The 142,594-nt window shown below is 46.8% G+C and overlaps 3 protein-coding genes across 10 annotated transcripts; 1 reads left to right on the top strand and 2 right to left on the bottom strand.

Annotated features, from left to right (window-relative positions):
* Window positions 1-537: 537 nt before the first annotated feature.
* KANSL3 (KAT8 regulatory NSL complex subunit 3) lies at window positions 538-49,692 on the bottom strand. 5 transcript variants are annotated; one of them, XM_058667586.1, is made up of 22 exons: window positions 49,620-49,692; window positions 48,282-48,547; window positions 40,867-41,037; window positions 27,946-28,036; window positions 27,640-27,825; window positions 21,777-21,908; window positions 21,403-21,519; window positions 21,060-21,161; window positions 20,883-20,954; window positions 19,696-19,770; window positions 19,355-19,512; window positions 15,441-15,504; window positions 14,891-15,091; window positions 14,544-14,700; window positions 13,079-13,156; window positions 11,607-11,777; window positions 11,132-11,216; window positions 10,636-10,766; window positions 9,724-9,833; window positions 9,099-9,321; window positions 8,676-8,809; window positions 538-2,977 (listed from the first exon to the last, which is right to left on the bottom strand). In XM_058667586.1, the coding sequence occupies exons 2-22, from the start codon at window positions 48,494-48,496 to the stop codon at window positions 2,957-2,959; spliced, it is 2,694 nt and encodes an 897-aa protein (XP_058523569.1). In that variant the 5' UTR covers window positions 48,497-48,547; window positions 49,620-49,692; the 3' UTR covers window positions 538-2,956. The 5 variants fall into 5 exon arrangements, with proteins under 5 accessions (XP_058523569.1, XP_036352539.2, XP_004590821.1 ...); XM_036496646.2 differs by lacking the exon at window positions 49,620-49,692 and adding an exon at window positions 49,163-49,360; XM_004590764.2 differs by lacking the exons at window positions 13,079-13,156; window positions 49,620-49,692 and adding an exon at window positions 49,163-49,360.
* An 8,157-nt stretch (window positions 49,693-57,849) lies between these two features.
* Window positions 57,850-103,838, top strand: FER1L5 (fer-1 like family member 5). The gene is made up of 53 exons (XM_058668310.1): window positions 57,850-58,039; window positions 58,659-58,711; window positions 59,282-59,373; window positions 59,955-60,063; window positions 61,469-61,523; window positions 61,979-62,088; window positions 63,135-63,263; window positions 63,411-63,473; window positions 63,686-63,736; window positions 68,404-68,434; window positions 69,631-69,746; window positions 69,958-70,084; window positions 70,487-70,539; window positions 71,664-71,732; window positions 75,400-75,443; window positions 75,524-75,606; window positions 75,688-75,779; window positions 76,699-76,827; window positions 78,541-78,718; window positions 87,009-87,133; window positions 87,839-87,939; window positions 88,520-88,697; window positions 88,779-88,934; window positions 89,927-90,058; window positions 90,271-90,434; window positions 90,738-90,852; window positions 92,570-92,672; window positions 93,190-93,353; window positions 93,430-93,594; window positions 93,812-93,947; window positions 94,064-94,141; window positions 94,856-95,037; window positions 95,565-95,726; window positions 95,987-96,091; window positions 97,051-97,197; window positions 97,299-97,461; window positions 97,612-97,637; window positions 98,057-98,107; window positions 98,218-98,319; window positions 98,601-98,720; window positions 99,179-99,340; window positions 99,529-99,620; window positions 99,946-100,116; window positions 100,235-100,383; window positions 100,589-100,728; window positions 101,630-101,718; window positions 101,978-102,073; window positions 102,195-102,336; window positions 102,562-102,661; window positions 102,735-102,928; window positions 103,091-103,200; window positions 103,380-103,527; window positions 103,620-103,838. Exons 1-53 carry the CDS (start codon window positions 57,955-57,957, stop codon window positions 103,836-103,838), a joined length of 6,156 nt encoding a protein of 2,051 aa, XP_058524293.1. The 5' UTR covers window positions 57,850-57,954.
* Window positions 103,839-106,042: 2,204 nt separating this feature from the next.
* On the bottom strand, window positions 106,043-133,863 carry LMAN2L (lectin, mannose binding 2 like). 4 transcript variants are annotated; one of them, XM_004590767.4, is made up of 9 exons: window positions 133,630-133,854; window positions 132,408-132,526; window positions 127,801-127,918; window positions 126,979-127,061; window positions 110,934-110,966; window positions 109,800-109,961; window positions 109,599-109,713; window positions 107,721-107,840; window positions 106,043-107,464 (listed from the first exon to the last, which is right to left on the bottom strand). In XM_004590767.4, exons 1-9 carry the CDS (start codon window positions 133,814-133,816, stop codon window positions 107,322-107,324), a joined length of 1,080 nt encoding a protein of 359 aa, XP_004590824.2. In that variant the 5' UTR covers window positions 133,817-133,854; the 3' UTR covers window positions 106,043-107,321. The 4 variants fall into 4 exon arrangements, with proteins under 4 accessions (XP_004590824.2, XP_058523567.1, XP_004590823.2 ...); XM_058667584.1 differs by lacking the exon at window positions 133,630-133,854 and adding an exon at window positions 132,624-133,183; XM_004590766.4 differs by lacking the exon at window positions 110,934-110,966 and having other exon boundaries at window positions 133,630-133,863.
* Between the last annotated feature and the right edge of the window lie 8,731 nt (window positions 133,864-142,594).

Below are 142,594 nucleotides of genomic sequence, written 5' to 3'. Positions count from 1 at the left end.
ACGCTAGGATAACCCTAGTACCGGACACTCCCCGTAGGCCACCAGAACACAGGATTCCATTATCAAGTATACGGCCCTGGAATTTAAGGATCAGAAGAAGGTTTTTTGGACACAAAATCACCAAAAACCTAGATGTTCAAAATCATCCATCCCCAAGCATCTATCTATATTCAGTAAAGGGGGAATGGGATGTGCAAAGGGACACCAATCTCTCAAGAGCAAGAGGCTGCATCTGCGTCACTCACCCTTGGCCTTTCAGAATTCACATGTGGACGACATCTGCACCTCCTCTCCTGGGCTGTTCTCCACCGTCAGCCTCCAATCACAGAACCCCTGGCTGTAAGTGCCTGGGTCCAGGCCTGCTCTGCTACTTTCTACCCAGTGACTCCTCTACCCCTCGGTTTTCTCACCTGTAAGAAAAGGAATCCCAGTGTCCCCCTCCAAATACTCAGCACCACTAGCATCACATCTTAGCTGCATCTTCTCTGCCCTTCCCGTGGGTCGGTACCAGAATAAACGTGAGAAGTCAAGTGAAAATATGCTGAAGCAATCCCAAAATTGGTTTTTTCAAAATTTTATTTTGACTAACAAAAGAACCACTATCCCTGGAGCTCCACCTTGGCCCGCCCACCCAAGCCCAGTCCAGTGGTGGGACCAGGAATGAACAGAAGGTCTTCCTCTCTCAGTGATCTCTTCTCCAAGCCCAAGATAATCTTCCATAGGGCACGAACATGCTCTCTCATCCAAAAATTGACAGACTGCTTGATCCTTCTATGTTTTCCAGCAACAGCATCACCTTCTGAGGTTAGATTCCAGGTCTGCTATGAGACAGGTAGAGTAAAGCCTCCTTTCACATTTCAAGCAGTGTGGTTTGAGAAGGGAATTGGGTAACACGCAACTCTATGACTTCTGCCATGTGCATGAGCTCGTGCCTCCACAGCAAAGAGCCACCAGTGCGCTCCCAGCTCCTTTTCCAGGTGTGGCGGTCTTCAAAGCGTACAGCCCAACCCACCCAGGGGAAGCACACTAGGATCAGCCACAAAAGTAGGACCATGTGTTGTTTTCCTTTGGTCCCAGCACATACTGGGCTACCATCTCCCCAGAGCAGTTCCCCAGCACTGCCCTGGCTGCTCTCCTACATCCTGGGTTGTTCAGGGCCTTCTGAGATTTCTCAGAGCTTCACTGAGCCCCACAGGCCACTCTCGACTGTTTTGTTCCTGTCTGTAAAGCTATCAAAACCCCTAAGCCCTGGAGGTCTCTTACAGATTTCATAGCTTCCTCAAATTCACTAAGTGCCTCCTGAATTTCAGAAAGCAGTTATTTACCAGATAATTCAGAAAGTGCAGCCTAGTTCTCTGTGAGTGAGTCACTACAGAGACCAGCTCTGCAGGTCAGCAAGGGAAGGTGTGGTGTTTCTGGTACCCCACCATCCCATCTCTCTCTCTCTCTCACTCACACAAGCACACACATACACACCTCTCCTCACTCCTAACACTGTGACCTGTATCCCTCCATCCCACTCTCTCTCTCACACACACACACCTCTCCTCAGTCCTAATACTATGACCTGCCTGAGACTCCTCAGCTCACTCCTTCCTTCTGGCTGCCACTCAGACCACATGTGAGGCCCTTGGGTTGCACACAGGTAACCTGAAATAGATATACACTATACTGTGGGTCAGAACCCTGGACTCCAATTTGAGCCATATTACGGGTAGGCTTTATCTAGAATACAGAGCCACACTTGGGTTACTTAACCTGTCACCTTGACTTGAAACACTCTGCTTTGGAGGGGACATGTTCAAAGCAAACCTAAAACTACCTTTGCATACAAGTGTTGTGACTAGGTAAGGCGGAAGGGTCAGAGCTCCTCACTGACCCCTCTTCCAGGCACTGTAGCCTACTGGGCTTAGGCGGCTGCCAAGAGCCCTACATAATAGTCACTGCCAGTAATCTTCCCACTTGGAAAGAGGAAGATTAAAATTCTGAGGAATAGAAACACTGAAGTGTAGCCTTTGTCCTCCTGATGCCCTCCAGCTTCCTGTGCCAGCAAGGACATCAGCTCAACCGTCTGCCACTGCTCCACCTCCAGGCACTGGAGACAGGACTGGAGTTTCTTCCCTTTGACTTGGAAAATTCTACTTCTCATCACCAGCTCAATCACCAGCTCCTCAGGTGCCTCAACCTGAATCCCATGCCTAGAGGTTCCAGTGGAGGACTCCCTGGCATGACCTGCCACAAATGCCTTTTCTCGTCCATTGCTCTTCTTCAGCTTTTGGACCTGCCAGCTCTCTGGACACAGGAGCCTCTCAGACCATGATGAAAAAGAAATGGGTCCACTTTCTCTTCCTGCTGACCACTGCTGATCACAATCTAGAGTGGCAGGTCGCTTAATGTATGATGTGGTTTGAGGGAGTTTCCCAAGGCTGCCAGTGAAGGCCACAGTGAGGCTCACAACAGGCCCTCCTGGTCTGGAACCAGCAGCTGTGAGCCAAGATGACCCAAGTTCTCAATCTCAATGACTCCTACGGCTCAGAGCACGTGGTTTTCTCCTTCCAACTGTGCAGGCTCACAGGACAGCCTTCCAAAAGGACAATCCATTACCAGACTCAGCAAGCCTCTCCACAGTGACACCTGGGTGAAATCACAGCTGATGGAGGGGGTGGAGTGCCTATGACCTATACATAGCCAGATCTACCAAGGACGCTGGAGACTGTAGGAACCAGACTTGCAGATCCTGGAGGGTGTTGTTCCCCTGACTGATGCGTAATCTCTTAGATCGACGTTTTGCAAGACTCAGAGGCCCAGCCTGAAGACAGCTGGCAGAGAGCAAAAATGACTGTCTTAGAGAGGTCTTCAGACACCTGGACAGCTCAGCAGAACCACATATGTGCCCAGGGCCCACCGTGAGGCCATCATCACCAACTGGTAAGGAGGATATTATCACACAGCATCTTCAGGGTGCTGGAGGCAGGCGCTATGGCAGAAGAGGCAGTGAACAAAGTCAAAGCTTTGCCAGGTCACCACATCCAGGCCCTCTGACCCATCACCCAACTCTTCTAAGAATTTATTCCAAAGAAGTAACTCAACAGGGAAGAAGCTGGATGTACGAGGACATGTGTATTCCTGTAATCAAGTGATTAACAGAGTCTAGCCTCTAGAGTCACTCACCAAACCACTTAACGGCAAGTAGCTTAGATTCTCTGAGCCATTTCCCACACCTGTGGGATGCAGACAACAGCATCAACTGCCCAGGGCCATTGTGAAGATTAAATGAGACAACTCCCATAAAGCACCTGGAGTGTAGTATGTGCCCCACCACAAGGTCAGCTGCTACGCCATGCACAAGGACAGGAAGGATATGCAGAGAAGAGGAAACAGGTGCGTTGTCAAGGGTGACAGAGGAGAACGCTCTGACAATATTTTTAAAGTTCTTGGATGTTTTGTAGGTGGGTGGAGGGTGCCAAAAATTGTTGAGCATTGCAGGTTAGGAAGAATGAAGCAAAGCAGAGAGGGCTAGTTTTCTTACCAGGACTTTATTTAGTAATGTAGGGTTCATCCTTGGAAAAAGAGGCTCATATGAGTGTAGAAGGCAGGGGCAGGATGGAGGGTCCAAGAAAGGAGCAATGAAGAAAGGCTGTGCACAGGTGATTACTCTGTCCTGATTAAAAACACTTGCACCCCTGAGCCCACTGGTTAGGTCACCTGGATATGGTGACCTAAGGCAGCCATAAGGCGGCAGTGAGGTCCCCGTCACAGGCTGGCAGCTAGAGGGCTGCCTGCCAGCCCAACAAGGTCATGGTGTAGCCAAGAGGATAGGGAGGAAAGAGCTGTGACACAGGCTAAATCTAAGAGTAGACTCTGAGTGCGTGACAAAACGTGGTCTGTGTCATTCCTCTTTTCCCGTAATTTTTCCATTGTAGGGATATTCAAAAGTCCATTCCCGTGAAGACACATGGTGTACTAACCAGTGCCAGAAACAAGAGATTTAAGTGCATTTATAGGCCTTAGGAAGTCTGGTGTTTATAAAAATTTTTAAATGCATTCCACTCAAACATTATAGCATGTAACTCCAAAATATAAAAGGGCATTTTTAAAACTTATACATTATTGCCACACAAAAAAGTAAACAATTGGGGCTGGAATGATGGCTCAACTAGCTATTCCTCCACCTCCAAGCGTCAGCATCCCACATGGGTGCTGGTTAATATCCTAGATGCTCCATTTCGCATTCAGCTCCCTGCTTGTGACCTGGGAAAGCAGTAGAGCGTGGTTCAAAGCCTTGGTGCCCTGAACCCCATGAGAGACCTGGAAGAGACTTCTGGCTCCAGACTGGCTTAGCTCCGGCCACTGTGGCCATTTGGGGAGTGAACCAGCAGGTAGAAGAACATTCTGTCTCTTGTCTCTCTGTAAATCTGCCTTTCCAATGAAAAATAAAGAAACCTAAAAAAAAAAAAATTTCCTTAATATCAGCAACTACATGGTGTTCAAATTTCCAACTGTCTCCCAAATGTTAAAGTGGCGGTTTCTCAGCACTGAATACTTGTGTTCCTAAAGCCTGACAAGATGGAACCCCTACTAACATTGCCATTACAACAATCACCAACATAAACCAACTTTCTTGCTAGACTCAAAGGCAAAGCCAATTTCCAGAGTGGGGAGATGAGTTGGCCTGGATCACATGCACACAGACAGGGGCCCATCCACTGCTCTTCCTCAACAGCACACTGTCTGGCAGTCTGAACCCTGAGGCAAGCATTCCAGGCTTTCGAGTCCGCAAGCCTTTGCCTAACACCTGTTAGACATGAATCACACACCCACTTGAGCAAGATGAAAACGAATCTCTGGTGTGAACACTGCCAGGCAGAAGGCCAGGCCTAGTTCACTATTCAGTGCTTCCATGTAGTCATGGAAACAGAGACCTCTCAGTGGTCTCTGTCCTCTCTCTCAGCTCCCCTCTCCTCAACACCCCTGCAACAGTGAGAGAGGAGGACCACCCGATGGAGCAGCCAGGCACCACTGGGCAAGTCTTATGTTCTAGCTGTCACCAGCAGGGTTCATCAAAGGTGAGGATGACCTGACCCAAAGGTCCCTCAAACCACCAATGAACAGGCCATTTCCATAATGTATAATTGTCTTACAGCATGAGTAAAAAAATAAACAGCTTCCCATCCCATTCTACAAAAACAGAATTACCGGTTTTACACAAACTGAACAAGGGAAATGTATGCATACACGTGTGTGCGCAAATGCACTCACACAGGGAACAGAGGAAAATCAGATCAATCTTTCTAATAGATACCAAACACTTGAGTAAATTAAAACCAAATTTCAAAGAGAAAAAAAAGGTGGGGATATTTCTCTTCCGAAACACTTAGTTTTTTTTAATTCTGTATTTCTTTAAATGAAGAATAAATAATTTATATACTGCAGAAGCAGAGACAGCACGTTTTCATCTGTTGGTTTAGTCCCCAAATGCCTATAACAGCCAAGACTGTTCTAGGCCGGGCCCGGCGGCGTGGCCTAGCGGCTAAAGTCCTCGCCTTGCATGCACCAGGATCCCATATGGGCACCAGTTCTAATCTCGGCAGCTCCACTTCCCAACCAGCTCCCTGCCTGTGGCCTGGGAGGGCAGTTGAGGGCAGCCCAAAGCCTTGGGACCCTGCACCCACGTGGGAGACCCAGAAGAGGATCCTGGCTCCTGGCTTCAGCTCGGCACAGCACCGGCCGTTGCGGCTCACTTGGGGAGTGAATAATAGGATGGAAGATCTTCCTCTCTGTCTCTCCTCCTCTCTGTATATTTGACTTTGTAATAAAAAAATAAATAAATCTTTTTAAAAAAAAAAAGATTGTACTAGGCCAAAGCCAGGAACTGGGAACTCAATTCAGGTCTCCTACATGAGTCGCAGGGACCCAATGACCTGACCGTCTGTCTGCTACTTTCCAAGGGTGTGCATCAGCAGGAAGACAGAAGCTGAGCAGATTCAGGGCCAAAAGCCAGCCACTCCCATGTAGGACGTGACTGTTCCAACTGCTATCTTTCCTCCCTGGCTACAACAGCTGCCCCTTGCTCTTTTTTTAAAAGTCTTGCTTTCTTTGCTTGCATAATAAAAATAAATTAGGTGATATACAAAAAGAAAATATGAAATACTAAACAAATCCCTTCATCTAGAATTTAGTTTGACTTTAGAAAATGTAGTAAGCAATTTACCTTTGTAACTGAATCAAAGGAAACATTAAAGCTTACTCATTTCATTTGATTATAAAAGGGCAATGAACAAGATTCAAAACACATTATGTATCAAAAAATAGTCCAAGAATGAAGATGATCTTGGTAAGCTAGAAACAGAATTCGTCACTTCCTCACAAGAGCATTATCAAACAAGAAAGCTAGTGTGGCAAGAGATAGGTCAAGCTGAAAAAACAGTACCATGAATGTAGTTTTTTAAAAGTGTACAGGAAGGACCTCTTTCCCACATTTAGCACACAAATATGAGCTGGAAGAGACTAGGGAACTAAAGAAAACAAATGCTTTGTCAGAAAACATAGAAACAGTTTTAGTATGAGATGACAATCTGGAGAGGAATGGTGATGCCAGTTGTATGCCGACGTGAACACACTTAATGCTATTGAACTGCTTGCCTAAACAGGACTAAAACACTGTGTTGTATGTGATAGTCCACCACAATTAAAATTAGAAAAAAGAAACAAAAAGATATTCTTGTGATAGGAACAGCTTTCTTAGGATATAAAATTTTTGAGCCATAAACAGAAGTATTTGAGATTTCATTATACAAAATAGCTAAACTTATTTATGATAAAATACACAAAAATAAAAATTAAAAGACAAGGGCCTGGCGCCATGGCCTAGTGGCTAAAGTCCTCACCTTGAACGTGCCAGGATCCCATATGGGTGCCAGTTCTAATCCCGGCAGCTCCACTTCCCATCCAGCTCCCTGCTTCTGGCCTGGGAAAGCAGTTGAGGACGGCCCAAAGTCTTGGGACTTTGCACCTGCGTGGGAGACCTGGAGGAAGTTCCTGGCTCCTGGCTTTGGATTGGCTCAGCACCGGACATTGTGGTCACTTAGGGAGTGAATCATCGGTCAGAAGATCTTCCTCTCTCTATATATCTGACTTTCCAATAAAAATAAATAAATCTTTTTTTTTAAAAAAGTTAAGACAAAGTCTCAGGACGTCAAAGGGGAAAAAAAAGCCACTGACTAAAACTCTACAGTATATGCACCTTGTATAATTCATAAAGGATTAACATATAAACATGACAATGAAGTCATATAACATACAACTTCCTAAGTAATCAGGAAAATATACATTTTCACCCATCAAATTAATATAATTACAAAAGACAGATGCTTCACAATTGACAAAGGTACAGGAAAACAGTTGTTCTCATCACTGTTGCTAGAACTACCAACAAGTGCTGGAAGGGCAACCAGCAGACAGCCGGTGTCAGACACTCAGACCTTCCACTTGCTAGTCTCCAGCCTACAGAAATGCTCCAGAGCGACCCAAGAATCGTGAGCGAGGATGTTCACTGCAGCATTCCTGACAACATCAACACCCAAAACATGCCTCAACTTTCAACAGCTGCCCACTCAACAAACATGTCATGATTTATAAAGCAGGCTAGTTACAGGAGTCCAAGCACGCACTTCTGCCCAAAAGCAGTATGTGTGTATACATATATACACTTCTGTGGGAAGAGGAATTTGAAAAAGTCCATAGCAAGTATCACCCCAGGTAGTAGCATTAAGGGAAATCTTCGCTTTCTTAAGTCTATTATTTCTGTAATGTGTAATTTAAAATGAGCACAATAATTTGTGTAATTGAAAAACAGGGAAGTAGAAACAGCTCCAGTCTTTCACAAATAGTGGTTATGATCCTAATGAATGGGAAGTGTTTTCCCCCTAAAGAGGAAGAGACAGAAGAGCAGCGAGAATGGCTCAGGAACTACACCCTAGCAGTAGAGCCTGACTTCATTCCCAGGAGACTGGGGGTGGCAGGAAGGACTGGGACACAGAGCCTTTAGTCACACAGACTGCACAGTGCTAGCCTATACATACGAAGGCAAACTTCGTTGAAACAGTAGGTAAACTTTTATTAGGCTCAAACTGCTTGTTTTATTTAATCTTCATCTTTGGGTGGTCCCTCAGATTACATTTTAAGATTATGTTTTAATTGGGAGGTCACAATGGAAATCAGATGAGCTAAAAAGAACTGATGAGGTATTTGTTGACAGTAACAGGTTTAAAAGCCAAGTTGTGCTATAAAAAGACAGCAACAGAAAAATCTGGGAAGACATAGTGAAGAACCAGGAAGTCAAAGAAAAAAATCAGATGAGCTACAAGATTCACTTACAACTGATGAGTGATGAAACAGAAAAGGAGAGAGAAAAGCCACTACAAACCAGGTGCTACTCCACACTTGAAGACATTTACAAATTTAATCCTCACAACATCCAGGGCAGTGTTATAAAAGAAACTCAAGGAGGCCCAGGGCTTGCTCAGGATATAAAGCTACAAATCCCAGAGTCTGGATTTGAACTTGGTCTGTCTATAAGCCCAGCGCAACAGCAGCTCCTTAGATCAGCCAACTGACCAGCCCCAGACTTTCCCCACACTGGAGCTCATACCCTCTGTCTTTCCAGGTCGACTCACCTGGGAGCTGGAGGGTGGCACCTGGGAAGTGGGCTCCTCTGACAGGGCTGCTCCTGAGCCCATAGGGCTCAGTGTGGTAATTCTGCTCGGCTGGCCACGCAGAGTCAGTGTAATGGTGGTGGGGACCTTCAAGCCTGAGAGAGACAGACAAGCAAGATTTTCTGGTCCCAGCCTCTGCTGTCTGTTAAAGCTTTTGTTTTCTGGAGATTTTCTTCCCCCACATAACACACCCGCCTTTGGCCTCCTCCCCAGCTGGGTCAGCTGCACCCTATCAGTCAATCTGAAAGGCAACAGGAAACAGCCTGTGTCCTCTCGACCTCTCTAGGGGATGGGTCTGCACATCACACCTTGCCCACATGAGATGGGAAGGTCCTCGGGGAAGATCCCATATCTGGGAGTCCCCACAGTTCTCATGAGACTCACCTGATGCTTGGTTAGAGATCTGAGCCAGGCCAGGGAGGCTGCTTGCCAACTTAGCGAGGCCCCCATTGGTCAGCAGCTGGTGGATGGCTGTGGGCTTCCCACCAGGAGTGGCACCCAAGGAGGAGAGAGTGGTGGCCACAGGAATGGTACGGACAATGGTGCTGGTGCCCGTGGTGATGGCACCCAGGCTCTGCATGGGGGTGGGCAACTTCACACTGGTGGCCTGTGGGACACACAAGCCCAGGTGATCAGAAGCTGTCTGTCACCCAACAGCAACGTTTGAGTTTGGAGGGCCCATAGCATATTAAAAACTAACATGTGTTGATTGTTTATTACATGCAAGGTACTCTTCCAGGCATTTTACATATATTACCTTAAGAAATGCTTACAGCAATTCCATGAGGGAATTTCAGACAAGGAAACAAAGAGAGGTCAAGAAACTTGCTTAATTAAGGTCACACAGTAAGTGATGAACCTGATTCTCTGGCAGCTCCCTAGCTGTGCAGTTAGAAGGCTGTTTGGCATGGACCCTCTGACTCCAGACCCAGTCTCCCTGCAAAAGTCAGCTAAACTGAGGAGGCCTCCTCCCTACACCTGCCCAGCCCAGTGGAAGGCAGATGTGCACCTGTTGAGTGGGCCCTGGGGAAGGATTTGCAGGGAGGCCAGAGGTCTTGCTGCTGATATCCTGCAAGCTGAAGCTGAGGCCTTGGAGAAGGCTGCTGGCTGATGTGGCCCCTAGGAGAGGACATAATAAGCTCAATCACTAGCATGCATCCCAAGAGCAGCCATGTTTGTCTACCATCCTTACCGACTAAAACCCCGATGCTCTTGGACACTCCTTAACTCTCTAGAGAAACACCAAGAAGGTCTCTCCAGGGACGGCTGCCCCATGATGAAAGGCACTGAACTAGGGCACCACCTTGGGATTCACTTTGCTCCAAACTATCAGGACTATACTTCAGGCAAATTCAAGAGAGCCCAAATTACACTTTCTAAGAAACCAATTTAAATCCTCTAATTCCCAGGAAGAGGAAGCCAGAAGAATTCCAAGTGTCCGATTTACACTCCACTTTACACACACAGTCCAGGGGCTTCAAAACCAAAAGGAAGGGTTTCTTGCAGAAGGGTATCTATAATGCCTGACCCAGCTGGGTTGAAGCAAGGAGGCTTGTAGTGGGGCGTGGTGAGGTGGTAGCGGAGAAAGCAAGAAACACACAGAAAGAAAAGTGTCTTGCTTTTGCTAATGTCCAGTATACTACCACTTCCAATTTTCTTCAGTCAGATGTGTTTAATACACCAAAATGGAACACAACACATACATTTCCCATTAACTACTGCTTCCCCTCCTTCTAAGTATAATATGGAGCCCCTGCAGACTGTGGACATTCACTTACTCAGGCATCAAGGCCAACAAATTTCCCAACTTAAACTAATTCCAGCTCCATGTTAGCCTCTACGCCTACTGGCCTAGTACCACCCCCGAGCAGAAGTCTAAAAGGACTTTGCTAGAAAAGCAGAATGCTGGGTTAGAAGATACCTGGGAGGGAGCTGCCTGTAGAGGTGGCCACCAGTCGGCTCTGGAGTGTGTGCAAGGTGCTGGGTGTGGTGCTGCTGGACACCATTGAGGGGGTTGGGCCAGCTGTGATTCCACCTTCAGAAGCACTTGACCTGCAGATAAAGAAAGGAGCTCCTTCATCCAAAGGTCAGAGGATTATAGATCCTAGCAACACAGGGAAGGGACCAGAGTGAGGCATGGCAAGACTTTCAGCACTGGACCCAAGGTCTGTCCCACCTCCTGAACTCACTCTGTTAAAAGTCAGATCTAGAGTAAAGCCCTCAAGTCTTAGGGCAAGAGCCAAGAGAACTGTGAACAGACCCAAAAGCAACACAAAACTTCAAACAGGAAGAATTTGTATTTCCACAAATGACAGACTCCAGAAGCTATCACCTTTCCAAAACACTACATGAGACAGAAAAAAAGTGAAGTGCAAGAAGAGAAGAGAAGAGATGACAACAACCAAGGGAAGACTCACCTGGTTGTGGAGAGGAGTCCAGTGAGCTCCTTGGCCCCTGCTGAAGCCTGTCCTAGTGTCATGGTGATGGGTTTCCCTCCTGCAGCTGCAAATAGAAAGCCATAAGACACCACTCAGAGCTATTTGCTCCTACTTTTCCAGGTTCCACCAGCCCCAGTTAAATACAAGATATCAGGGACAAGGACTTAAGGACAAAAAATAAAACCAAAAATAACCATGTTAGAGGAGGGAGAGTTAGAGTGACTTTTTTCAATTTCAAACTTTTCTGGGATATTTTACCTACTTGAAACCAACACACAGACATACATATATCATGTTCTGATGATCCCACAACATCCTCTGGTTTCCTGCCTCCTGGTCCTGGTCCCCTGGAAATCACTGCCCATTTACTCTAAATGTACTGCTTCTTCTCCAGGTTTCTCACACTGAAGCAGAGGCTGAGCTGCCTGGATTTAAATGAACTAGGGAAACTCACCTTCAGCACCTCCTTGGGAAGGGGTGTCCCCTTGGGAGATCAGGGACACCTTGATCTTTGGTCGCTTGCAGGTCTTACTGCCAGGCAGAGGACTGGAGGGGTGGTGTCGCTTCAGCTGGACCCTAAGATCCTCTTTCTCTGCCTCCTCCGTTGGTTCTGATGAAATGGGAACTAACAGATGGAGCTAAGGTGAGATTCTGTACAGTCTAAGAAAGCCTGATAGATACTGTTGATCAAGGCCAGTGTGTGGGAACACACAGGAGGATCACCCCATACACAGGCCACACTTTACAGAAGACGGCCCCCATTTCAGTCTCGCCCCATTGAAGCACCCCCCCCCCCTGAACAGAAGCCCACCTTGCCCCTCTCAGAGAATGGCCCCATCTTTATCCCTCAATCTGCCTTTAAGAGGGAAGGGAAGAAGCCCTGAGTTGCTTGGAACAAGACAGAAGACGTTTGTCTGTCTAGCAAAGACCAAAAGAAAAATAACGATGCAGGACTTATCACAGTGGAACTAAACAGTGATCACTCTGCCATCCGAAGCCCTCCCCCATGTCATCACGCAGCCAGAAGACACAAGCATCCTATGAAGAACCCAGGAGGAGGAGTAGGCCACCCAGTCCTCTCTAACAGAGTTTCCACATGGCTATGAGGAGTCCCACTCTGTCCTAAGAGCATGAGGCTCAGCGAGCATGGAGGACAACCTCCAGGGCTTCAGGATGCGGCGGGAGGCTCTCGGCCCTGGCAACCTCAAAGCTCATGTCCAAAGGTAACAGGGTTAACAGTGGTCCATGTTACAACCGGGTCCCTAGGACATCTATATGAGTATACAGGAAGGCCATCTGTTCACACATAACACTACACACTCATGGTGCTGACAGCCCAGCTTTCTGGACTTGGAAGTTATCCTTCAGGCTTCCTCACAAATTTCCTCAGCTTTCAACCCAGAAGTTCCCCAGCTCCTCTTCTTTACAAAGGCAAGCAGGCGTGGAGACGGGAGAAAAGGCAGCAGCCACAAGCATGAGGGGGGTCCTGGCATGGGACCATGGTCAGGGCACAGGCAGCTGTTGTGGGACAGGACCTTCTAAAGGATGATGACTGCACTCACTAAATCAGAGTAGAAAGGAATGGGGGAGACAAGGAATCTAAAGGATTTACGTTGATGAGTGCTGGTGTGCTTGCAGCTGCCAGGACAGAAACAAAAAGTCAGGCGGGGTGTAAGGCACATAGGCAATGGCACAGGTACACAAAGGAGAAGCAGAACAGAGAACCACAATACAAGAAAAGGACAACACATGGAAGCAAGCAGGAAGAATGGAGACACAAAAAACAAGCCTGCAGACAAAGAATTACACAGAAGAATAGGAAACCAAACATGTTAAGAGGCAGATGAGAAGCAGAGATGGGAAAGAAATAAGGGGTTGAGGGTGAAAGCAGAGGACGAAAAAGGTGAGAGAAAGAGCAATACTCACCAAAGAGACAGGAGGAGGCGCCAGGAGGAAGAGCTTTCCTCACCAGCATATTTTGTTTCAGAAAAGCAGCAAACTGTGCTGGAATGAATCAGAATTACAGAATCACAGCCAGCCAGAGAAAGGAGAAAAAGACATGGAATAAGAAAAAAGATGAAAAAGTTCCTAGGAATTAGCCAACAAGGGCTCTCTGTTCCTACATGGATCAGAAACCTGACTCTGCCATCAGTAGTTCCATGGCATCATCTATAAGGATGAAATTTTCTATGAAGATAGTAACATGTGGCTGTTACCAAGATTTAAGTTCCAAGAAGAGGGCACAGAAGTAGTAAAAGCCTCATTAATTTAACTACTAATCCTTGTCTGCCTGTGAGTATTGTGTTCCATGGCAAATTTTCCCCATAATGCTGTGGGTCTTGCTGCAAATCTAGTTCATCAATGGGCTTTCCAAAACTTAGATTCTCAATCAATCATGCCCTTCAGATACAACTGGTCACTGGATCTTCATCAAAAATCCAAGGAGTCACAGCCCACCCAGAACTTGGCTCTGACCACCACGCAAAAAGATCCAACTCACACAGCATCCATATGAGATGCAGGGCATTGGCCTCTGGTTTGCCTTTACCCATCCATTTATACTTTTCTTCTCTGTTAACACCACTGTTAGAAGCAGCCTCACAAGAGGCCTGGGTTAAGTTCTGGCCCTTGAACTCCTCTAAAAAAAAAAAAAAAAACACACACAGGGGAAGCTGGCACAGCAGTCTCTTGTCACTCCTACCTCTCTGCTCTACAGTGGCTCCACTTGTTGCCTCCTCCCAGACATTCCTATTCCCAAGACCCTCAGGCAAGTTCTTGGTCTATCATCAAACACTGATGCCCAAGAAACCTTGTCTGAAGCACACTGTTTTTTCATCTTTCTATATATTAAAATTCAACCTTTATGTAGAATCTGAAGTTCTTCAAACAAATTCTAAACATACAAATATTTTCTAGTCCTCTCTCAAATCTATCTGCAGAGAACCACAATAAACTTTGTTGGAGGTCCTAGTATGGGAATCTTTATTTTCTAAGAGTAAGACAAAGAAAAGGCATGACATGAGTTGAATTGCCTTGGAATCTGATGGATAAAATCAGTCATCCTATTTCAGAGCTCCCTGACTGCAGGAATGATTGGGAGAGTTAGGGAGAAAAAAGAGCAACCCCACTTAGTAGTCAGAAAAGAGTTTAGGCTGATACACAGGTAGGCAGCTCATAAAGCCCAATCTCTCCAAAACACCAAAATAGAAAAGCTGCTAAACATCCTATTAATACATAGCTCTTTGGACTTCAACCTAACTTTGCCTGGACAGAAATGTGGAGGAAAAGGACCTCTTACCCCTGAGACAGTCTGATGCCTATATATCCCAACTGCCTTGTGGCATCAACTGCACAAGACTGAACTCCAAAGGGCCACTGAGCCACCCTTTACCTTGGGCTTGTTTGTGGGTCAGCACAGCCTCTGTCCGCTGCACGTGTCTCTTCAGCAGCTGAGAGCTGCCAATCTGACTGGACTTCTGGGCAGAGGGGACTGTGGTCACTTTGGTCTTGGGACTGGAGGTGGGACTGCTGGACACACTGGAAAGATCCTAAGTAGGGCAAGGAGGTCAAGATACAAGTGGATGTCAATTGGATTTGTCTACCCATCATGTTCCCTGGAACACCCCTGATAAGAAACTACAGGCCCACAGCACTGACAAGGCAGACAGGAACCAATTCTACAGTTCAGATTCCCTTGCCTAAGTCCTCCCGTCCGGCCTCCTCCCTCGCACCCACTACCTCCGAGCCTGAGGGTGAGGCGGGCAGCTTGGCAGCAGGGGAGGCAGGCCGACTGCCCCGCTCCGGAATTTCGAAGGCCAGGTCCCGACGGGCGGCATCACGAGGCTTCTTCTTCTTCTCAGCATCCAGATCCCGAGGCTCAGAGCCCACAGGGCCTTCAGTGCGAGTGAGCACTCCCGTAAGGAAATCCACAATCTCATCCTAGTGTAAACCCAACCTGTTAAGACCTCATCACAGCAGAAGCCTCCTTAATTACTTCAAACTAGAACCAACTCCATCTTGGCTTTGGAACCCAGACACAGTGGTCTTCACACAGAGTGGGCACTTACTGCCCTTAGGGCAGCCATGTCATGCTGCACTCTACCACTCTTCCAATAGCCCCTTTCTCCCCATGCATCACTCACACCTCAGCTTGCCACTCTTCTTCCCACTCTCTTCTACTTTGCTTCCTTTTTATACCTACCAGTGGCCCCAATTACCCCTTAATAGAAGTTGCTGCCAAGAAGGCTAAATCTAAAACGGAGAGTCCAGAGCAGAAAACCATGTTTACCTGAATACATCTGTCCACCATGCTCTGAGTCAAGCCTTCCGATTTCTTCTTTGCTTTGCTTATTCTAAGAGGCAAAAAGACATTAATGGTTACCTTTTAAAAAAATTATTAAAAATGTATTTTTTTTAATTGAAAGATTTACTTATTTTTGTTGGAAAGGCAGATTTACAGAGAGAAGGAAAGACAGAGAAAAAGATCTTCAATCTGCTGGTTCATCCTCCAAATGGCTGTAACAGCCAGGGCTGAGCCAATACAAAGCCAGGAGCCAGGAGCTTCTTTCAGGTCTCCCATGTTGGTGCAGGGTCCCAAGGCTTTGGGACATCTTTTTTCCAGGCCACAAGCAGGGAGCTTGATGGGAAATAGAGCAGCTAGGACACGAACCAGAGACCATAAGGGATTTCAGTACATGCAAGGCAAGGATTTAGCCACTGAGTCTTTACACCATGCACGAGAATTTTTAGATTTTTACTTGGAAGATGAAGTTACTGAGAGGAGACAGAGAGAGAGAAACAGAGAGAAAGATCTTCCATCTGCCAGTTCACCTCACAAACAGCCACAATGGCCAGGACCAATCCAACTCCGAAGCCAGAAACCAGTAGGTTTTTTTGTGTTTCATGGGTTCAAGTCCCAAGGATTTGAACCATCCTCTGCTGCATTCCCAGGCCATAAGCAGGGGGCTGGGTTGGAAGTGGAGCAACCAAGACTTGAAACAGTGCCCATAGCACTGTAGGTGGAAGCTTAGGCTACTATGCCAAGCCACCAGTCCCAATGATTTACCTTTTAAAAATCCAAAGCATCCCATGAGAGTAAAAATGGACTTTTCTTTCATGCTGGTTATTTCCTAGGCCAAGGAAGATTGATAGAAGCCCTCAGGGCTAAGCTCTGAACCTGTTGCCACATTTACAGAATGTAAATGAATAATGTCATTATAAACAACAAATGTGAAGACCATGAAGATCCATGCTAAAAGGCCCACATCCACACCTAGGGTTTCACAACAAGCACTACCTGTGTATTATTAGGACTTCATCTAGAGTTCTCCAACACAGTCCCACAGCCTCAGATTACAAAGGATTACTGAACTAGATCAGAAGGAGAAAAGGTGATTACAGTCAGTCTGAAAGGGTAAAACGGGCCTGGCACTGTGGCACAGTGGATAAAGGCACTTTCTGAGGTACCGGCATCCCTTGTGGGTGCTGGTTCCAGTCCTGCCTGCTCCACTTCTGATTCAGCTTCCTGACAATGTGTCTGGGAGAGCAATAGAGCACGGTCCAATTGCTTGGGCCCTTCCACCCACTTGGGAGACCAGAAAAGTTCCTTGCTCCTGTCTTTAGACAGGCCCAGCTCAGGCTGTTGTTGCAGGCATTTGGGGAGCGAACCAGCAGATGAAAGATTCCTGCCTCTCCCTTTTTCTCTCTGTAACCGCCTTCCAAATGAATAAATTTTTTTAAGCAAACAAACATAATAAATAAATTGATAAGAGAAAATGACAACAGCCAGCTGCATTCCCTTTTTGAAAATCAGTAGTAAGATCCTGGCTTCTTATGAGGGGAGAAAAGGTGTCTTAGCAGAGAAAAAAAAAGCACCAAGTGACAAGATGGAGAACATTTCTAAGCCTCCAAATTCTGACATCTGAATTGACTGGATGCTGGTTTCTGATCTTACAGAACATCTTCATTTTACAGAGAGTGGCAGAATCTAAGCAACATACCAAAGCCTCCAAGCAAGAGCTCCAGAATAACTAAAGCCTCTGAATTCTCAGTCCAAGAACAGCACTCTCATCTTGCCCCCATTCCCTCACAGCAACTCAAAACACAGTCTACTATGGAATAGTGTCACTGCAAAAATGTATTTTCCCTGGGATTTTCTCCATGAATGGATCACGTCCCCACAGTAGGAATGCTTTGGGGCAGTGTCCCACAATGGTGTCACATTCAACATTCAGAAAATAAAGTCTCAATCATCATGAAAAACAAGCATTCACACAAAAAGATTGGCTTGAGCATCAAAAGACCAGACACTAAATTCCTAACAAGCTGGTAAATGACAAAGTCAGAATGATTTTTCCAAAACTTGCTGACAAAACAGAGACAATTTGCTGCAATTGCTTTAAGCACTCTAGGTAGAACATACACCTGAAATTAACCTCTAAAACTGAGCTATGAAAAAGAAGGCTGGGGGTGCCAGGACTAACTACAGGCAGCCCTTATTGTGGTGCCAGTTTGAGTTCTAGATTCTAAGCTTCCAGCCCAGCTCTCAGCTAAGCATCTGAGAGGGCAGCAGATGATGGCCTAAGAACCTGGGCCTGGCTCTTGATTTTGTTTGATCTGCCCCAGACCTGGCTACTGTAGCTATTTGGAGTGAACTGCTCCCTAACTCTGTTTTTCAAAGAACATAACTTTATATAAAAGGAGGCCAGGGAGAACACTTGGTGTGGCAATTTTAGCCTCGCTTGGGACACTACATCCCATATGGAGTGCCTGGGTTAAAAGCCTGGTCCCACTTCGGAGTCCAGGTTCCTATTAATATGTACTCTGGGGTACAGCAGTACTTGGGTTCCTGCCATCTGTATGGCAAACCCCGCTGAGTTCCTGATTCTAGCCTTCTGCCTGGCTCAGTCCCAGCTACTGCAGACATTTGGGGAATGAACGAATGGATGGGAGCTCTGTCTCTCCCCCTCAAATCAATAAAAATAATTGTGAAAATTACTTTAATTGTACATGCCTATCCTAACCAAAGTATGACAAAGAACATGCTTATGATCTCAAAGGATTTTCTCACCACAAAATAACTACTAGTTACAAAGAGAAAAGTAGTAATTTTACAGCGGAGAACCATAAATGTGTAATCCAGGTTATTATCAGCAGTGATAAGACAGCACCAACAGGTATCCCCTGATGGGATATATCGGGAAATTTTTTTTAATTTCTTTTTTTTTAAATTATTATTATTTATTATTTTTAATTCATTAATTACATTGTATTATGTGACACAGTTACATAGGTACTTGGGTTCTCCCCACCCCTCCCCAAACCCTCCCACCATGGTGAATTCCTCCACCTTGTTGCATAACCACAGCTCAAGTTCAGTTGAGATTCCCCCATTGCAAGCGTATACCAAACACAGAGCCCAGCATCTTATTGTCCAGTCAAGTCCAACGGCTTCTTAGGTATACCCTTTCTGGTCTGAAGACAGAGCCAGCAGAGTATCATCCCAGTCAATTGAAAGCTCCAACATACCATCAGCAAAAATTTACATCATTATGGAATTAATTGACATAGTAATGAGTAACCAATATGTTAAAAGTAAATGTGAGTTCCTAGCCACCTTCTGTGACCACCTCACTTACATTTCAATATCGGGAAATTTATAACACCTCTGAGGCACTCTGACCAAAAATTCACACCTCAACATAATCACAAAAATCTCAAAAACTTCAATTGAGGGGCAGTGCACAAAACTATTGGCCAGCAGTCTTCAAGAATGTCACAGTTATGAAAGAAATAAACTGTGTGAAGAAAGAATAAACTGTGTGAAATTAAACAAAGCAGAGAAATCATGTTATTTAATGTAATGTATGGTCCTGGATCAAGTTCAGAGCCAGGAAAAGGTCATTAGGGAAACAGCTGATAACATCCGAGTCTGTAGATTAACATTTCACATCTATGTTGATTTTGAGAATTATGCTTTGGTTATATAACATGTTAGCATACAGAAAATTCAGGTGAAAAGTGTTATGAACATGTTCTGTATTATTTCAACCTCTTACAAATCTGAAATTAATTAACAATGTAAAAATTAATATTTCCTTTTCACTCAGAACTGAACAAGATTAGTTTAGCTATCTTGCTGTCACAAAGCATTTCTCTAACCTGTGACATGGTACTCCCACGCCGCTGGTAGAAATCACTCACCTGAGATTGTCATCAGCGCCTCCAACCACCACCAAGCTGTTCTCAGCCCGAATCTTCTCCCGGAAGTCCTCCATGGCTTCAGGGTGACACTGCAGGGAATTCTGACCAATGACAAAGAGGACTGGAGTCTTCATATCCAAAAGTGGATCATCCACATCCTGGAAAAAGTTGAGATTTTAGATTCAGCCAGCTCAAACTCACAAAGCACTGACCTGGACACAACTCGGGAATCAGTGAGTCAGTCGTGCAACTGCAGGTGCATCCACATTGGCGTGGACGAGGCACACATGCCCCCACTCCCATGGCCAAGGACCCAGCAGTCAGCTTTGTCCCATTCTTACCCCTCTGGGGCCATCCACAGTGAGGAGAGGAAACCCAAGGCAGACAACTGCAGTGACACACTCCATCACAGACACCTGTCAAAAATGGCATGGCTTGTCTAAAGGACAACCGATTTCACTGTTTGTTAGCCTACTCAGAATCCACAAAGGACCTAGATCTCCCAACCTGTTCTACCTTCTCTCCTCTCCTGTTCTAACTTCTGGGAACATCAGCCACTACGGCAGCAGGAAGTTCAGAGAGACCACCACCTCTCCAAATCAGCCCACACCTTGGTAAATAAAGTCCTAAGAGGATCCTGGCTGATGGCTGAATCGGTTTGAGAGGTCTGATAGTTCTACCCTGCCAGGCCCCTCAGTTGAAAGCCTTCTGCTCCCTTTCTTTTCATGAACGCTAAATATAAGCAAGACAACACAAACGTTGCCATTCTAGCTTCCAGATATTTCCAATTTCCTAGAGCAGTTACTGGCTGAGTCCCAGCAACACTGGGAGCAATGAGTATGGGAAACAGCCTCCTTCTCACACTCCTACCTTTCACACTCAGTTGGACCAGATCAATCAGAAAACTTGGGGTTTGGATGTGTCTGGGACATTTACACAAACTGAAAGATGTATAAGTGAAAAACAATAAAGAAGGGCTTCCTTGACATTCTGGAAAGGGGGTGCACAAGAACACAACAGCAAATTCCAGAGCTATTTTCACCTCTGGAAATTCTTAGTTGTTAATTTTTAGGTGGAAAATAGTACGGTACTTACATTCAGAGAACAAGGAATTTATTTTAGTAATACATTCTGAAATACACATAAATGAAATTATGTACTTGTAATTTTCATCAAAATAATCTGAAGGAAAAGAAATCCAGCAGGGGTAAGGTGAAACAAGCCTGGAGTGCAAGAACTAACCATCTGTCAAGCTAAGCCAAGGGCCAAGTGATTTATTACACTGCTTTACTCTCCCTGCTTTTGTTTCTGCCTAAAATGTTCCACAATAAAGTTACACTAAACTTCCCCAATCTACAATGCAATCATAAAGGGAAAGCATCTAGCTCAGTGTCTGCCGCACAGCAAAGGCCTCAATGGAGCAGTGTAGTAGTCACAGGAGCAGTAGCAGCACCAGCAGCAGTAACAGCTGATCCTAGGACAATGTCCAGTTTCTCAACGACCTTCAAATAAGATGGAAATTACTTACGTGACAGGCCACCAAAGCTCCTGTGTTCCAACCAATCAAGATAATGGGTTTATGTGGAAAATGGCTGTGAATCTTTATGGGAAAAGAAAGAAGACAGTTAGGTTAAGGGCCCAGATGGATGGAGAACAAGCCCAGAATGATGGCTGTGCCAATGAACTAAAGTGGGGGCATTCTCACCTCCAGCACTTTGCTTCTCACTGCTCCAATCATATGCTCGAGACACTGCAGAACTCCTACCCCACTGCCATTGTTCAATAGATGAGTGGCTACAGGGATGACCTGGAGGAGAGAAGCAACATCCAGGCCAGCAGAGCTAAGCTTCAAATCTCACAATTCTGCTTAATCCATCCTAAAATCCCTTCAACCCTGGCAAGTATCATTTGATTATCAAATACAAGAAGGCAAGGATGCTTCACACATGAGTTCATCTACTCTGACCTCCTTCAGCACTTTTTTCTCTTAAATAATCTTACAAGGCTATCTCCCCATCCAGGAGAGAGCTCCCATCTCTCACACATACCTTGCCTAAGCAGGAGAGCTGAGACTGCCAGAAGCGGTGGCGACGTGAGGTGGGGAACACAGAGCTGGAGGGGCCCGAGGAGGCGATGAGGATCAGAGGAGAGCCTGGGAGTTTGCTCTGTGGAGAAAAAAAAACACAAAAACACCCAAGAATTCGTGATTGTAAAGTGCTCTTCCACAAAATCCAAGGACTGTTATCTTTCTCATCCTAACCAGTAACCCTTTGTTTATAAAACTGGGTTCAGCACTACATAACACAAGTTATAAATTAAAAAAAAAAAAATTAGATAAGCCATCTGTCATCTTCCTGCCAAAGGTCTAAGGTTTTAGTATAAAATACCATTTGCCAGTTTAGTCGTGAGCTGTCCAACTTACTGGTTTGTTGTGAGAAAGCACCCCGATGGCAGGGTCCCATGGCCGCTTCAGGAGGAGGGACAAGGCCTCAGCTCCTGCAGCCCCAGTCTTCGTGTTGGAAGACACAAGCATTCGGTCAATCAAGGCTGGGATCTAGGATGAAGGAAGAACAAAGATGCTGTTGTGTTCTTGTTTAGCCTCTTTCCAGAATGTCAAGGAAGCCCTTCTTTATTGTTTTTCACTTATACATCTTTCAGTTTGTGTAAATGTCCCAGACACATCCAAACCCCAAGTTTTCTGATTGATCTGGTCCAACTGAGTGTGAAAGGTAGGAGTGTGAGAAGGAGGCTGTTTCCCATACTCATTGCTCCCAGTGTTGCTGGGACTCAGCCAGTAACTGCTCTAGGAAATTGGAAATATCTGGAAGCTAGAATGGCAACGTTTGTGTTGTGAAATGAGACTTTCCCACCACCAACAATCAGGCTCTTAGGAGGAAAGAGCCATCATAAGCCATAAAAGACTTAAGCTAAGTCTTGTAAGCCTTCCTCGGAAGCAAAAGTACAAATAAACACTCCTCTGAAAAGCATGTTCCCACCATGAAAAGTACATGGCTGTAATACTTTGCAAAGTAATCTAGTGGTATAAATATGAGACTCCGCTTCTGACATCTTTCCCTAGGAAATGAAGGAAGGACGGAAGGAACAAACAAACAAGCACACACACACACACGCCAGCATTATGGAACAGTAAGTTAAACTACAACACTACCGTCCCATATGAGCATCAGTTTCAGTCTTGGGGGAAAACAGTGGACAATGGCCCAAGTACTTGAGCTCCTGCCATCCATATGGGAGATCTAGAATAAGTTCTTGGCTGGCCCAGTTCCAGCCACTGTGGCCAACTGGGGAATGATAGAAGATGGAATCTCCCTCTGTAACTCCGCTTTTAATGAAACAAAAATAAGCAAATAAATCTTAAAACACAAATACACATACACCAGGGTAAAATTATATGGACTCTGAATTCATCACCAATAATACAAAACGCTGAAGAAATCTAAATGTATATGTAACAGAGTAGTTAAGGCAAACTATCCATCTACTTGAAGAATATATATATATATATATATATTTATTTACTTATTTAAATATATATTTATTTTTATTAGAAAGGCAGGTTTTGGGCCCGGCGCCATGGCCTAGCAGCTAAAGTCCTCACCTTGAACGCCCCGGGATCCCATATGGGCGCCGGTTCTAATCCTGGCAGCTCTACTTCCCATCCAGCTCCCTGCTTCTGGCCTGGGAAAGTAGTCAAGGACGGCCCAAAGCTTTGGGACCCTGCACCCGTGTGGGAGACCTGGAAGAGGTTCCTGGTTCCTGGCTTCAGATTGGCGCAGCACCGGCTGTTGCAGCTCACTTGGGGAGTGAATCATCGGATGGAAGATCTTCCTCTCTGTCTCTCCTCCTCTATGTATATCTGACTTTGTAATAAAAATAAATAAGTCTTCAACAACAACAACAAAAAAAGGCAGGTTTTATAGAGAAGAGATAGAGAAAGAACCATCCACTAGTTCACTCCTCAAATGGCCACAATAGCCAAAGCTGAGCCTATCCGACGTCAGGAGCTTTTTCTGGGTCTCCCACATGTGTGCAAGGTCCAAGGCTTTGGGTCGTCATACACTGTCTCCCAAGCCATAAGCAGGGAGCTGGACTGAAAGTAACTGAGACACAAACTGCACCCACATGGGATGCCAACGCTTGTAGGCAGAGGATTAGCCAGTTGAGTCACTGTGACTGCACCCATCTAACTGTATATTAAGGATCACTTTCAAATGCTTGTAAGAATTCATTAATAACATACAGAAGCAATTTTGCTAAAATGTTAGATAAAACAAAATAAAATTATTTCCACTCAGAAAAAATATATAAAAATGTTAATAGTCATAGGTGAAATTTTTTATTATAGATTTCTGTATCTTCTAAATTTCCTCAATGATCATCATTAACAACAAAAAAAAAAAAACCAAAAAAAAAAAAAAAAACCAACAAAACCCTGCATTTTCACCAAAAGAACTGCTTTCAAGTTGCAGCATGTTAAAGAAATCTGTTACTGCGCCCGGTGCAGTAGCCTAGTGGCTAAAGTCCTCACCTTACATGCACCAGGATCCCAGATGGGCACTCTTTCTAATCCTGGCAGTCCTGCTTCCCATCCAGCTCCCTGCTTCTGGCCTAGGAAAGCAGTGGAGGATGGCCCAAAGCCTTGGGACCCTGTACCCATGTGGGAGACCTGGAGGAGACTCCTGGCTCCTGGATCCAAAATGGGCTCAGCTCTAGACATTGTGGCCACATGGGGAATGAATCATAGGACGGAAGATCTTCCTCTCTGTCTCTCCTCCTCGCTGTATATCTGACTTTCCCATAAAAATAAATCTTAAAAAAAATTTGTTACTGTATCCATAAATGCATCCTACTATATTGTAATTTATGCCAGATCTAGCTTTACTATTTATTAAAATGGTGACTTCATAGGTATATAAATAGAGGTTTCACACGCTGATGTCTTCACTGATACACCTTGTGAATTTCACTCTACCCACAAAACGTCACAGTGATATAGGGGAAATTTTTAGTTAATTAGAAATGATTTTCAGAAAAGCGAAAGACACTTCTGCAAAACAGGAAAATGAAAGCGTACTATAGTGTGGGGAGCAGGGCGCTGAAGCTGCTCCAGGATTGGTAGGGGCCGTCGCAAGATGGCGGCTAGCCCAGGGCCAGGAGGCGGAGTTGATCTCACCAGCAGGTAAACAGGAAGTCACAGGGATAGGCTAATGCCCTCGCCATGATTACTGGCCTATCACATAGCGCCAAGTGGACCCATGGGGAGAAGTGATCGGTGGAGAATGATATAAAAGTAGTTGGTAAAAGCTAGGCGGGGATGACAGACAGACAGACGGACTGATGGCGAAAGACGGAACAAGGAAGAAGGACGGGCGGGAAGAAGGGTGGTGGAGAAAGAGCTGGAAAAGAGAGATACAGACAGAAGCAGAAACAAGAGACGGGGACAAGAACGGAGAAATGCATCAGAAAGTACAGGAAGAAATATGGGAAGAAGGGTGGCGGAAAGAGGGCTGGAGAAGCGGGGAGGAAAGCTTAGACCAATGGGGACAGGAGCAGCAGACAGAAGGATTTAAACGCAGCCTCTTTTGGCAGTGAAGGGTCCAGTTGTGGTTCTGGTTTTTCCCAGATCCTCAGAGTATGCCTCGTCATTTTAGTGTCACTGCTGGGCAGAAACACTATAGTTTTTTTTTTTTTTTTTTTTTGAGACACTGTAGTTTCATACAGGCTGTAAGAGTTCAAAGAAGATAAGCTGCTTCTAATTTTAGAAGTGACAGTAAAAAAGGATTTCCACAGGAGAGACTAAGAGACTGTAACTGTGCTCTCAGTTTAACTCATGAAGCAAATGTTTAGGCAAGAGCTGCTGGAGCCTGCATTGTGGCACAGTGTGTTAAGTCACTGCCTGGATGCTAGAATCCGACATAAGCACCGATGACTGCCAACTGCTCTACTTCCAACCCAGCTTCCTACTAATGCACCTTCACAGTAAAAGATGGCCCAAGTACTTGGGTGCCTACCACAAGTAGAAGACCCAGGTAGAGTTCTAAGCTCTTTCCTTTGGCCTGGCCCAGACCTGGCTTGTGAAGCCATGTGTGGAATAAATCAGTACAGGAAAGACCCGTTTCTGTGTCTCCCCCTTTCTGTAACTCTGCCTTAAAAATAATAATAAAATCTCAACAACAAAACGCTGTGGATATAGGCACCACGCCAGTACTATAGATATATTTAATCTACAAATGACAATAAAAACAAACACACAGGGGGCTGGTGTGCCATGGCATAGTTGGATAAGTTCCAGCCTGTGGTAGTGGCATCATGTATGGGTACCAGTCTGAGTCCTGGCTGCTCCACTTCCAATCAAACTCCTTGTTTATGGCCTAGGAAAGCAATGGGATGGCCAGTCCTTGAGCCCCTGCACCCACATGTGAGACCCAGAAGCTCCTGGCTTTGTTTTGACTCAGCTCCAGTCATTGTGACCATTAGCAAAGTGAATCACATATATAACTCTACCTTTCAAATAAAAATAAATCTTAAAAAAACCTCTTTTTTCAAAAAAAGTTAAACTCTGGGGTAGCATTGGGGAAAAGCTGACAACTGCCATGAAAGGAAGTGAAATAATACATTGCTAACACAAACTGTCCAGAATAAAAAAGATCTCACAGATAATTTTCATCTAAAGCACAGCATGTGAAGTGAGACAGGCTCTTTAGAACAGGCAGGACTCCAACAGAGGAGATAAGAGAATAACTTTCTAGTCACAGATACCAGGAAGTGGTGAGAGAGCGTGGAGTTTACTGTAAGCACAGGTGGGGATGTGAGTAAGGAAGTTATGAAGATCCTGAGCTAGTTAAAAAGACTCAAACCATCCACATGGAAGACCTGGAATGAATTCCCTTGTGGGTGGCAAGGATCCAAATACTTGCGCCACTATCCACTCCTCCCAAGGTGCATATTATCAGGAAGCTGGACTGGAAATAGAGTGTCCCAAGTGATGTCTGAAAATTCTGGGGATATAGCTGGTAGAAGCAGTCAGCCAGGCAACTTATAGTAGCAAGAAAGGCCAGCTTCCCGCCAAGGAGAAGGAAAAACTACTGACGAAAAAAAGTCAAGAACTGAATTAATCTGGGACTGGTGCTGTGGCCTAGCAGATAAAAAGTCACTACCTGAAATACCTGTACCCCACGTGGAAGTTGTTTCAAGACCTGGTTGCTCTGCTTCTGACCCAGCTCTCTGCTAATGCCCTGGGAAAGCTGGAGGACAGCCCAGGTCCTTGGGCCCCTGCACCCACACAGGAGTCCCGGAAGAAGCTCCAGGTTCCTTACTTCAATATGATGCAGCCCTGAGTGTTGTGGCTATTTGGGGAGTGAACCAGTGACTGGAAGAGCTCTAACACTGTCTTTCAAAATAAATAAAAATAAATTTTCATACAAAAAGTTTATCTGTTAAAGAAAAAGCTAAATTAATTCAAGTTGTCCACAGCTGGTTTACATTGGAGCAAAACATACAAATATTTCCAGATGCTTTGAGGAAGCTATTACAGATCATTAACAGTTTTGACAGCTTTACTACATGTTCAATGTTGTGCCCAGCACTCTACTTATATTAACTAACTAAATTTTCTTAAAACTGTTAAATAGGTATCATCATCAGCCTCATTATAAAGGAGAATCAAGGAGAATCTAGGCTGAGTTTACACAGATGATCAGTGAAAAAAATCGAATCAGCCAGAACCTGCACTCTATCTCTCAACAAGGACAGCGTAACCTGGACCCTAACATGACAGCAAGCCCTAAAGGCGTAACTGTGCACAACCAAGAAAGCAGGGAAACATAATGATATATTTCTAACAAGTTATTAGAGCCCAAGTGGTGCTCCTGAAGACTCATCCTGTGATGGAGACCAGAAACTCACTGCCCTATTCTGTAATCCCTCGGCACTTAGCACTGTACGCTGGCTTCCTATACCATTCAAATATCCTCGCTGATGAGCCTGCATCTTCCCAGGGACAATCTGACTCAGCAATGACTCAAGCCACAGCTGCAAGGCTACAACAACTCTGGTTTTTAGATCCACACCTCATCCTGGAGATGGTAGGGCTGAAGACACTCACCTGAGATGACATTCTGCCTCCTATCCAATACTGAGCCTGTAGGTTCTAGATGTATCATCCAGGCTGGACAGGCAGCGACTTTATCCAATCCACATCTTGAACCCACTGAAGAAGAAACTGGCTATCACTAGGACGGGGCAGGTACCAACCACAGCCATACCTTCCCTTTCAGCGTCTGCAAAGCATCCAGGTAGGCTGCCAGCATGGGCAGACTCAAGGTCTCCACGAGGGTAGTATGTAGCCACTGGATCAGCTTGGTGTCCCAGCTTACACTTGCCAGGGCCTGTCGTACTCTCCTTGCACACTTGTCCACAGCAACACGGCGCAGCACTGGCTCATTACAAGCCTGAAAGATAAGTGGAAGTGATGAAACACAGGAATCACTTGGTTATGGGAAGGATAAGTGAGTCAGCCAGTGAGGCCTGAGCCAGGAAGAGCCCACCGTGGGCAGATTCTGGTATCTTACCCCTTCATTGGCCAGGCGGGCAAGCCGGTCACACTGCAGGGCTTTGAGGGTCTTGTTGAATAGCTTGTTCTGGGCCACTGTCCAGCCAGTCCTATAACGGAAACTCTGAGGAATTAAAGTCACACCCTGGGGACACTCCCCACAAAGGTCCACCATACAAAGATTATGCTGTGGTTTTTATTTTTATTTTTTTTTGTATCCACTATGAAAGAATACAACTCAAATATAACTAAAATCTAAATAACTGAGGTAAAAACAGAAGAGCTGGATTCTGGTCCCAATATGGCCAAGGAGTCAAATGGGGATATATTTGTATTAATACACACACTATAAGAGGCAAGACTGGTCAGTCACAAGGAAATCTTTTAGTACAAGGAAGGCTAATGATTTACATACTGGCCAAAACAAGTGTTAGTAAACAGAAGCTTGATAGCATTGTACGAATGCATTTTCAGTTCATAAAAAGAGACAGATTCAGCAAGTATTTTTCTGTACTAAAGTTAAGACTAAAGTAAGAGTTCGATTTAAGGGCCCAGTGAGGTAGCCTAGTGGCTAAAGTCCTCGCCTTGCAACTACTGGGATCCCATATGGGCACAGTCCGTATTCTGGCAGCTCCACTTCCCTTCCAGCTCCCTGCTTGTGGCTTGGGAAGGCAGTAGAGGATGGTCCAAAGTCCCTAAAGTCTTGGGACCCTGTACCTGCGTGGGAGACCCGGAAGAAGCTCCTGGCTTCAAATCAGATCAGCTCTGGCCACTGTGGCCACTTGTGGAGTGAATCAATGGATGGAAGATCTTTCTGTCTCTCCTCTCTCTGTAATTCTGACTTTCCAATGAAAATAAATAAATCTTTAAAAAAAGAATTCTATTTAAAGTAGAAATTTAATAGAAATATAACTGAGAAAGTAGCCATTATTTCACTTCCTAATAGTCTACACCACACGAATTTCTCTAATTCTTTCACCTATTTTTTCGTTTTCTTTTATATATGCCAAACAGCAAACTTATTTTTGAACAGCCTGCCCCACGTAAGCTACCATTTTTTTTTAAAAGATTTCATCTTTTTTTTTTGTTTGAAAGGCAACATTAAGAGAGAGAGAGAGAGAGAGAGAGATCTTCCATCTGCTGATTCACTCCTCAAATGGCTGCAATGGCCAAAGCTGGACAGTCCAAAGCTAAGAGCCAGAAGTTTCATCCAGGTCTCCCAGGAGGGTACAGGGGCCCATGCACTTCAGTTTTCTCCACTGCTTTCCCAGCAGGGAGCTGGATTCAAAGGAAATGGTTCAACAGGGGCTTGAACTGGCACCCAGGTGGTGGCTTTACCTGCCAAAGGCAACTCCTACAGGCAACAGTTCACGTATCAGCTGTTTCACTTCCGATCCAGCTCCCTGCTTGTGGTCTGAGAAAGCAGTGGAGGATGGCCCAAATCCTTGAGCTTCTGCATCCTTGTGGGAGGACCTGGAAGAAGCTCCTGGCTCCCAGCTTTGGACCAGCCAAACTGGCCATTGTGGCCTTTTGGAGAGGGAATCAGTGGACAGAAGATCTCTCTCTCCCCTCTCCCCTTTGTAACTCTTTCGAATAAAAAAATCATAAATCTTAACAAAGATTCATAAACTCAAAATGGTGGGAAAACGACCATTTCACTAAAAATCAAAGAGGCTCTATAAAATTTTACAAAGATGGAGTTTTTACAGTCAAAGAACATGAAAAGAAAAGCAAAAAAATAAAGAAATACAGGGCCGGTGCTGTGGCCATCTGATTTAAGCCACTGCCTTGATTCTTGGCATCCATATGGACACCACTTTCAGTCCTGGGTGCTCTACTTCCAACTCAGAAACCTGTTAATGTCCAGCAAAGCAGGGGAAGATGGTGCAAGCGTTTGGGCCTGCACATCCACATGGGAAACTCAGAAGAGGCTCCTAGCTGCCAGTTTCCACCTGGCCCATCCTCAGCTGTTGCTGTATTGGTGAGTAAATCAGAAGATGGAAGACCTCCCTCTCTGTAACTCTGCCTTCCAAATAAAATAAATTAACCAAATACAAACTAAGATAATAAAGTACTACTTTTCATTTCGCAAATGGATAAAAATTAATACTATGCTGCAAGGGTATATGAAAACATACTACTCCATATTCCATTGGTGGAAATATAGCAGCTGACTTTTAAAAAAGTCATTATGGAAAAATCATTTTGGGAAAGAAATCACAAAACCTAAACCAGACTGTCACATTCTGCTCAGAGTCCTTGAGTGGTCGCAGTTCAATCAATCAAAAGCTGAAAGGGCTGTGTGTGGCTCTCATCGCCTCTCCAACCTCCAGCAAGGCAACTGCCCCTCAATTACTTTGCTTTAGTCATGCAGCACATTATGTCCCCTACCTTCCAGGCATACTAGGCACACTCCTGCATTACAGATTGGGCCACTGCTGTTCTCAACTGAAACAATGGCTCCTTCACTCAGCTTCTTCAGGTTATTATTCAAATGTCATAGTTACAGCTTTGCTTGACTTAACCCTATCTGAATCCCAAACCTATCCAAAGACTCCTTTACTCTCTTTTCTAGTCACATTGCCATCTGAGACATTATCCATTTTATCAATTTGTTTAGTTTGTCCCCCTCTGCAGATTTTAAAGGCCAGGATGGATGGAATTTTTGTCAGTTTTGTTTAAATGACGCAACCTCAGCTCATAAAAAAGAGCCTATCAAACCGTGGAGAGTTAAGACAACTACCAAACAAATGGATGAACTGTGTGCATGGTGTATTCTGTAAGTAATGGTCCAAATTCAAAGCCTTGCACTTTATGCTTTACTAAGCACATGAGCACAGGAAAATGGAAACATGCTCTTCTCACTGGTAAACAGAGTTCTCAACTGTACCAAGCTGCTCAAGGTACAGTGAAGCAATAATTTCTCTCCTCTTACTTCCCAACGAACCAGCATCACTTTCATCATACCATACCACATAAGACAGCCTAATTCCTATAGGACATCCCTCTAGGAACATCAGTGGCATGGCCCAGAGCAAGCACACAAAAGACACACTACCCTTTGTTATTCACATGTACAGTGATTCTGGTGTCATCAGAAACTGAAAATTATCTAAGAAGAAGAAAATGTCCCCTTTCATTACAATTTTTCACTTGCAGAATCCAACAGAATCCCAACTAGGAGCCAGGCCCACATCCAGCTCTGCAAGAGATGCCCATGCATCTTGAGTCCCCTGAACAATTAAGGGGTAGGGTGGAGGACATTTAGTGCCACCCTTAAAAGGCCACTAGGAGGCCTGGTGCGATAGCCTAGAGGCTAAAGTCCTCGCCTTGCATGCACCAGGATCCCATATAGGTGCCGGTTTGCATCCTGGCTGCTCCACTTCCCATCCAGCTCCCTGCTTGTGGCCTAGGAAAGCAGTCAAGGATGGCCCAAAGCCTTGGGACCCTGCACCTGCATGAGAGGTCCAGGCTCCTGGTTTCAGTGGAATAACTGGTTCCAATTCCAACTCTGCTTCCCTGCCAATGTGAACCCTGTGAAGAAAGCAGATGATGAAAAACCAAAACTGAGTTCCAGGCTTAGCTTAGCTTTGGTCCAGTGATGGCAGTTGTGGGAATTTGGGGTGGGGTGGGAGGGAACAAGATTCCTGTCTCTCTGTTGTTTAAGTAAAATGAAAATAATACAAAGATACAACAAGGAATAGGTATTTGGTCTAGTGACTAAGATGACCTCACAGCAGAACTCCTGAATTTGATTCCCAGCTCTAGTTCCTTATTGCAGCTTCCTGTCAATGCACATTCTGGGAGGCCAACAGTGAAGATTCAAGTCATCAGATTCCTCTCAATGAGAAACCTCAATGAGGTTCAAGACACCTGGCTCTGACACCCATCAGCCTCACCTTTTGAGGGGACAGTGAACTGGCAGATGGGATCTGCCTATCTACTGTACAAGTAAAAACAAACACATAGATGTATCCAAGCCTATCTGGAATCCTACACTATCTACTGCAACAGCCAGAGAACTGTTATAAAGGCAGTGATTTCTTTGTGAAATTAATACATACCCTTATTAGTAATATTATTGCTAGCAATTAAAATGTTTTTGCAAGAACCTTTTTTCATCTTGAAGACTGATTTCCAAGTGAGAGTTAGAGATGTTCATCGAGTAAAAATTTATCTATATATTTGTTTTCCTTTAAGATTTGTTTCCAATGGGTCCGGCACAATAGCGTAACGGTTAAAGTCCTCGCCTTGAATGCACCTTGATCCCATATGGGCGCCAGTTCTAATCCTAGCAGCTCCACTTCCCATCCAGCTCCCTGCTTGTGGCCTGGGAAAGCAGTCGAGGATGACCCAAGGACTTGGGACCCTGCACCCATGTGGGAGGCCCAGAAGAGCTCCTGGCTCCTGGCTTTGGATCAGCTCAGTTCCGGCCATTGTGGCCGCTTGGGGAGTGAAGCAGCAGATGAAAAGAAGGTCTTTCTCTGTCTCTCCTTCTCTCTGTAAGTCTGCCTTTCCAATAAAAATAAATCTTAAAAAACGAAAAAAGAAAAAAACAAATAAAAAAGATTAAGAAATTTTAATTTCCAGTTCTAAGAAAGAAAACAATGCATATAATGAATCTGTGGCATTAGTAGAGGAGGTACAATTGCATTGCGGCCTTACTGCCAGCAATGATGCTCATTTATAGTCAACCAGGTTGAGCCATGAATACATTTATTCACTTTCAACAATGTCTGGAGGTTTCTCAAAGCCTATTAATCACATTTCAAACATTAATTCCAAAGAGAGAACGAGGTGTATTTGATTTATGAGACACCAACAGCACTTCTAAAATGACCCTATTATTTAGCATATAATAGGATGTTTCCCCTATTTGTTTTTCTTACTCTATATTTATTCTGAAACCCAAAAAGATGAGAGCAAGGAAAAGGACATGAACAAAAGGGGAGAATAGTTCAAAAGCAATTTAGAAATTACCACTATATGCTAATGACAGCTAGAATTAAATTTTAAAAACCACAATGATGACAAGTCCAAAATCCAAGAAAAAGTTCTTAGAATTGCTACTGAATACATAACAAAATGATTCTAGAACTGAAACATGCTCTCTGTATTTTTGCAGCTTCGTGGGAGGCTGGAAAATTAAGAAGGGGAAAAAATGATCTAACCCAAGATTAAGATAAAGAGCATGCAAAGATATAATTAAGGAAAAATTTAAAAACAGGAGACAGAATTTTAAATACAAGTCTAAACAGTCAAATAGCTGATGGGAACTGCGGTGAGTCAACTGGCTCCCCACTACCTAAACCTACTCCGTTTTCATGCGTGTAAAATGCCTTCTCTTCATTTCTAGATGAGATCAGATGATCTTTTGTTTGCCATGCCCTGACTGAGACTGAATGATATGTTGACCTCTGGCTCATCCTATTCAAAGCAGCCAAAAAGGCCACATGGGTCCAGCAACAACCTGGCATTTTCAAAAGCACTCTTTATTTCCCTGACACTGTTTCAAGAGGGATGAATTCAACGTTAAAAGATCTAAGGGACTTTTAAAAAGATTTATTTTATTTATTTGAAAGACAGAAAGAAAGAGGGAGAGAAAGAGAGAGCTGCTTCACCACCTAAAAGGCTGGACCAGGGCTGGACCAGGGCTGAACCAAGTCAAAGCCAGAAGCTTCACCTAGGTGTCCCACATTGAATGCAGGGTCTCAAGCAGCTACGTCGTCTTCTGCTACTTTCCAAGGACCATTAGCAGGATACTTGATTAGAAATGGAGCAGCCAAGATTTGAACTGATACCCAAATGGGATGCTGGCATTGTAGATGGCGGCTGGCCCCATGGCGTTTATTTTGCTGTTTTGTTGGAAAGGCAGATATACAGAGAGGAGAGACAACGTGAAAGATCTTTCATCCACCAGTTCACTCCCCAAGTGGCTGTAATGGCTGGAGCTAAACTGATCTAAATCCAGGAGTCAGGAGCTTCTTCTGGGTCTCCCATGTGGTGCTGGATCCCAAGGCTTTGGGCTTCACTCCACTGCTTTCCCAGGCCACAGGCAAGGAGCTGGATGGGAAGTGGAGCAAACCAGTGCCCATATGGGACCCTGGCACATGCAAGGCAAGGACTTTAGCTGCTAGGCTACCGTACTTGGCCCAGCCCAGGATGTTTTTTTAAGCCACGAGTTAAACAGGGAATGACAAGGAATATCAAAGAAACTAGTAAGTCACACTTCTGAGACAGGAAGGAATAAAGGAAAAAGCATAGAGGAAGGGAGGGGAGAAAAAGTAACTCAAAGGTCTTAAAATTTCACACATCCAACACTCAGATTCCTACACAAGAATCTTAATGTTGGACACATACTTAAATGTTGGATACATAGAATATTAAGATATAAAAATTATAAAAAATTCACATGCGGTCAGCATGGTGGTATAGCATACTAACCTATGCCTGCAGTGCCAGTATCCCATGTGGGCAGTGGTTTGAGTCCTAGCTGTTCCACTTCCAATCCAGCTCCTTGCTTGTGGCCTGGGAAAGCAGTGGAACATAGCTAGCAGCATGACTCTGCACCCATTTGGGAAACACAGAAAAATTTCTTGGCACCGAGCTTCAGATCAGTTCAGCTCTGGCCACTGTGAACATTTGGGAAGTGAAGCAGTGGATGGACTCTTTCTCTCTATAATTCTTTCAAATAAAATAAATAATTTTTTTAAAAAAGAAAAAAAAAAAGATGACAAACATTCACAAAGGAAGGATGGGTTTCTTCTGCCTGGAATTCAGATTGGATTCCTAAGACAAAATAGCCTGCTTTATGACATTAATTCCTTCCCTTAAATATTGGAAATATCCTAAAATCCACTTGAGTAATGCTGAGAAAAATCACTTTTAAAAATGAGAAGGGGCAGGTATCATGGCTCTGTGATGCCAGATTCCTTATGGACGCTGGTTTGCGCCCTGAATGCTCCACTTCTGATCCAGCTCTCTGTTAAGGGTCTGGGAAAAGTGTTTTGGGCCTCTGTCACCCGCAGCGGGCACTAGAAGAAGCTCCTGGCTCCAGCCTAACCCAGCCCAGGCCAACCTGGTCAACTGAGGCATGAACAAATAGATGGAAATACTTCTCTCTGTAACTCTGACCTTCAACATAAATAGATAGATAGACCATTTCATCAAAGAAACGTTTTGTTAAATGTCTTTCAAAAGCTGTACATCTAATGAAACATGTATTTCACGAAAATATAGAGAGGAAAAAACAAAGCTGGACCAATATCTTCAAGATTATATCATTGTGCCAGTAAATAACCATTTTCAAAGTTCCTTCAAGTTTCATGACTGTGACACACAGACACAGAAACATTATCCAAACCTAGCCATTTAACTTCTATAAGAGGATTGGTAGTAACTATTTTAGAGTTTATAGAGCCATATGCTTTCTGTCACAATGTTCAACTTTATAGATATAATGCAAAAGCAGCCATGAACAAGCTTAATGAGAGAACATCACCGTAATCCAATAAAACCTTATGGATACTGAAATTTGAATTTCACATCAGGAAATTTTTTTTTTTTTGCAAACACTTAATATGCAATGCAAAAACCAAGATCTGGCCTACAGGTCAGTTTGACAATTTCCGATCTACAGAATTAAATCAAGCAAAGAGGGATTTGTAAACCACTTCCCAAATTATCAGCCATTGCTGGACAAAGCTAGAGTCAGGTCGGAGAGGCTTCATTTTCTATACACACAGAATCTGGAGGCAGCTTTGTTTGTCGGTAGATTGATTTATTTGAAAGTCAGTGCTAGAGAGAGAGCCATTCCCCGCTATGCCACAACACCGGCCCCCTCTGGAGACAATTTCTACTGAAATAATTCAGGTAGAGGGAAAATGAGCCCTAAAGGAAATTACGTTTAACTCCACAGATGGAGAACAATCTGTAAGCTCTCATGGGGAAAAAAAAATCAGCGTTCTATAGACCAATCCTATAGTCAACGGAGTTCTTCATGTGGGAAACTGTAATTTTACATGACTTTATACAGGAAGAAAGGAAGCAGCAATTTAACAATCAAGTCAACGGGAAGAATGGCAACAAGATAATTATAATCAGAGCAAAGGGAACTCCCAACTCCAACCAGGAACAGGCTCATCAAATGGTGACCTCTTCCCAAGCTGAAGCTCGTCAATGTCATCAAATCATGAAATGAACCATGCGTAAAAGCGGCCTACCTGAAGAGATGGTTTGCAAACCCAAGACAAAATTTCACCAAACACTAAGAAAATACATATAAAAATAAACTGAGCTCTACCAAATTCTATCAGTCGAGCACATGACAAAAGAGAAGCACATAGGTCCACAAGATTACAGAAAAACAGAGCAAGGTAAAAATTTGTCTGTTGTTTCTCCTCCCCTCAGAAACAGGAAGAAGAGAAAGTTTGGAATCAATGAGCACACCCACTTCTCCCTAGCCCTAAACTGTTCCCACGCTGATCAACTATGTAAACATCACCTAAAATTAAAAAAAGTATATAAAAATTTTTTTAAATAAAATAAAACTAATTTGTTGAGGCAGACATTTGATGTAGTGGTTAAGATACTGTTTGCAGTGCCAACATCCCATACCAGAGTGCCCGAGTTCAAGGTCTGGCTCTACTCCTGATTCCAGATTCCTGTAACGCACACCCAGAGAGGAAACAGATAATGGCTCAAGTATGTGGGTCCTTGCCACCCAGGTAGGAGAACAGGGCATTTTGTGGGCATTTGGGGAGTGAATAAGTAGTTGAAAGAGCTCCCTCTGTGTGTCTGCCTCTGTTGGTATCTATGCTTTTCAACTTACAAATAAATGAAAAGAACTTGTGTTTCTCTGTAGGACTGAGCAGGTGAAGGAATGCCCCAGCCTCTTGTGTGTGCCCACCTTGGCTAGAGAGAAGAGAGGTACGCCACATACCATCCTGAAGGACAGGGCCTTCACCTGTCCACATCTAGAGTGGAATGGCTTCCCATATTCTCATCCTCAGCAGCCTCTGCCCAGGCAGCAGCAGCAGATGATCCAAAGTTCTTAGACCCCTGCACCCACACGGGACACCCATATGAAGGTTTCAGCTCTGACTCTAGCCTGGCCTACCCCTGGCCACTGATGCCACTTGGCGATTAAAACAGCAAATGGAAATTTCTCTCTTGGTCTTTCCCTCTCTCTGTAACACAACCATTCAAAGAAACCAATGCATCTTTTATAAAATTAATACATAAAAACAAAAAGAATTACCAGAATCAAGAGATTTTTTTTTGGCTATTCTTATTATTAATTAATTTTTTAATTATTACAAACTCTCTTGCCAAATTCAGTGACTCCAGCAATATTCTAGTAGCTGATCTTCACCGACAGCAGTTTTTCTCTTTTTTTTTAAGATTTATTTATTTTTTATTGGAAAAGCACATATGCAGAGAGGAGAGACAGAGAGGAAGATTTTCCGTAAATAGCAACAATTTTCTGATTGACCGCAACAGCTGGAGCTGAGCCAATCCAAAGACAGGAGCCAGGAGCAATTCCGGGTCTCCCACATGGGTGCAGGGTCCCAAAGCTTTGGGCCATCCTCGACTGCTTTCCCAGGGCACAAGCAGGGAGGTGGATGGGAAGCGGGTCCGCTGGGATTAGAACTGGCGCCCATATGGGATCCCAGCATGTGCAAGGCGAGGACCTTACCCACTGCGCTATCACGCTGGGTCCACAGTTTTTCTCTTGATCTTAAACTCTGAAGCACAGGTCCCCTCTGTACGTCACAGCATTAATATGAATTCAAGACCCAGTCAACTTCTCAAGCTCTTCTTCACAGAGCCTCTCCTCCTTTCACAGATCATCAGCATACGCTTACCTTCATTCCCAACTTCCAACCAGCCTCACAAATCAGGCCAATTACTTCAAAGTTTCCTGTCCCTTTTTCCACCCTTTTTTCTCTTTTATTATTATAAAATAAGGTTTTCCCAACATCGTCTCCACAGACCAACTCCTGATGTAAAGAGTAACATTGTTCTACATAAGATGTATAAATAGATTTAGACAGCTATCAAGAAGATGCAAATTAAAACCACCCTGAAATGTCATCTTTACAAGCCAGTAAAATGGTTATTTTTAGGGAGAGGAAAAGAAAGAAATAAACAAATGTTGACAAGGACATAGAGAAATCACAATTTTCATAAACTGCTGGTAAGAATGCAAAATGGAAGGATGATGTTGTGTTAAGCCACTCCCGCAACTCTGGCACGCCATATGGGCACCAGGTCATGCGTCAGATGTTCTATTCCAATTAACTTCCTTGCTGATGTGCCTAGCAAAGCAGAAGATGACCCTAGCACTCGGACCCCTGCACCCATATGGGAACTCCAGATTTAAGCTCCTGGCTGCTAGCTTTGACCTGGCCCAGCCCCGCTCATTGCAGCCATTTGGGGAGTGAATCTTAGAAAAAAAATAATAAAATGTTGAAATCATTTTGGAAAACAGTCTCATCTCAAAGTTCCTCAAAAGTTAAAAACAGGGTTACCACACCATCTAGTAATTCCACTCCCACGTATATATCCAACAGAATTAAAAACAGATATTTATACAAAAACTTATAAACCGCTGTTCATTAACAGTCTTAATCATAACTAGAAAGTAGAAACTACTTCAACTGTTATCAACTGACCAACACGTAAATAAAACATAGGATATACATATAATGGATTATAATTCAGCAATCATCAGGATGAACCTTGAAAATACTATATGAAAGAGGGCTCGGCGGCATGGCCTAGTGGCTAGGGTCCTCGCCTTGATCCCATATGGCCGCTGGTTCTAATCCCGGCAGCTCCACTTCCTCTCTGTCTCTCCTCCTCTCAGTATATCTGACTTTGTAATACAAATAAAATAAATCTTTAAAAAAAAAAAAATACTATATGAAAGAAACCAGACACAAAAGACCACATCACTGCATTTACAGCAAATGTCCAGGAAAGAAAAAGCTAAAGAGACAGAAAGGAGATTGGCTGATCCCAGAAACTGGAGGAATTAAGAGGAGATAGGATAGATCACACAGTAGCATCACTTTCTTCAAGAAGGTTCTTTTTCATTTCTTCAGCGACATATTAATCATTCAATAGCATGTTATTTAACTTCATGGTGTTAATTTCTTTTTTCTTCCTGCTGATTCTGTTTTGTGGCTTTTCATTTAAGGGGATATACAGTAACTGTGTAATAGAGACAATCATATCCAAATGTGAGGATACAATGCAGTATGCATCTCTACTTCCAGACAAAGATGGCCTCCCAATGAAACTGTTTACTGTATCTTGACAATAGGATGCTGAACTCTACCACTGTCCATGCCCACAATGATGGACATACTACTGTCTATGAAGAACTCTGCTATAGTAGGGGAACTCAGTGAGGGGAGAAGAAATTGGGGAGGGGATAATGGAAATTCCAGGGCCTATGGAACTGTACCATAAAATGATAATAATAAAAACAATTTTAAAAAAAGAGGAAATAGGAGTATGATTATTAACAGAAATGGAGTCTCTTTCTCAGGGAGATGACAACATTCACCAAATTGTGGTACACATACTAATATTTTGAATATAATAAAAACTATTAACCATACACATCAGATGAGTGAATTGTATCACATGTAAATATCTCTATAAAGCTGTTACATGACATAAATAAATTCTTGGCAAATGAATACAGACTAATAACATGGACAGAAATGCTCAGTCATGGGAACAAAACCAGCCAGGAAACTCATGAAAATGGGCTTAGGTATGTCCTCAAATATCACAGATTGAGAACAGGCAATTGGCCTAAGGGTTGGGATGCCAGTTAAGGTGCCCAAAGGCCATACCACAATATCTGGGTTTGATTTCTGGTTCCAGCTCCCGAGTCTAGTTTCCTGTCAATGCAGACCCTGAGAGGAGACAGTACTTCAAGTACTTTGCTTTCTGCCACTCACAGAGAAAACCTGAGGTTTGAATTCTTCGCTCCTGACTTCAGCTTGGCCCAGCCCATCCGTCGCATGCATTTGGAGAATGAACCAATGAATGGGAGCTCACTCTCTGTCTCTCAAACTCAGTAAGTGAAGATTAAAAACAAAAAACAAGGAAAAGCACAGTTTGCACATCTACCACCCAAACATGTCAGCTTTTCCTGTAACTTCAAAACCTTTCCAGGGCCCGGCGCAATACACTAGCAGTTAAAGTCCTTGTCTTGAACGTGCCGGGATCCCATATGGGCACAGGTTCTAATTCAGGTGGCCCCACTTCCCATCCAGCTCCCTGCCTGTGGCCTGGGAAAGCAGTTGAGGATGGCCCAAAGCTTTGGGACCCTGCGCCCGCGTGGGAGACCTGGAGGAAGCTCCTGGCTCCTGGCTTTGGACTGGCTCAGCTCCAGCTGTTGCGGCCACCTGGGGAGTGAACCAAAGGACAGAAGATCTTCCTCTCTCTCTTCCTCTCTGTCTCTCCTCCTCTCTGTATATCCGTCTTTCCAATAAAAAATAAATATATCTTAAAAAAAAATTCTTTCCATTATCCTAGTTATAAACCATATAAACACAGTATCTTAAAGATGTCCATTTTTCTAGTCTTGGTAACCTTATAAGGCACCTGTCCTAAATAAGTAACTGAGTTTATCATACCTAGCAATTCATTTGCTTTTTGTTTTTTCAACACTTGCTACAGGCATAACATTTGCCAGGCAGTGTCCTAATGCAAGAACACACAAAGATGGCTGGGAGCAGAGACCACTCTCACAGAGCTCAGAGCACGGTGTGCCAAGAATCATAACACAGAAATCTGCATGATCATAAATGAAATAAACTCCTGGTAAGTGCACATCAATCAGGATGACAACAGAAAATAATTCCAGGACGGTAAGCACTGGCCCTGAAGTGAGCCACTTTCCTGAGGACTGGCCTACCTGTTGACATGCTCCTCCCAGTCCTCTGGAGGGGGAGGGGCATCCGCATCGGTCCTGGCGAAGATGACATGCCGTTCACATTCGTTCATCACGCTGCGTGCCTTCTGATTGTCATACAGCGGTACAGGGGCTGACGTGATGGTCTCAACATCTATTGGGACGTCTGAGTCACTGTAAACAAGTGAGGGAATGGGACCAGGCCACATGTACTTTACACAAGTTTAATAATTTTAAATTATGCATAAGTACACTGTTTCTCTACAAGAAAATCTGGAATCAAAGGCCTTTTTTTCCACATTTATCTATACCCCTACCCTCTGACATGCAGGTATGTGCAGGAGGAACACAAGTCATTTTAAAAAATAAGTCTGACCAGCAAATAGAAGACAAATATACTACATAAGCAAATAACCGACTTCTCAAACATGCTGTCCAGTACAGTGAGCAATACAATAGCTGTAAGCCACCCAAAATTAAGGAAATGTAATAGGGGCCAGGGATGTGGTGTATGTAGACCAAACTTCTGTCTGCAGCGCCGACATCCCTTATGGGTGCTGGTTGGTGTCCAGGCTGTTCCACTTCCAATCCAGCTCCCTGCTTATTGCCTGGAAAAGCAGCAGAAGGCGGCCCAAGTCCCTGGGTCCCTGCACCCATGTGGGAGACCTAGAAGAAGTTCCTGGCTCCTGGCTTCAGCCTGGTCCAGTCCTGGTCATTGTAGCCATCTAGAGAGTGAACAAACAGATGGAAGATTCTCTATCTCTCTTCCTTTCTAACTCTGACTTTCAAATAAAATAAAATTAAAAAAAAAAGAAAGAAAGAAAAAGAAATTAAAGGCCAGCACCATGGCTCAATAGGCTAATCTTCTATCCTATGGTGCCACCAATCTATATGGGCACCAGTTCGTATCCCAGATGCTCCATTTTCCATCCAGCTCCCTTCTTGTGGCCTGGGCAAGCAGAGGAGGATGGCCTAAGTCCTTAGGACCGGTACCCACATGGGAGACAAGAAGATTCTGGCTCCCATCCTAGAATTAGCTCAGCTCTGGCTGTTGCAGCCATATGGGGAAGGAATCAGCAGGTAAAGACCTTCTCTATCTCTCCTCCACTTTGTAAACCTGCTTTCAAATGAAAATAAAATATACCTTTAAAAACATTAATAAAAACAGAGTTGGAAATTCAGTTTCTCTGCCACACTAGCCACATGGTCAACAGATAAATTTTAAGTACTGGTCACACTGCTGGCATAATGGGAACAGACATTTCCATTACTTCCAATAATTCCATCTGACAGTGCAGGTCTAGCATTTTAAATAACTCCTGTAAACGTTCCCTTTCATTACCAAGTTAACTCGCAATTAACATGCTTGCAAAAGCCCAAGACTGCTTAAGACAAAGCACCTGAAATTCAGACACCTCAGCTATTTAACTCAGTTTGAATAGAGCCTAAAACAGAATGGATACCTAAGGGACTTTCCACATTTTAAAACAATATTAATGAAATTCTAGTGCCACAATGGTCCTTCGTCATTTCATAATACATCTAACCAACTCTGTCTCCTGACAGTGTACTAATGAAACTGGTCTACCAGCTGTCAGGCATCACAATTACTTTATGACCTCAATGATCTTATTGCATTCATTCCAAATGACTTGAATAATTATATCACTATGAAATGAAGAAAAATAATATGCAGATAGATTTGGTGGTAGACAAGAACTGATTATCTTTTCTGGGCAGACACTGGGCTGGGCAACTGAACATAAAGAACTCCTCACGAGGGCCTGGCACGGTGGCCTAGCATCTAAAGTCCTTGCCTTGAATGCGCCAGGATCCCATATGGGGACCAGTTCTAATCTCGGCAGCTCCACTTCCTATTCAGCTCCCTGCTTGTGGCCTGGGAAAGCAGTCGAAGACGGCCCAAAGCTTTGGGACCCTGCACCCATGTGGGAGACCCAGAAGAAGTTCCTGGCTCCTTGCTTCGGATCGGTGTAGCACCGGCCGTTGCGGTCACTTGGGGAGTGAATCATCAAACAGAAGATCTTCCTCTCTCTCTCTCTCCTCCTCTCTGTATATCTGAGTTTGCAATAAAAATAAATAAATCTTAAAAAAAAAAAGAACTACTCACGATCTTATACCTAGCTTCTACAAGTCTTGCCCAGTTAATATCCAGAGCAGTGCTGGTCAGTTATGCCCTAGGCCAGCACTAACAGCCTCCCCAAAGTCTCCCATGTGGACACAGGGGCCCCAAGGGACTTGAGCCATCTTCTGCTGCTTTCCCAGGCCATAAGCAGAGCACTGTATCAGAAGCAGAGCAGCCAGGATACAAATCAGCACCCATATGGGATGCTGGCACTAACAGGCAGAGGACCAGCCAGTTCAGCCATCATACCAGTTCCTATCTGTACTGTTCTGATCTCTGTGGAACCTAACATGATCACAGATCCATTCTTGGTCTTCTCCAACAGCCTTCTTAGTGACTCTCTAAATCCCACCTTTTTTCTTTCTTTTAAAGATTTATTTTTATTGGAAAGACAGCTTACAGAGAGGAGAGACAGAAAGATCTCCATCCACTGGTTCACTCCTCAAGTGGTCACAACAGCTGAAGCTGAGCCAATCCAAAACCAGGAGCCAGGAGTTTCTTTCAGGTCGCCCACGAGGGAGTCCCAATGCCCTGTGCCATACTCGACTGCTTTCCCAGGCCAAAGCAGAGAGGTGGATGGAAAGTGGAGCAGCCAGGATACGGACAGACACCCATATGGGATCCTGGAGCTTACAAGGTGAGAATTTCAGCCACTGAGCCATAGTGCCAGGCCCTAAGCCCCATTCTTATACTATAAACTATTCAATAAAGATCCAATGTGATCTTTGTAAAAAGGAACTGGATCTCCAACTAAAAATCCTTTAATGACTTATTCTCATAATCAAAATCCTGTATAAGACAGTCTGTCACTCTACCCCTACCTTCTACATACATTTACTGCCACAACACTCTAACCACAGTAGCCTAAGAGTTTCTGGACCATGTCAAATTCCTATTTTTAGGGCCTATATAGACAGAAAGGATTTGTAAGAGGAAATGATTTTCTAAGTACCAGAATCTCACTTTTAAAAATAACATGAGAAGCTGGCATTGTTGCACAGTGCAGTAAGCCACCTTCTGAAATGCCAACATCCCATATGAGCACTGATTTGACTTCTGACTGTTCCACTTCAAACCAGCTTCTTGGGAATACCCGGGGGAGAAGATGGCCTGAATACCTGCTACCCACATGGGAGACCTGGATGGGCCTAAAGGAGTCCCTTGGCTCCTGGCATTGGCTTAGCCCAGGCACAGTCAGTGTTGCCAATATGAGTCATCAACCAGCCAATGGAAGATCTGCCTAACTCTGCCTTTCAAATAAAATCTTAAAAAAAAAAGTCAGAAGATACAGTCACAGGACACTCAAGGTCAGAAAGAAACATCATAAAACAAAGAGGAAGATGACTTCAAATTCTAGTTAACACACTATCTCAGTTATGCCCTAGGCCAGAATCATCAGGGAGATGCTAGATTATTGCAAAAGAGGCAACAAACTACTAACACTGTTGGGAAATTAAATTAAAAAAACACCATTCTACAGGCATCAGGCCTGCCATTATAGTCTAGTGGCTAAAGTCCATGCCTTGCACACACCAGGATCCCAAATGGGCACTGGTTCATGTCCCAGCAGCCCCGCTTCCCATCTAGCTCCCTGCTTGTGGCCTGGGAAAGCAGCCAAGCACAGCCCAAAGCCTTGGGACCCTGCACCCACGTGGGAGACCTGGAAGAGGCTTCAGGCTCCAGGCATCAGATCAGCTCAGCTCTGGCCGTTGTGGCCACTTGGGAAGTCAATCAGTGGACATAAGATTGTCCTGTCTCTCCTCCTTTCTGTAAATCTGACTTTCTAATAAAAATAAATAAATCTTAAAAAAAAAAAATAACATCATGTACTTCTAACTCGTTGTAATTCAATAAGAGGATCTGAAGAAGCAAAGAAACAAAGAGATCCTGCATCTGTTGTTTCACACCCAAATGGGTACAACAGCTGGGACTAGGCCCAATGAAGCCTGGAATTCCATCTGAGTCTCCCAAGTGGGTGGCAAGGGCTACCCTTCACTGCAGTGAGGGGATCAGTCCAGTGACACTGCCGGTAAATCCACTACTTGAACCACTGACACCCCATATGGGAGTGCTGGTTCAAGTCCTGGCTGTTCTGCTTTAGATTTAGCTTTCTACTTTCGCAAAAGACAGCAAAACATGGCCCACATTCTTAGGTCCTTACCATTCATGTGGGAGACTGGGATGGATAGAGTCCCAAGTCCCTGGCTTTGGCCTTGCCTAGCCTGGTTGTCGCACCAACTTGGGGAATGAACCAGCTCTCTTTGTCGCTCCATCTTTCAAAGAAAGGATGGAATGGAGAAAGGGATTAAGAAAATAAAAATTAGGGCCCGGCACGGTGGCCTAGCGGCTAAAGTCCTCGCCTTGAACATGCCAGGATCCCATGTGGGTGCCGGTTCTGGTCCCGGAAGCTCCACTTCCCATCCAGCTCCCTGCTTGTGCCCTGGGAAAGCAGTCGAGGACGGCCCAAAGCTTTGGGACCCTGCACCCATGTGGGAGACCCGGAAGAGGTTCCTGGTTCCCGGCATCGGATCCGCACACACCGGCCGTCGCGGCTCACTTGGGGAGTGAATCATCGGACGGAAGATCTTCCTCTCTGTCTCTCCTCCTCTCTGTATATTTGACTTTGTAATAAAATAAATAAATCTTTAAAAAAAAAATAAAATAAAAATTAAAAGCTCTCTATCACTGAAAGTAAAATTCATACTTGAGGAAAGATTAAACATTAAGAAAGATTAAAAAGAAACACAAAGGGACTGGCATCATGGAGCAGCAGGAGAAGATACTATGATGCCAGTATTCCACAGGAACACTGGCTTGAATCCTGGCTGCTCTATTTCTGATTCAGTTCCCTGCTACTGCACTTGGAAAGCAGTGGAAGATAACCCAATTACTTGGGCTCCTGCCACCCACATGAGAGCCTGAGATGGAATTCCAAGGTACTGACTTTGGCTGACTCAGTCTCACCTGTTTTGACCATTTGAGGAATGAACCAGAAATGGAAGACATCTCTGATTCTGCCTTTCAAACAAATAAAATAAATATTTATTTAAAAACCAATTATTTAAAAATTATTTTAAATTAATTATTAATTAATTGTTAATCATGGGACATCGACATCGCAGGTGTTTGTGTAAGCCACTGTGCCACAATGGCCCCAAACTTACAGAATTAAGCACATATGAGTGTATAAGTAATAAGGAGTCAGTGTATTAGGCTGTGCCTATGATGCCAACATTCCTTAAGTGCCAGTACAAGTCCCAGCTGCTCCACTTTTGATCCAGGTCCCTGCCAATGTGCCTGGGAAAGCAGTGAAGGATGGTCCAAAGTGCCTGGATCCCTACCAGTCACGTAGGAGACCCAGCTGGAGTTCTAGCCTCCTAACTTCAGCACCACTCAGACCCAGCTGTCACAACCATTTGGCAGTAAACCAGCAGATGGAAGGTCACTTTCTTTGTCTTTCAAGTAAACACAAATAAATCTTAAAAAAAAAGGGGGGGGGTCCAGTTCATGTCCATGCTGCTCCATTTCCCATCCAGCTCCCGGCTGGTGGACTGGAAAAGCAGTGGAGGATGGCCCAAAATCCTGGGCTGCCTCTGCACCCATTTGGGAGACCCAGAAGAAGCTCCTGGCTCCTGGATTTGGATAGACTCAACTCTGGTCTTTGGAGCCACCTGGGAGTGAGTCAGCAGATGGAAGATCTTTCTCCTTCTCTCTGTAAATCTTTCCAATAAAAAAAAAAAAAAATCTTAAAAAAAATAATAACCTTGGGGTCCAGCAGTGTGGCTTAGCAGCTAAAGTCCTGGCCTTGAACATGCCGGGATCCCATATGGGTGCCAGTTCTAATCCTGGCAGCCCTGCTTCCCACCCAGCTCCTTGCTTGTGGCCTGGGAGAGCAGTCGAGGACGGCCCAAAGCCTTGGGACCCTGCACCCTCATGGGAGACCCAGAAGAGGCTCCAGGCTCCTTGCTTCAAATTGGCTCAGCTCTGGCCATGAAATCACTTTGGAAAGTGAACCACCGGACAGAGATATTTCTCTGTCTCTCTTCCTCTCTCTATATATCTGACTTTGAATAAAAATAAATAAATCTAAATAAAAGAAATAATAATAACCTTTTAAAAAGCATGCTTTTATCACCAGGATAAAGCATGTAATAAATCCTGAAATATAAGTAATTCCTTAAAGTTGAAAAGAACGGTTAACAGGTTTCATTAGACAAATATAATGGTGTCAGCTACACCCAGTTAATCTATGAAAATTCCTAACCCTATAACACAGCGCAGCTGAAAGTATAATTAGAGCTAACAGGGGTTTGACAGTTGTTTTTAAAGACTTATTTTTATTTGAAAGGCAGAGTTACACAGTGAAGAGAGACAGAGATACCTGCCATCCATTGGTTCACTCCCCAGATGACCACAATAGCTAGAGCTGAGCCTATCTGAAGCCAAGAGCTTCCTCTGGGTTTCCAATGTGGATGCAAGGGCCCCAAGGACTTAGAGCTATCCTCCACTGCTCTCCCAGACTCCAAGCAGGGAGCTTGATAGGATGTGAAGCAAACAGGACACAAATCAGCACCATATGGGATGCTGCCATTGCAGGCAAAAGTTCACCCTGCTACACCACAGCGTGCCCCTCCTCCCTCCACCAGAGGAGTTTTGACTATTAACCCAGGTATGACTAAGAGAGAAAGCCATGTCTTGGATAAATGCTCTTGTTCTTTGCAAGCGAAACCAGGGAAAGCAAAACTCATTACCATAAAAAAGCCATTGTTGCTACTGCCAAGCAGACCAGGACACTAGATTAAAGTGACAAAGAGTCTTAGCCTGTGTGGCAGTTTTTCGGTTAAACTTGTTGTTAAGTCAACTTTTCAGTCTTTTCTTCCCCAGTTTCATCGTCTTCCATTTCCTTTTCCCTCACTTTTATTAACTAAGACTCAGGCATGGGGAATATTTAGCCTATGGGTCCCCATGAGGCCTGCGACAAACCCTTCCTTGTTTCTGCTTAGGCAACCATAGATTCAATACACCTCACCGCCTCCGAGGCTGTTTGCTTTCTTTTGCACACCCTGCTTTCCTAACTGGGGTTAGATGTGCTGTATGCAGATGTCTACATGCAGCCCTGATATGGCTGAGTTAAACTAAACAACCGGGCTCCTCATACAACCCTCCTCCCCCATCAGCCCTAAGGAAATCTCTGATCCCACTACCAGCTGATCGTTAACCACTCAGGGAAGTGTCAGCCCAGAAGAAAAAAAAAATATTAAAAGCCCAAACTCACATGGTAGCTTCATGCTGTCGACGGGGAGTAACAAAGAGCATGCGGGTGGGGCGGGCACTGCTGGCATCTGGGTGGGCACTCCACGGTTTGGCATAGCTATGATCCAGAAAAACCAGGTCCAGTTCCCGCTCATGGACTGACAGCTGGAAGAGCAGCGAGGTGCCCATGCGCCGAGCCGAAGTCTGGAAGTCCCTCTCCCCACCCCGGTGGGCCATGTCAGTAGAGGGGCAGCAACGTCAGAGCATGGGCATCTGCATGCCAGTCACCTGGGGTGAAAAGTTTTCGTTTAAGCCATTTCAAAGATGTGAAATTTCTCCCAACCTCTTCAATATGCTTCCTTTCCGTGGCCTGCTTATGTCCACGGGAGGGAGGGGTTCCAAGATTCCCACAGTCATCCACGGTATGGCTGTACTGGATGCCCTGACTTGGGCCCATACTCAAGCTTGACAAAACTAGACAACTAGAAAGCCCACCCATGGCCATGGTACACAAAGAACTCACATGGGCAACACACTGAACTTGCCTGGCCAGCACCAGACATTTCTACGTGGGTGGGAGGGGTCCGGGCAAACAACACGATTCACCAATAGGAATTCTTCAAAAGATAAGGGTTTCTTATTTACAAGAGAAAAATGAACAGAGAGCGGTGTTCGCAGCATGGGCCTCAACGTGGCTCATCTGAGCCAGGACCCACCCCCCCCCCCCGGTTCCTCCAAGCCCCCTGTCCTACGTTAAATCACAGCTTTTCAACTACTTCGTCATATTCTAGATTTTCTTGAAGTTAAAAAAAAAAAAAAAAAGCGTCTCCCCGCCGCACCCACCCCCTCCCCAAGGCAGAGCCTGTGACACAACTGGACGGCCAGGCAGCTCTCTTCTCTCACCGGAGGTGGTCGAGTCCCCGGCCAAACCGCCCGGTTACTCCAAGGCACCGTGAGGGGGTTCCCGCCACTGAGCCGCAAAACGACCCTTGGAGGACGCGGGGCTTAGGAGTCCCATTTTACCGACGGTGGCGCCGGTTCAGAGCATCACAGCGACCCCGCCAAGGTCAGGGAGAGTTCGCGACCAGGAGGAGCCGCCCGGCGCCCGCCCCCTCCCGCTTCCCCGCCCCCGCCCCGACCCCCGCGGGCCGGGCTCGGCGCCCGCGTCACGGCGGCCCAAGCGCGGTCTCCGCCCGCCCCGGCCCAACCCGCCCTGCTTCCCCGGCCCCCGGCTCCAGCCCCAAGTCCCCGCATGCCCCCGGGTCCCCGGAGGCCCTGGCCGAGGCCCCCCACCCGCCCCGGCCGCCGCCGCGACCCCCACGGCCTCGCCACCCCCGCCGGGGCCGACCCCTTCTCTCACCCGCAGTCGCCCGGCCGCGCGCTCGGCCCGGGCCTGCCGTCTGTGCGCGTGCGCGTTACCGCCTCCACGCCCCGGCGGCTCCAAGCGCTGAGGAAAACACGGAAGCAGATCGCTGGCGGGAGTGGAAGGGGCGGTGAGCCGCAAGGCCCGGCAGGCCTCCGCTCCGGGTAGCCGGCAGGGCGGCGAGGAATGCTCGCGAGGCCCAGGGGGCAGCTGGCGGGCGCCGAGGCTGGAGTTTCCGACTCCTTCCTCTTCAGCCAGGCAAGTAAGGGCCAAAGGACAAAGCCACCTCCTAGAGCACGCTGCCAGCCCGCTGTCCAGGGAGAGGGACCCGCCAGAACTCCCAGGAACCCGCTGAAGTTACGGGTTAGAGATTTCCTCTTAGCGAAAGGAGCAAACACCAAAAAGTGATACATTATCCAAAAAAAGAAGTGAAATGGAATCAAAAACTACTCTGAAAGTGTTTTATAGTGAGGAAAATAGAATCGAAAAAGTGTGTCAGGAGCTTCGCGTCATGCTGTTGGCGTCAAAGAACCAGCCCTGAAGGAGGTTAAAGGATGAAGGGGAACCGGACTCTGGAAGCATAGGCGCTCAGGAGTTCCTCGTTTTGAATCCTCTTTAGATTCCAGCACCCCGGAAGTAACAGGTAATGGCTCAAAGGCTTGGGTGCCTGTTGCCACCTGGGCGTCCCCAGCTCAGGCTCTGTCCTGTCCCTGGCATTCCTTCTCCAGCGAATCCATGCTGTCTTTTGCACTGGCCTAGTTGCTCCTCTCCTAGAGCATTGGTTGGATTGTGGAGAATTGCAGAACGTGGCCTTTGAGTCACTCTTACTTGACTTAATAATTAGTTCCCAAAAGCAAAAGTTTTGATGCTGGCAATTTGAATATGTCAGAGAGTGCTTCATAAAGTGCTTTATGAAGAAAAAAGAATTGGATGCTGAGATTGCTAACATCTATGGTAAAATCATCTCTTTGTGAAACTGTGGAGAAGGAAAAAGTACATTGTTATAATTGTTGTACCTTGTTTTTATTGTTGCTCATCTCTTATTGTGCTTAATTTATAAATTAAACAGTATCATAGGAAAAAAAAACAAACATCGTTTCTATAGGGTTGCTATTGTGTTTCAGGCCTTCACACAGAGGGTCTTGGAATGCACCCTGAGGACAAGGCCGGTACTGTCCTCAGTACCTGTCCTTTCAGAAACAGCTGAGGGAGGTCTTCTTGTCAGGCTCACATTGGAGCTGAGATTATAAACCCTGCAGATCTGAACTCTACCTTGAACTACCCCCCCGCCTTTATTCTTTTTTCTTTTATTTGAAAGGCAGAAAGACATGAAAGAGAGATTTTCCATCTATTGGTTCGCTCTTCAAATGACAAGTGACCACAATGGCCAGGTCCAGGTTTCAGCTGATGGGCGATCAGTTGCCATCAAGAGACAAGAGGCAGGAAAGCAAGAGACCTGGTTCAAGAGGAAAAATAAATGTTTACTGCTTTATGTCCAGTAAACTAAAAATCCTACCATGAAACAGCAACAGGAATGCTAGAACTGTTAGTATTTACAGAAAGTAAAAAAGTCATATACTTCTGCAATAATTATGAAATGGTACAACCACTTTGGAATACAGTCTGCCAGTTTCTCAGAAAGTTAAGCATAGAATTACTGTAGAGCCTTGCAATTCCACACCTAAGGTTTTTTTTTTTTTAAGATTTATTTATTTTATTGGACAGGCAGATGTACAGAGAGGAGGAAAGACAGAGAGAAAGATCTTCCGTCGATGATTCACTCCCCAAGTGGCTGCAACGGCCAGTGCTGCGCTGATCCGAAGCCAGGAGCCAGAAACTTCTTTCCAGGTTTCCCATGTGGATGCAGGGTCCCAAGGCTTTGGGCTGTCCTCCACTGCTTTCCCAGACCACAAGCAGGGAGCTGGATGGGAAGTGGAGCTGCTGGGATTAGAACCGGCGCCCATATGGGATCCAGGTGTGCGCAAGGTAAGGACTTTAACCACAACTCTATTGCACCGGGCCCTACACCTAAGTTTATACCCAAGAGAATTGAAATATATGTCCACATAAAACAACACACGCATGCTTAGTGTAGCATTATTCACAATAGCTAAAATATGAAACAACCAGAACAGATGTTGTGGTACTCATCACTTGAGATGCCCACATACCATACCAGAGTTCCTGCTTATGATCTAGCTCCCTGCTAATGCAGACCCTGGGAGGCAGGGGATGGTGGCTTCCTGTCACCCATGTGGCAGGCTCAGGTGTCAACATCTGGTTCTGCCCTGGCTGTCGCAGGCATTCGGAGAGTGAGTCAGCAGATGGAAGGTCTCTTTCTCTTTCTCTCTTTCCCTACCTTTCTCCTCTGTTGCTCTACCTTTTAAATAAATGAAACTTTTTTTTTAAAGATTTACTCATTTTTTTTTTTATTGGAAAGGTAGATATACGGAAAGAAGGAGAAACAAAGGAAGATCTTGCATCCACTGATTCACTCCACAAGTGGCCACAACAGCTGGAGCTGAGCTGATCTGAAGCCAAGAGCCAGGAGTTTCTTCTGGGTCTCCCACACGGGTGCAGGGTCCCAAGGCTTTGGGCCGTCCTTTAAGATTTCTTTACTTTTGAAAAAATAGATCAGATTTACAGAGAGAAGATACAGAAAGATCTTTCGTCCACTGGTTCACTCCCCAAGTGACCACATTGCCCAGAGCATTGCTGATCACAAACCAGGAAATTCCTCCACCCACATGGTTGCAGGATCTCAAGGCTTTGGGCTGTCCTCTACTGTTTTCCCAGGCCACAAGCAGGGAGCTGAATGAGAAACAGAGTAGCTGGAACATGAACTGGTCCCCATATGGGATCCCAGTGCTTGCAAAAGACTTTTTTTTTTTTTTTTAATAAACTGGTCTCTTAATTCCACATTCCATGAACTTAAAAATCATCATCATCATCAGCATTGACAAAGACATAGAGGCAGAGAGATCTTCGACCTGCTGGTTCATTCCCTAGATGGCCGCTACAGCATAAGTTAGGTTAGACCAAAACCAGGAGCCAGAAACTCCATCCTGGTCTCTCATGCAGTGACAAAGTCCCAGGTACTTGTGCAGTCATTTGCTGCTTTCCCAGGTGTGTTAGTAGGAAGCTGGATCAGAAATGAAGCAACCAGGACTTGAAATCAGTGGTCCAACCTTCTTCACCATAATGTCAGCTTCATTAATTTGCTTTTGTATAAGAAACAACAACAACAAAAAACTGTCAGGGGGACTGATGCAATAGCCTAGTGGCTAAAGTCCTCCCCTTTAGCCTAAAGATCCCACACACTGGGAGCCATATGGGCACTGGTTCTTATCCCAGCTGTGCTGCTTTCCTTCCAGCTCCCTGTTTGTGGCCTGGGAAGGCAGTCAAGGACGGCCCAAACCCCCTAAGCCTTGGAACCCTGCACTAGTGTGGGAGATTCCAAAGAAGCTTCTGGCTTCAGATCAGCTCAACTCCAGCCACTGCAGCCACTTAAGGAGTATAAGCAGTGGATGGAGAATCTGTCTCTCCTTCTCTGTAAATCTGCCTAATAAAAATAAATAAATCTTAAAAAAAATTGTCAGAAAATACTTTTCATTTTTCAATCTATTGCTCTATGAGTGGGTGTGGCGGTGCAGAGTATTCACTCACTCCCTGGGAGGTCCACATCAAATACTGGAGTGCCTGGAAATAAGTAACCAAATCCTGCCTCCACTTCTGATCTAGCCTTCCTGTTTCTCTGCATTGTGGGAGGCAACAGAAGACAGCTGAAGTATTTGAGGCTGCCACCCTCACTGGAGGCCAGGGTTGAGTTCCAGGCTCTGGTTCAGCCCTGATTAGTGCAGGCATTTGGGAGTGATCCAGGATCCAATGGATACAAGATTATCTCTCTCTTATCTCTCCTTTATTCTACCTTCTGAAAAAAATTTCTTAATGTTAAAGGTTGATTTATTTATCTAAAAGCAGAGTTGCAAAAAGAGAAGGAGAGACAGGTTCATTTACCTTGACGGCCTCAGCAGGCATTGTGTGCTCAGCCACACTGAAGTCAGGAGCTTAGAACTCTACCCAGGTTTCACTCATGGATTCAGGGACCAAAGTGCTTGAGTCATCTTCCATTGCTTTCCCAGGCATATTAGCAGGCAGCGGAATTGTAAGTGGAGCAACTAGGACTTTAACTGGCACCCATACAGGATACGAGTATCACCAGCAGCAGCCCAATTCACTGTACCACAACACTAGTTTTTAAAACATCTGTTGAACTAGGGCTAGCATGGTAGCACATCAGACTAATCCTCTACGCTGTGACACCAGCATCCCGTATAGGTAGAAGTTTGTGTCCCAGCTGCTCCATTTCCAGATCTAGCACTCTGCTCATGTCCTGGGAAAGCAGTCGAGGATGGCCCAAAATCTTGGGACCCACCTGGGAGACCCAGAACAAGCTTCTGTCTCCTGGCTTTGGATCAGCTCTGCTCTAGCCATTGCAGCCATTTGGGGAGTGAACCAATAGATGAAAGATCTTTCTCGCTGTATCCACTTCTCTTTAAAATACTGCCTTTCAAAATAAAAATAAGTAAATCTTCAAAATTTAAAAAAAAATGCTTTCTGCACTAGAAGGCATCACACATGTAGCATTCTAGTGTTTGAATAACTTGTATCTTTTTGAACGCATAGGAACATTACTGTTAATCGCTTTGCTCAATTAATACACATTTTTTAAAGATTAATTCATTTTTATTGCAAAGTCAGATATACAGAGAGGAGGAGAGACAGAGAGGAAGATCTTCCATCCGATGATTCACTCCCCAAGTAACCACAATGGCCAGTCCTGAGCCAAGCTGAAGCCAGGAACCAGGAGCTTCTCTCAGGTCTTCCACGTGGGTGCAGGATCCCAAACCTTTGGGCCATCCTCCACTGCTTTCCCAGGCCACAAGCAGGGAGCTGGATGGGAAATGGAACTGCCAGGATATGAACTAGCACCCATATGGGATCCTAGCGTGTTCAAGGCTAGGACTTTAGCCACTAGGCCACCGTGCTGGGCCCTAATACACATTTTTAAATATTCATTAATGTTGATTCTCAAAACTGGAGATAAAGAGAGAATCAAGATGGCAGAATTGGGTAAGGACACGTTTAAACAGATAGAGAAATACGTGTGAAGAAGAGAGGGCACATTCCAGGAAATAGGAGAGGATGGAACAATAGCAGAGGGGTACCTGGAACCTGACAGACACAGGAAAGCAGCGAAACTGGTGTGGTGTTGCAGTGACTGATACCCCAGTGGCATTCAGTGAACAGGGATCTGAACTCCACCAGCAGCCAGAACTACACCAGCAACAAGGTGGGAAGGGACGTTACCCGGGAGCTCCAGAGGTGAACCCAGAAAAAGAACTGCCCATCCTGCTCGCCTGTTTGATTTGACCAGGAACAGAGTGGCAGATCCCAGATGGGCAGTACGGGAACAGGATGAATTTCACAACCAAGTCAGCCCCCTAGAGCTGAATTAGGCACCATTTTGTTTAAGGAGGCAAGGGCTAAGGAACAGGACTGCACATGCACTGAACTGGGAGTGAACTCATTTCTGGCTCAGTGAACTGCAACAGCATGACATCCTACAGATTCCAACCAAGACAGGTCCTGTTAGCCCTCAGACGTGAAAGCCAGCAGATCAAGAACTCTAGTAGTGGCACATCAGTCACCATTTTGTACAGTGTGGCAAAGAATTTAAGACTGCAGGGGACAACAGTGAGCTGCACATGTGCTGAACTCGGTGAGAACTCACTGAACGCAGTGTATTGCACTGGTCACGCAGGAAAGTAATACCGACTGCGGCATCGTATGCATTAAAATAGGTCTGTGTGGCCCTCAGACCTAACATCCAACAGGTTCCAGGAAGATCAGTGCCACCAACAACCCAGCTATATAGGAAACCTGGTGTCTCCCTAATCCTGGGACCTGCTCCAACTGGAAGTGGGAGAAAGATTGCACAGACAACCGTGCAGCCGCAACAAAGTATCACAGGAGGTAGAGACTTGTGAGCCAGGAGCTGGGCTACAGAGACCATGGTGGAAATCTACCATAAGAACCCAAACTTGTAACATGGTAGAGGGAGTGGTACAACTGACTACAAAGAGCCATGTACCAACTGCAATAAGTAGAATCACACTGTAGACCTGTGGGTGACAGAGCTTAGAAACCTGCCCTAAAGAGAAGAATCTGATAACCAGAAGTACAGTGACCCAGAGCAAAAGAAGAGACAGAGGCACAATGAATATTACTGAAGACCCCTGCAAAGGAGAAAAGGCTTTCCAACCTCAGAGTTAACTGAGGAATGTCTAGAAACTGGGGATACAGAATTCAAAACTTTTGTTACAAAGCTTCTTATCAACAGTGAGAAGCACGTAAAGCAGGTATTCAAGGAATAAGTCACACAGGAAATTAATCAAATGAAAGCTGATATATCAGAAATGAAGAACACAGTGGAGCAAAATAAAAGTACAGTGGAGAGTCTCCAAAATAGAATGAAGGAGGCAGAAGAAAGAATCTCAAAATTAGAGGATATTTCCTGTCACCAGGGGAAGCAAAAAGGTGGAAACAGAGATGGATCAGGCCAAAAAAAGTATTCAAGAATTGAAAGACACTCTTAAAAGGCCAAATATAAGAGTTATGGGAGTCCCAGAAGATGCAGAAAGAGAAACTGGGATTAAAGGTGTATTTAATGAAATAATAAGGGAAAATTTCCCTAATCTGAAGAAAGAATTGGGAAACAACATCCAGGAAGGGCACAGAACTCCCAACAGGCTTGACCAAAAACGATCTTCACCACAACACATGATAATCAAGCTCTATTCAATCGAACATAAGGAAAAGATCCTTAAATGTGCACGTGAGGGCCCGGCGGCATGGCCTAGTGGCTGAAGTCCTCGCCTTGAACGCGCCCGGATCCCATATGGGCGCCAGTTCTAATCCCGGGAGCCCCACTTCCCATCCAGCTCCCTGCTTGTGGCCTGGGAAAGCAGTGGAGGACGGCCCAAAGCCTTGGGACCCTGCACCTGTGTGGGAGACCCAGAAGAGGATCTGAGCTCCTGGCTTTGGATAGGCTCAGCACTGGCTGTTGCGGCCACTTGGGGAGCGAATCATCAGATGGAAGATCTTCCTCTCTGTCTCTCTTCCTCTTTGTATATTTGACTTTGCAATAAAAGTAAATCTTTTAAAAAAGAATATGCCTCGGGCCTGGCAGCCGTGGCCTAGCGGCTAAAGTCCTCGCCTTGAACGCACCAGGATCCCATATGGGCGCCGGTTCTAATCCCGGGAGCCCCACTTCCCATCCAGCTCCCTGCTTGTGGCCTGGGAAAGCAGCTGAGGACGGCCCAATGCATTGGGACCCCGCACCCACGTGGGAGACCCAGAAGAGGTTCCTGGTTCCCAGCTTCGGATCGGGGAGCATCGGCCCATTGCGGCTCACTTGGGGAGTGAATCATCGGACGGAAGATCTTCCTCTCTGTCTCTCCTCCTCTCTGTCTATCTGGCTGTAATAAAATGAATAAATCTTTAAAAAAAAAAAAAAAAGAAGAACCAAGAACTCAATCCAGGTCTTCCCATGTGGGTGACAGGTCCCCACCTACTTGATCTATTACTTGCTTTTCCCAGGATGCACATTGGCAGGAAGCTGGAATCAAAGTGGAACTAGGACTCAAACCCAGGCACTGTCGTATGGGATGTCAGTATCCTACTAAGCCAAATGTCCTCTCCCAGTGCTCATTCATTTCAAAGCTGATTTCTCATTATTAAAGGGTGATTCAGACCTAAACTTAGGTTTCCTTTAGAAAGATGGACTCAGTGTTTTATTTCCTCCTTTAGAAGGACTTCCCCAAGATGTTATTCAAATATTCCTGATTTCCTTGTACTTTTTCTTAAATGGCCTCATGCCTCTTGTTTTTCCATCTCAGTGTGTGACTTTGGCAATGATTCACTCCAGACAACTTGCTTCTGTTAAGAGAAAACATTACCATTATGCCCGATCTTGAACCCAAAAGATCAGCAAAAATAACGGAAAAAAGAGGAAATACCATAGCAGCCAGATCGCTTGGTTTGTCCACACCCAGTGACCTCAAGTCACTCACTTCATAAGTACTGCGTATTTCTTCCTCCTTTCAATCCCTCTGATTCCTCTTTAGAACCAAGAACCATCCCTGTTTGTGACATCCCCCCGTTGCTAAGTTCCACTCACTCCCTGAGTCCTGAGAAGCCTTGAACCAAGAAGCCTCAGGAAGGAAGCTGTAGCACTGCAGAGGAAAGGAGAAGAGGAAGTGTCTTAGAGATGCTGCGGCTTATTGTGGAGTCAGCCAAAATTGAGCCGCCCTTAACCCCTCCTCCCAGACCCTGCGTGACAATAACCTTCCGAGGTGAGGTCCAGGATGCTAGATGGGAAGCCGGTGCTCTAAGAGGCAGCTTGTAATCAGTGAAAAGAATAGACGATGGGCATCCTACTGTGCTGTGTAAAAAACATTTCGTGTGCCACAGTGATGAAGTAAGCACAGTCCAGTTCTTCCAAAGCTTAGTTGTTTTTTGCAGCTATGTTGGTGCTGTGCAGGCAGCTGTCCTGTGTGGCTCTCTCTAGCTGCTTGCCCCTTGTGAATGTGAAGTCACCCTGACACCGCTCTGCAGAACATGAGGGTGGCTATGGGGAGAGGAGAGAAGGGAAATGGAGACTTTATAGGGACTTTTTAGTAGTATTTGCCTGGCAAGGGCTCCCACATCTGCTAAAGGGCTCCTGTCTGCTACATGGCTCCATGTGGCTGCAAGTTTCTGAGAATCACATAAACAGGAAGAAAATGAAGTGAACACACATTATTCTGTGTCAACCAGGTGATGAGAAGTGAAAGTTTTGAAACCCCCAGTAAAAGAAACATCAATGCCTATACCTGAAGCTTTGTGGATTATGGCTTGCCTCTTATATCCCATTCAAACCCACACATGGAAATGTTTCCTCCTGCCACTGCCAGCTCCTCTGTGTCTTTGCAGATACCAAGAAGAAAACTCGTGTTGTGGAAGGTAACGAGCCCATATGGAATGAGGTAAACTCCAGGAATGTGGGGGGAAAACAGCTACTTCAGGAGCAAATGGACAAGAGTGGAGTCCAGGCAGGGACTTTGTGGTCTGGGGAGCCTCAAACTTTCTTCAAGATTGAGGCATCTTGGCCCAGAAGGAGCAGTTTCTGGTCTGACAAGGCTGTCAATGCCATGGACCTGCCCACAGTTGTCTTGGCTCTTCTCTTCCACTTTGGGGATGAAGCAAGGCATGACTCATCAACTAGTCCTGACTGGGTCATCCTGGTATTCCTAGAAGCCCAAAACAGAGACAAGGGGCTCCCCTTGCAGGTGTCTCTCTTATATTCCATCTGTTCATGCGCCACCCTGCCCTTGCCTGCTCCATCTTCTAATCCCCTGAACTGTATAGCACACTTACAATATTGCAGTAAAGCCTTGGAAACCCAGGCAGAGAACTCCACGCCATCTCTTTAGGAAATTAAATACAAGGAAGAGTCTTCAATTTTAGAGAAATATGATGTCCCTGCCTTTTTATCACTCCCTAGAAAGCACAGGGAGGGCAGAGGAAGGATATTAACCATTTTGTGTCTCCCATAGACCCTCATTTGGCACCTCCGGAATCACCCCTTGGAAAATGACTCCTTCCTGCAAATTATCCTTCTGGACATGGGCTCAAAGAAGAAAGAAAGGTGAGTCAGCCAGACAGGAGGATCCTAACTCTCTGACCAAGGCAGTGGTGAGGGTGGATGTGTCTCTTGATTCTAATCTATAATTGATTCAGATACTTTGACCAGGACCCACTCCAGCTAGCTTAAAAAAACAAAAAGACTAAATTAGGGTAGAAGGACTAGGAGTATGAAATCAGCCAGGTTTAAGAAATGAGGAACTCAAGAGTTCTCTGCTCTCTCTGCTCAACTCTTCCCGTTGTGGCCCCATCCTAGACCCTGACCAAGACTAACATGTCACTGGGTCTGAAGCTAAGGCATTCTAGATCGAAATTCCCAGAACAGAGAATCAGATAAGCCAACATCAGTCAGGTGTCCCTCCCTTAATCCAGTGAGTTGGTATTTGCCCTCCTGCAAGCCCCAAGCCAATTCCCACAGAGTTAGTTGAAAGCCCCATGACTTTGATGGATGTTTACTACTTTGCTGTGTTCTTCTTTAGTTTCTGTTTGATGACACAGCCTCTCTAGCTAAAGCTATTCCCAAGACAGGGAGGACATCCTTTTCTGCTTGGCTCAAGATCTCATACCTGCTTCTTGTCTCTGCAGGTTCATTGGCCTGGCCACGGTCATACTGGATCCTCTGGTGAAACAGCGAACAGAGGTCCTTTATGTGAAGGACCTGACCCTGCTCAATCATTCCATGAAGCCCACAAATGTGAGTCAGGCCCACACAGGGCAGCTGAAAGAACATGGGTAGCTGAAGAAGCTGAGCCTCTCACTCCAGGGGGGCAGGCCCAGTACTCCATTCCACCTGAGCACTTTCTACACTGGTCCTGGGAGATTCCCATCACACAGCAATTGTCTCCCGACTCCCCCATTATTCCACTCATTGGCCCACCCTCCTAGTTAGTTGGACTAATTGACCTTCCACTGAGTCAGTCATTTTAGCACTGGGATACAGAAAGCAATGGAGCCCACAGAGTGTTTGAGTGGGCCCTACTCCTGGGGACACATGCCTCCAACACTCTGTGTAATTCACAGTAGGATTAATCCTCTGATGTCTGGAGGCAATAGCTAGTTCCACGTGGGAGGTAATGAAGGTTTTAGGCCTGGGGAAACAAAAATGGATTAACTAGAAGTCCACCATCCTAAGTGATTAATAAGGGGAAGACATTAGGCTTTTACCGGTTTGGTTCTATGTTGGAAGTTAGGATAAAAATGAGAACAGCTGTGTGTTATTAATCAAATCCTGACCATTTGGGACTGATCGTTATTTTTGGCTTCCTGATGCTTGCTAGAGACAGCAGTCTGGCTTTCTTAGAGTCTGACATGGAGCAGACTTCTTTCCTGGGATGGACACTGTGGATAATGCACTGGAATCCTAGCCTGTTTGCTACAGCTTGTGGGACCATGTTCTTTATATTTTCCTATATGGTCTGCTCATTGTCCATTCATATATCCCATATCTCAGATGAATCTTCAGGAAGTAGATGGGAAAGGAAGACAAATCCAGATAGGAACATAAAAGGCATGGAGAACATGGCCAATTTCAAGAAGGGTGGGTGCTTGCACTGCTGGCACATGGCTAAAGAGTCAATGCTGGGTGGGCTGCCTGGAGCTTGTGGTCTGTGCTCATGAGTTATGACTTTGGATGGTTTCAGGCACTTAGGGAATATCTGAGGACAATCCTGAGAATGGTTTGAAGACAGGAAGAGGGACAGAATTGCTTGGAGGCAGGTGGTCTGTTAACAGGAGTTTGCTGGAGGTCTCACATGAAGTCAGGAGATGCTGGGCCAGAGAACGAGTTGTTAACTCCTGTGGTTCTGGACTAGACCCAAATCATTCCTTTTCTTTCCTCATTGAATCCCCCTTCTGCCTTTACCTCTTCAATGTGGCTTCTTTATTTTCCAAAACCCTTTCAATGCATCCATGACACTCTGCTCACCACTTTGTAACTTTCCTCTCAGACTTTACATTCACCCATGGTATGTCTGGCCCCTATAGCATGGCCAGTATCACCTATCCAGGAGCACCTACCCAATCTGGGCACCATTTGGGCACTGTGACTTGGTCCAAGTTCATAGCATCTGGCTTACTGTTTCCTTACCTTTGCCTTGCAGTGTACTGTCACCCTACAGGTGGCCCAGATGACCAGCCAGTATATTGAGAAGACATGTATGTCATTTCTGGGGTTTACTCCTGCCTTTCTCCAGGCATAGCTGAGTGGGTTCTTTGGGCCCTGTAAGACTCAACCCTTGGGTTTAAGCAGGTCAGGGTACCTGGAAGCTGTAGGGATCTAGAGATCAGATCTTGAGATGTCTATTTTAGGCCATCTCTCATGGCATTTCTACCATGTTTTTAATGCTCCCTAGCACTTGTTCTCTAGACATAAGGCCCAGCCTCCAGTGGTATACAGCGAGAGATAAGGATGGCTGTTTTCAAGAGCCTCTATGGGTCTAGCGATTGAGTTAATGAGTATGGGAGGGACCCATGGCAGTGTTCTGGGACGGGCACCCTTATTGGAGCTTCTTGGTCACAGTTTTTAGTTAGGAGCTGCTCACTGGGAACAGACTACCTCAAAACTGTCTGAGCCTTAGCTTCTGGGCCCACCCTCGATTGTGTTTCTTTAGGGGATGAAGACCTCCTGGGCATAACTGCAAGAGAGGTGGCCAGACAGAAGCTGATGGCTCCCAGCCCCATCACGCACAGGATTCAGTGCTCAAAGCCTCAGCACTTTCAGGTGAGGACTCTCTAGTGTGAAAGTCTAGCAACCTGCCTGACAGTTCCATGTATTCCCAGAACATCCTCTCCTCTCCATACAATCATGGTAAACCAGAGCTTTAGATTCCAGATCCCCACTACACAACTTCTATGTGAATTCAAACAGCTCCATCTTACACCTTACCAGCTTCCCTCTGATCTTCAGGCCTGGCATTTCTACCATGTTTTTAATGCTCCCTAGCCTGTTATACACCCAGGAGGGTATGAATTGTCCCTGAATGTACCTCTTCTTCTATCCAGTACATGGCAAGTCCCAGCTCTTTGTGTCACCCAATTGCTCCCAGTTTTCCATTGTCACTTCCATTTCCTGGCCTGAGCCACCACCTTTGATTCTCAGGATCACCTCTCCTGAGCTCCATGCCAGTAGCCCTCTCTTGCCAATTCTTTAGTCAAGGTGGTCTTTCAGAGATGTTGCTGTCATGGAGACCTGCAACTGCTTATAAATCCCCAGTGTCCTCAGCACAAAATCCAGCTCCTAATATTTTTTTCTAAAATTTATTTTATTTGAAAGGCAGAAAGACAGAAACAGGCAGACAGACAGAAATTTTACATCTGTTGACTGATTTCCTCTAAACACCCACAACAGCTGAGGTAGGTCTAGGCTAAAGTCAAGAGCCTAGAAATCCATCCAGGTCTCCCACATGGGTGGCAAGAACTCAAATGTTTGAGCCTTCACTTGATATCTCCCAGTTTGGATATTATCAAGAGGCTAGAACACAAAGCAGAGCTAGAACTCAAGCCCAGAGACTCAGATATGGGATGTAGGTGTCCCAGATGGGCATCCTAACCATTGTACCAAACACTGTCTCCCTCCCGAACCCAGATCCTTACAATGATGAATCAAGCTTGCCTCTCTGAACCCTGCTCCTCCCACCCTTGCTCCTGGGAATTCTCTCTTTACGATAACTACAATGGTTCTTAGCCAAACATTTTTTTTTTTCTTGAGAGAATTCCAATTGGAGAAAGAGAGCCCAAGGTCAGTCCTCTACTGTGATCTTCCTGTAGGTTCGAGTGAAGGTGTATGAAGCCCGACAGCTCATGGGCAACAACATCAATCCTGTGGTGAAAGTGATCATTGGAAATCAGCAGCACAACACACGGATCAAGATGGGAAACAACCCTTTCTTCAATGAGGTGGGCTGAACAGGGCACATTGGACAAATGCACTTGCCAGAAGTTGAGTATCCATGTAGACAGGCAGCAAAATGTCTTGACTGGAGTCCATGGGTTGGGTGGTAAGAAAAACATCTTCCAACCTTCCCCCAATTCTCTCTTCCTCAGATCTTCTTCCAGAATTTCTATGAGGTTCCTTCAAAGTTCTTTGATGAGATAATCTCAATCCAGGTGAGGGACCCTGCACGATAGATCCGTTTTCTTGTCTCCCCTCAATACTGGGAAGCATTTCAGCCCTCAGCCTACTTCCTTAGAGCCAGGGTCCCTTTATATTGTCTTTCTGATCCCAAGGCAGCATCACTAACCACTTTCTTCTCCCCACTGTCAGGCCTGATTCCTCTTTAATTCATTCAACAAAGATCTTTCTGCAAACTCCCTTACAGGTGTTGAACTCTTCAGTGATAAGATACAACGCAGAGATTGGGAGGTTCCAGGTAAGCACTGCATCAGGTGGCTTGATGGAATAGCTCCATGTCTGAGCCTAGGGAAAAGTTTCAGATTTTCATGTGGAAACATCCAGATTTAGATCCACCTACCAACTGGGTGACTTAGGCAAATTCTTCATGTGTAAAATGGGTATCTCTCCACCTGGCACAGTCATTGTAAGTATGTAACATTTAAGAATGTGCTAGATGCTGTGTTGAATTTTCCACACTCATGATCTGGTGGACAGGGTTTAGATCTCCATCTTCAGGATGGGAACTGAAGATTCAAAAGGCCAACTTAAATGTCTAAGAAAGCCAGAGAAAGGTGGCTGCCTCTGATAACTGAGTGAAAAGCCACAGGCTGGGCCCAGCGCCGTGGCCTAGCGGCTAAAGTCCTCGCGTTAAAAGCCCCGGGATCCCATATGGGCGCCGGTTCTAATCCCGGCAGCTCCACTTCCCATCCAGCTCCCTGCCTGTGGCCTGGGAAAGCGGTCGAGGACGGCCCAATGCATTGGGACCCTGCACCCGCGTGGGAGACCTAGAAGAGGTTCCTGGTTCCCGGCATCGGATTGGCGCGCACCGGCCGTTGCGGCTCACTTGGGGAGTGAATCATCGGACGGAAGATCTTGCTCTCTCTCTCTCCTCCTCTCTGTATATCTGACTTTGTAATAAAAATAAATCTTAAAAAAAAAAAAAAAGAAAAAGAAAAGCCACAGGCTAATAGACAAAGCAGAGTTTACACAGTCATGACGGGATAAATTAATATTTTCCAAGTCCAGGAAAATCAGAAAAGGTAGCTTGTTAGATTAAACACAGGATGCCTGGTTATGTCTGAATCTTAGATAATACTTTTTAGATTTATAAAAGGGAAAAAAATCAACAATATAAAGATCTTGTTTTTGGCTTTATTTTGTAATTCTAGAATCAGGTAGCACTTCTTTCCATAAAACAGAACAAACAGAATAAGTGTAATGATTTTGTAATCAAAACAAGACTGAGAAAGTAGATTGGTCATTTCTAAATTACTTGTAAGGCAGAGACAGGGAGGCAGACCACAGAAATGGACCTAGTTGGCTAACATCAGATCATTCCAGCTTACTTGTGTAATTACCAAAGGATGAGAATCAAAATAAAGGATCTTCATTGTCATACACCAATATGTTTGGGAAACTGGGTTCTCCTCTTCATGGTTTCTTGAAATATCACGTTACTATTTCATTTCAGTTTTGTGATGTGAAACTTAGCACAGGTCACTCCACTTTGATTTTCAGTCTGATATGCTGGGGTCTCTGGCAGGGCCTCCTATAATGCTACTTAATAATTGTAGATATGTTGCAAGAATTTCATGGCTCCTCACCATTGTAGGGCACATGTGTGCCCTAAAAAATTAGTCATTGTTTATCTAAAATTCGAACTCCAGTGGACATTCTGCATTTTTATTGGCTAAATCTGCAACCAGTGAAAAGGGGCACCACTCTAAGGAAAGGCAAATTTAAGATAAATGGAAGTAAATTTCTCTCCCACTGCTTAGAATAATCACATGGAAAGTTGACCTGTCTTTCCCCTAGTACTTCAGACTTACACATTGAGATTGTAGATAATTTTGATATCAGGAGGTTAAAAAAAAAAAAAAAACAGGTAACTCATTGAAGAGACAGAGAGATAAATAAACAGTCTCACAGTGAGCTCCTCTTTACTGCTTCACTTCTCAGATACCTGAAACAGCTAGCAATAGAGTCAGGTGCCATGAATTCAATCCAGGTCGTCCATGTAGGTGACAGAGACCCACCCACTTCTGTCATCACCCGGGGTCTGCACTGCTAGCAAACTGAAGTCTTGAGCCAGAGCTGTATATCCTGGCACTCCACCATAGGATATGTATGTCTTTTTATTTTTAAGATTTATTTATTTTTATTGGAAAGGCATATATACAGAGAGGAGGAGAAACAAAGAGGAAGATCTTCCATCCAGTGATTCACTCCCCAAGTGGCCACAATGGCTGGAGGTGAGCCAATCTGAAGCCAGGAGTCAGGAGTGCTTCTGGGCCTCCCACACAGGTGCAGGGTCCCAAGGCTTTGGGCTGTCCTCAACTGCTTTCCCAGGCCACAGGCAGGGAGCTGGATGGAAAGCGGGACTGCCGAGATTAGAACTGGCACCCATATCAGATCCTGGCATGTGCAAGGCGAGGACTTTAGCCATTAAGCTACCGCGCCGGATCCAGGATATGGATATCTTTGGGTTTTTTGTTTTGTTTTTTATTTTCATTTAGGATATGGATATCTTAACCTGCATCTTGCACACTCAACCAAATACCACGGTATACATTTTTTAAATATAGAAGACTTTACAAATTTGCATACATCTTTGCAAAGAGGCCATGCAAACCTTTGTATCACTCCAGTCTTAGCACACTACTGCCAAAGTGAGCACCATCACATCCTTTTAAAATCATTTCAGCATGTATCTCTAGAAAGAAAGTTTTATTAGGCATGTGGTCCTAAACCACAATACAATGATCACATCTGAAAACATTTATAATTTATACATAGCATTACATATTTAGTCAGGTCTCACATGCCTCCAACTGTGCTACAAATCTCTTTCACATGTTTTTCAAGTCAGGAAACAAATTAGGACCATTCACTGCTGTTGGTTAAATATTCATTTTAGGTCTTTCTGATAAAGTTAGTCCTCTCTGTTTTGTTTATTATTTTTAATTTTTTTAAAGATTTATTTATTTTTATTGGAAAGGCAGATATACAGAGAGGAGGGGAAGCAGAGAGGAAGATCTTCCATCCGATGATTCACTCCCCAAGTGGCTGCAATGGCCAGAGCTGAGCCAATGTGAAGCTAGGAACCAGGAGCTTTTTCCAGGTTTCCCACATGGGTGCAGGGTCCCAAAGTTTTGGACCGTCTTCAACGGCTTTCCCAGGCCACTAGTAGGGAGCTGGATGGGAAGCAGGGCCATCGGGATTAAAAGCGGCGCCCATAAGGGATCTCAGCACGTTCAAGGCAAGGACTTTAACCACTATGCCATCGCGCCAAGCCCTATTTTTAAATTATTTTAAAAACTTATTTGAAAGGCAGATAGAGAGAAACTCTTTCATCTGCTAGCTCACTCCCCAAATGGCTAATACAGGTTTGGGTCAAGCTAAAGCCTGGAACCAGGAACTCCATCCTGGTTCCCCACAGGAGCAGCAGGGTCCCAAATACTTGCGCCAGCTTCTGCTGCCTTCCCAGGCACAGCAATGGGAAGCGGGACTGGATGTGGAACAGCCAGGACTGGAATGGGTGCTCAGTCTGGGAAGCTGGCATCACAATTGGCAGCTAAAATTACTGTACTGTAATGCTGACCTCAGTAGCGTATTTCAAAGAGCAAAAATTTTGAACTTTTTAGTCCAGTTTATCAGTTTTTTCTCTTAACAACTGTTGTTCTAAGAAGGCTTCTGTAACTCAAGGGGCCACTCTGTTTCATAGCAGGCCCACATACAGGATATGGGGTCAACCTATGGAAGTTTCAGATGTGCCTTACATGGGAGTCCAGACTGCTTTGTGGCTCTGGTTCTGCACATAGTACCTTTTTTTTTTTTTTTTTTGTAAGATTTATTTTTATTGGAAAGTCAGATATATAGAGAGGGAGAGAGACACAGAGGAAGATCTTCCATCTATTGATTCACTCTCCAAGTGGCCACAACAGCTGGAGCTGCGCCAATCCAAAACCAGGAGCCTGGAACATCTTTCAGGTCTTCCACAGGGGTGCAGGGTCCCAAGGCTTTGGACCGTCCTCAGCTGCTTTCCCAGGCCACAAGCAGGGAGCTGGATGGGAAGTGGAGCTGCCGGGATTTGAACTGGCACCCATATGGGATCCCAGCACTTGCAAGGCTAGGACTTTAGCTGTGAGGCTACCATGCCGGGCCTTCAGATAGTGTCTTGACTCTTGTAACACTTTCCCTAGCTTTCTGTCAGAAACCATATCCCAGGGGAAAAGGGAAAATTCTCTTTGCCAACTCCACCTTGACTACCCTCTTCCACAACGATGAAGGACACCCTTCCCCACCCAGAAGTAGGGAAGGTCATGGCTGGGTGGCACTGCATAACATAAAGGATCTTTTCACTCACCAATTATAAAACACAGCGCACTTCTCCAAACTCGGTGTCCTCTGTAGAGTGGTGGTGTTTATGGATATACATTCTAGCTTGTTGTAAAAACCAAAGGGGTTGGGCCCAGCGCTGTGGCCTAGCGGATAAAGTCCTCGCCTTGAAAGCCCCGGGATCCCATATGGGTGCCGGTTCTAATCCCGGCAGCTCCACTTCCCATCCAGCTCCCTGCTTGTGGCCTGGGAAAGCAGTTGAGGACGGCCCAATGCATTGGGACCCCGCACCCATGTGGGAGACCCGAAGGAGGTTCCAGGTTCCCGGCTTCGGATCAGCGCGCACCGGCCCGTTGTGGCTGACTTGGGGAGTGAATCATCGGACGGAAAATCTTCCTCTCTGTCTCTCCTCCTCTGTGTGTATCTGGCTGTAATAAAATGAATAAATCTTTTAAAAAAAAAATAAAGGGGTTAAGTCATAGAACAAGTTCAAGCACCAATAACCATTATTGCCAATGGGTAAACTGATCTTACAATGTCAGCTGGCAATCCTATCTAATCCTCATCCCATTCTTGTATTTTCAGACAGATATTGGGTTTATTTACCATTGTCCGGGTAAGTAACAGTTGCTGTGAAAATGGGTGACTTCTGAAAATAGCCTAGTCAGGGACCATCACAGCTCAAAATTCTCAACATATGGGATTGAAAGCATCAGGTGTGAATTATTTTCTGTACAAGATAGCTAAATTACTGTACTTAATGGTATCATATTCTAATTACTGTATCTTTTCTCTGAAGGAGCAAATGCTAACTTTTTATTGCAACCTTGGTTTATATTTCTTTATCCTTTCCTCCTTACATCCTTCCTTTTTTAAAAAAAAAAAAAAGATGTATTGATTTATTTGAAAGGCAAAGTTACAGAGAGAGAAGGAGAGACAGAGAGAGATTTTCCATCCACTGGAGCATTCCCTAAATGGTTGCAGTGGCTAGGACTGCCCTGTCTAAAGCCAAGGACCTAAAGCCCCATCCAGGTCTTCCATATGGGTATAGGGGCCTGAGCTTAGGGACCATCTTCTGCTGCTTTCCCAGGCCGACTAACAGGGAGCTGAATCAGAAGTGGAGTAGCTGGGATTCAAACCAATGCTCAAGAGAAAGATTTTCTACTGTCTGGCTAATTCTCCAAAAGCCTACAAAAGCCAGGACTGAGCCAAGCTAGGAACACTAAGCCCAAAGCTAGGAACACCATCCAGGTCTCCCACATAGCTGGAAGGAAACCAAAGTCCTCCTTGGGCCATCATCCACTGCTTCCCATGTAACAAGCTGGATGAGAAATGTGGAGTAGTTGGGACTTGAACCAGATATTCCACTATGAGATGCTGGAGTTTCGAGTCACAGCTAAAACTCGCTGTACCACAGCACTCTCTCCTGGTTTTCTCTCTTTTGAGATCACTACGGGGAGGCAGACGTTTGTGTAGAGGTTTCTACTATGGCTGTAACATACCTAACTGATTGAGATCTGGATTTCAATCGGAGGAAATCTTGGTTCCAGATAGGTACAAGAGTAGGCCTCCAGTTTGAAAACCGGGGTCCCTCTTTTTTAGAGGTTGTAGTTGGCAGATTTGTGAGCACACTGTCATTGCTTAATGTTAGCAGAGACTCCTATTTCCCCTGTCACTGGGGCGAGGGAAGGTGAGGACAAGATATGCAATATATGCTTCCTCTCCCTTCTCCCCAAGAAACAAAGCCCGGTTCCAGGGAAGAGGGAGAGGGAGACTGGGGTCAGGACTTCCACTGTCCCTCTACTTGTCCAGGTCACACACTCCTAAGGAAATGGCTAGGCCTGTGCCTGCCGAATAAACCTATCAGTGGCGTGAGAGGCTACCTGAAAGTCACCATCTGCGTGCTGGGTGTGGGAGACCAGGCTCTGGTGAGGCTACCCCCACACCCCACCATGTCCTACTGTGGCTGCTTCTTTGGGACACCTCTGGCGTCCCACAGTAGACTTTTCTCTACTTCTACTTGTCTACACAGTTGTCCTCTCCCCCTATACCACATGGGAATTGGGGAAGCAAAGACTAAGGGCCTTGACTGTAACCTCCCCATGACCCTGACCCTGTCCAACTCTCTGGTCTCCCTAGGTAGATCAAAAGCTGACGTATGGGTCCGAAAAGGATATTCAAATCATCAAGTCGACAGGAGTCCCCATCTATGCAGCCTACTTACAGTTCTTTATCTACTGCGCAGAGGACCTGCAACTCAGTTACAGTCAGGGTGGCAGGGGAGGGAGTAACCCCCTGGTTCTCCTGGTCCTCAGGGAACTTCCTCAATATGTTGAACACTAACTTAAGACTTGGGGGGTGTGGACAGGGTGAGACTGAACTCCACCAAGAATTGTTTCTCAAAGGTTCAATGGACAACTTGACCCCTGAGTGCCAATGTCGCTGACCTGCCTTGGATGCCAATTCTAGACTCAAGCTTCCCTATGTGGCCCCCAATCTACCAATCATTATATGAATGAGAATGCAGAAGGGTCAGGGTGTACCCAAAACACATCTGCCCAGAGGGCACCAAACTAAATGATCAGGGAGGTTTTTAAGTTGCTTTGTCACTTCTCCCTTTCCTTCTGAAAAAAAAAAAAAACTGAAGTTTTATAACTTCTGTTCATAGAGAAACACCACTTAATGAGTCCTGTGTTGGAAGTGGAAATAATTGGGGAGAAGGTAAGTACAGCTAGGGTCTGAGTTCTAGAGAAATTAGCACCCAGTAAAAGACAAGTGGGGTGGGTGGAGAGTGGGCTGGTGGGCAGGACCCCCAGAATCATATCTCAGCCTGCTCTGAAAGGCAGTGTGGCACCACAGCCCTAGAACTCTGTGGACAAGGCTGTATCTTACTTAAACTTTGCATGCTAAAAGTGTCCAGAGCCTTTCATGGAGGAGATGCCCATTAAGAACCAAAGATGAGACTGCATGGAGGTAGATTGAATGAGTGAATGAGGCAGAATGATAATGAATGAATAGCACTGACAGGGTCACCATGTCCCCTGGGCCTCAGCTTCTTCACCTGTCAAGTGACAGTCCTAGGCAAGAGAGATGCTGACATTCCGTGAACCTCTGGGAAATGGAGTAGCATTTCCCTAAGGGGGAGGGGGGACTTATGGGTGTTTTGTGCAGGCCAGGGCATGGTGTTAAAATTGGGGTAGATATGGGTATCTGGTTAAAGTTAAACAGATTTGTCTCAGTTCACAAGCCATCATTTCTGTCACATTCTGTCAGAAGCAGGTCATTAAATCCAGCCCAAACATAAGAGAAAGAGAATTAACACCTTTTGAATGAAAAAGAATTCATATACATACTTAAAATCACCACCACATTGAGTATTTATCTCCCAGTGCAAAGTGGAGGCACTCTGGGGCTGGGTGAGATGTTCTTAGCTAGTAAATGCGATCCATGTTTTCTAGAAGTGCTGATAGTTGTGTGTTTACCTTAAAAAGGAACACTTGATTTCCCAGATATCATTGCTAAGAATAAGGCAGGCAAGGCTTAAACATTAAGTCAATTGATGATTTGCAAAGAGGTGTGGTGCTGCCGTCAGCTGTGGTCCAGCCCATTATTCTGTTGGAATCTTAAAACTGATCTAGCAGAATCGATGTGTATGTACTCAAACAATAAACTTTAAGTAGACAAAGAACTGCAGGTAATTTAAGTGACTTTAGACCAGGGTAGGGCCTTGTCTGTGCTGTAGGCAGTGTTCATCTGTGGGCCAGACAGGAAGGGATGGGCGAGGAGAGACCTCTGGTAGGAGGGAGGGACAAGCTGACACTGATACTGACTTGGGATGTTTCCAGCTCCGGACACAAGTGCAGAACCACACTGATAACCCAATATGGAACCAGATTCTGACCTTTCAGATTCAGGTATGGCTACTCTATCACACCTGCCTTATCCCCAAATGGAAAGGAAGTGTGTGTTTGTGTGTGTGTGTGTGTGTGTGTGTGTGTGACTTTATTTGTCCAGTGTTCAGAAGTGAGTGGGTTATACAACTGAGCTTTCCAGAGAACTTTAATGTAAGCTTTCATCCAGATTAAATAACAAGAAGGGCAGATATTTGGCACAGCTGTTGAGCTGCCAATTGGGACCCCCACATGCCAAATCAGCATACCTGGGTGGAGTGTTGGTGTGCTCCTGATTTTAACCTTTTACCAATGCACATTTTGAGAGGCAGCAAGTGATGGCCCAAGGACTTGGGACCATGACACCTGCATGGGATACCCAGCTTGAGTTCTGGCTGGGCTCCTGGCATCAGCTTGACCCAGAACTGGCTATTGCAAGCATCTGAGTAGTGAGCCAGCAGATGGAAGATTTCTCTCTCTCTCTCCCCCTCTCTCCCCCCTCTCAATCTCTCTCTGCCTTTCAAAAACAATGAAAATGTAATAATTTTTTTATACATGATCTTGGCTAAAGGCCAAGAAGTGATGTAATGATTTTTAAAAAAATTTTTTTAAGATTTATTTATTTTTATTACAAAGTCAGATATACAGAGAGGAGGAGAGACAGGGAGGAAGATCTTCCATCCGATGATTCACTCCCCAAGTGACTGCAACGGGCCGGTGCTGCGCCAATCTGAAGCCGGGAACCTGGAATCTCCCCCACGTCTCCCACACGGGTGCAGGGTCCCAATGCATTGGGCCGTCCTCGACCGCCTTCCCAGGCCACAAGTAGGGAGCTGGATGGGTAGTGGAGCTGCCGGGATTAGAACCGGCGCCCATATGGGATCCCGGGGCTTTCAAGGCGAGGACTTTAGCCACTAGGCCACAGCGCTGGGCCCTTAAAAATCTTTTAAATGAAACAGAACAAAAACCATTTCAAAAATTCATTCTAAAATTATTATACATTTTCTTACCTTCCAGGCAAAATGCCCAAATATAATTATAGCTCTTTGCTGATGTCTTAAAGTTCTGATGGGAACATAGTTATATGGAGCCATAGGTGGTTCAGGGCTTGCTCTTCCTACACTAAATGACTCCAAGATGCTCTTTGTGGGGTTCTATAGTTGGACTTTTTGTAGCCTTTCAGTCCTCCTCATGCATCCATCAGCTGCCATTGCATGATGGTTTTCTTGAAGCCTTAATGGCCTTTTGACTCCATGCCAGACTTCTAAGAGCTGCAAGCAAAATAAGAGTAAACAGCTCTGTGAGAGAATTTGAATTCTGAGTGCATAGAATTTTGTGTAATATTGATTTGGCTACCCAAAGTATTGGACTTTCTTATGCATTGTTTTTTAAACCTTCCTCCTTCAAATTCCTTTCCTTGCTTCTTTCCCCAGCATGCCCCCTGGAGAGTCATCATTTTTTTCAGCCATTCCTCACAATGCCCACCTCCTTGAATGATTTTACAAACTCTTAAAGTAGAAGCAGATTTCAGAAAGGAGGTATAATCCATCCCTCACCTTTGTTAATCCCATTTTTCCCTGGCTAGAGAACACTGGGAAGTCCTCCTGTTTATCATCTCAAGCTCAGCACCAATGGCATAAGTCAGACCCTCCCTCATCCTTGGGCAAGACCTTCCAGCACCTTTCAGCACCCTGAACCCTCAGCTGTGTCCTCATGTCACAGTCTCCAGGGCAGAGGCTATCTGGATGCAAGCCCTGTGCATACCAACCCCTTGGAAACACAGCAGGGAGATAGGAGCCTCTTTTTGGAGAGGCCAGGTGACCACACAGATGGTAGTGATCAGCTATGGGGGCAACAGAGCCTGGGGCGTTGTGTTGCTGCAAATGATCCCATGTCAGTGGCTAATCCAATGGCCTTGGGCAAGAGAGATGGCACATAAAAGTCAAAATGGACAACTGGAAGAAAGAGAACTTTTAAAAAGTTTTATGATTGGGCCTGGCGCGGTGGCCTAGCGGCTAAAGTCCTCGCCTTGAAAGCCCCGGGATCCCATATGGGCGCCGGTTCTAATCCCGGCAGCTCCACTTCCCATCCAACTCCCTGCTTGTGGCCTGGGAAAGCAGTCGAGGACGGCCCAATGCATTGGGACCCTGCACCTGCGTGGGAGACCTGGAAGAGGTTCCTGGTTCCCGGCATCGGATTGGCGCGCACCGGCCGTTGCGGCTCACTTGGGGAGTGAATCATCGGACGGAAGATCTTCCTCTCTGTCTCTCCTCCTCTCTGTATATCTGACTTTGTAATAAAAACAAATAAATCTTAAAAAACAAAAAGGAGACTGGGGTCCCCATTTAAAAAAAAAGTTTTATGACTGTATCTTCATTTTATTTGAAAAGCAGAGGAAAAGGTGTGGGGCACAGAGGTGTGGGAAGAGAGAGGGAAAGTTTGTTTCCTTTTACTGGTTCACTCCTCAAATGGCAACAACAACCAGGGCTGGACTAGGCTGAAGTCAGGAGCCAGGAGCCAGGGACTCCACGTGGGTATCCAACATGGGTGGCAGAAATCTAAGCACCTGAGCCACCAACTGCTGCCTCCCAAACAGATTAGCTGGAAGCTGGATTAGAAGCAGAGACAGGACTCAACTGCAAGCACTCTGCTATGGGACCAGCTTAATCCACCATGCCACAGTGCAACCTCTACCCCAGCATCTGTATAAAGGCACAATGGCAGCCCTTGCTCTGAAGCCTCAGCCCCTGCATGAGGACCTCAGGAATTTGGCCTCCCTGGGCCTTAGTTTTTTCATCAGAATAACTACAGCACCTCATTGGTGTGTTGGGAGGTTTCATCTGCTGGTGTGGGAAGATTACACACCTCACATGGGTGGACAGCAGACACTGACCTTGAGTGGCAGCTAGAAATATTGTTCTTCACCCCTCAAGGAGACCAGTGTCCTTCTGCCTAAAGAGTTGACTACCAGGTATGATGTAGGCAATCTAGGCTCATGACCTCACCATGAGGTAGTTTGTGAAGGACTGTGCCAGAGTGTTAATCATGGTTAAATCCACAGTTACTGTGCACTCAGACCTCCCAGGTACTGAAGTTTAGGCAACTAGGCAACCATCTTAAGAAACAAGAATACAGGGTTAAGCCACCACTTGGGACACCCGCATCTCCTCTCAGCCTGCCACATGGAATCTCAGCTACTGTGCTGCTGACCCAGCTTCTTGCTAATGCACATCCTGGGAAGGTAAGGGATGATGGTCCAAGGTCTTGGGTTCCTGCCACCTACTTGATGGCAGCCTGACCCAGACCTGGCCATTGCAGGTATTTGAAGAGTGAACCACTGGATGGAGGAGCTCTCTGTTCTCTCTCTCTCTTTCCCTCTCTGTCATAAATAAACTGATAAATAATAATTTTGAACAAAGAAAAGAACAAGAATACAAAAAAATCATATGACAAGTCCCAGGCCCTTCCCAAGACCTTTCAAGAAACCCAGGTACATAGGGAGTTAAGGGGAAGCGCAGGTGGCCCACAGCCTGTGAGCTGGGTGGTAAATCCAGCTGTGAGTAAATGACTTTGATCTGAGCCCAGACCTGAAGTCCAGACTCAAGACTTCCTTCCCATCCACTCAGAATCTCCATGGAGGTCAGACCATCCCAGTACGCTCTCACCGTTCCTCTCACATTCCCCCTTGCAGCTGCCCTGTCTCTCCAGCTACATCAAGTTCAGAGTCTTGGATTGGTGAGCACCTGGACACAGACAGAAGTGATTGGATGGGGAAGTGACAATGAGGGCCTCAGCCTCAGAGTGTTTCTCTCCAGCTCCAGACATGATTGCCAGGATGAGATTGGGATGGCGAGCTTGCCCCTCAACCAGATCTCCTCCACAGGGGAAGAGATAGAAGGCAAGCAAAGCTCTAACCCTACCCCCCAAACACACACCTCTTCCCACCTCTGCTCCACCCCTCTTACTCCTTTCCTTCTAGGAATGTATTCTGGCTTCCTGCCCTGTTTTGGCCCCAGCTTCCTGATTCTTCATGGAGGGAAAAAGGCTGCCTTAAGGAATCAGGAAGAAGGTGTAAGCTTCTCATGTCAGCTCTAGTTGATGGTGTGATGGTGGAGGTAAAACCCACTCTGTGTTAAGCACAGGCGTTGGCTGTCTCCCAGAAGGGATGAGGGGAGCTGCCAGGGCTCTGCCCACTGCACCCCAGTAGGGGAAGGGAATTCTGTGCATAAACAGCCCACGTATATACACAATACAGGAATAGGTGGGGTGCTTTACACAGTCACTTAGGGAGGGACATTGAAATGAGACTCCAGGTAAGACCTGCAACAAACAAAAAGGATATGCAAAGCACAGAAAAATGTAGAATAGGCCAGGATATTTAAAACCAGTTATAAACGCCGGAGATTTAATTGGGTTAAACGAAAGCTTACAGAGGCAAGGAAAGATTCTGAGTGAGGATGAGTCTCATTCCGCTTCTCACTTGGTTTCTTCTCCAATCATTGTGTCCTCCTGCTCTCTCACATGCTGGGGGTCTCTGGGCTGAGTACCTGAGCCCCCAAAGCCCAGGAAGTGTTTTAATTGGCTCCTTCAGGTTATGTTTGCTCTTCTTGGCCAATCACTTTTGCCTAGGAGGCAGGGCATACACTGATTTGCCAGTTTGGGAGCCCACATTTCGTGGTTGTCACAGATCCCATGACAGCTTGAAACAGATCCTGCAAGTTGGCTTAAGGTAGAATGCCTGAAGGAGAGCAGTGGGTGCGGAGGAAGCAGAAGACAGGATCAGAGCTCAGAGGTTTCCTGGCACTCAGGTGTTGTCTAGGGTATCTGGAATTCTTCTCCGGAAAGAGATCTTTGGCAAGCAGTTTTAGGGCACAACCTCCTCGTGGCTGCAGGACTTGGGAGTGGGGTGGCAGAATTGGGAGGGATTGGGGGTAGCTTGCTGTTTTTACTCTCAGCCGGTTCTCTCCATTATCCTTTCTGTTGGCACTAGTGTGTACCCGACTCTGTTAAGGATGGTTTAGATTACAGAGGACGAATCTTCCTGGAGTTAATAACGAAAATCAAGTCCCAGCAAGAGTTTTGGATAAAGGATATCTCCCGGGAAGTTGCCAAAATAGAGGTAACCAAGGGAAAGGGAGGGCCCAGGAAAAACAAAGACCGTTTGCCTGTTTGTGGCCTCGGTTTCTGACGGCATCAGGTGTTTTGTTTTTTCATGGTGGCATTCATTTGTGACCTAGTAGCTCGGGGCTTTGGGCTCTGTAAAATAATCTAAGGGATGTGGAGTTCTTTCTGAAGTGATTGGAAGAGCATTGAGGCAGGCAGCAGCAAGAGGAGCAGTCCTAACAGTGTATTGGCAGAAAGCAAATCATGGTCCCCCAGTCGAGAGTCTCCATGGAAGAGAACTGTAGGGGCAGGCTTCTGAGTCCCCTGAGGGAACAGAGGGTCACAGCTGGTCCCCGGTAGGACATGGAAAGGGAGGCTGCCCCAAAGCAGACATCCACTTTCTGTGATTGGTACCGTCGTAGTCAGTGATAGCATGTGCCATGGTGGGCTCCCTGATAGAGGAGCAGGTGTGTGTATGCCAGGTGCTAAATCCTAACTCCAACCCACACAGACCAGCCCTCAGGCCATTAGATTTGAACCTGTAATCCATGGTAGAAAGTTCTCAGGGAATCAGTGGAGTGCAAGGAGAAGGAAGCTAAGGAGAGAGCCCATGAGGACAGTGTGGTCTAAGAGGCAGACTGAGGAGGAGAGAGTTGCATTAAGGGCTGATCAGTGATTATGAAGGGGGCAGAGAGAAAGGCCAAGACATTGAAGGAGGCAATCTTTAAAGACCTTGTCTGAAAACATGGAAGTGGAGACAGCAGGTGGCAGCTACAGGGGGCTTCAAGTGGGAGAAGAGGGTGGGTTCTTAAGATGGGGGAGGCCTAAGCTAAATGAACAGAAGGAGGAACAGGGCAGAGGATGGCAACAGAAACAGGGGGACTGATGTAATAGGTCGAGGCTCAGGGCAGATGGAAGGCAGGGTGGAAACAGACGTGTGAGCGGGATAGTGGGCAGCTGGGGTGGGAAATAAAAGGATTCAACTATTGAGGGGGGATGTGGGGAACTTGCAGAGATGAGCCAGGAGGAACAGGTGTGTGTGGTGGGTTGGGGGTGGTCTGTGTCCTTAGCTAGACACACCCCTGCCCAACTATCTTCTCTGAGAAGGAAGTTGAGAAAAATAAGGAACAATACCTGAAATTGTAATGGGGATGCAGTGGCCCAAGTCAGCCTAGCTGGCCAGGGAGATGACTCCATTACCTATATATATATATATATATTTTATGTTTATCCACAAGGTGGAGAACTCACAGACACAAGTGTTCCATCTTGAGGAATAGAGTGGGCTGGGAGGGGGAAGGTGGGAGAATGGGAGATGTTTCCATCCTGTGTCCACAGATAGAGAGAGTACCCCTCCCTGGTGCCAGACTTTTCCTGGCATGATGCTACCCTGAGGTCCCAGGTGAGGGGAACTACATCCTGGGAGAAGAGCCATTTAATTGACAGTTAATCTGCTATCTGATTTTAAAAAGAAGTGGGCTGGCTGAGTGGAGTGGGCCAGGTGATGGAGGTGCTGGGAGGAGATTCCGTGGCCAGCCACGTGGGTTTTCAGAAGGCATTGAGGTCTAGTTTGCCCTGGAGACATGCACTATGGTTTTGGGAAATAACTGGACTTTTCCTCCTTGCTCTATACCATGGACAATATTACTACCCACACCCCAAACACCCCTGTCTGAATCTGTTTATCCCTTGGTTTATGTCCTGAGGGTGTTGGGGGTTATCATTGTAGAGGCACCAGAACCGCTTAAGGTATGGGCTGTGCGTCATCTTCCTATCCTGTACCATGATGCCCAACTTTAAGGACCTGGTCCAGTTCGAAGTCAGCATCGGCCACTACGGGAGCAAGACGGACATGAATTACAAGCCTCTGGTCTCAACCACACAATACAGCCCTGTGATATATGATGGTAATTGTCAAAGTCAACCCAATCATAGAGCATTGCCACTGCGTGCTCTGTGCTGGGCTCCTTCAAGGGCGTGGCGTAGGGAGGTTCATGAAAGTGGCATCACAGCCGTTACCCAGCCAGGAGCTGGAACCAGGTCTTGACTTCAAGGCTTTCTGTAATAAATCTTTCCACACTGCTGTTTCCCAACCCCATCTTCTCACCCACTACTCTGACCCTCCTCCCAGCTATCTACACAGCACCCACCAATTGATTTATCCCTCCAATTACTGTCCCCTGCCTTTCCATCCACCCTTTTATCTACTAATCCATCCATCCATCCAACCATTTAATTGGGCTGGCTAAGTGGAGTGGGCCAGGTGATTCAGGTACATGCTGAAATCCAAGATCTGCTGTTACCAAGCAACACCATCTCCCTGCCATCTCTGCCAGTGTCTCTATTGAAAGCCTTTCTAGGTATTCCACTTTTCCACTTTTGTTTTAAATAAAGTCTTTGTTGAGATATAATTAGCATATCGTATAATTCTCCTATTTGAAGTGTCCAATTACAGTTCTTAGCACTGAATTATACAGCCACCACAGCCCCAATCCTAGAATAAGTTCCTCATCCCCCCAGAAAAATCCTGTACCCTTTGGTAATTGCTCCCCAATTCTCTCCCAGCTTCCTTGTCCCAGAGAACCATACTTTGTGTCGTTTTTTCATCAGCTTTCTGTCTATGAATTTTCCCTTTTCTGGGCATTTTACATACATCATACAGTTTGTCTGACTGGCTAATTTTATTTAGCATAATGTTCTGCTTGTTTTTTATTTTAAGAAGTCTGTATATAAAATGTATCTAAGGAGCAAGTGTTTAGCCTGGTGGTTAATACCCCTATGTCCCATATCAGAGTACCTGGGTTTGAGTCCCAGCTCTGGATGCTGACTCCTGATTCCTGTCCCTGCAAACCCCAGGACACAGCAGTCATGACTCAAGTCACTGGGTTTAGTGTCCAGTTCCAGGCTTTGGACTCCCGCCCCACCCGCAACACTGTTGTGGGCATCTGAGGAGTAAACCACACAGAAGTGTTCTCAGTCTGTGTGTCTGTTTCTTTCTCTGTCTCTCTGATTTTCAGATCAGACCGAAAAGGTATATAAAATGTATATGTACAATTTAAGGACTAACATGAGTACCTATTAACTTATCCACCCAGCTTGAAATACAGAGAATTGTTTTTTCTTCCTAGATCTGTTCACCTAAGAGATAACCATGACCCTGACTCTTGTGTTAAATCATACTTTGCTTTTCTTCTTAATTTTTAATCACCACCATATGGGATCCTAAACGGCACATTGTTGTTCATTTCCAGGCTGTATTCATCTGTTTCACATCCTTACATCTTTTGTTCAATGCCAAAGTTTTATATGGATATGTGTGGCTGCCTTTTATTTTCATTTCTTTATAAATTCAACTGTATGATTACAGGACAAATTATATGTGCAAATATTTAGGTTGTATTTTTTGTTGTTAGTGTACATGTCTCCTGGACATAAGTGCAAGATTTCCTCTAAATTATGTACCTAGAAGTGGAAGAAACTCAAAGCAAAGTGATTATACCAAATTATGCTCTCATCATCCTGCTGTGAGAATTGTTATTGCTCCGCATTCTCACCAGCACTTGGTGCTGACCAATGTGATGGATGTAGTAAGAGTTGAAAGTTGAGCATCTTTTCACAGGTCTATGGACACTTGTTCTTGTTTATCTGTAAAAAGCCTAATTGTATCTTTTGTCCTTTTTTCCACTTGGTCTTAGCATTTTTATTGATCTGTACAGTACATCTTTTGCCAGACAAATGTGTTTTAGACATCTTCTGTGAGATTGTAGCTTGTCTTTTCATTCTTTTAGTGGCAATAAAATGCATCAATTTAAAGTGTACAAATTGAGAAGTTTTGTTAAAAATTTCTATTTTGCAGAAAACTCATATATGCCTCTTTTCAGTCAGCTCTTTCAGTCCCTGGGGACATTCATCATGATTGGTATCTCCATAGATTTGGTTTCCCTGGCTACAACTTCCTATGAAGGAAATGTTTTCTCTGACTTCTTTTTTTCAGTGTTATGTTGAAGAAATTCATCTGTGTTACTACACAGATCAGTATCTCATTCCTTCTTTATTTATTTTATTAACATTCCAGCAGATAAAAAATTTATTCCATTTGCCTGTTCGTGGACATATGGGTTGATTCAAGTTTTGGAATATTGTAGGGTTTGTTTTTTTTTAAGATTTATTCATTTTCATTGGAAGGGTAGATTCACAGCAAGGAGGAGAGAAACGTCTTCCACTGGTTTACTCCCCAAGTAGCTGCAATGGCCGGAACTGAGCTGATCCATAACCAGGAACTAGGAACCAGGAATCCCGCTCTGGGTCTTCCACGCAGATGCAAGGTCCCAAGGCTTTGACCCATCCTCTACTGCTTTCCCAGGCCATAAGCAGGGAACTGAATGGGAAGTGGAGCAGCCAGGACATGAACAGGCACCCAAATGGGATCCTGGTTCTTGCATGATGAGCATTAAACCATTGAGTCATCATGCTGGGCCTGGAATATTGTATTTTTTTAAAAGATTTATTTATTTTATTACAAAGTCAGATATACAGAGAGGAAGAGAGATAGAGAGGAAGATCCTCCATCTGATGATTCACTCCCCAAGTGACCGCAACGGCCTGTGCTGCGCCGATCCGAAGCGAAGAACCAGGAACCTCTTCCGGGTCTCCCACATGGGTGCAGGGTCCCAAAGCTTTGCTTTCCCAGGCCACAAGCAGGGAGCTGGATGGGAAGTGGAGCTGCCGGGATTAGAACTGGCACATATGGAATCCCGGCACGTTCAAGGCGAGGACTTTAGCTGCTAGGTCACGCCACCTGGAATATTGTATATTTTTAAAAGATGTATTTATTTTTACTTGAAAGAGTTACAGAGAGAAAGAGAGAGGGAGAGACAGAGAATCCTTCCATCCACTGGATCACTCTCCAGATGGCTGCAGGGCTAGGTTGGTTTGAAGCTGAGAGCCAGGAGTTTCTTCCAAGTCTCCCATGTGACTGTAGATACCTAAGGCCTTGAGCTAGCCTTCACTGCTTTCCCAAACCATTAGCAGAGAGCTGGATCAGGAAGTGGGGCAGGTAGGACGCGAACTGGCACCTATATTGGATGCCAAGGCCACAGGCAGAGAATCAGCTTGCTATGAGACTGTACCAGCCCCAGAATATTATAAATGAATCCGTAGGTGGGAAAGTCTCTCTCTTAAATACATAAAGCTGCTATGATTGTTCTTGTACACATCATTTTTGTGGAAAACGTGCGTGCATTTCTCTTGGGTAAATACTTAAGGACAAAATTTGAATTTTGTGAGAAAATGCCTAACATGTTTACAAAGAAGATATACTATTTTATACACTATACAGCACTGTTTGAGATTTCCACCTGTTCTACATCCTTGCCAACTTTTGGCAAGGACAGTCTTTTTCATATAGGTCATTCTAGTAGGTCTCTAGTTGTTCCTAGTTGTAATTTCAATTTGACTTTTTCTAATCACCAATGACAGCAAACATTTTCACATGGGTATTGACCATTCATATATCTTATTTAAAAAAGAAAACTATTGGACCCGGCGCGATAGCGTAGTAAAGTTCTCACCTTGAAAGCCCCGGGATCCCATATGGGTGCCGGTTCTAATTCCAGCAGCTCCACTTCCCATCCAGCTCCCTGCTTGTGGCCTGGGAAAGCAGTCGAGGATGGCCCAAAGCCTTGGGACCCTGAACCCGTATTGGAGACCTGCAGGAAGTTCCTGGATCCTGGCTTCGAATTGGCACAGCACCAGCTGCTGTGGCTCACTTGGGGAGTGAATCATTGGATGGAGGATCTTCCTCTCTGTCTCTCCTCCTCTCTGTATATCTGACTTTGCAATAAAAACAAATAAAATCTTAAAAAAAAAACTATTTATTTGACCCTCAGGGTTATGAGACAGAGACAGATTTTTTAAGATTTATTTATTTTTATTGGAAAGTCAGCTGTACAGAGAGGAGGAGAGACAGAGAGGAAGATCTTCTGTCCTTTGATTCACTCTCCAAGTGGACACAACAGCCAGAGCTGAGCCGATCCGAAGCAAGGAAGCAGGAGCTTCTTCTGTATCTCCCATGCGGGTACAGGGTCTCAAGGCTTTGGGTCGTCCTCCACTGCCTTCCAAGCCACAAGCAGGGAGCTGGATGGGAAGCAGCACGACTGGGACATGAACTGGTGCCCATATGGGATCCCAGTGTGTGGCAAGGTGAGGACTTTTAGCAGCTAGGCTACTGCGCTGGGCCCTGGCCTTTTAAATTTTTTAAGGATTTATTTATGTATATTGGAAAGAAAGCTTTTCAGAGAGGAGACACAGAGAGATCTTCCATCCACTGGTTCACTCCCCTAAATGGCTGTAACAGCTGGAGCTGAGCCAATAGGAAGCCAAGAACCAGGAGCTTCTTTTATGTCTCCAATGTGGGTGCAAGTTATCTTTTTCTTGATGGTATAATTTGAAATACAAATATTTAAAATTTTAATCAAATTCTTTTTAGTTTTTTCTTTCATGCTATCATATCTAAGCTATTTTCTTTTTTTTAAGATTTATTTATTTTTTTATTACAAAGTCAGATATACGGAGAGGAGGAAAGACAGAGGGGAAGATCTTCCGTCCAATGATTCACTCCCCAAGTGACCGCAATGGCTGGTGCTGAGCCAATCCAAAGCTGGGAACCAGGAACCTCTTCCGGGTCTCCCATACGGGTGCAGGGTCCCAAAGCCTTGGGATGTCCTCGACTGCTTTCCCAGGCCACAAGCAGGGAGCTGGATGGGAAGTGGAGCTGCTGGAATTAGAACTGGCGCCCATATGGGATCCCGGGGCATTCAAGGTTAGGACTTTAGCCGCTAGGCCACCGTGCTGGGCCCAGCTATTTTCTACCTAATCTAAGTTCATGAAGATTTTCTCCAGTTGCTTAAAAGATCCATTCACTTAGTTATTTGAAAGGAATAATGATAGGGAAGGATTGAGAGAAAGAGAAAATGAGCTGTTCCATTCTCTCATTACTCCCCAAATGGCCACAACAGCCAGGACAGAGCCAGGCAGGCCCAGGACAAAGCCAAGATCCAGGAACTCCATCCTGGTCTCCCACATGGTTGACTGCGGCTCAAGTACCTGAGCCATCTTCCATTGCCTTCCTAAGCACATCAACAGGAACTTGGATTGAAAGCAGAGTAGCTAGACCTTGAACTGGTACCCTGATAAGAATGCTGGCAGTGTAATCTGTGGCTTAGCCCACCATGCCATAACACCAAACCCTCCTATTATTTTCTTCTAAAGTTTTTGTAGTTTTAGTTCTGACATTTAGACATAGCTCAATGCTTCATTTTGAAATAATTTGCTTGTGGCTAGTCAGCCTTGAGGGCATCATTTATTTAAAGGCTACCCTTGGCAGGTGACCTTTCTGAAGTTCTGTGTTCAACACTTGGTCTGTTTATCGCATGCTTGCTTCATTTATGGGTTTAGCATTCTTTGGTTTTCTGCTGTATCTGCTGTATTTTGCCTGGATCATTTTTGACTCTTCCCATTTCACTTTGGTTGTGTTTTTTACTTTGGTTCCTGTTTCTACATGATTCATTGAGTTGTATTCAGGACCCAGTCTTCCCTGGGCTGCTTAATGTTGCCTTCCCTCCTCTGATTATTTTTCTTTCTACTTGTTTTCTGAGTTCTGCCCGCTCACTTCCCTCCTGGGCACCTCAAGTTCCTTCCGGGAGTGTTTTTGTTGGCGCTTGCTGTGACTGCTCCCATCAGACTGTGCTTGGACTGGCCTTTCACTGCCGACTCCCCAGTTGGCTTCTTCACCCCTCAGTGCTCCTGTGGCCTTCAGAGTTGGTTTTGGCACTCCTCATGTGTATTTGGAGTCTGCAGATTAGGTCTGTCTCCTTGTTTGCTGAAAACGGAGTTGCTTTCCTAGTCCTCGTTGGTTTTGTAAGCTGTCCAGGAGTAAAACAGGAAAATTGCCGCCTGGAATCCCATGCTCCTCCTGAGAAACCCAACTTGTTGCTCTCCATCTGCTGATCATTCCAGTGCTAAACAGGGGTTTGACATGTGTCTTTCAGCAATTCTGGGAAAGTCTATAATATTTTCTCTTTAAAAGTTATCTCTTCTTTCTTAATTTTGATTTTTATGTAATGAAAGACTGACATCCGCCAGTACTTGGGCCATCTTCTGTATTCCCAGAATTAGAACCAGAGCATCAATCCAAACCCAGACACTCCAACCTGCGACGTGGATATCTCAAGATATCTTCATTATTGTGTCAAACTCTGCCCTTACCTTCTTTCCGCCCCCCCCCCCACTGTTACTATCTTATGGTCTTTTCTTCATAATAGATTTTATTTTGGGTGATGTTTACATAGTTGAGAAGGATGCATGCCCATGTGGACCACCAGTCAGGGTGGGAAGGGTCAAGGAATGGGAGAAAGTGGATGAGACAACTGCTTCCAATCTTGTTGTCTATTCTTCTCGTATCTGGAGGATGGAGGGACAGGGTCACTCCCAGCAGCCTAACCACATCAGTACCTGAGGATGTGGGACAGCCCACACCCCTCTGTTCTTATGTCTTCTAACTCCTTCTGGACTATTCTGTATCTCTTATGGACTTGCTCCCAATTTTCCTCATCTTGTCATCTTTCTGGGCTATAATTTTTTTGTTATTCTTTTTTCTTTCTGTGTGTGTTTTGGGAGTGGGTATAGTTTGTTCCATATCTTCTCATTAAAGAATTTAGATAAGTATTCTACTTAGCACAGACTGTATCCCACTTTTTTTTTTTAATATTTGTCTTGGGCCCAGCACGGTGAGAGATATTCCATTCATTTCCATTCCAGGCTGGGCCAGGCCAGACAACAGCCCGGAACTCCATCCAGGTTTCCCATCTGGACAGCAGTGTCCCAAGCAGGCCATCTTCTACTGCTTTCCCAGGCGCATTAGCTGGATGGGTGGGACTTGAACCATCACCTATATGGGATGCTTGCATTGTGGTAGGGAGCTTAACCTGCTGAGCCACAACACCAGCGCTAGCCTTGTACTTTATAAAGCAACAGAAATTTCTTCTCGCCGGGCTCGGCAGCGTGGCCTAGTGGCTAAGTTCCTCGCCTTGATCCCATATGGCCGCTGGTTCTAATCCCGGCAGCTCCACTTCCTCTCTATATCTCCTCCTCTCAGTATATCTTTGTAATAAAAAAAAAAAAAAAAGAAAGAAATTTCTTCTCTCCAGAACAAGCAGTCTGGAGGGTGGAAGTGTTAACCCTGGCAGGCAGTATTGATTCCTTCCAAGGCCCCAGAGGAAGAGTTAGCCCCATGGTGCCCTCCTTGCTTCTGGCAGTGGCCAGCACTGCACATTGATGCTTACATTCTAGCTGCCCCACTGCAGTTGCTGCGTCAATTTTCATGTGGCGCTGTCCCTGTGTCGTTTGTCTTGGCATGGCTGTCATCTTTCCGCATCTGCCTGCCTTCTTATGAAAACATCAGTCAGATTGGATTAGGGACCCTCTAGTCACTGGGACCTTGTCTGAACTAATTACATCTACAGGGACTCTGGTCCCCAAAGAGGCCCCATTCTGGAAGCACCGGAGGCTTAGGACTATGACAGACAGAGGGACACTGCTGTTAGACTGCCCACTTCAAGCAGCCTGAGACATGTACCCCTACAGTTACTAAAGACAGGTATATGCCCTCAGACATGTACCTTCTTCCTTATAACAGAAACACTGCTAGGGACCCAGCCCGCCACACCAGCTGCTTTGTCAGCTCTTTGCATGGAAAGGTCCTCCTGGGCTCACCCCTGGCATCTCGCCCTTCCAGAAGCCCACTCCTCCTCTGCTCTGCAGACCACCCAGTGTGGAGATGCGCCCTCCCACCTCCACCCCAGGGGCACCTACCTGGGATTCATACCATGGGGCACTGCACCTGTGTGCCTGCTGCTGACCACACTTCCCTGTAGCACCTCAAAGCCTGGATTCTCCCATCCATGAGCCCAAGATTCTTAAAAGTGATGTGCTGTGAATGCCCATCAGAAGTCAGCCAGGGTCATCAAAGGGCCAGCCAGGCCACTTGGCTGATGGGGGATCCTGTTGGCATTACTGGCAGGCAAGCACCCTTGAGGAATGAAGTAGCCGGCCCAGTCCTTCTAGGGGCCCAAGGGAGAGGAGCCCCACCAGGGCTGCCTCAGATCCATCTTGCCCACAGTCTGTGTGTCTGTGTCTCAGGGAACATGTACCATTATGTACCATGGTACAACACCAAGCCTGTGGTGGCTGTCATCTCCAACTGGGAGGACATCAGCTTCCGCATGGACTGCCTCAACCTCCTCCACATCACTCGGAACCGCCTGGTGAGTGGCACAGAAGGGGGTGGCAGGGAGGAGGCAACAGGGAAACCTAGTCACTCTGCTCACTTCTATATCCTCATCACTGAGAGGTATGGGCCAAATGCAGCAGCAGGCTTGGAACGCAGATACGAATAAGTACTACCCTGTCCTCACTCTGTGGGAGAGGGCTGGACCAATGGCTACTGTACAAAGCAGCTGAACCTTGGTCAGAGAGACTGGGAAGGGCAGGAGAGAGGGAGGGAGGTAGCATGGCAGCAGGGTTTTGCAGACCATGTAGGAGTTGGTAGGGAGGGGTGGAAGAAAGAAAGCAACAATTTTGCCAAGCCATGGTGAGCTGTTGTTAGGAGTGATAGAAGGTGATGTGGAGCTAAAGCCAGGGAAGCTGGGGAGAGTCAGATCATAAAGGGTCATAGGTCTCAGTTGAGGAGTGGATCCCCACCTCAGATGTGGCTTTCTCATGGCCTGCTGATTTGATCTCAGTGGTCAGGACTTCCCTGCTTCCTGGTCCCACTCCATGCTGGCTTCTGCCACCTTATTGTTGCGTTGGAAATAGGAAGGATGCATGGAGCAGCTTTGTGAGTAACAGCCATCATCACCAGGAAACTCCTGCAAGCTCCCCTGAGCCTGGCTAGAAACATCGTGGGTCAGTGAACCCCAAAGGAGATCTCAGTTGCACTCCATACTGAATCCAGCACACTTTCTCTCTAGAAAGCCAATCTGGACACCCTGAAGTCCATACGGAATCCGGAGGACCCAGCTCTGCTCCAGCAGTGGGAGAAGCTGCTGCAGGAGCTGGTGGAGGACTGCAAGTAGGACTGGGGTTCCCCCACCACAACTGCAGCCAGGGAGAGCGGGGCTGGTGGGTGGAGAGCCACAGCCTCTTCCCCTCCCACAACCCTGACCTCCCCCTCTAACCTAGTCCCTCCTGTCCTCACCTCTGACCCAACCCGACCAGCCTCTCCCTTCATTCATACAAGCTGCACCCACAATGACCCTGGGTCCACATGCTTCCCTTGTGGCTCATTCTTGCCAAGAAGCTCTCCTCAGGGTTCGGCTTGGGCTGCAGGATGCACCGGCAGCCACTCCTGGCCCCCGACCCCAGCCCTGGATGGGCCGGATCTCATGGCACACACACTTTTCTCCAAGGAGTCTTTGGACACATGGCAGAGACTGGGCAGAAGGAGGGACTTGAAGAAGAACCTGGGACCAGGCCCACAGTGGAGCAGGGTGCTTGGAGTTATGGGGGAGTGAGGCACCCTAGTCTGCCCGTTGGCACCTGGGTCAGGATCTTGGGATCAGGAAGGGCACATTGGCCACGGCACGTCCAGAAGTTGTGACATGGGGAGATGCAGAAGGGGTCCAGCCCCCTACTCCCTGTCTCGCCCCCAGGCGTCCTCTGCCTTGCATGACAGATGAGCCCAAAGCCAGCAACCTGGACAGGAAGAAGTGGCAGCTCCGCAACCTGCTCCTCCAGGAAGTGGCCGAAAAGGCCAAGGACGCCAAGCCCGGGAACATGGTGGCCACAGGGGAGGGCTGGCTGCGCCGCCTCAATGCTGTGCTCCCAGAGGTGTGTGCTGGACAACAGCGGCTGCTGAGGCATGGGGCTAGCAGCTGGCCACACAGCCCTTGACCTTGACCCCGCCTGCAGCCCCAGATGAACTTCCCAGATGTGATGATCTGGCTGATGGCCAAAGAACAGCGAGTGGCCTATGCTCGGGTGCCTGCCCACACCATCCTTTTCTCCCCAGAGGGGAGGCTGCAGTCCGGCTGCTTCTGTGGGAAGATCCAGTCACTCCTGCTGCAGGTGAGAAGTGAAAGCCCTCAGAGGAAGGAGCATGTCCTGAACTCCCATGCCCTGAGCCCATGGGGCCCCTTCTCTCTCCCTGGTCCTCTACAGGATGGGTGGGGCTTAAGGAGTCCACGGAGGAAGGCAGGGGCCCGTGACTGACTGCATGTAGGCTCTCACCATGTCCACATCCCTCACCTACCATCCTAAAATCCAGCTCTGTCATTTTCTGAGGGACCAAGTCAGCTCCTGGGCATATGCTGCCCCTACCATAGCAGGCAGAGCCTATAGGCTCTAAGACTGCCTGGAGCCTGTGCACAGTGCCCAGCCCTGACCTCAGCCTCCTGCTCCCTGGGAGGCCAATGGGAGAGAGGCTCTCTCTTCATCCTCAGAGTCACAAAGTGTACCCTGAAGAAGGTATACCCTCCCAGGCCTGGCTATGGTTGCCCCTCAATGCCCTAAACTTCTCTGGCCACACTGGGTTTCAGTGACCCAGGTCTTGTCACCGTCACTCAAAGCCTCTCCCACCCCTCTGGGAGCCCCGCTCATCCTACAAGAATCCCTGAGACTCAGATCTTGACTTGTGAGACCTTGGGATGACCCTGACCACATCTGTGTAGGAGGGACTTGGTGGTAACACTGCTTGCCTCAAGATGGGGCGTGTGAATCCAGGCATAGCCACACACTTGACGCTTAGTACAATGCCACCCCTTGCATGTGCTTTGGGAATGATCGACGTTGACATCATTATTACCACCACTGCCCTGAGGAGCCCTTCTTCCCCACCATTCCCCTACCTCCTTCTTATGGGGGTCACAGGGTAGGCCATCTGCCTGGCATCTCGCACTCTGGCAGGCACAACTGTGGACCATTCACTTTTTGGATGCAGCACCAGGACTCAATGGGAAGGGGCAGGTGTGGGCCAGTCTGATGTGCGTGCCCCTCCCTCAGCCACCTCCTGGCCCCAGGGGACTGGCACCCCATGAGAGCCTGACCTGCTTCTGGCTTAGTTCCCAGAGGGAGAAGGAGAGAAGGACACAATCCCAGCTCACCTCCGGGTCTGCATGTGGTTTGGCAACGTCACCCACAGCCAGCACCTGCAGCTGCCCCGTCAGGGCAACTTGGTGGTTTATGCAGAGACGGTGAGTAGGCTGGAGGAGGCTGACCTGTTGGGCAGTGGGAGGCGGTGGCCCCTGGAATGAGAGTGTGGCTGCCCAAGACCAACTCTGAAGTCAGAGGAAGAGGTTCCGAACCAAATCTGAGCGGGATCTGCTGGAAGTGGCAGAGACTAAAAGGCTGTGAACTGGAGGCTGCAGATGATAAGTGGTAAGCTAATGCCCTTGCCCTTCTCCAGTATGAGAATCAGGCCAAGCAGAAAGACCAGTGGGGGCAACAGGGGCTGTACCGATGCCCCAACTTCTCAGATGTCACAGGGCACACGGCCCTCCCCAAGACAGATTTCAAGACACCCACAGGATGGCACTGGCAGGACAAGTGGACAATAGAGCCTCAGAGAAGGTGAGATGGGGGCGTGGAGGCCGTGAGCCTCCAAGACCCTGGGTATACCACGCTGAAGCTGACACTTGTCATCATCCAAGAGGGCCAGATGCCAGCAGCCCAGAGTCCCAGCTGGCAGAGACGTGGGACCTGACCCATGCGGGCTGTGTGGAATGATCAAGGCAGATGCCTCATCCAGTCTCCTTGCCAGGAGCCTGGGTCTTGGCAGATGGGGGCTGGAGGGTAGCATAATGACAGAGAATGCCCCAGGCACCAGCAGATTCCAGGAGTCACACTGGGAACTTGGAGTCTTGCTGCCCCCAGACTCCTCTTGGACACGGACATCAACAAGAGCCAGGTGCTGGAGCAGGTATACGAGAACCAGGATCGTGATGCAACTGGTGTCTGGGTGCCTGCAGAAATCCCTGACACGGATGTGGTGAGCCAGGATGAAACTGCCTTAGGGAATAAGGGAACAGGGGAGGGTGAGAGAGGCAGCTGGGGACTTGGAAGCTGGGATGTCCCAGTGGCAGGAGCTGTGGCCTGAGGCCTGCTCCTGGTTGAGGGCTGGGGAACCCCTGGGGAGAGCTTTAATCTGCAACCCCTCCTGGTACTGAATGTTCCGAGATGGCAGCCCTGAGATGCCTTAAAGTCAGACAGGAAGAAGGGCGGGGAGAGTATGGGGATTGGCACAGCAGTTAACTTGTTGCTTGGGATGTTCACTACCATATCCAGAGTGACTAGGTTTAAACCCCAGCTCCGTTCTCCACTGTAGCGTCCTGCCAGCGTGTGCCCTGGGAAGTAACAGATGACACTTCAAATAGTTGGCTCAATGAGTGCTGGGCTCTGGCTCTGGCCTGGCCTAACCCCAGCCATTGCAGGCATCTCAGGCCTGAACCAGCAGATAGGAGATTTCTGTATTCACCTTTCAAAAACATAAAAATCATTTTTTAAAATGAAGAAAGCAAACCAAACCACACAAGAGGCAAAAGTCCCTTTCTTGTCTTTTTCATTGTCTCATTCTTTTTTTTAAAAAAATTATTTATTTCTATTGGAAAGGAAGATTTACAGAGAGGAGGAAAGACAGAAAGATCTCCCATTTGCTGGTTCACTCCCCAAGTGGCTGTAATGGCCAGAGCTAAGCTGATCTGAAGCTAGGAGCCAGGAGCTTCTTCTGGGTCTCCCACATGGGTACAGGGTCCCTAAGCCTTGGGACATCCTCCACTGCTTTCCCAGGCCACAAGCAGGGAGCTGGATGGGAAGTGGAGCAGCCGAGACACAAACCAGTACATCCATATGTGATCCCAGAGGTTGTAAAGCGAGGATTTAGCCACTAGGCCATCATGCTGGGCTGCTTCTTTCCTTCTTTTTAAAGATGTATTTGTGGGGCCTGGTGTGATAGCCTAGCAGCTAAAATTCTTGCCTTATACATACCAGAATCTCATATGAGTGCCAGTTTGTATCCCAGCAGCCCCACTTCCCATCCAGCTCCCTGTTAGTGGCCTGGGAAAGCAGTTGAGGACAGCCCAAAGCCTTGGGAACTGCACCTGCATGGGAGACCCAGAAGAAGCTCCTGGCTCCTGGCTTTGGATTGGCTCAGATCCAGCTGTGGTGGCCACTTGATGAGTGAATCAGCAGGTGGAAGATCTTCCTCTCTGTATATCTGACCTTCCAATAAAAAAAAAATAATTTTTTTTAAAGATGCATTTTTAAGGCAGATTTAGAGACAGAAAAATATCATCCATCTACTGGTTCATTCCCCAAATGGTTGCAACAGCCAGGGTTGGGTCAGGGCAAAGTCAAGAGCCACGAACTTCATCCAGTTCTCCCACATGTTAGGCAGGGGCCTAAGCACTCAGGCCATCCCTTGCTGCTTTCCCAGGTACATAAGCAGGGAGCTGGATCAGAAGTGGAGCAGCTGGGTTACAAACCAGCACTCACATGGGATGCTGATGCTACAGGTGGCTGGTTAACCTATTATATCACAATGCCAGCCTCTCTCGTTTTAACAAGGAGAGAGCACATTATAATCCAAAATTACAAGGTAGAAAAGCATATTAGGTGATGACTTGAGTGATATCAGATGTGCTTTCTGGTCCCCAATAGTCACCTTCTCTGTTTGTGGGCCCTTGGCCTTGCCCTTTCCGTGCCCATAGGATGGACAGCCGGCTGAGGCCCGGGAGAGTGTGAAGTGTCCCCCAGGCTGGCATTTTAAGAAGAATTGGACTGTGGAGCTGAGCCATGCCGTGGACAGTGATGGTCAGTCCTCTGCTCAGGGTTGAAGGAGGGCCTGGGTCCTCCACTCAGCTTCTGGGCAGGCAGGGAAGCTCCTAAACTTTTCACAGCCTTGGAACGGGCAAGCTCACAAATGGCCTGGGACTGAGTTCTGCAGGTCCCCCAGCCTCTGAGGGGCTGAGTCTTCACCCCCTTTCAGGGCCCTTCAGGTTCCATGTGCCTCTGTGGGCCTGGCCCAGAGCAAGTTTTAACAGATGCATGTGAACATGGACTGGGCCCTGGAGCCTGAGTTCACCCAATATGGCTCCAGAGAAGGAGCAATAGGAAGGCCTGGCATCAGGGGCCAAACTCTCAGCAGCCCCATCCTGTGTCTCACACAGGAGCCAACCCTTTCCCATTTGTAAAATGGGCAGTTGGGCACAGGCCATCGAGGTGACAAATGACAGAACTGTCCCTTTTAGAGGTTCATCTTCCAGGCCTTGTCAGGCCTCCCAGCTTACAGGCACCTGAGATGCACTGAGGTCATGGCCCTCCCCTGCAGGCTGGGAGTATGGAGTGGGGATCCCGCCATCGGGCATGCCCCAGGTCTGGAGCTCAGTGGAGAAGACCTACCACTCACGCCGGCGCAGGCGTTGGGTGCGCCTGCGTTACCGGGATCCAGAGAAGCTGAGTCAAGAGCAGGAAACCCTCTCTTTCCTGCAGCAGGTACGGGACCTGGGAGGTGGGGACCTTGGCTTGGAACCTCAGGAGCACAACCCTGCTTTTCTGCCCCCCACATCAGGGCCTGGATAAGGAGGATGAGGGCTGGGAGTATGGCACCTTTGGCTCCAAGTTCCACCTGGACCCACAGCCCAACAGCCAGTTCCGCCGTCGTTGCTGGCACCGCAAGCTGGTCCCAGACCAAGACAGGGGCATCGCATCCATCTTCCTCCTGGAGGGCTCGCTGGTAAAATTTTAGCAGCCTGGGTGTTGGTAGCCTCTGACCGCACCCTACTCCCCAGGAGCCAGAGCCTGGCCTGGGGGTATGGCCAGGGGGAGGGCTGGGACTGCTCCTTGGGGCATGACCGGAGGAAGCCTGCACCTGCTCCTCAGGAGTGACCTAGGCCCAGCTGGAGGAGCCAGGAGCAGGTAGGAGCCTCAGCAGGGCACCATTCTGGGTGCAGGAGAAGGATCTGAAGCACAGTTACAAGAAGGAAGATGAGAAGCTGGGCCGGTGGAGTCAGTTCAGAGACTCGTGGAGGGAGCGCCCCGTGGAGGCCCGGCCCCCCAACATGCCCTTCATCTATTGCCTGATCAACAGTGAGCACCACCCTGAGTGTCTGCGTGGGTGGCCCCAGAGGCCAGGACCTGAGGGGAATGAGGAGGAGCTGGGGGATCCTGGGGATATGTGACAGCTGGAGCCCCTCTTTACTTAGAGCCCCACTACTACCAACTCTTCTGCTACATCTACCAGGCCCGGAACTTGCTGTCCAACCAGATCCTGACATTCCAGGGTAGGACCATCCCTTGTCCTCCAGCCACCCACTGGGGCCTGACAACATGGCTATCTAGCAGAATAATGAATGTAGCAAGGAAAGAGCGGGTTGGGGGTAAGGGTATGACAAAGGTGCAGACCCTCCTCTATCTCTCAAGCAGCTTATAGCCTTGTTTTGGGAAAAAGACAAAATCAGAGACCTTGGGCTGTGGAATAAGAAAGGGGAAGAGATGCCAGAGGGAATGTCACCCCAGAGGTGACCACTCTGCTGGGGCTTGAAGAGCAAGGCATTTGCCTGGCAGAGTAGCTGTGAGATGAGAAAACAAAAGAGGGGTGACATTTTTGGGAAACACTTGCCACCAGTGGTCAGACACAAAACGAGGAGTTGGGAGGAGGCCCTGGGAGGAAGAGCCATGGGTGATGTGCATGCCCTAGCCTGTGCTGTTAGTGGCACTTGTAGGGGGCCAAGGTAGTGGGTGGAGGGCTCCTAGGATGCCTCCTGGGGAATGTGTCCCTTGGGCATTGTCACCCACACTGAGACGGCCATGGGAAGTGTGCATGGCTGGAACTCCATGACCCCTGGCATCAGCGATTGGCTCGCTTTCAGCTTCTGGTGCTTGTGAACCACTGGCAATAGGCTCCTGGCCTGGCCTTGGGGTCCCAGGTCTAGCCAGCTATTGCAGCAGCCAGAAGGAGCCTGGCTTCCTCACTCCCTGCCTTGCTCCTCCCCCAGGGCCCTTCATCCGTGTCATCTTCTTAAACCACAGCCAGCGCACCCAAGCTGTGCGCAGCTCTGTGGCCCCCATTTGGGCCCAGACACTCATCTTCCAGCACCTGCTTCTGTATGAGAACCCCCAGGACACGAAGGAGAGCCCCCCACTCCTGGTGCTGGAACTGTGGCAGCGCAACTCCCAGGTAAGGCGGCCAAGGATTCTCCAGCCTTGACACTTAGGGAGGCCCAGTGTGCCAAGAGTGCTATATCTTTTTTTTTTTAAAAGATTTTTTATTATTATTATTATTGGAAAGCCAGATATACAGAGAGGAGGAGAGACAGAGAGGAAGATCTTCCATCTGATGTTTCACTCCCCAAGTGAGCCGCAACGGGCCGGTACGCGCCAATCCGATGCCGGGACCAGGAACCTCTTCCGGGTCTCCCACGTGGGTGCAGGGTCCCAAAGCTTTGGGCCGTCCTTGACTGCTTTCCCAGGCCACAGGCAGGGAGCTGGATGGGAAGTGGAGCTGCCGGGATTAGAACCGGCGCCCATATGGGATCCCGGGGCTTTCAAGGCGAGGACTTTAGCCACTAGGCCACGCTGCTGGGCCCGAGTGCTGTATCTAGCACATCGGTTACTGCCCTCTGCCAGGCAGCAGCGAGGGCAAGCAAGGAGCTGATGCTGTACTAGCTTAGTAGCCAGGTTGTGTGAATGTCTCCTCCCCTCTAGGGCAAGGAGAGCTTGTGGGGACGGAGCATATGGCCCCCTGTGGTCTGGCTGGATCTCCAAGACCGGATCCTGCCCCCGATGCGGTGGTACCCACTTGTGAAAGACTTGGGGGAGGAAGATGGTGAGGTCTTGGCATCCTGTGAGCTGATCCTGGAGACGGAGGTACTGGGAAACGGGACACAATGGTAGAGGGTAGTACTTAGTGCCCCCTCCCCAGGCACCCCTGAACACAATCTTCTGCAGGCAGCAGGAAAAGCCTGACACCGGGCTTAGAGATAGCACCTGCTCAGTCCCTCTCCCACCTCCCTGCCAGCTCCAATCCTTCTCAACCTCTGAGGAACCTGGTTGAGCTGGGGATGGGGGCCCTAGGATCTGCCTCACGGGGCCTCATGTTCCCTGATCTCCCACCTCGGCCCTTCCAGAAGCTCAGAGAGACACAGCCACCGATCCTGAGTGTCCTCTTGAAGAACGGGATCTACATGCTGCCCAGGAGCCTCCAGCCCACGCGGAGGAAGATGGCCATCGAGGTGTGTGCCAGGTGGGGAGAGGATGAGTGGGCAGCCAGTGGGACTTCAAGCACCATCCAGAACAGCCTGGAGTGGCTCTGCTGTGGGCCCTCCTTACTTGCTGACCTGAAGCTTGGGCCCCAAGATTGACACTCAGTGAGAGATGGGGTTGGGAGAGAAATGAGACTGTCATTTAATGCTATCAGCGAGCTCACTGCTAAGCTCTGCAATGTGCAGTAGGCAAAGGGCTCAAGTGTTTGTCGTGCTCAAGTCTCATGCTGTGCAGAATGCTTCTTGCAGAAAGAAACTGCAGCTGCAGGAGGAAATGTCCCATACACTGATACAGGGGCTAAGTGACAGCCACAGTCCAGACCCAGGGCTGCCCAATCCTAAATGCCAGGGCAAGCCTCACTCCTGTTTGGAGTGTAGTCTGGAAGACTCCAGGTTGGAACTCATATGCCCCTGCCATGGAATTGACAAAGGGTAAAGAGGATAGCCAGGAGCTCAGGAGACTGAAGGCCACCTGGCTAGTCCCTTCCTCTGGGCTCCTGGGAAAGCCTTCAGAAGTCAGGGCCTAGACATGTTTTGGGGTGTCCCATGTCTGTGGGCAGCCCAGTCACTGAGCATCCATGGGGCCCCCATCTGAGTCATAGAGCCACAGGGAGGATGTGTGGCCCTGAGAGGCAGCCAGACTCAGCACCTCCCATCTGGGAAAGGATGGGAGGCCAGAAAAGGCAGCAGGTGAGGCGCGGTCAGCACTAAAGGGCCTGGAGGTCAGTGGAGGTTGTGGTCTTGGCTAGAAGACACTCCTCCCAAAGGGAGGCATGAAGGCTTTCAGGCCATTGGTAAACTTTGTGCAAGCTGGGGTTGCCTTGGTCTCACTGTCTAGTCCTGCAGGCTTTCTGAGACCCCACCATCCCCTGGGACTCCTCTGAAAGGGGTGGCGCCTACCACAGCCCCACCCTCCTTGGTCCTGGTAGATCCTGGCCTGGGGCCTTCGGAACTTGAAGAAGGTGCGCTACCCTCAACTCCTGGTGGAGTGTGGAGAGGAGTCAATTAAGACGGAACCCATCAGGGACTTCCAGACCAACCCCAATTTCCCTGAGCCCATCCTCTTCCTCCTGGTGGTAAGAGACCCCCCCACCTAGGGGGCCATGAGGGAGCAAGGGCAGGGGAAGCCCTCTCCTAGGGCTGGGGAGTGGGGCTCACATTCCTGCCTCTCATGCAGCTCATGCCCACAGAGGAAGCCTATGCGTTGCCCATCATGGTCAAGGTGATAGATAACCAGGATTATGGCCAGCAGAGCGTGGTGGGTCAGGCCAACATTGATTTCCTCCAGCCATATTTTTGTGACCCCTGGGCTATGGACTATGTACCCCCACGGCTTCCAAGTACGGGCCCCTTGCTCTGTGCTTCCTCTCTCAGGCCTCCACCATGAGTCTCCTGCTGTGGGTTGGGGAAGGGCTTGGCTTTCCTTTGGGGTTGGCATCCCTCCTCCTCAGCCTCTACCTGAGACTCCCAACTGCATTCTCTCCACACAGTGCTGGTCGAGAAGAAGCAAAAGGCGGTGAGCTCGGGCGCCCAGCCCAGACTTCATCATAACTCTTGCTCGGCACCTGCACCCTAATGATGCATAGGAATGCTGAAGCTGTTACTCTCAGCCTAGACCACACTGTAGAGTCCCCTGAGATGGTCACAGACTCAAGACCCTGAGGGATCCCATCAGAATTGCTGGGCCCCAGGACATCTTTTTCCAAGTCCTTCCTCCTCCAGCCCTATGGCTGTGGTGTGTTTTCCAGTCCCAGAGCTACTGCTTTAGAGTGGCACTGGTCAAACTCCAAGTGGCCCTTGGAGTCCCATGCTTCCCATCCATCTCGCCTCAGCCTTGACTGTGTCCTGAAAGTCAAGAGTTAGAGCCCGAAGAGGAAGTGTAGGAGGAGTCCCTGACTGCCTGGGCACACACCTTGCTCACCCTCTACTTTGCAGATCCTAGAAAATCTCTACAAGAAATTCTGGTACAAGTCCAGCAAAGATGAGGTGAAGCACATTTAGCCCCAGGGAACCACCTGTTGGTTCAGGAGGTAGGGGATGCGGCGGGTGTGTGCGGGGGGGGGGGGGGGGGGCGTCATTCTCCTCTTCCTTGCCAGGATGATTTTGACCATGAGGTGGATTGGTGGAGCAAGCTCTTCTGGGCCATACGCGATGACAAGTCCCTGAAGTATAAGTACAAAGACTACTTCACCATAAAGGTTGGGAGACCCTCAAGGGATGGGATTGGGAGAGTGGGAGTGGAGAAGGAGAATGCTGAGAAGAGATGCAACCTCCCACTCAGACTACTAGCCAAGTCCAGCTTGCTTCCTCTGGAAACCTCCAAGAGTGTATAGATGGGACTGGTTTCCACAGTACCCTCCAGGGACACCTCCACTAGTCACCAAGGCTGAAGCAGGTGGTGCTGCTGCTGGGACCACCTGGTGGACACTTTGGAGAAAACCCCTGGTGATTTCAGGAATGGCTTCCCTTCCCCTGACAGGTGTACGATTGTGAGCTGGAGGCAGTTCCGGACTTCCAAGGCCTGCAGGACTTCTGTCAGACCTTTAAACTCTACCAGGAGCAGCCCAAGGTGGACAGCCCTGTGGTAGGCGAGTTCAAGGTATGTGCCCAGCTGCCCATCTGTGTGCCCTTTCTGCCCCCCAGAAGACCCTAATATAAAGCCCTGGCTCTAAATGCTCATGGTGAGGATCTGGTAGGGAGGGCCTGAGGAAATTCCGGGAGATGCCTTCCCTCACACAGGAAGAGTGAGGGCCTTCCCTCTTGAAGATAAACTTTACCTTGAGGATAAACTCAAGCCTGAAGTAATGGATAGAGGGGTGGGGTAGGCAGAAGGAGTTTCCCTCAGCAGAAACACGAACATCATCTAAGCACCCTGAGTCCCTTTCCTCAGCACCCCTCGTAAACACAGTGGCCCTGCAGAAGCCCTGTGCTACACTTGCTGCTATAGTCCTCCCAGCCTTCTGTTCCCATGATCCTCCATCTGACCCTCTCTCTACGGAATTCAGGCCAAGAGTCCTTCCTGGAGGATTGGGTCCCCGACACCCCCTCATCCCACAGGGCCTTTTCCGGATCTACCCCTTTCCTGAGAATCCAGAGGCTCCCAAGCCCCCGCGCCAGTTCTTGGTTTGGCCCAACAGAGAGGATTTCCCTCAGCAGTGCCTGGTGCGGGTATACATAGTGCGAGCCATCAATCTGCAGCCCCAGGACTACAATGGCCTGGTAAGGAGCAGCCCTGTCCAGCTCAGGAACCTCCCATGCCCTGCCCAATCCCTAACCTTTCCTGGAGATCCCTCAGTCTGCCCATACCCAACTGCCCACACACTCCATGTGGTGCCAGGGCTCATTTATGCCCCACATCTGACTCCCCACTTCCTCCCCCCTGCCACCACCGTCACATGTGACCACAGTGTGATCCTTACGTGATCCTGAAAATGGGGCAGACAAAGCTTGGCAACCGGGACACGTACCGGCCCAACACCCTGGATCCCATATTTGGCATGTGAGTTGCCTCAACTCCCCCAGTCCCCTCCACCCTTCCATACTGTGCTGGGTGGGCTTCAGTCCCAGTAGGCAGACCCCTGCCCTGCATTCCAGCCCACAAATTCCTAGCATGGTTCTCAACAGATGGGGAACATCACTTCTACCCTCAAGTTTAGCTTAAGAAGTTAACTTTGAGCCATATCCAGGGGATGGCTGTTGGCAAGCCTCAGCCTATCCTGCATTCTATTCTCTATAATCACCATGAATAAATGAGGGGCAGAGACACCAGTGAGGGTGACAGGAGGCCACATTTCATCTCCAGACTAGAACATTTTCTCCTTTAGGTTGTTTGAGCTCACCTGCAACATTCCCCTGGAGAAGGATCTGGAGATTCAGATACTTGACTTTGACCTTGTGTCAGCCGATGATGAGATTGGAAGTACAGTAATCGACCTGGAAAACAGACTCCTGTCTGGCTTTCATGCTAGTTGTGGGCTTGCTAAAACATACTGCCAGTGAGCATGGACCAGTCTGGGGTGGATGGGAGCAGAGAGAGGCGTAGTGAGCCCAAGGCTCCTGTGGTGGGAGTAGGGAGGAAGGGACCCAGAACCTGCCTTTCACATATCCCTGCAGGACAGGGCCCTTCAGGTGGCGGGATCAGATGTCCCCCAGCCACATGCTGGAGCGCTTTGCCAAGCAGAAGGGCCTGCCACCACCTTTGTACAGCCTGGAGGAAGACTCTGTCTTATACAATGGGGAAAAATTCAAGCTGCAGAGCTTTGGTGAGCAGTTCAACCACAGGACTCTGCCCCAAGGAGGCTCTGGAAAGGGGTGGCTGCTTCAGACACCGGGATGGGGCCGGGCAAAAGAAGGCAACCCAACTTTCCCCTTTTCTCCTGAAGAAGCCAGCCACATCCAGTCCCCAGGAAAGGGGAGAGGGGCATCCAATGACGTCAGGACCCCCCTTTCCATCTCTCTCCAATACAGAGCCCAAGCCCCCTAACGTGCCTGGTTTGGGACCCAAGAAAGAACGGCTGGCCCTGTACATCCTGAACACCCAGGGGCTGGTCCCCGAGCACGTGGAGACCCGCACACTGTACAGTAACAGCCAACCAGGCATTGACCAGGTTTGAGAGTTAAAGGGGCCCATGGTGTGGCGGAGGGCAGGCCAAGTATTCAGGCATATACACACACAGCAGACGTGTTTTTGCATATGTTAATAAGCAAGAGGTTCTGGTGCTGTCACTTTGAAAACTCGTAACCTGGAGAGGTCATTGACAAGGCACGGAGGTTGCATACCAGTGTAGGAAGTATGACGGAGTCCTACCTACTACCACCTCCATGGCTCCGATCTCTCCCAAAAGGGACTGGAGGTGGCACCTCAGGCCAGACAGGGCAGACACTACAACCCTGGTGCTGGCTGTTAATTGAAGGCTGTCTTCTCCAAGGCAAGGAACTCCAAATGCAGGAATGAAAATCCCCAAAGGCACCCTAATTACCACCTTCTCTCCAGCCACCAGAATGGCTCCTCTCACTCTCTCCATCTCTCTGCCAAGCATTTAAAAACAAAACTAAAAAACCACGCATCTCGTGAAATCCCTTGTCTTAAACAGGGCTAGCTTCCAAAGACTAAAATTAGCTCCAGCTGGTTGAGACAAAAACGTGTTCACGTACCAGTGTTAGTCATTCCGTCCCCGCTCTTTTCTCCTTTATTTACCCATTTGTATTCTTCCTCTTCTCAGTCCTCCGCACTCATTTCATCTCTTTGGGTTGTGATCACATAACATAGAATGGCCTGAAAATCTGAACTGATCAAATAGTTCCCTCTTACTCAGGGCTGCCAAACTGCTTAACAAAGAAAAGTCTAGCCATAATCCCCAATCTCCCTGCTTTGTTCTCACAGCAAGAAACAAGGGGGACCTTTGGTGGGTGGTTGTCCTGCTCCCTGAATGATAGTTATTGGGCTTCCTGGGGCCAACTTGCTGAGAGGCCAACAACCTGAAGCTCAATAACTGGTCCTGGCTCTAGGGAAAGGTGCAACTGTGGGTGGACATCTTTCCCAAGAACCTGGGGCCTCCTGGCCCCCATGTCAACATCAGCCCCCGAAAGCCTAAACGGTGAGTGACAGCCCATACCCCAGGCCCTGCGTTTCATGGCTCAGCTCTCCCAGGACACCACTATGCTAAGTGCTGAGCTATAGTCATTCTTTCTCTACTGGAAATAGGTGGAAGCTCCTCTAGGAGTTCTCCCCCTGAACCTCCCTAAATCTAGGTGGAATACTTGGGGTGGGGGGGAAGCCTCTGGCCCGCCTCCCCCCAACAAGGCCGCTGCTGGGGAACCAGGCCTCAGCAGGGCCTCAGAGCACAGTGGCCACAGGTATGAGCTGCGCTGTATCATCTGGAAAACCGCCGATGTGGACCTGGTGGACGTTTCGCTGACCAGCGAGAAGATGAGTGACATCTACATCAAAGGGTGAGGAGGCGCCAGTCCCTCGGGTACCCCCAGTTCTTTCTTCTGCCACTAACCCATGCCTGCCATGAGTGGGGACCACCCACCCACATGCAAGCAGCAGGCCTAAGGGCTGTGGCTACAGGTGGCTGTTTGGGATGGAGAAAGACACGCAAAAGACAGACATCCACTACCACTCCTTAAACGGCGAGGGCAACTTCAACTGGCGGTTCATCTTCACCATGGACTATCTGGCAGCAGAGTGTATGTGCGTCCAGAGCCAGAAGGTGACAGACCTGGTGGTGCAGGTGGCAGGGCACACACCCTTTGGGCTCCAGGAGCATCCCTCCTTCACCCCGTAACCCCCAGCCCTCTGGGACCTGCCAGCAATACCAAAACATTAGAATGAAGCCCTCTTCCTTGGTTGTCTACACTGCAGGGTGGCAGGCTACTTAGGGTCCAAGGGAGATGCCAGACACAGGTCAGTAACACACTCTTTCACGACAATCCAGGATTACATATGGAGTCTGGACCCCACATCAATGAAGTTCCCAGCCCGGCTCATCATCCAGGTCTGGGACAACGATACCTTCACCAGTGATGACTTCCTAGGTGAGGTCCTGGCCCAGGGTCTGGGCCCCCAGGCCAAGGGAGCTCCTTGTTGATGGCATTTCTCTGGCTTCAGGGGTCCTGGAGCTAGATCTCTCCGACATGCCCTACCCGGCCCGAAGCGCCAAGCAGTGCTCCCTCAGGATGATGGAACAGGACCCCAAGTGGCCCCAATTTCTTCAACACAAGCACTTCTCTCTCTTTAAGAAGACGACTGTAACTGGCTGGTGGCCTTGCCAGGTCCTTGAGGGTGACAAGTGGCGCCAGTCGGTAGGAACTGGGGAAGGCAGCTGAGGAACAGGCCTATGAACCATAGAGCCTGGCTGAGGACTTTGGGGCGTGGGAGGGGGGTATGTTGGCTCAAGTTTTCTCCCTGCTAGGTTCCGGGCAGATGCCCTCCTCCCACCCTGTCTCCACCCGTGATGTTCCTAGGGCAAAGTGAAGATGACGCTGGAGATTCTGTCACAGAAGGAAGCCTTAATCAAACCAGCGGGCCGAGGCCAGTCAGAACCTAACCAGTACCCCACACTCCACCCTCCACTGTAAGGCTCCTAAGGTTTCACGGGGCGGTGACTGTGGACAGGGCAGCTGCTGCCCACCACGCAGTCTGGAGAGCAGACTAGGGCGGGGCCATGAGGCACGAAGTCACTTTCTTGAAAAAGCAAGCTCCCCTTGGCTCCTCCACCCCCTCCCTCCTCTGATGCCACCTCTGCTCATGCAGACGCCCAGATGCCTCTTTTTCGTGGTTGCGATCCCCCATTCAGAACTTCTGCGTTGTTTTCTGGAAACGCTACCGCTACAAGATCATAGCCTTGTCAATCCTAGTGAGCATAGCGCTGCTACTGTTCCACTTTATCTATTCAACCCCGGTGAGTGGCAACCAAGGGCACAGGGACAAAGACAGCAGGAGGTGAGTGGAGGAAGCCACCTCCAGCCTGCTGCATGGCTCTGTTCTCTCTAGAACTACTTAGCCATGAACTGGATCAAACCTGAGATGCGGCTGTATCCTCCCATTAAAATAGTCAATATCATTGGTTCATCCAACACCAGCAACGATAGCTCTTCCAACCTCATCACCGAGAAGCCAAGCCCGGAGACTACCCCGGAGCAGCAATGGGAGCTCGTCCAGGAACCCAGGAATCAGATGTATGACATTTTCCCAGAACTTCCAACTCCATGAGGCTCACTGACTCATTTACCTGCCTTTCCTCCTGCTTACTAACAGCCCTAATCCCTCCTCAAACCGCCCCCCAACCCTGAATTCCTACCAGCTCCCGGTTTCTATTGTCTAGGGCATAATGCAAGGAGCTAGGGATATTCTAACTATTGTGTTCAGAAACCACTGCCAACATGAGCAGAGCTATAATTTTCCACTAAAATAAACAAGGTTTGTAAGAGACAGCCATCTTATAATTTGAGAGCTGAAGACAACAGGAAGGACTGAAAACGCCAGCCCTTCAGAGGCGACTCACAAGGGATAAAGAACTGTGTTACTCCACACACTTCCAGCCTCCTGCACACCAAGGGGCGGGGGCACTGCTGTTGGAGGGAAAGGCAACTCTGGAGGAAAGAAATGGCGGCTGGTCATGTGGGTGAGTACTGCTGCCTGCATCCACCATGAATACAAAGAGCCATCCAGCTGACCAGGCACCTCTCCTCTAGCACACACCCCCCTACAACACCCAGAACAACACTTACCTCCAAACACAACAGAGAACTCCTGTTTCTAGAACAAAATGCAAGAACTGTGGCAGGACACATAATGCTAGGCCAGACCAAGTGGCTGCATTCTCTTTGTCTCTCTAAAAAGCCTCATGTGGGGTGTTATAATAGAGCAGATAAAGCTGCCACTTTTGACACCAGCATCCCTTCCAGCTGCTGCTTCATGTTCTAGTTGCTCCACTACCAACCCAACTCCCTGCTAAAGGCTTAGGAAAAGCAGTAGAAGATGGCCCAAGTTCTTGGGACCCTGTACCGATATAGGAGACCCAGAGAAGCTCCTGGCTTTGGCCTGGTCCTATCTTGGCTTCTGTGGCTGTTTGGGGAGTGAACTAGCAGATGGAAGCTCTCTCTCGCCTCTTCATCTCTATAACTTTGCCACTCAAATAATTAATTCAATCTTTAATATTAAAACAAAACAAAAAAACCCCTCATATGTAGGGCCAGCACTATGCCACAGGGGGTAAAGCCAGCACCACTAGCAACCCATATTATAGTGCCAACTGCAATCCTGGCTGCTCTGCTTTTGATGCAGCTCCCTGCTAATGAAATTGGGAAGGTGACCCAAATGTTTGGACCCCTGCCATTCACGTGGGAGACACAGATGCTTTTGGCTCCTAGCTTCTGCCTGACCAAAACCAGGCTTTTGTCCACATTCGCAGAGTTGAGTCAGCAGATGGAAGGTCTCCCTCTCTCTCTCTGCCTTTCAAATAAGTAAGTAGATTGTATACATATATATATTTTAAAGACTTCTTTATTTTTATTACAAAGTCAGATATACAGAGAGGAGGAGAGACAGAGAGCAAGATCATCCGTCCGATGATTCACTCCCCAAGTGGCAGCAGTGACTAGAGCTGAGCCCATTAGAAGCCAGGAGCCAGGAACTTCTTTCAGGTCTCCCACACAGGTGCAGAGTCCCAAGGCTTTGGGCCGTCCTTGACTGCTTTCCCAGGCCACAAACAGGGAGCTGGATGGGAAGCGGAGCAGCCGATGTTAGAACTGGTGCCCATATGGGATCCCAGCACGTGCAAGGCGAGGACTTTAGCTGTGAGGCTACTGTGCCGGACCCCCATGTACACTTATTTAAAAAGCTCAAGTGTTCCTGAGCTAGAATCATACCAACCCCACAGGTTCAATTTCTCACCCCACCCCATGATGTGCAATATCCCCTCCTCCCACACCCCTTCCTTGGCCATCTGAGGAGCCCACACAGGTCTTTACACCACACAGTTCTGGTCGCTCTCCCCTTGAACTCAGATCAAACACCCATTGCTTCTACCAGTTCTCCCCGATCCTGGACCAGGCTCTAGATCCAAATTTGTCCTCTGGTACCTGGAGCCACTCTTGTCACAGAGGGGATGTGGTTAGGAGGAGTACCTTTGGTCTCTGTTCTACCTCCATCCCACCTGCGGGATGGCAGGACAGCCTGCACCGCTGGATCACAAGCACGTGGGTAAGGCAGAGACCACAGTGGAGAGAGACCTGTGCAGCCACGGGCACCACCCCCTGCTCTTCAGGCTGAGCTGAAGGCTTCCCCAACCCAGAAGGCACAGCTGGACTTGAAGGCACACTCATGGACTTGAGGCTCCAGAATAAAGGACCCCAACCTCACTCTACCCCCACCCCATCCCTTCCCCTGGAGGAAGGACAAGGGGTCAGAAGTAAGTTTGGTTCCATCAGCCATTTTTAGAATTTGGGCTACAGAAGACCACAGGAGAGCTCAGAGTTCCAGGCCCTCCAGGAAGGCTCTGGCCTCTAAGCAATTTTACCAAAGGGCAGACAGGTGAGCAGCATGTGACCGCTTGTCGGATAAGGCAGTAGAGTAAAGGCTGACACGTAGAGCACTCGGGCTTGTCGCTCAAAGATCGTGAGCTCTTCCAGGCACCGGATGACGAGGGTCTATTGCTCCCTGACTTGTAACATGACGACACAGCAACTGTCTCCATCGAGAAAAAAAAATTTCCTCTTGGGGAAGTATCTAAGCCCAGGTTATAAAAAGAAAGCTTCCATTCTTCCAACAATCAAAGTGTGTTTCCAAAAATCATGGTCAACACAAAGCATGCAGCTGTGCAGGCTCCAGTGTGTCCTGAAACATCACCATGTGCTCAGACCACATGACAGATGGTTTTTTCAGTGTCAAATCTGGAGCTGGTCAGTTTCACAGTTAATCTCATGACATCCATAAAGTCCTCCAAGCTCCTCTTGATGCGCACTTGCTGACTTTCCAGCAACCTTGACTAAAGCCATGAAAGGATCTCATTAGAGAGCTTGCCGATCCAATCCCCTGCTGGAGATTAGAAGCTGGAGTGGTGGCCAAGTGGAAAGTTCCTGGGGCCACCCAGTGAGGCTCAGTGAAAGCAGACTGTGCACTGCAGCCCCAGGCCCCAACAGAGAAGTCTCCAAAGGTCTTTTCCAGCTCCAGTTGCACACGGAGAGGATAATGAAAAGAGGAAGGAAGGTAAGGCAGGGAAGTGCCCATCCAGGTCCTCAGGTGGATAATAGCTTGGGAAAAAAAGCAAAAACCAATGACAGGGTGTTTGAGGAGCTACCAGTTTTCTACAGTTTGCAGAAGGGCCCATTGAATCCAAGGTGCTCTGGGCTATGAAATTCTGTTCTGTGGTTTTAGCATCACAACAGCATACATTCTCTCCATGCTTTCTTGCCCCCAAGTAGGATGGCAGGGAAAGGCACATCACAGCAGCACTATCCTAGGGTGGGTGGCTTCCTTGACCAGAGTCAGATGTCCTGGTGGGGTACCATGAGAACATGGGGGTCCCACCATCCAACAGGGAACCATGGGGTCCCTCTAGCCGAAGCTCTGTGATGGAGCAGAGCCCTGAGCATGGCTGGAGACTTAAGAAGACTCACAAGGCTGCACGTTCAGGCCAGCACCTGCCCTTCCCACGCCTCACGGGGACAGTCACAGAAGTGATGGCAGCAGGAATCAGTAGAAGCGCTTTCGGCTCTGTTCCTGCCATTTGTTGTACAGTATGATGCCGATGACGATGGCAAACACAGAAAACACCAGAGAGAAGAAGACGATGAGGAAGAGGGCCAAGCCACTCAGGGGCGGCAGTGGCGCTGTCACTGAGGAAGCGAAAGAGAAGCGGGTCAGAAGTGGGTGGTCAGGGCAGAGCACCAAGCTCTAGCTGCCCAGTCCCCGGGATCTGACACTATCTCTGGGCAGCCAGAGTTTACATTCCCCCCTTCCTCCTGCAACTCATCTAGAAAGTGAGCCCAAGTGAAAGGGCAGGTGCAACACAAGTAAGCAAGCTGGAGAACTGCTAGCACTGTGACCTTCTCCCTGCCCATGGGACTTTTTCCCAGAATGCCCCGTGCTCACTCTCAGGCAGCTTCATGTTGTCCACTGAGGGCAAGAACACATCTCGATGCAGCTTCTCCTCTTCTGGGGTTCTTTCCACTGTCAGCTCAAACAATTTCAGGGAAATGACGTCATGGTTATCTAGAGAGAGGAATATAACAATTAAGCAACCTCAAAGGTATCTTAGACCAAGCTTTTGATCAATTAGCAGTTAACTAGCAGTGACAGTGAAGCAAATAATCAGAGTAGCCAGCACTGTGGTGCTGACACTGCATACCACAGGGCTACTTTGAACCCTAGCTGCTCTGTTTCCCATCCAGCTCCCTGCTAATATGTCTGGGAAAGCAGTGGAGGCCAGTCCAAGCCCCTAGGCCCCTGTCACTCGTGTCTACCCCTCTCTCTGCCACTCTCCTTCCTCAGCAAGGACCCCGCCCTCACACACACACACACACACACACACACACACACACACACACACAGTCACACAAGACAGGGAAGGATCTCATGGCAGCTGTTCAACAGGCCACTGGCAGAACACAGTTATTGGTACAGAGGCTAAAGCCAGGGAAGAGAATAAGCATTTAAAGAGAAGCTCCCAAGTCGGACATGGGCTGGAAGAGAAACCAAAGAAAACTTAAGCATAAAAAGAACCATGCACTGCTAAGGCTACCTAAGGTGGAAATTTCACAGCAGTTGGTTAAATGAACTGAAGAAGAGACACGGAACGAGGACAAGAGGAGAGCTCTATGACAAAGGAACAGAAGTACATTACAGGAGAGGAATGGCAACAGCAAAGCAGAGTCAAGGATGCGAGTACAGTTGGGCAGTGGAGGATAGGGAACAGATAGAGACATTTGTACAAATGGCACATTCAAGTCTCATTAAGAGCCCAGCACGGTGGCCTAATGGCTAAATCCTTGCTTTGCAACTGCTGGGATCCCATATGAGCACCAATTCATGTCCCAGCCGCTCATTTCCCATCCAGCTCCCTGTTTATGTCCTGGGAAAGCAACAGAAGATGGCCCAAAGCTTTGGGACCCTGCACCTGCAGGGGAGACTCAGAAGAGACTGGCTTCTGGCTTTGGATCAGCTCAGGTCCAGCCTTGCGACCACCTGGAAAATAAACCAATTGATGGAAGATCTTTCTGTCATTTCTCTTACTCTTTATAAATCTTTCCAATTAAAAACAAAATAAGTAAACCTTTTTAAAAACAAAAAGGCTCACCAAAAAGATGAGTGCAGGGGTCCACTGGGAGAGGGACAGCAGAGTTGTTGTTGTTTAAAATTTATTTATCTTTATTGGAAAAATCAGATTTGCAGAGAGGAGAGACAGAAAGGTCTTCTGTCTGCTGGTTCACTCCCCAAGTGGCTGCAATAGCTATGAGCTGATCCAAAGCCAGGAGCTTCTTCTGAGTCCTCCATGTGGCAGCAGGGTCCCAAGGCTTGGGGCTGTCTTCGATTCTTTCCCAGGCCACAAGCAGGGAGCTGGATGGGAAGTGTAGCAGTCAGGACACAAACTGGCATCTATATGGGATCCCAGCACATGTAACGGCTTTAGCCACAAGGCTACCATGCTGGGCCCAGGGACAGCAGAGTTTAAAAACAAAGCTTTGTGAAGAGGGAGACTGGGGACAACAGTAGGTAGGAACAGCCTAACAGAAGGAAGGGCACCACAAATGGGAAGACAAGGAACTCAAGAAACAGGTTGGCAGGGTTGGCTTGATGAGAGGCCAGCCCTGTTTTCCTCTCAATCAACCAGGAAAGCTTGGGCCTGGCGCTTTTTTATGGACGCAAGGGTACAGGGAGAGGACTCTCTGGGCTCTGCTTATCTGGTTCTCTCCTGCAAGAGGTGGGCCAGGAGGTCTCATTTAGGAAAAATGATGAGTGCAGGTGGAGTACCCGATAGATCACCAGTGATGGAGGAGGTGCCGAAGTAGTAGCCCCGGGGCAGACGAACCCCAGGCACCTCAATGCAGTCCCTCCACTCATGTTTGCCGTCGATATCCATCATGATCTAGAATTAACAGAGATAAGTCAAGAGCAAGCTGCAAGTGTCAAGCCGCACCCCAACCCACCAACTGGTCCTGGCCTGGCACTCACTGTCAGATGCCTCTTGACATAGCGAATCACGAGGAAGGTATCATAATGGAGGTTGCGGACAATGGCTGTGCAGCCCCCCAGTTCTGTAGGCCGCCCGTCTCGCTCGTGGTCATAGCTGAGGGAGCCATTGTTCACCATGGCTGAGATGTAGGGGAACACCCGCTGGGAAGCAAGGAAGAGACACAGACAGTGAGAAGTACATTTGGGATCATGGTACACATGCAAATGACAGTGCACCAGACCAGCACTCTGCCTCACCATGAGCAGCCCACAAGCACTCACATCCTGATAGTCCCGCAGCGGGTACGGGCCCAGGAGGTGACATACCTGCCTTGAAGTAGTTAAGTAGTTCTCCTTCTCCCAGTGCACAAGGGACCTGAGATGTTCCCAGTACAGCTTTAGGCTCCAATTCCAATCCTCTTAGAACACCAGGAGGTTCCATTGTTACATACATATACCAACCTCCCAATGACTGTGGGAGCTTCTTGGAGAAAATCACCATGTGTCATGCTTCTTAGATGTCTCCAGCCCCATTCCTTTCCTGCCAGGGTAAGTGTTCTGCACACAGCAGGTGCTCTGAAAATGCCTGTCTGACCAGCAGGACACCTTTCTACATGGGACAGTACTTGTACATATACAGCATGCCAAATGGAGTAGGACTGCTAAACAACTCTGCCACAGCTGCTGAGTGGGCTCATGCAACCACAGGGCTGCTCTTCATCCACCCTTCCCAGCCCTCTGAAACCTTGTGCACATGTAACTTCTGCCAGTAGGAACACTAAGAGAACAAGGTTCTCCCTCCAGAGCAAGAAAACTGAACACTGCCTCATAACCCACCCACTGTCCCAATGTTGTAGGAGCAAATTCCTCTAGAGACATGAACAAACCACTGCAAGACAAGCTCGGTGCCAAAGCAGTGCAGAGGGTGTTTACAGGAGATGGTCAACATGAGGCATGCCACTCCTTTGGTGAACTTCCCACTGTCCCAGATGGTCAACATGCAAGGTGGAAATGCAGCTGAGACCGGAGACTCGGGACTTCAGAGACAAGAGCCACATTGGTTCTACGTAGCAACAAATGTTGGGTGAACACAAGGGAATAAGGGATGGTAATGTTGGGTCAAGAACAGAGTACCTGCACTCCTGGAGAGTATCGCCTCTTCTGGGCCTGAAAGGGTCCAGCAGGTTATTACAAAACAAGAAAAGGCACAGAAGACAGAAGACCAAGTCAGAAAGAAACAGCAATGGAAGATCTGCAACCCAGCTGTGATGGACAAGCAAACAACTCTAACTTCCCAACTTAAATCCCCAAACAGCCCAGGAGGAGCATTTAGCAAGTCCCTGGACCCCTTAAAATCATGCAAAATAGAATGCACAGGTGCTTATACATTTTCTGAGGATAGGTACTGCAGATTCTCAAACAGTCCACAGGAAGACCTCTCCAACCTGTAGAAGGCCCCTGAAGCTTGAAGGAGCTAAACAGACCCCAATAGGCAGGCCCCGCTAGGGTCTGTGAGAGTCAGCTCAGGATACATGTTTGGTCTACACCTATATTTCCATAGCAAATGGAGAGATGAGGGAGATAATCAGGGCCAAATTCTCCCAAATTAAAGATACCTTCTACTATCCATGATCTCAGGATCCAGCTCTTGCCCAAAGACTTGCCAAAGACTTGTTACTGCTTAACAAGACCATGAAATTAACTCCAATCCAAAGAGATCATACACCCCTCCAACTAAGTCTTATGGACATATATTTCCAAATCACTGTTGGCACTCTCACCTAAAACACACAGCCAAGGAAGGAGTTTCGTGGGAGCCTTGCAGCATAAATTCATAAAAAACATCAAGTTCACAGGTAATTAACTGTGCTTCAGAAAACCGCCACAGTTCTCAGCTACCATCCAGAGGCGCTAGCCACACAACGCAGCTTGGGTCTGTACTATAAGAAGGGGTGAGCAAGAGTGTAGACCTCCGGCATTCACTCCTCTGACACTCAGCACCTACCATGAGTCAGGTACTGGTCCAGAGACTGGGGTCCAGTGGCAAACGAGACAGACAGGGAGGGATGTGTCCATTTCCAGAGTGGACAGTGGGGTGGGAGTGACAATCAATCAGATTACTACAGACAGTGATAAACACTAGAATGGAAATAAGATAGGTAATATGACAGACAGAGAAGTCCACCAAAAGATCTGGGACACAAGATGCAGGAAGTTGGGCCAGTCAAGGAACTAGAAGGCAGCTGGAGAGGGCAAAGCTGGCGTGAGGCGAGCAGGAGCCCCAATCAGGAGCCTCTGAGCAGCTCCCCAGCTGTGTCTCCTATGACACCAGCAGCACATGTACGAGCCAAGGACAAGACACAACCAGTAGATAATCAAATGGCTGCCATCTTACTCTTCTTCAACTGGAAATTACAGCTAGGGGATTCTGGGCAGGTTATCAAGCAATTTGGAGCAATGGGATTCTGAGAGAAAACTCGTCATTCCAGTTAACAGTTCGGTAAGAGACTAAAAAAATGTCCTGGGTGTATATTATGTATCAATTTTTTTTTTAAAAAATCAAACAGACAAAATGTCTTTGGGAGCTCTGATGACCCCAAGGTGTGCTTCGTTTCTCACTTCCACTAACTGTAACCAGAGGTTGTTACTCTAACTTCACAGAGTGCTTAGCACAGCAAACCTAAGCCTAAGGGTGCCTGGCCAGACCCAAAGCTGGTATGACACCCAACTGTCCAGGACCACCTGGCAAAGCATCCCAGTTGCACATGTGTTGGTCCCTCAGTCAGAAGTCTCGGTGAGCAGGTTTAGCAAGAGCATGTGTGACCAACTTCAGCAACGCTGCAGCAGACACAGAGCCCCACGACTTTCCAGCTTCAATTTGTCTACTTCAGCAACTCATGACTTGGCCTTCAACTTTTAACCTCACATTAGCAGTAAGACTTTAAATGCCATCTTATTTTCTATTCTTAGTCAGGAGTTTTTGAAGTGTTTCTTGGATAGCCACTAATTGCACACTGCAGCAAAAAATCTTCTACCTCTGGAAAGCAGCCGACACTAGAACCAAAATTGAAGAATATGATTCAGGCAAGTTGGATGCTTAATTTAAGAGTCACCAGAAATGAATCCAAATGATTATTAGCATTGCTGGATAAAGAAATGTTTTAAATTTTTTAACACTACAGGCCTAACAAGATAGCCTAGTGGCTAAAGTCCTCACCTTGCATGCCCAGAATCCCATGTGGGCACCAGTTCATATCCCAGCTGCTCCACTTGCCTTCCAGCTTCCTACTTGTAGCCTGGGAAAGCAGTTGAGGACAGTTCAAAGCTTTGGGACCCTGCACCCATGTGGGAGACCTGGAAGAAACGCCTGGCTCTTGGCTTCAGATAGGTTCAGCTCTGGCTGTTGCAGCCACTTGGTGAGTGAACCAGTGGAAACCAATTAAAAAAAAAAAATTAAGGACTCCCTACCCAATAAATACACCTTCAACGCAACTTGATTTTAAACACCCATAGCAGCTGGCACTGTGTAGCATTGGGTCAGGCCACTGTTGGCGACTCTGGCAGTCATACTGGAGTGCTGGTTCAAATCCCAGCTGCTCCATTTCCAATCCAGCTTCCTGGGGTGGGTGGGTGGGTTGGGAGAGGCAGCAGAAGACAACCCAGGTGCTTGGGCCCTTGTCACTGATATGAGAGACCAGGAGAGCGCTTCAAGCTCCTGGCTTTGGTTTGATTTAGTGTTGACTGTTGGAGCACTTTGGGGAATGAGCCAGTTGGTAGAAGATCTCTTTCTCACTCATTTGTCTGTAACTCTCCCTCTCTCTGACAGCCACCCTGCCCTTCAAATAAATAAATACACCTTTAGAAAGAAAAAAAAAAGTAAGGAAAAAAATATCATGAGTTCATGCATGCACAGATTCTAGGCTAAAATTCCACAGGTTGAAAGCAGACAGGTTGTAAACAAGACAAAAAAGATCAACCATCCACCATCCTTAGGGGGCCTGTAATCCAACTGCAGCTGCACCATTCGAACCAGGGTAACTGGGTGGAAATGATTTCACCTCTCTGAGATACACAGAGAGAAAACACAGTTCACAAGGTTAATTATGAAGATGATATGAGATATGTAAAGCATTTAGTACAGTGTCTGGCACTCAGGAAGGAGTCAATGGTTAAACTATACTAGTTTCTAGATACAAATACTGGTTACAGGTACTCATACATGAACACAAAGCCAAACATGTATCTATTACAGATGTAATTCCTAGGGCTCTGATTGTCACAGATAATCAAATTTCTAAAGAGATAGGGGATTAGGAATTTGATTTTTTTCTTTTTTGTTGCCTACTAAATATATTATAGGCAATAATGACAAAATAATCAATAAACATCATTCTAAAAGAATGAGAATTATGTGATTTCAAAATAAAATTGAATACATTTAGCACTTACTAAAAGATGACTTGACTGTTCTTTCAGATCAGCGAAAACTCTCTTACTGTTACTATGTGTTCATGAACCAGCATGTGGGAGCCACTATCAGAGCTGTTCTCCAAACAAAATCATACTAACTTGGTAAGCCACCCAACTGCTCCCTGGAACCTAGGTATAAAAAAAGATGGGCAGACTGATGTGTACGAGACCTGAACGGGATACGGGACAGACTGCACCAGTCTGATGCACATACCAGCATGCACAGGAACCAGGGCTGGAGGTGGGTCTAGTGGGGATTTTTGGGGGTCGCTCCAACTAGGCTGCAGTTCCCACTAATATATGTGAGGGCAGAGTGTATAGTGGGCAGGGTTAGGCTGGACCACATCATCCACTGGTTTGCATATGAGATGAGGCTGGGGACAGAACTGACCAAGTGACTGCAGCCACCGGTTTGTGTAGGCTGATGTGGGTGATGGACTGAGCCAGAACCTGCCCTGCTGGCCTACACAGGAGTCAGGCTGAGTTCACCTCTGGTGAGGTTCCTTTGTGGAGGTTCCTTTCCTCAGAACTCTACCATGTTGAAAATCACAGGATATGTTGTCTGACCATGGAGTGCATCCATCAGAACTAGGTCTCCATGGTTGCTGAGGCATGTGTAGTAGACAATATGCCCAGATGCTCATGGGGGGAATGACAACCAGTTCATCAATGCCTGCAGAGCACATTTAGTACCATAGCACAACAAATTGGACAGCTCTCCTGGACAAGTATCTGGGCAAATTGAGACTCTGAGGTGGAGTATGCCAGCCAATGGACCTTGGAAGGATTTCCTCAACCTTGGAGCTACGAAATCAACAGCACCTCAAAACTATCAAAACCACTTAAGCAGTATCCTCGGAAAATGCGCCACTTTGGGGACCCTGGCATATAGGGTGGCCTTCCCCCATTCCTGTGTACTGATGCAGTTGGGTTACTGGGAGTGGCCCTCTCCCCTACTATCCCCACTTTACCTAAACACTACAAGAAAAAAGATTGAAACAGTTGTCTCATCCACTTTTTTCCTTTATTAACCCTCCCCACCCTAATTGGTGGGCCAAATGGACATGCATCCCTCTCAAATATGCAAACAACATAAAAATGAAATGAACTTATTATTTAAAAAAAGAAAAAAGATGGGCAAGGCCCGGCGCGATAGCGTAGCAGTTACAGTCCTCGCCTTGAACATGCCAGGATTCCATATGGATGCCGGTTCTAATCCCGGCAGCTCCACTTTCCATTCAGCTCCCTGCTTGTGGCCTGGGAAAGCAGTCGAGGACGGCCCAAAGCTTTGGGACCCTACACCAATGTGGGAGACCCGGAAGAGGCTGCTGGCTTCGGATTGGCTTAGCTCTAGCCGTTGCCGCCACTTGGGGAAGTGAACAATCGTACGCAAGAGCTTCCTCTCCTCCTCTCTGAATATCTGCCTTTCCAATAAAAATAAATAAATCCTAAAAAAAAAAAAAAAGAAAAGAAAAAATGGGCAGGCGAGGACAAAAAGAGAGGCACAGTAGCTACTGACAAGATGGCTGCAAAATGTCCCTTGGTAATCTATTCAATGGTGCCAAACAGTCAACAGCTACCAAGCCCTTACTCCACATGAGGCCTGGTGCTCGGGATTGAACACATCTGCATTCACATGATTCTCATACCCCAAGAGGCAGTAGTAGTGGAATGCCTATTTCACTTGTCCAAAACAGCACAGGTACTAAGCAGTGAGATCGGGTTCGAAACCAGGCCCTCTGGCTGCAGAGGCTTCACTTGATCATGTGCTCACTGCCCTCAGTCTCTTCAAATAACAAACCAGGTTTCCTAAGTACTATTTTTAAAAATGCAGGTGTCTACACAGTGTGTACCCTGAAACACGGAAGAATATGACAGAATGGTCCCAGCTACTGGAGAGAGAGATCAATTGAGTACAAGATGGGCTTTCAGATCTTCTTTGGCTAGAAAGGACACGGTGGAACAATGCTGAAATCTGAGTAAAGTCCATAGATGAAATAACAGTATTATCAACATTGATGCCCCTGATTTGATCAACGTGCTTGCTGTGGCTGCATAAGAGAATCCTCTGATTTGAAGGAAACCACACTTAAGTATTTAGGACTAAAGAGACACCCTGAAGGTAATTCAGCAAGTTCGGAAAAACATGAGCAGACACACAAAGATACAAACACAATCACACATGGACAGTCTAGGGAATCTGAGTGAGACACATATCAGACCCTCAGTCACGGTCCTTCCATTCTCTCTTAAGTCTGAAACTAGGATTGCAAAAAATTATTTTTAAAGATTCATCTTAACTAGTATTCACTATACTCTCAATTTTCTTCTTTGAAAATATTCAAACTTAAAAGTTCCTTAGGGCCGAGTATGTAAAACAATAGGTCTAAGCCATTATGTGCAACACCTGTATGCATTCCACATGAGTGGCAGTTTAAGTTTCAGCTGCTCCACTTCCAATCCAGACCCTGCTATTGTGACTGCGAAAGCAGTGGAGGCAGTACAAGTATGTGGGCCCCTATAGCAATGTGGAAGCCCTGGATGAAGCTCCTGAATTTGGCCTGACTTCAAGCCCTGGCCATTATGGCTATTTGGAGAGTGAACCAGTTGATGGAAGGTCTCTCTCTGCAACTCTGCTTTTCAAATAAAACAAATCTAAAAAAAACAAAAGTATATATACTATGGTGTAATATATGAGATTTTTTTTTTAACTTCTTCCATTTTTATTACAAAGTCAGATATACTGAGAGGAGGAGAGACAGAGAGGAAGTGGAGCTGCCGGGATTAGAACCAGCAGCCATATGGGATCAAGGCGAGGACCTTAGCCACTAGGCCACGCTGCCGAGCCCAATATATGAGATTTCTAAGTTTTAATTTCTTTATTTGAAATTCAGAGTTAGACATCTTCCATTCAAAAGGATAGGTACCATGTACATGACAGCCAGGGTGGATAGGCTGAAATCAGATGCCAGAACTCTGTCCAAGTCTCCTATGTGGGTGTTGGGATGCCAACCACCTGGGCCATCAGGTACAGCAGCACACTCTGCTGGATTAGAGGCAGAGTAGCGAGGACTTAAACAAGGCACTCTGAGATGGGGTGCAGCTTGGGCCACAGTGGCCACCATTGCAATGTTTGTGGTTTGCTTGTTTCAAATTTACTTACTTGAGACTGACAGAGGGAAAGACAAGGAGCCCTACCTGTTGGTTCATTCTGTAATACCCACAATTGCTGCTGACGGGCCAGGCTGGTGCGAGGAGCCTAGAACTCCAATCAGGGCTCCCATATGGGTGACAGGAGTCCACAAAGTTGGGCCACCATCTCCTGTCCTGACGCAGCATCTTTTTAAAAAACACAAACATGGGGAAGGCAGTGCGCCACAGCAGGTTAAGCTGCAGCCTGGAACGCCTGCCTCTCCTGTCTCAGAGCCCAACATTGAGTCCTGCCTCCCATACAGCCTCCTGATAATGTTTCTGGGTGGCAGCTGATGATGGCCCCAAAATGGCTAGGCATACCTTTATATACTTGGACAGCATCATATTCTCTTAAGAAACACATGGGAAGGGGTCAGCATTGTGGCAAAGTGGGTAACGTCTGTAAAAAACAGAAGATGGCCCAAATACTTGGACCCTGCCACCCATATCAAAGACCTAGATGAAAATTCCTGACTCCTGGTTTCAGCCTGGCTCAGCCCTGACCATCAATCATCTGGGGAGTGAACCTTCAGTCTGTGATACAATCTGTGATACCAACACCAACGAATGGAAGGTCTATCTATCCACACTTCTCTACATACAACTCTTTTAAAATAAACAAACAAATAAATAAATAAAACAGACCACACATGGGATGATTTTAATTTCACTTCTAGTTGTGATCCTAACTGCAACAAATTCAAATAACGCAAGCTGAGGATTCTGAGTACTCCAAATCAGGGACTTTTAAATCTGAGGTGTCCCCCAAACAAAAACAACTAAAACTGATAGTTAACCTACTGATTCCAACTGACAGGCTTCAGAATATAGGCTAACATATACACCTTGATGTCACTGCTCCCCACCACTATAACAGGACAAGAACATTTCATGAAAAGAGTTAGAAGCTCTAAGATCTATGAAATAGGGCCCGGCTCCGTGGCCTAGCCTAGTGGCTAAAGTCCTCGCCTTGAACGCACCGGGATCCCATATGGGCGCCTGTTCTAATCCCGGCAGCTCCACTTCCCATCCAGCTCCCTGCTTGTCGCCTGGGAAAGCAGTTGAGGACAGCCCAATGCTTTGGGACACTGCACCCGCGTGGGAGACCTGGAAGAGGTTCCTGGTTTCTGGCTTCGGATCGGCGCAGCACCGGCCGTTGCGGCTCACTTGGGGAGTGAATCATCGGACGGATGATCTTGCTCTCTGTCTCTCCTCCTCTCTGTATATCTGATTTTGTAATAAAATAAAATAAATCTTTAAAAAATATATATATAAGATCTATGAAATAAGGGAGCCTGTTGGCAATCTAACTTTGTGACTCCATGAATCTCCTAAATTACACGCAAATTCCTATGTAAATGAGCATCTTCCTAAGGGTAACACTCATCAGATTCTCAAAAGGGTCAAATCTCAACAGGAAAGAACTTATGTAGAGATATGCATCCTCCCAAGTACAGATGTGGCTTTCTCTTTTCTTCTTCCACTGTCTGGAAAAGTTTCCTTGTTGCCTTTTTTCAGTATCAGCATATCAAAAGACAAAATGAAAAGTAAAAACAAAGTAGAAACATTTCCAAACTTTCAACAACCAGATCTACTTCAGGCAGGTATTGTGGCAAGGAAGTTTAGCTGCAGTTCCAGACACCTGCATCCTGTATGAGAGTGTTGAGGATTAAGTCCTGCCCACACTTCCGATCCAGCTTCCTACTGTTACGCCTGGGAGCCATCAGATACTGACTCTAGCCGTCGGGTTCCTGCCACCCACACAGGAGACCCAGATGGAGCCCCTGACTCCTGGCTTTGACTGGTCTGGCCAGCTGTTACCAACATTTGGGAAGGGAAACAGCTGCAATTTATGCACTCCTTCTTATTCTAGTTTTCCAAGTTTAAAAAAAAAAAATTCCTCAGTGAAACTCAGTCTCAATTTTTAATCACATCTAGAGAGGTTGTAAACATGTACGCCATAAGCGTGGGTGATAAGTCTCTCTCTTGGAAAACACTACCCAACACAGGAATGAGGAAAAAACCCAGGCAAATGTCCAAGAAGTCGTAAGACTCCACTAACAGTAAAGAGACCCATATCTTCATCAAGATAATAACTTCAGGCAGTATCTTTTTAAACTGGATCACACAGTATTAACTTTCATTCAAAGGAAGAAAAAAACATCAATATATGCATATACATACATGGGGAGTATCTCCAACAAGCCGCCAGGTTGGCTTCATCCAGGAAGCTGAGAGCTGTTCTCCACATTCTCCATCCCCCATTGCAACCACCTCCACAGGGTGAGGCCCAAACACCTCACGGAGAATGAGGGCCAAGCCTGCCAAGCACTGCACCTTTGTGCTCTTGCTCCAGGAAGGATTCTTGTCATTGAACTCCAGTTTCAACTGGGAGAAGACATTCCTGCTCCAGCACTGCTGCTGAGCTCCTGAGACTTCTCACCACTGTCCGCATGCACGGGAGAAAACTGGGAACGCTTACATCCCACACAATCCATCTTCAGGGGCTTTCAGTGCATTCGAGTTAACACCATGATTAGCACAAGTCAATTTGAGACATTCTCATAAAATGTAGAAAGTCATGCATTTCCATACTCCCCACCCAAAACCAAGTTCTCTCTTGGGTAGGTTTTGCGGCACAGAAAGAAACCCGGTGTTCACTAGCACTCTCTCCACACTCAGGCATCTGGACGTTTCATATGCATATACATGGGGTCATATACCTTGGACAACTTCTGTGACTACAATCTTACATGTGTAAATGTGTATTTTATTCATCCACTAGCCAGTTGAAGAATATTGAGCTGTGCTCATCTTTTTGGCTCCAGTGAACACTGCTGCTATGATTATTTATATAGAAGTATTTGTGTAGACTTGTTTCTCTTGGCTTTGTACCTACAAGTGGAATTGCTGGATCATATTAAATCCATCCATTTGAAGAAGTGCCAAACTATTTTTCTAATTTTACATTCCCAACAGAAGTGTATGCAGGTTCCAATCACTATACAACCTTGCGAGCATTTATCTGTTTATTTTAGCCATCCAGGGGGTATGAAGTGGTGTCTGATGGCCATTTCAACTTGCTTTTTCCCTAATGGCTAAGCATGCTTTCATTTCAAATGACATGTGGGTCATTTGTTTCACCTTCTTGAAAAAAAGTCTTTACTTAGACCTATGATCATTCTTAATTGGGATAGCTTATTACTAATGAGTTGTTAAGAGTTCCTCAACTATATAAGAAACAAGTTCCTAATAGGATACATGTCTTGCACACATTTTCCCCAATCTACGCATTCCCTTTTCATGTTCGTATGGTGTTCTTGGAAACCTGTAAATATTTGACGAGGCCTAATGGTCTTTTTTTCCTATTATTTTTGCTTTTGGCATCACAGCAAACACTGTCAAATTCAAATTCATGACGATTTAAGCCAGAGTTTTATGGTTTCAATTTTTACATTAAGTTTTTGATCCAGTTTGGTTAAAATTCTTGAATAAGGTGAGATAGCAGATAACTATAATTTTGCATGTGCATAACCAGTTGTTCTTGCTCTAATTGTTTAAAAGAATGATTACTGGAGGTGGTGCTTTGGTGTAGCACATTAGGCCTCTGCTTGTGGAATTCCTGGTTTGATTTCCAGCTGCTCCACTTCAGATCCAGCTCCCTGCTAATGCACCTGGGAAAGGAGCGGAGGATGGTTCAAGTGCTTAGGTTCCTGCACCCGCTACGGAAGACCCAAAAGAGGTTCCCGCCTTCTGGCTTCACACCAGCACAGCTGTGGTCATTGTGGCCATTTGGGGAGTGAACCAGCAACTGGGAAATCTCAGTCTCTCCTCTCTAACTATGCCTTTCAAATAAAAATAAATCCTAACCAAAAAAGAAAAAAGATTATCTTCCCCCTGAAATGCCTTGGTACCCTTTCTAAAAAATTCAACTGACGGGGGCAGTCCTTTAGTCTAGCACTTAAGATGCTGGCTAAGCCACTGGAGTGCCTTGGTTCAATTTCTGACTATAGTCCCTCATTTCAGCTTCCTACTCACACACATTCTGGAAGGCAGCAGTTTTGCTTAAAGTTACTGGGTTGCTGCTAGCCACATGGGAGATCCGAGTGATGTTCCTGATTCCAAGCTTTGGCCTCTGACCGGCCTGCTGTTTGGGGAATGAACCAGTGAAAGGAACTGTCTCTCAAATATAAGATTAAAATATAAAATTAAAGGTAAGAGTTTATTTCTAGACTCTCAATTTCTATTTCATTGATACATGTGTCTAGCCTTATGCCAGTAGCATATTATTATTTGTTATTATTGTTGCTTTGCTAAAAGCTTTGAAACCAGAGGATTTGTTTTCCAATTTCATTCTTTCTTCAAGGTGATTCTGACGGGCCCAGTGTGGTAGCTTAGCAGCTAAAGTCTTCACCCTTGCACATACTGGGATCTCATATGGGCACTAACTCATGTCCTGGCTACTCTATTTCCCTTCCAGCTCCCTGTTTGTAGCCCGGGAAAGCAGTAGAGGATGGCTCAAACCCTTGGGACCTTGCACTGCGTGGGAGACCCGGAAAAAGCTCCTGGCTTTGGATAGGCTCAGCTCCAACCATGGCGGTTGCTTGTGGAGTGAATCAGCAACAGAAGATCTTCTTTATTTCTCCTCCTCTCTGTATATCTGACTTTCCAATAAAAATAAGTCTTTAAAAAAAAAAAAAACAGAGTTATAATAGAGACAGAAAAAACAGATCTTCCATCCACCGGTTTACTTCTCAAATGGCCACAATGGCTAGGACTGGACTGAACCAAAGCCAGGATCCAGGAGGTTCCTCTAGTTCTCCCACATGGGTGTAGGGGCATGAGCACTTGGACAATTCTCTACTGCCTTCCCAAACCATTAGCAGGAAGCTAGATTGGAAGTGGAGCAGCAGGAACTCAAACTGGTGGGCATATGGGATGCCAGCACTGCAGGTCGGGGCTTAACCTACATTCCAATGGCACCGATCGCAGAAACAACTTTTTTTTTTTTATTATTAGAAAGTCAGATTTACAGAAAGAAGGAGAGACAGAGAAAAAGATCTTTCATACGCTGGTTCACTCCCCAAGTGGCTGCAATGGCCAGAGCTGAGCCAATCTGAAGCCAGGAGCTTCTCCCAGACCTCCCACTTGGGTGGAGGGTCCCAAGGCTTTGGGCTGTCCTCGACTGCCCTCCTAGGCCGCAAACAGGGAGCTGGATGGGAAGTGGAGCAGTCGAGACTTGAACTAGCACCCACATGGGATCCCAGTGCATGCAAGGTGAGGACTTCAGCTACTAGGCTACCACGTCAGGCCCCAGAAACTACTTTTTATATAGTATCCAGTACCCTGCAACTCTGACAAATTCAGTTATTCTTGTGGAGGTTTTTTCTTTTTTAATGTGTGGGTAACTTAGGATTTTTTATATCCTTTCTTCTAAAGATAGAAACTTTTTTGTGAAGATATAAATACTTCCTTTGCAATCCAGATGCCTTTCATTTCATATCTACATGCCCTAGCTATAACCTGCAGTACAGTATTCAATAGAAGTGCCAACTATGTATAGCTGTGCCTTTTTTCTGACCTTAGGAGCAAAGCATTCATTTTGCCACTATTTATGCTGTCAGTCGTCAGTTTTTCATAAATGAATGACTTCAATCAGATTAGACTGTTCCTAATTTATTGTTTTCCTAATCAGAGATACTAAATTCTATCACTTTGTTAAGATTATCAACTGATATTTTGTCCTTTAGTCTACAGTTTATCATTTTAATTTTCAGAAATTAAACCAAACTTGAATTACTAGAATAAATACACTTGACCATGATGTATAATTCCTGATGCTGGATCTGGTTCATCAGTATCTTACTAAAGACTTCTCGGCTTACATTTGTAGAGGTCTGCAGTTTTCTTGTGATTGTCTACCTGGCTTTGGTATCTGAATATGACCTCACAGAATGAGTTGATTACTCTTCCTTGTTATTTTAGTAGGAGTCTGACAACTATCTGTATTAACTCCACTCCTTATACATTCGGTAAAGTTTACTAGTGAAGCCATCTAAGCCCCAGCTTTTCTTTACTATTAATTCAATCTCTTTTCCTTTCAGATGTTCTATTGTGTCTTTAATTAGCACTTCAACAGCAGTTTAAGATCCAGCAAGTGCACTGTGGCAAGGTGATACTTCATATTCCCAAATAGTAAAGATCTTAATTTACCCACCTCAACCACAAACGTTATACTGTTGATGGAAAACTGAGGATACATATCTGTGAAAAACCTCTCCTGATTTCAGAGTTTCGGGTTTAAACTCAACTTATAATAGGGTACTTCAAAAAGTTTATGGAGATGGAATTGCCTTTATTTTAGTGAACACATTTTTGAAATCCATGCAATGTTTCATTAGAGGTATGTTCCATTAACTTTTTGAAGATCTACCACAAACTGAATTTTCTTGCCCCTTCCTCAGATAAATTACTGGTCTGCATTATTTTCCTAGCATTTCCTCATAACAACTGCACAGAGTTAACCCGAGCAAAAGTCACATGTTCTTTGGTGACAAAGAAACAAGAAACTGAAGAAATGTTTGGGGAGTGAATCAGTGGATGGAGAATCTTCCTCTCTTTCTTTCTCTCTGTATACCTGCCTCCCGAATAGAATAAATAAATCTTTAAAAAATAAAGAAACAAAAATAAAAATTAGTTTGGGGCCGGTGCATTAGCTTAGTACCTAAATCCTCACCTTGCATCCACCGAGATCCATACTGGTATTGGTTCATGTCCTGGCTACTCCACTTCCCATCTAGCTCCCTGCCTGTGGCCTGGGAAAGCAGTGGAGGAAGATCCAAGTCTTTGGGACTCCACACCAGCTCAGCTCCGGCCATTGCAGCCATTTGGGGAATAAACCAGAGGTTGCAAGATCTTTCTGTATCTCTATGTAAATCTGCCTTTCCAAGAAGAATAAGTAAATCTTAAATAAAATTCTGATTTAGATTTACTAAAAATCTAAAATAAATTTCTGCTCAAGCCATGAAGCCTGTATCTCTTATTGAAATGTGCTTTTTGTTTTTGTTTTTAAGATTTATTTATTTATTTGAAAAGCAGAGGAGACAGAGAGGAGACAGATCTTCCTTATTGGAAGATTGTGGCCCCAAATGGCCACAATGCTGAGACTGGGCTAGGCCAAAGCCAGCAGTCAGGAGCTTCTTCCAGGCTTCCCACATGGGTGCAGAGGCCCAAGGACTGGGGTCATCCTCTGCTGCTCTTTAAGGCACATTAACAGGAAGCTGGATTGGAAGTGGAGCAGCTGGGATTTGAACTGGAGCTCAGATGTATGTTAGCACTGCAATGGCCGCTTAAACCTGCCACAACCACTTCAAGGCATTTCTAAGTACCACCATTCCTTAGTAGGACTGCAGATCCAGACATGACTCTCCTCTCCTTAAATCCTTTAGTGCATTCACCCCCTTAGAATCAAGTTCAGGCTCTTCAACAGGAACCCAAGCCTGCAAAGGTTGGCCCTTCACGGCACAGCAAGAATGAGAAATGAGCCATACAGACAGAACACTCTAGTGTTGGACTAAAGAATCTACTAGTCAACCGGGCCCGGCGGCGTGGCCTAGTGGCTAAAGTCCTCACCTTGAAAGCCCCGGGATCCCATATGGGCACCGGTTCTTATCCCGGCAGCTCCACTTCCCATCCAGCTCCCTGCTTGTGGCCTGGGAAAGCAGTTGAGGACGGCCCAATGCTTTGGAACCCTGCACCCGCGTGGGAGACCCGGAAGAGGTTCCTGGTTCCCGGCATCGGATTGGCGCACACCGGCCTGTTGCGGCTCACTTGGGGAGTGAAACATCGGATGGAAGATCTTCCTCTCTATCTCTCCTCCTCTCTGTATATCCGGCTTTCCAATAATAATAATAAAATCTTTAAAAAAAAAAAAGAATCTACTAGTCAACCAAGCCGACTATGCTGAGTCCTGGTGGCTAGCTCAAGTGCCCAGGAGGACAGAGTGCTAACACTGAGGAAAGCAGCAGGAACAATGGCCCCTGGCATTGTCCAGCCAGGCAAGACTGCTGGCCTTGCTTGTTTCTAGCCTTCTTCCTCTTCAAATCCCCTTTACATTCCTCGCACTCATCTCTCACTTTAGCACCCTAACACATGTTTTTCCCTCATCCTACAGACCTCAATGGAGATGTCACTTGTATGAAGCCCTCTCCGGCCAATGGTGCCAACGCCACGCCATCCCCCTCATGTTAAATATCCCTGCTGAGTTCTCCTACAGCACCCCACAATCCCCCACCATTTTCAGTTCTTCTGAATGCTAATTGGGTGCTTCCCCTCTTGACTCAGATGCCTGCTACCTTGATGGAGAAGAAACTCTAACAGACCCATGACAAAAGGTTATTTTCCTATCTCTGGTCTCACTTTCCACTCCTTTGTGGAAGAAGTTAACCGTCAAATGAGGGTATTGCATACAAATTTCTTTTTACAAGTTGAAAATTCTTCACAATAAACTTCGTGGGGTGGGGAGGCAATGGACAATGTGACCTCTGTCTGCATTACTAATTCTGCCTTGTTAAAAATTCTTTAGCTGGGCCCGCGGTTCTAATCCTGGTGGCCCTGCTTCCCATCCAGCTCCCTGCTTGTGGCCTGGGAAAGCAGTCGAGGATGGCCCAAAGCATTGGGACCCTGCACCCGCGTGGGAGACCTGGAAGAGGTTCCTGGTTCCCAGCATCGGATCGGCGCGCACCAGCCTGTTGCGGCTCACTTGGGGAGTGAATCATCGGATGGAAGATCTTCCTCTCTGTCTCTCCTCCTCTCTGTATATCCGGTTTTCCAAAAAAAAAAAAAAAATTCTTTAGCTACAAGATAACCATTGACACCATGCCACAATCATCTCATCACCTGACAACACTGTAAGACACAGAGTGCAACCTGGTCATCCATCCCGGTGGAAGGTCAGACCAAAGAATCCTGAGGGGTCAGCTAACAAAAGGCAAGAAGCTCTGCCAAGGAACAAGGTTCCAACCACGTGATGGATTTCATCCATTTCCTTTTAGTCATAGCCTTTAACAGGGCAAGAGAACTGCTATCATTCAGGTCTGAGAAGAGGAAGAAGAAAAGGTCCTGGAAAGGGTGAGCAAGGTGCAGAAGAGAACTCAGCAGTGACGCAATCAAAGTCAAGGGAGCTGAGTTACATAACCCCAGCTTCCCTGGTGCTGGTCGAGCAGCCAAAGTACTAACCAGCCAAGCGTGCTCAATTTCAGTAGCTACCTAACGTGTGCCAAGAGAGAAGACTGTTAGCACTCAGGAAAAAGGCCCTGTTCATGATAGCCGTTCCTAAACAACTGCGCGATCATAAACAGTTGTCGCTAGTAGAAAAAAATACTGATGGGGACATTAGCCTTTAGTTCAATGGATGAACACCCCTGCCTGTGCCCTGTCCCCTCCAGCACAGCATTCCTGAGGACAAGAAGTGTGTGACATCAGTGCAGCTGACCTAAGCTCTGACACTCGCCATTACCTCTTGCTGCTTCTCCTCATTGGGGTACGTGTCTACAAATACTCCCAGCCCCACAAATTTGTCCATGTTTCCAAACACAGGCCCTAGAGAGAGAGAACAGATGACGAACAATGAAATAAAGCCAAGAGTTGACAAAGGAATACTATATCACTATGATGGAGGAAAAAGTGAAATTCAAATGACTCCCAGGCTTCTCTTAAGATGAGAAAACTTACATCAAAGGCCCCAGCACAGTGCATGGCCTGCAGCTAGTGCCCAGGCAACACCTGTGGTTGGCTGAAGGCAGGGCAAGAGACAGAAGGCCACAGTAACTTCATCTTAGCACTATGGCAGCTCCCTGATCCAAGTTGGTTGCTAAGGAGCCCCTACAGAATTCTATTTTACAAACACCAGGCAAGGACTACACCCCCAAGAGAGAACTGAATTCCCAAGCTCTACGTCGTGTTGCATAAGAGATTCCGGTCAAATCAGGCTGAGGCTGCCATCGACTAGAAGTGGTGGCTCCTACACCACAAAGAAAAATGGGTGCTTCTTCTCTTGACTCAGATGTGCTGAGATCATTCCCTGGACAGACCCAGAAGAAACCAGTTCAACGATCATCAGTGCTTGGGACAGCCAGTGCTTTCACGTGGCCAAGAGGCCACGTATCACAGGGAAACACAGAAGAAAATTAGCAAGCAAGAAATCGCCCCCTGATAAGTGTGTCTATTTAGGAGGTCTCAGTTCCAGTGCTCACCCTCAAATACCAAGCAGAGGGAAGACTGCTGCCATTGTCAGGAAGGCCTGTCACACCCGTACCACAGCAACCCACAGTCTCAATACCTGGCTGCATCCGATCCTTCGTGTACCAGATCGCCAGGCCATCCCCATGCAGATTCTTCTTTCCTTGCCCATGGATTTTGAAGTGCACCTGCAACTCCCAGTCTCTCAGGAAACACGGCTGCAGGGAAAAAGACATAGGAACTGATAAACAGCACAAAATGTAAAATGCTGCAAGCTTACCTCAGACCAGAGATGGTCTCCCCAAGAAACCATTGAATTTATCTGGACAATAAGATGCTGGACTCTATGCTTGGTATATGCTTGCAATGAAAGAATCTTGACTGAATTTGAACTATAATACGGCAACAAGGTGGAGGAATTCACCATGGGGGAAGGTTTGGGGGAATCCCAGAGCCTATGAAACTGTGTCACATAAAGCAATGTAATCAATTAAAAACAAAATGCTGCGAGCTTGTTGCCAAAAGTTTTCAGATTTGGAAAACATAAATGCAGGTAACAAAAAGGTAAGGGTTAAAACTGAAATCTGAAATCTAAGACTTGCTAATTGTTTATGTCATAAAATTAAATGGGTTAAGATATTTAACTGCTTAAACGATTTAATACGAAAAGTGAATAACCATCCTGATTGTCTTTAGGACCTCCCAAGAGAAACAGGATAGCACTCCCAAGATGCAAAGGACAGGGGAAAACCAATTAGACTACTGGATCCTGCATCCAGCCAAGCAGGCTCCTCAGCTGAACAATACTTATTTACATCATTCATCACTCCTCCACCAGAATGACTCTAAAAAAGCTTAAATTCAAAGGTCAAACCTTCATTCATTATAAAAGAATAATAAATGCAAAGTCCTTATACAAAGGTTTCCAGGAATAATTAGCAGGTGTTACAAACAACTCTAATGAGTTAAACTGGCTCCTCACCAAGCTAAGGGGCCAACCACTGAGTTCCAGTAAGGAGGGCAAGTTACAGTCCCCCAGACGCTCATGGCCATGGCCAGGAAGCCTAAATACACCAGAACAAACTACCAGCTCCCCCGTAGGGACAGCCTCTGGAGGGAAAACAACAAGGCAGGTACTAACCAGAAAAATGGAGGCGATAGGTAGATCACTGACTGCTCTGAACAGCTGAAGAGTTTCTCAAAGAAACCAGAGCAGGTTAGGGAGGCGATTGTGTAGAAAGAAGGCAGGCAGGAGCAGGTTGACCTGCTGGGTTCAGCCAAAGACTCTTCAAACAGATCCTTTTGGCTCTTGAGCAATGCACTGCTATACCATTTTCCAGTTTTGCTTTTCTTGGATTTTTTTTTATTATATTTTGACAATCTTTACATGGTTAATTACGGTAAAAAGGTTCAAGGGCTATAGGGAAGTGGGCAAGACTATTATGTCCATATTGTTTCCTTCTTGTATGTGAGGTAAAGAGAGATATTGAGGGAGAAGCCCCATCCAGTTTCCCACCCACCCCAAGTCCCAGATGTGGGGCATGCTCTGAGCTACTTGCTCAAGTGGTTTTAATAGTTCACCAGTTATGAATCGCTGCCAGTTTCGCCACTCCCAGCACATTTCTTGGATATTTTTCAAAAGTGTTAGTATTTAGAATACATGGTCAAGATGAAAGGAGGCTGGCAAGGCAGGGGTTATGTTGCAGTACGTTACGCTGCTCCCTGTGCAGCCCGCATCTACACTGAAAAGCCACTTCAAGCCCTGCTCCTTCACTTTCAAATCCAGTTCCTTGTCAACACACCTGGGAGCAGCAGATGATGGCTCAAGTGCTTGAGTCCTGCCACCCTGGGACACCCAGATGGAATTACTGGCTCCTGGAGTTAGCTTGGCCTGTCTGCTGGTAGCGCTTGGGGAGTGAACCAGCAGATGGAAGATCTCTCTCACCTCCTCTTTCCCTCTTTCTCTCCATTATCTGACCTTTCAAATACTTAATTCTTTTAAAAATGAAAGAGGGTGGATACCTCTGCAAGCCCTGAAGTTCTACCCTACTCTGATGAGTCCAGTCCTTGTCTTGTCATTCTGAATACTTACTGCTCTGCTATTTCATTTAGAGTAAACGTCAGTGGCAGGACGTGTCTAATCTCCAGCAGATGAGCAGTAAAATCCACAGAACAGGACAGGGCCACTGAACCAAGAGGTGTCCGCCACTAAGTCTTGGCCCAGGATAGGGTAATGCCATAGCTTCATGCAGGGCTAATTTTTACACTCAGTTTTTGAGTTTCAATTTTATGTAAAATATTTTTTTAGAGATTTTTTTTTTTCCAAAGACAAAATGATAGAAAGGGAAAGACAAGAGGGCAGGAGATCTTCCATCTATTAGACTATTATTCTAATAGCCACAACAGCCAAGGCCTGACCAGACCAAAGCCAAAAATTCTATTTGGGTCTCTCACAGGGTCAATAAGGACCCTACATTGGATATTTTCTGCTGCTTTCCCAGGTACATTAGCAAGGAGCTGAAAGAGAAGTAGAACAGGCTGGATTCAAACCAGTACTCTGAGATGTGATGCTGACATCACAGGTAGCAGCTTAGCCCACGGTGGCACAACTCTGGCCCCTGCACCAGACCAGTCAATTTGAAACTTTACTGAAGAGTTACCTAGGGAGCTTCTAAAACTCCCAATGACCGAGCCAATCAAATAAGAAGCCACATTTAATTATTGATTTGAAAGCAAACCTTCCCATCTGCCAGCTCACTCCTCAAATGCCTAAAAAGAGACAGAACTCCAAAGAAATGCATTCTAGTCACTGACTTAACAACTCCATGGCTCATTCTGATGGCCAGATAACTCGGAATATAAATGTCAGAAAACGTGACAAGAGGCTGAACTGGATCCTCTAATGACTCCTAACTTAGAGAGTTAACAAGACAGCAACAGCATGGCAAAGCTCACTTGGCAAGCCCCAAGGGCCCATCAATGAAACTTCCAAGTACAATAACAGACACATGCTTCTGTAACTACTTAACTTGCCTAAATCTTTTCAGGTCTATTATTTTATTTTCACAACAAAAACCCTGAGGGGGCAAATAAAACAGGAAGTTCATCTGACAGATGGAAAAACTAGAAACCAAGAAGCTGAATAACCAGTGAACTCACAGGGACCACAACAGAGCTGGAGCCGGACAGCCAGTCCTAACTGGCCTCTACGCCTTCTACCAGAGTGCAGGCAAAGTTCCACTCTGTCAGAAATAGGGCTCAGCAATACAATCTGGGCTAAGAGGCCAGTGTATGCAGATAGCTCCCATGGAAACTTCTCTTTCCTCTCTGCTCCTTTTCTGCCACAGAAAATGAATAGGGAAAAGAAAACAGGTCTCTTTTCTGAAGCTTACTTACAACGAATGAGGAAAAAATGTTTTTTACTTCTGAAAGCCCAAGAATAAGCAGCAAAGGATGCCAAGGCCATCCCCTAAAGTAAGGTGGTCATAAAAGATTCAGAAAGACCTCTGGAAACCAAACAGCAAGGATCATCTTACACTCATACAAAAACACAGTGCAGCCACACCCGAAACGCTGCATTCACTTCTTACTGCCGGTACCTCCAACATGACAAATTTAGCTAAAAAAGGTCCAGAAATGAACAAACGGTTTATAGTGGCTTTCATTTGGAAATGAAACAGAGGGAGACTCTGCAGGGGCCAGCGTGGTTACTTAGCAGGCTAATCCTTCACCTTCAAGCACCTGTATACCATATGGACACCGGTTTATGTTCTGGCTGCTCTACTTCTCATTCAGCTCCCTGCTTATGGCCTGGTAAAGCAGCAGAGGATGGCTCAAGTTCTCAGTTCCCTGCATCCACACGGCAGATCTGGAAGAAGCTCTTGGCTCCTGGTTTCGGATCAGCTCGCCTCCTGCCACTGCAGTCATTTGCTAAGTAAACCAGTGGATGGAAAATCCTTAATCTCCATCTCTCCTTCTCTCTGTAAATCTCCCTTTCCAATAGAAATATATATATTTTTCCTTTTTGATGATGATTACAGGGGTGGGAACGATTAAAGGTTAGGGAAAAGTAAGAGAAATCATTGTTTCCAAATTCGATTTCTGTCTCTGGGGGAAGGGAAGAGATAAAGGAGAAGCCCAGCCTACCCAAGGATGGGGAACCTCCAACCAGTATCAACCCAGGGTCCTGTTGTAGCACATGCTCTGAGGGTTCTGACCAGGTGGCTTGGATAGTTCTGAAATGCTGTCAATTTCGTCAATCCAAGAATGAGGAAACCCTCCCAATGTCCATTGGCTGACATAATCAACATCAAGTCTCCAGTCACCCAGGTTAAAAAACAAAAAAAGACTAATTAAAGTGAAATAAAAAGGAGGGCTAACAGAATGGAGACTGGGATGAACTTAATAGTCTTCTGCTTCACAAATCAAAGTAACTGAAACAGGGGTTGTTATTAAACTCCACAAGCAGCACTAGCAGGTGAATCAGGAATTAAAGACATTTCAGAAACAGACTTAGGAGGAACTGCTTGTTATAATTAGGGCAGCTTGAAGCATCCTAAATATCTGACTTATAATGAAGGTCAATAATCTCTGCGAGATCCTTGGTATCTACAGAAGACTGGCCACATGGGGACTGACAGGAACAGTCTGCTGCTGAAATCTTGCAGAACTTTCTAGGTCACCCAGAGAGGAGGAAGAGATTCTTACCACCCGGTTCCACAAGGCCCCTTGTTTACTCTGCATATCTGGGGTAAGGCGGATATACTGGGTCATCACCATGGCATTGCCCATCAGATTCCACAGGGAGGAACTGCTCGTGCCCACACCTGTGGAAAGGAACCAGAAAGACAACCATTTCCATCTGTGTTCCCCACTCACAGCGCTCAACTCTCACCTTTTCTGTTACAGATTTTCTATCCTTACCATTTTGAACGCTTGAACCCACTACAGCCTATCAGAGCAACCTACTGACACAGCCAGCTTGCCCTAGGAACTAGAGCTCAGATCCAGCCCTCTCCATCTTAAATGTGAGCATACTATAGCATACTCGGGAGGAGGGGGGCAGGGAGGTACTCTCCTGTGATCCCCAAAAGAACTTGACACTCAGGTCAGAGGGAGGTCTCCACCATGTTCTTTTTTAAACAATCCTTCAAGCTGAGGCTACCTCTTTCCGTGCCCCTCACACTACCAACACCTCCAGAGTGTAAACCCTGTGTGTCTACGCAACCCCTGGTAATTAGCAGTGACGCCAAGCTGGAGGAACCCGCTAAGTGAATAAACCTCTTTCCTAGTAGTAGTGTCCAGGGGTGCTCTGGTGCACTTCGAAGGGTTCTGACTGTCGTCTCCCTATCTGCACCTCGGTGAGGAAACAGACTTCTGCTAATGAAGCCATCTGCCCTGATTGGCCCTCCATTTCCACTGACCGGCATCAACTTTCTGATCGATCAGCTATCATTAGTCGGTCCATGACACCTTCAACAGAGCCCAGCCTCTCACCCCGCAGGGTTACTGAACTGGAGGGGTGCCGGTGTTCTAATGGATAACGGCTCACCGCGACTGAATTTGGTCCCTGTTCTTCCAGCTTCCTTTCCACAGCTCCATTCCGAGAAGGGGGGCTCATTTCTAGAGGCCCTCCACCTCCACTCCCCTCACACTCCCCTAGAGGTAACTCCGACCTCCACCCGGTCCCAACCTAGCGCTACAAGCACCTGCGAGCTCCGCCTCGACCTACTGGAAACTTCCAAGCTCTTGGGGGGCGGGAGGGACAATGCCCTCCGGACCTGTGGCTCACCAAACGCGGCCGAGAGTCCCCGAGCGCCTCCACCAACCGCCGGCGGTTTCTTCCAGGCCACATCCCCCCTGGACCATGGCCAAGAGATCCCAAAACCCTCCCCACCTCCGGGAAGACCACCTCGCCCCGGTGCCTCACCCTGGTAGGGCTTCGACAGCGAATGCTCCCTTTTCAAATATTCGAACGTCTGACCCGCCCCGACTTGTCGTGGCCCCTGCCCAGACCCCAACAAAAAGAAAAGGAGTAACATCCTGGACCCATCCCGACCCGACAAACGACATAGCCACCGGTGCCACCACCCGGAGGACCGCAAAGTCGCCGCCATCTTTCCCACCGCCGTCCCTTCATCCAAAGCCTGCCCCATCGCCCTGCCCATTGGCCCGTAGAATCACTTATCCAGCGTCCCATTGGTTCTTGTCGAGTTCCCGCCCCGACAGGTGAGCTTCTCACCGATTGGCTGGCTTGTGTATCAGTTGCCGTGCCAACCAAGGAGAGGGGCGTGGTGAGTGACCACTCTCCCTTATTTGCATTTGTCCTGAGCTGCTCCGAGCTTGCTGGGATACGTAGTGATTACCATTTTGTTCCTCCCTTGTAGAGTAAATTTAAAGAGATAAAGCGTTTCTTCCGTTCCCAAGCAAACGTTCCATCTTCTCTATCATAATACCTCCTTGTCTTTGCCGAGCTATCAGTCAGCAGGATTCAGAACTGAACAGAGCGGCCTGCTGCGATGGCTAAGTAGCTAACTCTTCACCTTACAAGTGCCAGCATACCCCATATGGGTGCCAGTTCCTATCCTGGCTACTCCGCTTCCCATCCAGCTCCTTTTGTGGCCTGGGAAAGTAATTGAGGACAGCCCAAGGCCTGGAAAAATCTCCTGGCTTCAGGTTAGCTCAGCTCCAGCCACTGAGGCCATTTGGAGAGTAAATCAGCAGATGAAAGATCTTTCTCTGTGTCTCTTCGCTCTGTAAATCTGATATACCTTTCCAATTAAAAACGAAAGAGAGAGAGAGAAATAGACAATTGTATAATTACAGTAACTGGGAAATGATTGAATTTATAAATCCTCAAGCAGTGACAACGGGAGACAATCTCCTCTTGCAAAGAAAACATTTCCCGTGATAGTCTGGGCTGTAAGACAAACCATGATGAGTGTAAAAGCATGGAAGGCGCCCAAATTTCCATCCCTTGCTTTGCTGTGCACACCACAACATGTGTCTTGCTGATCAGTTTCTTCCACATGTTCACCAAAGTTCAACCATGGCTAGTAGCAGGGTTATAACTGGGTCAATGTTGTTAAACTTCTGACAATAGTGTGGGGTGTGTAGGGAAGCACTGTTACAACATTGTTGTTATTAACAGGGCTTGGCAGGCTTGCTGTCACCCCTGGGGAGGAGGCTCAGGCCCTTCAGCTGGACTCCCAAAGACCTCTGCCATCTGACCCTGACCCACCCTTGGCCTGACTCTCAGAGACTCCCTTCCTCCACCTATTGAAGGGTGTCCCTGCTTTCTCACGTAGATGCTGCTCTCTGCGTTCTAGAACATTCCTTACAGATGCCAGATCTGTGTTTATGTCTTCCCAAGCAGGTTGATCAGAGTAATCACGTTGTTTCTCCCCTGGAAAGAAAATATATGTAGTGAAAGATCTAAATACTAGCCTGTTTCATAGGAATCGGCTTTATAAAATTAAAATTGTCACAGCCATTGGTTTCTTTTTTTTTTTTTAAATACAGCCATTGGTTTCTTACACACTCCACACAAAGCAGATGCATGTGACAAGAAACAAGGCACTGTAATGAATCTAATCATGTTACAGCCTGGTTCTGACATAATTCATAAGGATCAACATTTGTGGCGGTGTTTACACTGTCTGATGGAATACCCACATCCCGTATTGGAGTGCCTGGATGGTGTCCTGACTCTACTTCCCATTCCAACTTGCTGCTGATGCATACCCTGAGAGGTAGGTGTAATGGTTCAAGAGGTTAGTCCCTGCCACTGCTTTGAGAGACCTGAATGGAATTACCAGCTCTTGGCTTCCCTGTGGCCCAGTCCCAGCTTGCTGCAGACATTTGAGTAGCAAAGCAGTAGACAGTAGCACAGTTTCTCACTCTGTGTTTGGGAGGAAAAAAAAAAAAGACATAACCCATGACCCCCAATTACTGTAAGATACAATCCAAACTTCTTAATGTGGCATTCGAGGTCCTTCACAACCTGACTCAAATCAGGTGTGCACATATCTATTAGCATGTGTGTCACCTGAAATTCTGGATCTCAATTAGCAGATTATGTGTTTGTCTCCTTAGCAAGGCTGGGAGCTCCTGGACCGCAGGAAGCAGGTCTTAGTCATTTCCTATCCTAGGTTCCACCCAATTCTCCATCTCTAACCCATAGACTGTAGTAGGGGCTATAGTTGTTTTGACTAGAATAATTTCCTTTGTATTTCTCTTTCAGTTGGGTTTCTTCATGATAGCAAAATACATATAAATTTTACCATTTTTAAGTACACAATTTAAAGGCATTAAGTGTATGTGCACACTTGTCAACCTGTCAGCCGGATTTCTGATAGATTATGAGAAGCAGATCTCTCACAGTGAAATGCTGAATGACAGAAAAAGAATCACGAAGAAGAATGGATAAGTGAAACATGAGGGACAAACAGACGATGGTGTTCAGACTTTAGAATTGCAAGTGCAATTCTTTGAATGTGCACCCCAAAGTTCACATGTTGGAAACTGAATCTCTAATGCAAACATGTTGACAAGTAGGGCTCTGTCTTCATGAATGAATTCATGGTGTTGTCCTAGGAGTGGAGTCAATATTGCAAAAGTAGATTGGTTATAAAAGTCAGTTTGGTCCCCTTCTCTCCAGAGCCAAGACCTAAACAACTCTCAGCTCTTGATACATTTCCCAATTTCCAGTACTCTGTCACAGAGGCAGAAAATGGACCAAGATAGGGAGAACACCCCTTGACGACCAAGGGAAAGGAAGCAGCCTGGGGTTTCAGAGGGGCAGAAGGTCTTATCTGAGTCACTGAAGAAAGCATGGCTCTTATCTTGGGATAGTCTAGAGCATGGGAGTCCTTTAAGATGAGCCATTTCTTAGAACTCAAAATGGGAGAAGAGATTACCCAAAACACAGAGGGCTTTTGGTTTTGTCTCTCAACAAGCCTCAAAAGACAACCTGGAGCAGCTTTTGAAATACCCGGATACACTTGGTTCCATAGGTCTGGCATAAGACCCAGGGATTTGGTTTTGCAAATCTCTCACTGGAGAATTGAGTATTCAAGACTACAGGTTTTAGCCTTCTAGCCATTCATTTCAACCTCCCAATGACATGATGTGGTAGCAGTTAAGATTAGGACATTTGCTCTCAGGTCCTGGAGTACCTGCGAAGCAAACCGGGGACAACACCTGGATGCAGAGATAAGATTTAGAGATTGCCTTTAGAAGCCTTTCCCATGTTGTAGAGAGGGGAAGTTGGGTGGGGAGAGCAGGATGTAGCTGCAGCTGGGTTCTGGATCTCCGGGATTCCCTTTATGCATATGTGAGAGCTGCCTTCATGCCAAGCTGTTAAACAGTCTCCCTTGAAGATGATTAGGAAATGTGCTGGGTCTGCATCTGTGGTGTTTTCTGCATTTCCTTGGGGTAATGAATACTGTAATTAACTATAATCCAGTGAAGTTCATGGTGACCCCTCCAGGATGCTGTTGTCATGGCTGAAGACAGTGAAGTCCACAGTCTAGACAAGGAACAGTCAGGGAGAAAAATCTGTCAGCATTGTATCTGTGTGGAGATGGAGTAAGAATCCCCCATTGGGACTCCTCGCTTTATTCAGATGAAGCCGAATCCAACATATTCACAGGCACCTTCTAGCACTCTATGGGCAGTACTGAGGAGTATACCTGAATACACTAAAGCATAAAGCTTAGCCTTGACTCATCAGGGTGACTCATCCCCTCCAATCTATGATCCATTTAGTGAACTGATAAAAATCAACACCCTGAGGACCAAATCTCAGACCAATGGTGGCTCCATTGAGCAACACAACTCCCACAAATTAGGGACTTCCCCCATGAGGGATCAGACACCTGCTTGCCTCAGCATCGCTGAGGAGTGTAGAGGATTCTCTCCAGGAGCAAGGTTGAGAGCTCTGACACACACAAGCTGGAACGAAATATCTGCCTTTCAGAGATCCAGTTCTACTGTACCATCTTGGGGAAATGACTTCATCTCCCCAAGCCACTAATTCCCTGTCTGTAAAGTGGGTGTGATGAAAGCGGCCACATTGTATTGCTGAAAGCAAAAAGTGAAAGACTGCGTGAAGGGTGTGTACACATCCCATACACTCAAGCCTTCTATCAGTTTCCAGGTTGCTACTGTTGGTAAAGCTTTGTGAAAGCTCGCCTGCTCAGGGTCTGATGTGTGTTCTGGAAAAGTAGATTTGGTCCCTTCGGAAGAAAGTAACATGGATCAGAAGAAGAGATCTCGGTGGAGAAGCCACTGACTGATTTGAGGATGTTAATCAGGGATGCGACATAAGGTGTGAATCCTGTCACAGGCTTATGGTTGGGAATGTACAGCTATAGCTTCAAGAAAAAGTTTTGGTGAATGTAAGTTGCCTTCTGCCCTTGCAAGACTCTCAGGTAGAAAAGCTCTGAACTGCCCAGGACCTGGGTGACTGCGGAAGTGCATAAGCAATGTTGAGCTGTGGCCACCACAGAAGCTAAGGGAGGGTGCAGAGGAGGCGGGCAAACACCCATTTCTTGTGGCCAGTAAAGCTATCACCTGTGATGTTGGCATCCCAGCTGCTCTACTTCCTATTTAGCTCCCTGCCAATGCTTGGGAAAAGCAGCAGCAGAGGGTGGCCCATGTATTTAGGCTCCTGCAACCAATGTGGGAGACCCAGATGAAGCTTCTGGTTTTGGCCTGGCTGAACCCAGGCCATTGCAGCCATTTGGAGAATGAACCAACAGATAGAAGATATCTCTATGTCTTTCCCTCTCTTTGTTGTTCTGACTTTTTAAAAGTTTATTTGTTTATTTGAAAGGTAGAGTTTAAAAGAGAGAGAGGTCTTTCATCCACTGGTTCACTCCTCAAATGGCAGCAACACACAACATCCAGAATTGGGCCCATTTAGGCCGGGAGCCAGGAACTTTTTCTTGGTCCCCCCATCTGAGTGCAGAAGCCCAAGGATTTGGGTCATCTTCTGCTTCTTTCCCAAGTACATTAGCAGGGAGCTGAATCATAAATGCAGCAACCAGAACTTCAAACTGGCGCCTGTATGGGAAGCCAGCATTGCAAGCAGCAACTTTACCCACTACAGCACAATGCCAACTCTGATTTTAAATAAATAAATAAATAAATAAATAAATAAGTCTTAATGGGTCCCAGAGAAGTAGCCTAGTGGCTAAAGTCCTTACCTTGCACGCAACCTTGCACGCACCGGGATCCCATATGGGTGCTGGTTCACTGTTCCCCATCCAGCTCTCTGTTTGTAGCCTGGGAAAGCAACAGAACACAGCCCAAAGCCTTGGGACGCTACACACATGTGGGACAACAGAAGAAGATCCTGGCTTCAGATCGGCTCAGCTCTGGCCATTGTAGCTGCTTGGGGAGTGAACGAACAGATGGAAGATCTTCCTCTCTGTCTCTCATCCTCTCTGTATATCTGACTTTTCAATAAAAATAAAACAAATCTTGGACCCAGCACGGTAGCCTACTCACAAAAGTCCTCGCCTTGAACGCGCCAGGATCCCATATGGGTTCTAGTCCCAGATGCTGCGCTTCCCATCAGCTCCCTGCTTGTGGCCTGGGTAGGCAGTTGAGGATGACTCAAAGCCTTGGGACCCTGCACCCACGTGGAAGACTCTGAGGAGGTTGCTGGCTCCTGGCTTCAGATTGGCACAGCTCTGGCCGTTGCAGCCTCTTGGGGAGTGAACCAGCAGATGGAATATCTTCCCCTCTGTCTCTCTTCCTCTCTTTATATCCGACTTTCCAATAAAAATAAATAAATCTTTAAAAATAAATAAAATAAATCTTTAAAATAAATAAATAGGTCTTTTTTTAAAGATTTATTTTATTACAAAGTCAGATATACAGAGAGGAGGAGAGACAGAGAGGAAGATCTTCCGTCCGATGATTCACTCCCCAAGTGAGCCGCAACGGACCGGTGCGCGCCGATCCGAAGCACATAGGAGGATGTACAAATATAAGATAAGGAACTTCAATGCCTGCTGCTTTAGGGATCCATGTAGTAGGGGAGTATCCTAGAACCAATGCTCATGGAAAATGAGGGCTGACTGTACTTCAACACACAGCCAACAGGATTGACCATTAGGATAGAAAGAGATACAAGAGAAAGAGAATGAAGGATGAAACAAAGATTTTTGATCACAGCAACCAGAAAGGTGGAAATGGAACATGCTGATGGAAATTGTGGGAAACAAAGATTCAGAGAAAAGATCGGTAGTCCTATTTCGGTGATCCTTGGTCTACGTGCTAATTGAGCATCTCTAAGCTCTCTGACCCAACCGTCCTCGTACTAAGATGGAATTCTGGTCTTTTTTAAACAATCTTTTTTAATTGGAAAGTCAGATTTACAGAGTGAAGGAGATACTGAAAGTTCTTCCAACTGCTGGTTTACTCCCAGGTAGCCTAAACATCCGGTGCTGAGCTGATCTGAAGCCAGGAGCCAGCAGCTTCTTCTGGGTCTGCCACATAGGTGCAGGGTCCCAAGGCTTTGGGCTGTCCTCTACTTTTTCCCAGGCCACAAGCAGGGAGCTGGAAGGAAAACAGAGCATCCAGGATATAAACCAGTGCCCACATGGGATCCCAGTCATGCAAGGTGAGGACTTGAGCCACTAGGCTACAGCACCAGGCCCAGAATTCTGGGCTTTAAGAGAAGTTGTTGGGGCTGGAGGAGGGGTATGCGGCATAGCTAGTAAAGCTGCTGGCTATGACACCAGCATCCCATACGGACTCTGGTTCCTGTCCAGGCTGCACCACTTCTGATCCAGCTTCCTACTGATGACCTGCTGTGAGCAGCCCCACTTACAGGTTTCTGCAATGAAAGCTAAAGGCTTCTGCTAAGAGCCAGAGATGAGCTTGAAAGTGGCTCTCTCAAGTGCCAGTTAAGCCTTCAGATGATGGCAGCTTCAGTCTACACTGACTGTTTCTCAAGAAAGGCTCTAAATCAGAAACACCTGCAGAAACTAGGACTTAATACACATGGACTATCCTAAGCCACTGCTTTGGTTTTGGTGGTGTGATGGGGTGTTGGGCAGTTGATTCATTAGGTAACCACAGATGATGACCACACCTCACAAAGCCAAGTCGAGGGAAGGACCCTAAGGTAACATGAGAGCTCCTGCAAAAAAAAAAAAAAAACAGACTGTCACTTCATCCCTTGGTCAGACATGCAGTGAACTTGAAAGTTCTGCCACATGACTTTTGAAGTACATAGAGGAAGAGACCATAGTGAGATCTGGGGCACACAGAGGGGTTGGCAGTGGTATGGTCAAGTGCACCATGGGGTGGACTCACCTAAGAGGACTCAAGCCAAGCCAAGGGAACCCCAACAGCAAGGAGGCTTGACAAGGGCAGAGCTGAATCTCCACCTACAAGAAGGCAATACCCAGAGACAAGCCCCCTTGGTCAATCAACCATTGCTGCAGGAGCAGGGCTGACACAGGGAGACTCTCATCCCCACCTGACCCAAAGGTTAGACCTAGAAAGGGGCGGGAGGAGAATCTCAGTGCCAAACCCTGACTCCTCCACTTGGCACCTTGCCCACACATCCCTCCCCTATCCAAAAACAAACTGCAGCAGTCAGAGGGAGGAAAGAGACTGGCAGAAGTCATGCCCCAACTCCAGAACCCTGCCCTAGCAGAAACTGGTCCCCAAATCTGGAGAAGACTGACAAAGTGAGGATGCAGGTGATCTAAACCACCACGGGGACTGGCATTTGGCATAGTGGCTTAGATGCCACTTGGAATGCTCATGTGGCAAATCAGAGTACCTGGGTCTGTGTCCTGGCACTGCTTGTGAGTTCAGTTTCCTGCTAATGTGCACTCTGGGAGGTAGTAGGTGATGGCTTGTATCTTTGGGTTCCTTCCAGCCACACAAGAAATCCATGTTGAGTCTGGGGTTCTGCTGTTGGCCTGGCCCAGCCCTCGCTGCTGAATGCATTTGGGAAGTGAACCAGAGGATCGAAAATGTGTCTTACTGTCTTGTGTGTGTGTACGTTTGTGTGTCTCTCTGCCACTCAAGCAAACAAAAATAAGTCCAACAGTTTAAAAAATGAAACAAGATGGCTGTTTTTGATGGATTTGCCTGGGCTTTCTTCTCTTAAAATCAGACTGAAACTATGTGGATCCAAAACCTAAGAAAGGGAAAAGGAAAGTGCTCACTTCCATGGCCTATATACTAAAAGTGGAACAAAAGAGCAAGAGAAGGGAAATTTGACAGAAATTAATTCAAAAGCCTTGCCTGGAAAAGCAGTAAAATCGTGTCTCATTAGGGTGAGATTCATCAGGAAGCTGGATACAATTATTCTGTTTCTTTTTCTTTCTTCTTAAGATTTTTTTGATTGGAAAGGCAGATCAGATTTATGGAGAGAAGGAGAGGCAGATAGAAAGATGGAAGCATCCACTAGTTCACCCCTCAAGTGGCCACAACAGCCGGAGCTGAGCTGATTCGAAGCCAGGAGCCAGGAGCTTCTTCTGGGTCTCCCACATTGGTGCAGGGTCCCAAGGCTTTGGGCCGAACTTGACTGCTTTCCAAGGCCACAAGCAGGGAGCTGGATGGGAAGCGGAGTAGCCAGGATGTAAATTGGTGCCGATATGAGATCCTGGCACTTGTAAAGGTAAAGATTTAACCATTGAGCCATCACACTGGGCCCCAATTTTGTCTCTTTAACCCAAGTCCTTAGGACAGCATGACATAGGGGTTAGGAAAGATTGAAATCAAGATTGACTGGACAGGGTTAACGTGATCCTCTCTTTTCTGTACTAATATTTATTTATTTGAATGGCAGAGTAATGGAGGGAGGGAGGGAGGAGATCTTCCATCTACTTCACTCCATAAATACACAGAAAAACTGGGAC

This window comes from Ochotona princeps, chromosome 8 (genome assembly GCF_030435755.1).
Source record: "Ochotona princeps isolate mOchPri1 chromosome 8, mOchPri1.hap1, whole genome shotgun sequence".
Taxonomy (NCBI): domain Eukaryota; kingdom Metazoa; phylum Chordata; class Mammalia; order Lagomorpha; family Ochotonidae; genus Ochotona; species Ochotona princeps.
Note: the sequence above shows the minus strand (reverse complement) of the source record. Positions and strands in the feature narration are given on the sequence as shown.

Coding starts and splice junctions, on each gene's coding strand:
- FER1L5 (XM_058668310.1), top strand. CDS start 57,955: ATGCTGCGGCTTATTGTGGAGTCAGCCAAAATTGAGCCGCCCTTAACC. Junction 61,524..61,978: donor CCAGTATATTGAGAAGACAT/GTATGTCATTTC, acceptor GTGTTTCTTTAG/GGGATGAAGACCTCCTGGGC. Junction 70,540..71,663: donor TGGAAATAATTGGGGAGAAG/GTAAGTACAGCT, acceptor GGATGTTTCCAG/CTCCGGACACAAGTGCAGAA.
- KANSL3 (XM_058667586.1), bottom strand. CDS start 48,496: ATGGCCCACCGGGGTGGGGAGAGGGACTTCCAGACTTCGGCTCGGCGC. Junction 15,092..15,440: donor TGGTGGACAGATGTATTCAG/GTAAACATGGTT, acceptor GGTTTACACTAG/GATGAGATTGTGGATTTCCT. Junction 8,810..9,098: donor GATCTCTAACCAAGCATCAG/GTGAGTCTCATG, acceptor TGTCTCTCTCAG/GCTTGAAGGTCCCCACCACC.
- LMAN2L (XM_004590766.4), bottom strand. CDS start 133,855: ATGGGGCAGGCTTTGGATGAAGGGACGGCGGTGGGAAAGATGGCGGCG. Junction 132,527..133,629: donor GCTGTCGAAGCCCTACCAGG/GTGAGGCACCGG, acceptor TCCTTTCCACAG/GTGTGGGCACGAGCAGTTCC. Junction 107,841..109,598: donor CATCACTGGTGATCTATCGG/GTACTCCACCTG, acceptor TCCTCTCTCTAG/ATAACCATGACGTCATTTCC.